Source organism: Mytilus galloprovincialis, chromosome 4 (genome assembly GCF_965363235.1).
Source record: "Mytilus galloprovincialis chromosome 4, xbMytGall1.hap1.1, whole genome shotgun sequence".
NCBI classification, from domain to species: domain Eukaryota; kingdom Metazoa; phylum Mollusca; class Bivalvia; order Mytilida; family Mytilidae; genus Mytilus; species Mytilus galloprovincialis.
In genome coordinates, this window is record NC_134841.1 from 55,972,778 (window position 1) to 56,116,956 (window position 144,179).

The window sequence follows — 144,179 nt, forward strand, 5'->3', positions numbered from 1 at the left end:
CTATATTGAAATGAAATTTCTTACACAGGAATTTCCTACTTCTCTCAAAATTTGCACATTCTATTAAAGATCTAGATCTTGTTTTCTGGTATTTTCAAATCCAAGATGGAGGAAGACACGGTACCCTATCTACCTTAAACAAAAGTAAGGGCTTTTTTTTTTTACTGTGTGACACGGGTGCCCGTTGCGGAGGAATTTACCTAGAGTAGAAGAACACCTCTACCATCCGAGGTTTATCACAGTCATCAAACTCATCTACACAAACACAAGGACGTATAACTAACATATACGTCCTTGACAAACACCTGGAATGTCATAGCCATATTTTGGCGGAGAGTCCACTATACAAATTGGTAAAACAAATAGTTTTTAATTCCTTGTTCGTCCTATCACCATAAGAACAAATATTATGCCTGCAACAGTTAAAATATGTGCTATCGCGAAAATCATTTTTTTTTTTTTTTTAAATAGTACGTTGTCGTCTTCTTTTTTCAAAAGGGTTATTCTAAACTACAACTGTATCATGTGACGCATGAAACTTCCGGTTTTGAAAGCAGCCGATAACAACATCCTAAAGGCTAAACTGACTGTACGAAAAGTTAGGAAAGTTTATTAAATTTATAATTATGCAGCATGGATAGTTAAAGTAAACATTCACAATGACTGTTCGATAATATGGAATTCCAACAGACGCCTTTTGAAGATGATTACGATGTGGGGGATGAAATTGGAAGGTAAAGTCTGCATAGTATCTCAGTATAGTATACTGTATACAGTAGTTTGATAGTAGTCAAGTCATAAATAGAATGAGTCAGCAACGATAATCAATGAGTTTTCTAATATCTTAATTTTATGACATTTATTGTTTATGTTGTAACATAGATTTAACCTATAGCTATACAATGTAACCTATGGGAGTGCAACCCGAGTATAAATCTCAATAACCGAAAATTATACCATAGCTATCCATGGTATAATTTTCACAATTATACCATGGTTTTGTTGTATAAGGTATTCAAACAAAAAAAAATTGTCAAGACCTTGCCGCAGCTGCCTGAATTTTTTGATAGGAACAACAAAGTCAGTGTGGGGCCACTAAGCTAAACTGCCCGCTTTGCACCAGCTGAAAAAATGATTGCTTAGGGTGGGAATCGAACCCACATACACCAACTCTGTTGTCCTATATTTTAAATGAACCAAGATTCGCTCCCAGAACAAACAAATAAAGTTTTAAAATATGTTGATTTTCAGTTATTAAATGGTAAACCTTCTATAGGCTCCACTGTACAGCTACATTTACATGAATTACATCTAACCGTTTGTTTGGCAAGGCGGGTTAGTTTTTAGGGGATGGAGGGGACAGGAAGCACGCCCCTCTTAAAGAACTTTAAATATGGTAAACAAATAACCTATTTAATAGTATTTTCAAATGTTGGCTTGCTTTACCCCACCCCCACTTTAAAAGTGTTTGATCCACACCTGGTTTATTAAACACTGCTGACATCTAGACTTTTAATGAGGCTACTCTATGTTTGACCGTTAAAATTAGATAGCTTTTGTTTACTCTAAACAGGAATATATATATGTTAGATATACTGTTCCCAGCTCTAAATGACCTATTTCTTTTTTTAAAATTATATCGTCGCATGTCAATGAATTTAATCGTGAACATTTTGAAATCCCGTTTAGTTAATGTATGCCATGGGCGAGGGGGGATAGGACCTTTATCGGGACTCCGGGATCGGGTGTTTTGAAGCTCGGGATTTCGGGATTGACCATTTCGGGATCTGGGAATTCTTTTTTTCGAATTTTCCGTGTAAAACGAAAGTGGCCGCATTCGTGTTCATCCTTAATATTGAAATGTAAGTTGTATTTGATGATAATACATAACATATATAAAGGTTGAGGATGAACACGGATGCGGCCACTTTCATTTTTGACAAAAACCATCTGAAAAGTGACATTTTTTGGCATATTTGGTACAAATGTAGATTTTTCATATTTGAGCTTGAATCGGATCGTTTTTAATGACTAAATCAGTTAAAATCTTTCACAGAAACTAATTGAATCAAATGAAATAGACACTTAAGTGTTTAAAATGTGGTCAAAATCTTTCGTCAGATGAACCTGATATTTGAGACCAAAATCGGTCCTTACCGGACCTACTCCTTTGCAGGAAATGATATGCCTCTTGTTTACTTATAAGTTACTTATATAACTAACAATAAGATTAAGACTGAAAAATTCAGAAAAGAAACAAAAAATGGGATAGGGTTTTTATTGACAACAAAGTTCTCACAAGTTGACGGACTTCTTTAAATGAATTATGTTATTCCCTCTTTTAGAGTGGATAGTGATAAAAAAATCAAAATGTCATTTACATTTGTTTGCTACTGACAAATGCATATGAATGTATATGTCGTGTACAAGTTGCGATTTTGTACAGGTTATAACATGTACAAAAATATTGTACATGTTGTAACTTGTATAATGCAAAAATACAAGTTATAACATGTACAAAAGTACCTCATACATGTTATAACCTGTACAAAATATTGCTTAAAAATGGTTTTAACTTGTATAAAATCGAAAAATAAGGATATTTTCCTATTATCGCAACAGATGATATTGACCTCAATAACATATTCATAACTTTTGTATTATTCCTTCATGTTAGTGTGTTTTCTCCTTTTTTGATACTGTAATGTCCAGGGGTCGGTATTACGAAGCATTCCTAAGACCTGTCATAAGATATATCTTAGGACATGTCTTATGATCCTCTTATGACTACCTATGGACATATCTTTATTTAATGAATTATAATTGTAAGTGTCCACTTTGAAGGCAATAGTAAAATACTTTCTTTCTAGTTGACACTAAAAGACATAAGAGGATAGCCAGGATAGATGTGTCTACAAATAAAATTGGGAATTGAAATGGGGTATGTGTCTAAAAGACAACAACCCGCCCATGGAGCAGACAACATCCAAAGTCCACAAATACATGCTTTCAAAGTAGAGGATATATATTTAAAACATCAAAATGACATTCGCCTCATGCAATGATCTTATAGTTTATAAACAAAAATTGAGTTATAAATTTACATATATGTCATGCTGAAGGCCAAAAATGTAGAAGAGTAGATCCAAAGATATTGATAAACAAGCATGGTCCAATGAAAGCTATTTCAGCTCTCTCTTACTTTTACAGAGTAAGCATATAAGACATTGTTTTAGTCTTTGCATGCTATAAAAACGAGAGGGAGGAGTATTTCCCAAAATTATTAGGAGTCGTTCTTAAATTTTATGGAAGAATTTAGTTACTATATAGTATCTCATGTAATTGTCATTGAGGAATGCAAGCTTTTAGTGAATAGTTTCACAATTATTTAAGCCATGATGGATTGCATGAAACATACAATTACATGAAAACACATTTTTCCAACATAAGTCATGAAACATATATTTCTGAAACTTTGTGATCATTGCCCTCTACAGAAAAAGACACGTTCTGGCCTATTTATTGTTGTTCTTTATGCATTGGTGAATTTAAATGTATATTTTACTTAATTAAAATTTATTTTAAATTTTGTACTGGTTAAAACCATTTTTAAGCAATATTTTGTACAGGTTATAACATGTATGTGGTACTTTTGTACATGTTATAACTTGTATTTTTGCATTATACAAGTTACAACATGTACAATATTTTTGTACATGTTATAACCTGTACATAATCGCAATTTGTACACGACATATATAAGTTAACCTGTATTCAACATTGAATAAAAACAGGTTCAGAAATCACAATTCAACATTTATAAATTTTAAATGTTGATTGTCAAAGACTCAGATCTATAAAGACTTTAAAGAAATACAAAGAATTTTCTTTTTAAATTTTAATACATATATTCATGTACATCTTGTACATGTTTACTGTAATACACTAATTGAGTATTGCAGCCCACTGTACATACGTACATACGTACAGGAGCCAGTTCTTTTACATTTTTTTTGTGTACATATATATGTGTAACTCTAATTGAAATGTACTATTTTAAATGTGCATTGTATATATATTTCTGAATTGCCATTATGTACAAAATGTCAGGCAATTAAGTCGTAGCAAATGGGTTTTTAATAATGTGTCAATGCAATATTATATGAGTATATCTTTACTATTGATAGTGTTTATTCATCTTATACAAAAAGATTGACAACTGATATGGAAAATTAATAAATAAACATTGTAATTTAACAATATATATCCTATATATCTTTAATGTATCATTATATTTGTTGTCTTTTTAATCCTGAGTGACCCTTGACTAACATATATGTGATTAGAAGTTCTGGTTTGACACACAGTAGATGTCATCTGTGGTTTAAATGTTAATGATACAATTGACAAATCTTCTTAAGCAAGATTAAATGATCAGCAAAAATAACTTTTGCTCAATTAAAGTGTTTTGTATGTAAACTATCTATTGAGATACAACATTTGTATTTCTTTTAAATTGTGTTATTTTAAATGATTACCTTAGCACTGGAATAAACTTGGTTTAAAGTCAGTCATTCAAAAATCTTTTACATGAAAGTTAAAAAGATATGGGTAATGTAATATTGTATGAAAATGAAATAAACAGGAAATAATTTCAAATTGTAATAGTGTTCTTGTATACATTTTAAACAAATGAATACAGCCTTTTGCTTACTGTCAACTCTTAAATTTAGATTAAAATTCATGCAGGGGTTTTCTGCCAAAACTTAAAGTAAACTAGAAATGCTGCCTTTGAAAACAATGAATTTTAGGTCCATAAGGCCTGACCATGGTGAATGATACCATTGTGAACTAAAATGATGTATTGACATTGGTTAATTTTCAATTATGGTCCTTAAATTTCAGCTGCCATCTATAGTGAAATTCCAAATTATATTCATTACTTTATAATCTGAATGTATCAATCAGAAAAAGCAACAAAATACATGCAATGAAAAAATAAAAAGAGTGTTGAAGAACAGTTTAAAGACCAATCCACATAACAATTTTGGTCTCAAAGACTTCGTTGTGCTGTGTCTTGTGTTGGCAATGTCAGCAATTGTGATTATGATTAGGTTACTAAAGTTAAACAAATCTTTTTTCTCTGTTACAGTTTATTTTATATTTAGTTTTAAAAAAATACAATTTTCACTTTTTTATTGCCCGTCCAGACATTGCCATGAACAATACAATAAACAACATTTATGTCATAATAAACAATTTTAAAGATCTAGAAAAAGCTAGAATTACCAGTTTTACATTTTATTTTCAGTAAAAAAATTAAAACTTGTAAAGCGAAACAAGAAAAATCTTTGTAAATAACAAAAACAAATGCAACATTAAATTAGAACTGAATCTTTGAGATTATTCTTTCAATCCAATTTTCTTTAATTGTAAGATTGGAGACCAATATTGGCAATAAAGTATACAATGTATGAGGTATAAAAAAAAAGAGGAAAATTCTAAAAATTCTTTTCAAAAATTTTCACTTGCATAGACTAGTGTATAAATAAAATCATCTACATTTGCATATTAAAGTATATAGGTATTTTTTAGGGGCAAGTACCTGTACTTTGTAGAATTTTAGAAGTATAAAACAAAATACTAATGTGAGCATACCATACATTTTTGTATATATATAGATTGTAAAACAAAAGACAATCGTTTCCTGTAGGTAAAGAAATAAATTTGTAAATAATAAAATACTTAATGTTCATATAGCCATTATATACATTTTTGTACCAGAAAGGTGTTTTTCATTTCCCCAATAAACTGTTTTAGCTTGTATTTTATTCTGATTTTTGGTTCTGTGTACATTAGTACAAGCTGATGGTGTTTATGATAAAGAAATAGCCTTAGGATTTTATCTTGTACATCATGTTGTAAGGGTCCTGAAAGATTAAATTCTCATCATATTTTATTTTTATACAAGATATTTAGTACTGTCAACTTTCTAAAGTGTAAATATTTAATGTTTACCCAAACAGAATTCTCAAAAGTTTATCGCGGGGGGGGGGGGGGGATGCACAATTTGGCAAAAATAAAAAGGCAGGATGACAAATTTTAAAATGTCAAAAAGAAGGGCAAGACAGAATAGAGTGAAAAATAAAAAGGCAGGACAAAGGTTACAAATAAATAAATAAAATGCAAGACCAAAATTGGTCATTCTAGGCCCCCCCACACACCCACAATACACACACACTCCATAAAACCCATAGAAATCAAATGGTAGCTCCCTATATATATATAGCTAAGTTCAAATCATTAAACCTAACAGACCATAGGGCTAGATTGTTGTAGAATTTTCTAACCAAAAAAGTAGCTATTTAACTTATGTCATGAGTTATTTTCTTTTATGTTTAAAAATTAAAGTTAATTTAAAATAAATAAGATTAACATTTATACAAAATAAACATAATCTTCAAACCACATTCTTAGAAACTTTGTGGTATAACAACAATACTTTATTTTAAGAGGGTTACACAGTTAGTTATATAACGTATCTTTCCTGAGGACGTCATAATAGAAAAGCATACACAAATTATTGTTGAAAAACAAAAACGCAAACATGTTTAACCCAGCCACATTCTGTATATATGTGCCTGTCCAAAGTCAGGAGCCTGTAATTCAGTGGTTGTCGTTTGTTGATGTGTTACATATTTGTTTTTTCGTTTATTTTTTGTACATATATTAGGTCGTAAGTTTTCTTGTTTGAATTATTTTACATACATGTATGTCATTTCAGGGCCTTTATTAGCTGACTATGCGGTATAGGCTTTGCTCATTGTTGAAGACCTAAAGTTGTTAATTTCTCAAATTCTGTGTCATTTGGTCTTTTGTGGAGAGTTGTCTCATTGGCAATCATACCACATCTTCTTTTTTACACATGTTCATGTTCTTCATTAGTATAAAAGTTAAATGTATCTCTATATAATATGACTGACAGCTGTGGATAGTAAACGGGGAATTGATATTAAATAGTAAATTTATACAAGTTACTTGGAGTATATTTATGTTCATACTATACTGTAAAACATGAAAATAATTTATATTAATTTAAATAAAAAAATAACGGATTTTGGAAAGAAAGGGGGAGGACAAAAACAAATTGGCCTGTCCCAAAGTACCTATGTGCATGATTGCCTCAATGTATTGTAAATGGTTGCATGTCCTTGTTCTGTGCTTTTTGAAAACAATATTAAATATGTTTGACTTTTCAATCATGATCAGGCCTTGAGGTCATAAAACTTTCGAGTAAGTTTTTCATACTCGTACTCGAAAATCAACCAATCAAAACATTGGATTTCATGTTTTGAGCATGATTTTTGTGCTCCAAGCACTGAGCAAAGTTTTATGACTTCAACCCCAGGGCTAGAAAAAATATCTTTTTGAGCTTATTTTTAACTCGGGTTTGTAGGTGACAAAACAATAGCAGGTAAAGCTATACATTGAATACATTGAACATATATATGACAGGGAAATTATATAGTATTTCTGAGATTGGATTGCTGGTTGCAATGATCAAACATAATAAGAGTAATAAATCTATGGACTGTGAAATTAGAAACCTGAATTTTATATGTTTAATGAACATTTTAGCTGTGCAATGACTGAGCATTGCATAATAGTAAGAATTATTTTTGGATGTCTTGTATCATGTTTCTTTTGAATTGCTTTTGTGATTTGGAAGATTTACTTGATTTAGTGTCAATTTAAGTCTCAGCTTACAAACTTACAGAGAGATATTCTGTCAATTCTGACCAACATTTCATACTTCAATGGTGCATTTAGGGAAATCTAGAAGTCATTTCACACTTCATTGACCTTGGAAGTTGAGATTGATGCCTGCCTACAGTTCTTAGTGTGCTTCTTGACTCAGTACTGTAACTTCTTCAGCTGTATGTAGGAGAATCTTGGGTTCTTTAATTTTCACAAAAAACTTTTTGGACAAAAATTGAAATGTTCATGATTTAAGAGTATTTCTATGCCACCGTCATTGCAGAGGGGAAATGAAGTTTTACCATCGTCTGTCTGCACATCAGTACGTACCTCCTTAAATTGGTTTCTGTTCAAACAAAAGTTTGCCTCTGAATATGCAATACTTATAAGTCTTATTTGCACTAAGCACAGATCAAGTAGGAATTTTGGTAGAATTTCTTCAATCTTTATTGAGGGGCGAAAAGGGGCATCATGTGTCCTATAGACTCATTCCTAATTTATTTCTTTAAACAGAAGTTTTGACTTAAATCTGAGAATAGTTTAATAGTTAGAGCCAAACTGATGGTTTCTATATATAGTTTTATGTCTCTTCTGTAGAATAAAATTGAGAATGGAAATGGGGAAAAGGGGAATACATATAACACTTGCAAGTTCATTTATTCCATTGTTTTTCATAAATGGGAATGAAGATATATATATACATGTACATGCCCATGATATTATCCCTGTTTTTCTCTCTCTCAAATATATGGGAATGAGGAATGACATACATATACATGTCTATGATATTGATTCATGGTATATGTAGACTTTAAATACCTGCAATGCGTAATTCAACCTTGTTGCACAGTCTGTGTTCTAACAATAAACTTTAAAAAAACAAGATAATTAATGCAGCATTTTAAACATTTAAATGGGTTTTTCAATGTCACTTTACAGAAATTAATTTCACTATACAGAAAAGTTATAGATTTTATGACAGGTTAATAATGATGTTAAGATGAGAGCGTACAGTAAAACTTGTTTTAACAAAATCCTACAAATGCATTCACAATTTTACTTCAAACTTTTTTAAATTAACAATATCTGTTTTTTTAGGGTTCTCAATTTTATAATAATGTTTCAAATTTTCATGCGCTTTACATTGAGTTGAGCAATTTCGGTTGGACACTATAAACATGTGTGCTGCCAGGGATCTCATAAATGTTGACTGTGGTAGTGTAACCTCATTAAAGTATAATCCTCCTCTAAGTTATTCATCAAAGTTATCATGGTTATAGGGTAAATTGAAATTAATTGCTGTGGCAATATATTGCAAGCTTATTGAAAAGGATTGACTTTGTACCGGTGTGTAGAAATACCGCAAAGGACTTCTTAGTGCTCTAAGAAGAAAGTTTTTGCACTAAGGACATTAAAACGATGTTTTAGGACCACAAAGAACATGGATATAAGAAGATATAAGTATATAACTCATAATTTTAAAGTTTGGTATCAATAGCTTTTGTAATATTGAAGTTAAATGACTTTTTAATCAGCGTGTGCCATTCGACCAACAAAAAATTGCAAATTCCCAATCATCATGTCCAATCAACCTTATCGAATAAACAATTGTCTTTGATCGGTACTAATTGATTAGTTAATGGTAGTTGTTGAATAAACCTAACGGTTTAGCGTGGTATAATTTCAAGTTGATGAAAGAAAAATTAAAAATTGAATTTTGTGTTTACTTTGTTTTATTTTGTTATTTTGTTTTGAAGGAAATTGCTAAATAAAATTCTTCTGTTTTTTTTTTTAAAGAAGCCAATTTTGAGATACAAATTGAGAAAAAAAAATGCTTCTGATATTTCATTTCCTAATTTACAACACAAGAGTTTGCATAGTATTATACCTTGAAAGATATTTGAGAATAAAAAAAATGTGGCGTCCGTGGGGTTCTTCCAAACCCGATTACAGAAATGTTATAGAAAGACTTCAAGAGGTAAATACTATTTTATGAAATAACATACCGTTTTTTTTTTTTATTTTTCAAAAAGAGAATAATCATAACTTTGTACTATGACAGATACTTTTATTACTGATGTCATTGCCTTTTTTTTTTTACAATTCATCATAACTTTAACATTTGAAGATGAACACAATTTTCTTTTATAATGTAATGGGCATAGTGGTTTGAGAAACCAATATATTCACAATGGTGTAGAAGTTCATTTTCAAGTTAACTTTGGGTTCAATATATACAAATCTGTTATTCTCCTCCACATGCATATTTTGTATGATTATAAAATGTTATGTTATAAATATAACACTAATGCATTTAAAAAATAAATGTAAAATTTTTTGTATGATAATAAAACTTAATGTGATAAATATAACACTAATGCATTTAAAAAATACTGTAAAAAATATATTCTTTAAGCTGTATTGGTTTTAATTAAAACTGTTATTATTTTAGGTTATCTTTAGTTAATCTAGTACTCTGTATCCATTAAAAGTATTTCGATTGAACAAAATTCTACAAAAAACTTGATATTATTAGTTATTAAAAACAAGTTGAATCGCTATTGCACGTGTAAAATGTATATTTCAAGAATAAAAAATCGTTAACATCGCAAATTGTATTTTAATAATAAAAAAAAAAAGATAAACTATACAAAAAGGTACTAGCGCACAAGACCTTAACAGACAAAATGATTTCCTCATCAAATGGGAAACTCGTCATTCCAAATGTGAAGCGTCTAGCTCGTAAGCCAGGTCAACGGCATAGACCAAAAAGTGCAGCTGCAACTTGCAAGAACAATGCCGCGGTTTGCCAAATGATTGTACTAGTATATCTTTATATGTAAATATGTATATCAATATAAATTAATTTAAAAACTATGTTATTAACTGTTATATTTTTAAAATGTCATAAACTGTTATGTTTTAAAAATGTCATAAACTGTTATATTTTAAAAATGTAATAAACTGTTATATTTTGAACAATGTGTATCCTTATGTGTTTGTAAACAAATATATGTAAACAAATATATACATGTTTTAACAATTTTAAAATATCTGTATATAAATTTACTAGAGATCAGCAAAAAATAAGCTTTACAAACAAGTAAACAAAATTAAAAAGCTAAAATCAATAAATAAGAGTAGAAAATACGTTATTACATAGAAGTTAAAAATAAAACAGACAGAAATACAAAATAAACACGACAGTAACAACAAACACAGAACATTTTGAAATATCAAAAACCATATACATGTTTAATCAGTTTATAAGTGGATTATAAACGGGTCAAGGTTGAGCGAACATGAATTTCTATCGATTACACAGGTGACAATCAACTGATTGAGGCGCGTGTCGATAAAACATTAAATAACTTTCTAATTACAAAAGATATGATTATAAAATTTGAAATTATGAAGTTTTTCAAAGTATATTTCTACATGCCATGTCCTTTGTGACTGTTGTATCATTCCATCAGGTCCTTAGTGCACATTTTTGTTCTTAGTGCACTAAGGAGGTCCTTTGCGGTATTTCTACGGACCCACTTTGTATAGGTGTCACTGTATTAGATTTACAAGTACCAGCTTTTAAAATTGTTATCTTGCAATTGAAGCAAAATACCATTCAATTTCTCATAAAATGCACTAATACCTGGATTAATTCCAGAGATAGCAAGATCTAATGGGTTTCAATTTAATATGAAATCAAATTTATTGCTTGTCAACATGGTCAAATTATTACATGTTCATGTAACCTGTAACAACATGTTCCATGTAAGTGCATGTTGTCCTTAATGTAGAACAATGTAATAATTGCATACATGCATATTGCCAGATTAGTATACTTACCAAGTTACCATTAATTCCCAGGCCAGTCTTGAAAAGGGTAAAGGGATAGAGTTTTCATTCAAAATATCTACAGTTGTACTCAGAAAGTGTACCCTGTATTTTGCAAAATTCTGAATTATCATTTTTTAAAGGATGCATTTATATTAACAATCTTCTAGACTCTATAAATTAAAAGTTGTCTAGGATATACAGTTTTTTGCCCAATTTTAGTTCTTATTGAATAATTCAACTATTTTGAGATTTAAAAAATGAAATGAGAAAGACTCTTGATATTTTTTTTAAATACTGGATAAGTAATCAAAGAGGTGGAATGAAGCTGAGATGATATTAAAAGCACTTGCTTGTGTTGCCACCATAATATGAATACACAAGACAAATTAACCAGCTTAAAGGTTAACTAGCCATTATTTATTTTTCTTATCATACCAGACATTTCATGATAGATATATGCCACTTTTACTTACTGACATGTTGACATGTGACTAATTGGTCATAAATGAAGGTGAGTTATTCCCCCTAATTAGTGATGACAAATTAAAGTAATGTGTATCTGTATGTGTCTGCAAACACTTATCTCCTCTTAAGGAGGATATATAAAGAAAGTTCTATTAGATCATTGTGTTAATTAATTATAATGAACCTTGTTGTTTATTTTTGCTCTGACCTTTTGAACCATGCTTATAAGTTTGCAGTGGTCAAATATAATTCATCTTATTAGTTTTGGAATGTGTGTAATTTGTAGTTGAGTCAAATGCAGTAACTTGCCCTCTGCAAGCAACCATCTTGAAGAAGGAAAAATTACAATTTGAATTGATTTCGAATATTGAATGTGAATAAATTGTATCATGATGAAATAGACATACTTTTTTATGTCCCAGCAGCAGCAGAGGGGATAAAGTTATTCAACTTGTCTGTCTGAATGTCGTAGCATTAGTTTTGCCTCAACTATATTTTATAAAACTAATTGTAAATTCAGAAATTAATTTATATTATTGCGATGGTTGAAGAATGGACAAAAATGCAAGTTTAATTATTAAGATTTCAGGAAAATATATATATGCAAACAGATATACATGTACCAGATAACAGAATGTGAGTTCTTGTTATTTGTTGCAAAATTCGCAATAATAAAAACCTCACTGTAGTTTTTAAATTACAGAATATATATAGATCAAGCTTGAACTTGGACGGCATCACTTTCAAAGTTCTCAAGTTATGTGCCTTTATAAATTGAAAAATTTGTCATTCATTTACAAGCACAGGCATCTGTATTCTATGGACACATTCTTCATTTATTTTGTCTGTCATTTTGCAATAGTTAGCTTCAGGATTTGTCTTCCGTGTGGTCTTTCTTTTCATTTTGACATAACACAATCACGATATGTTGTTAAAAGTAGTCAAAGATTGCTCTGATGTCAGCAACCTGTTATGGGGACTGACTGAGGTCTCAATTAGACTTGTTCCCCAAACTAGCACTAGGACTAGTCCACACACAGGCTTTTGGATGAAATCTTGGACTAGCCATGCATTGCTTGAAGTTTTGGGTATTTTAATAATTATACTATATATTACTGTAATATATAAAGTATAATTATTAAAATTCTTTAGAATCTACGCTAATGATGGTACATAACATAAATAACTTTAAACTGAATCAATATACATGTACAGTAATCCTATATGATCTTATGAAATTATGTAATTCAAAATCTTCCTGACATATAAACCTCTGAGATGACATGTGGTATAGCATTTAAAAATAAATTTTGAATGAATGGAAAACCTAAAAACATCTGCCTCTTATCTTTCCATCTCATCTTAACTTTCTGATTCAGGTTTTTAACATCCCAGATAGATAAACAAAACTTTTACTGATCTTACATATGTTTTCTTGATTGAACTATAATTACAAAACTTGTAGAAAAGTCCTTCAGTTTAAAGAATTTCCCAAAAGAAAGGAGGCATTCTGCCAACATGATTAGAAAGTTATACAGAGAACAAAACAAGGAATTTCTAGTTTTCTAAATTCTATTTATATATATGTGAGAAAAATGTTCTTGCTTCATTAATTAGGACCAGTAATAGATTTTAGTAATATTAATGTTATATAGTTTTTTTATTTCCATTTTATATTAAATGATGTTATGGAAGGAAGTTTCCATTTAACATACAATTAACAAAGATTTCAAAACATGCATTACACATATTTTAAGATTCTCTTCTGTTATTATATATATTACTTAAGTAAGTACGTTATCTTGGTTGACCAACCATATTCAGTGGTATATTAGGTCCCATGTTGTTTCTTTTAAGTCTCAACTATTGAAGTATTGGTATCATTTTCATTGTTGTGTAGCTGAGAAATATATGTGTCCATTTTAGTAGTTAAAAAAGTTAAATGTGTTATTATCAATTAATTTATAAGTAATTAAAAAACAGAAATGTACCACTGGTACCTGTCAATCTGACTTTTTGATACCTGGCCTAGTGAGTGAGGAGTTGGCTTCATTTTTTTTATTGTAAATGCATTTTTGAATGAAACATATGAAGTAAAAAATACATTAATTGCTTGATTAAATGTCACAACCTTAAATTCTATGAGTGCATGATAAATCAGAACATCTGTGGCTATTATGAAGAAAAAAATATTAATTTTCATCATCATTATATAATGATGAATTATTATTTGTAGATAGTATTTTTTTAGTACATCTGAAATTGATCTTACATTTCACTGATTTAAATAAAAAAGGAATTTTTTATAAGATTTTTTCCTGACAGTGGCAACTTGTCTTATACTGATGATTTTGTAAGATTGGTCAAGTACAATACAGTCTCTGAGTCTGGGAATCTAATTAGTTACCTGGGAAACATTGTGAAAAAAAGATAAAGGTAATTAGAAGGTATTGTTGTTTTACCAACAGACATGACAGACATAAATAGATAATTTAGATAAAGATCATTTTCTTTATCTTCAACCAGTTTGTCAGAAATGGAATGTATAGAAGGAAATAGATATTGATGAGAGGTCAGAAGACTAGAGGTCTATATGTACTTGTTGTTTAAACTGTATGTGCTTGTATCATAATTGTACTGTCTTCTGTCTACAGTAGAATAGATTTGATAGTCAAGAAAGTTTATGTTGAAATCGTAGACTTACTAGACTATGTGTTCTTCATCTTTATAACTATAGAAGATTTATTTCATAGCCTCTATACAGAGAAAATGGTAGCCTTTAACAAATATATTGTGCACCTCAGCAAAATTCACCAACCATCACCACCTACAGCAAATTGTGGTTTTGTAATAGAAAGAGATCACTTAAACAAAACAAAAACAAAATATAAGGGGTAAATAACCTACAATGGTATATGTACACCCTAAAAAAGATTTTTTCTTTCCCAGTGTGTAGTAGTTGCTTATTTAAATTTAATCAATATTTGTTACTACTGCATGTGTCTGGATGGTTCCCACCAAGATAATGGCAGTAACAATCTCCAGTTAGACTAAAAGATGACAAGACACTCTAAAACCTGTGTTTAAAAGTAAAACAGTAAAAGTTAAACTTAATGATAAGTTTATAAAAGATGTTAACATTTGCTCTGTTTGGAGTTAACATAATATACAAATAAGGTCATCAAAGGTTGATGTCCTTTAAATATTTGAGGAGGATAAAAGAACCAACTGTCTTGTCAGTTTCGACTGTCACTGAGAAGAAATTACAACTCAAAATTTTCAAATTATAAATAGTAGTATTCTGTTTTCATTAGAATCGTCTATTTAAACTGCAATTTTGTTGTAAAAGTTTGACGGGATAATGAATCTGAAATTGAAACAGATTTCCGCTGAGATGATTTGGGCTTTGTTACTGGATAATAACTTGCCACTTGATATATAGGTACAGTAATACATAGTATAGGTAATCTATGGGACTGAAGTAGATGTTAATCTGTCTTTGAACTTCACTTTGTACAAATATTATTTTACTAACAATAAAAAATCAATGGTTCAATAATTTGAAACCTATACAAGGTAAAGATTGAACTGCATAAACATAAGTTTTTTTGTTGTTACAAATTGTTTGATGGGTTTATATGAACAATTTACATGTAGTATATACATACCAGTCAATGTCCTGTCCTTATAAAATAATGAGAGAGTTGTATCTTTTTTATGGCCCCGCAACGAAGTTTTACCCTTGTCCGTAATTCTGTAATTCTGTCATTCCGTAATTCCATCATTCCGTCATTCCGCAATTCCATCATTCCGTCATTCCGCAATTCCATCATTCCGTCATTCCGCAGCAAACCATTATACTTAAGAAATAATTCTTGCATGCCATGCTCTATGCTCATTTTAACATGGGTAGGCATTATATTTGTTAATATCTTAATACCGAGCGTTAGCGAGGTATTAAATGTTTACAAATATAATGCCTACCCATGTTAAAATGAGCATAGAGCATGGCATGATAGAATTATTTGGATTCTAATAGGAATATTTTGAACTTTTGTACTTCAAAGCGGACCTATAGTAGACGCTCAAAATGTCGCCATTTTGATTTGATGAACAAAAACGTTATAGAAAAATCAACAGTTTGTCAATAAAAAAGATCAGAAACATTTAAACTTACTTTTAGAATTTTTTTTTTTAATTTCCTAGCGAACAACACCAACAAAAATGTCCATTTTGATCTCTGGTGTTGTTCAAAATTCATCTGACGTTGCAATTTCAATTGTGACGTCAATCACGTGCAGCCCATGTTCTATTCGAATTAGAACATGGCTTTGTACCCAAAGCTAAAGAAGAACGTCATATTAGAATAACCTTTTTTCTAAATGCTTTCAGATATTGGGCTGATTTTTGGTATGTGAACTAACCATGACGAGTTACAGATCAAGTTTAAGTTTTGTTCCGCTCTGCTAATTTTTGCCAAAATTAAGGGTTTACAACTTTGAAAAATGTTGAAAATCACAGTTATACAGGGTTTTTTTTCTATATGCCTCCAGGTTTTGAGCTGATTTTTGATTTGTAAGACTACCATCATGTTTGTGTCCATGTGTGTTTTTGAAATTGCAGATTTTTCAACTTTTTGAGACGGGGCCATTCGTGTCGCTTTGACACATCTAGTCTTAATTGATATCTGAAAATGAGGTATTTTTAGAAATTCTGTTATGATATTAAAGATAAGTTACTATGAACTTATAAATCATCACAGTAAAATTGGTTAAAATCACTTGTTACCATATAACACAGCTGGAAAAGGTTACACCACTGAAGTTTGAAACACAAATCAGATTCTCTGAAGAAGCTTCCAAGAGACTGCAAATTTTATTATAGCCCAAACATATATCTAATCCAAATAAGAAAAAAAATAAGAAGATGCGCCAATGAGACAACTCTCTATGTTGATGTGCAAGGGACCAAATGTCACAGAAATTAACAACTTTAGGTCACCATACTGTCCTCCAATTTCCTATTCCTCTCAGGAATCACCTTGATTTTGATCATTCAGACTCTTTTCATCATCAGAGAATCATTTTTTTTGCATTATTCAAAAATTTGTTTCTAGTTATTATATGACCTCAAATTTTTATGGGGGTTTGTATGCTACAATGTTGTCATCGTCCGAAGACACATTTGGTTTCCAGATAATAACTTTAGTAAAAAAAATTGGATTTTTGGGGTCTTTGCACAGGCACTCTGGCTTTCTCAACTAAAACAGCCAAAAGTGCTTAAGGTGGCGTTAAACACAAACAAACAATCAATCATTCAATCATGTTGAACGTGACAATATGGAGGATAATCAGAAAATGAGCTATAAAGTAATACATAAGGCAGCTGAAGTACGTTTAGCTACTTATCGCAATTGGTGTAGTTACAAATTTTTTCATTAACAAAAGACATTATTTTGATTTCAATTAAGAAATTTCAGTTATCTTGTTGAACAGGAAGAGATTTTAGCCCATTTCTAATCTGTAATGGACGAAAAAAGGCGATAAAAGTTTCATATTCCTACTATATTTCCTTTACTAGGGTTTAAATGGTAAATTTATTCCATCATGCAATTGATTACTTCTCTGAAATCAGTCGAACAAAATTGGGTGACTTGTAACTTAATTTAAACTATGAAGTAATTATCTATCTTAACAACTTCCCCCAGATGTTTACAACAGACAGTAAACTACATCAAAAGGTAAATCATCATGGTGATCACCTGAAATTCATTACAGCAGGTCCAATTTCCATTTTTTATGTACATGTCAGTTTCATGATAATAGCTTTATTGGAAGAATTTCATTAAGGTTTTATCTTTGTCACCCTATATACCTGGATAATAGTTTTACCCCATGTGGACTGTCACTACTGAATCAACAGAATCAATATATCGGAATTATAAAAGTAACTTAAGATTACGAATGTTTGTTTAATCACATTGGACTGTCAAACCCTGTAATTTTGAAAAGAAAAAAGTTGTTATAAGTCTTCCAAACATAACAATTTTATTATGTTATAAAGTTTTGTAAGAAAATTCTTGTCCCTGAAAATGGGGTCAAATTGCTTTCTTTACTTTTAGGAAAAAGTTCAGATTCATACTTGTGTAAAAATAATTTGTGAACTTTTTAATCAGTTATATTTCTGTAGCAAATATTTGTTCTGATTTCAAGACAGACAGTGAATGTTAAACTCATTAAAATTCTATTATACAGGGAAAGCTGGCTAAACCGAACCTCTTCTGGACTTATGGGTTGTTGTCTCTTTGACACATTCCCCATTTCCATTCTCAATTTTATTTAGATTTTGTTCGGTTTAGCCGATGTTCGGTTTTATCAGGTTTACAACGCATACTATTTGATATGACGTCTCTTAAGAACATGTTTGGTTTATTCAGGTTTTCGGTTTAGCCAGGTTTCACTGTAGTTTCAGTTCTAAGAGATATGTGGAATATCATAGGGTTACATAATAGATAGATTGTCTTTGTACACCTGGTATTGAGATGAAATACTGTTTATCTAGGAATTGTGTCATTATTGTAGTCATAATCTATAACTGATAATACATCATCATCATCTGTTAAGTAATAATAAATGTTGATGTATAAGACATGTACAAGTTCTCAATGACATGCAGAGATTTAAGGTAATGGTAGTCATACTCCTCGTTTTATGGGACAGAACTCAACATATGATTCTTAGTGATTCATATGAAAAGGCATGCTCAGCTTCTAATGTAGCTCTGTGTCTTACTTAGCAAATAAAATGTTTTACTGTAAAAATTTTACATAATCAGTGAAAATTTTAAGGCCTCAAACTTAAAAAAGGGAGAGGTAAAAACTTGTTCTGCGACATATCAAATTTTGGGAAGAAAGATTGTTTTTGGCAATTTAAAGTAATTCATCATTTTTGTCCATTTGACCAAAATAATTTGTCTGACATTGCAAGCATATTGTATCCCACAATCAAAAGGTTATTGAAAAATGTAATTGTAATTGAATGTAGTTATTAAAAAAAATGTATAAATTTACATTTTGTAATTGAAAATGAAATTTGTAATACTCTAGTTCAGGGAAACAACGTGCATGTACAAGATTGATCATGATTTTGCGTTATCGACTAATTAGATACGAGATTTGATGAACTGGGGGCATAATCAGTTTATTGATTTATCAGATCGGCATCGTTATTACTGAAGTCAGATTAATGAATACTTTATTTTCAAGAAGCATATATGATACATGCTATGGCAAACGAAAATATATACAATATATGACAAACAAAAGACAGCAGAGAACAGATGTTACAGAGTATACAATAATATTATGACAATAAAAGTGATCTAATTTCCCAAGCTGAATTTAAATAATTGCATAGTTTTACTGTCAGAGATTTAAAATATTATCTAACTTGTGCCGATTTGGCCAAGAACAGTAGAACAAATATAAAATTCTATACGCACATATCTATACGTTGGACATGATAAAACAAAATGATATTCGTCCTCCAAAAAATTCATATTGCAACATATACAAATTCTATTTTCTCTTTGAGAATTGAGATAACGACCAACTTCAACATTTAATCTAAGTGTGCCGCTACGCAATTTTGATAATATACTAGATACATTACAATGAAAATCTAAGTATATTTCAAAACCAAATACTAGTTTATATCGTTTATAAATACAAAGTTAGTTACATTCTTCTAAAGCTGAAGATTACAATGACATATTAAAACAGTCTATTTGACCGTTATCTTAATTAATCTTAATTACAAAAGGAACGGTTTGATATGTCACCTGACTTTAAGTGTACCTTCACGCAAAAATGGACAGATTCATGCTGTGATGTTCACTTAGCAGATCGTCTATATATTCAAGAAGGTACAGGAGCTATTTCATCACCATATCTTAGGCACTGATTTTAGGTCATAAAAATAAAAGTCAATCAACACCTAGGCCATATGGTATCATAAAGTTTTACCTTAAACTATTAATCTCACCAGGCGACAGTTAGACATAATTAATATACCCTTAATAATCATAATCATGTTCTGACAGTTAGGTACCATTAAAATATATGTTCAAAAAGCTAGCCCTGATTGCATGTGTGTATTAAATTTACATAAAGTTTATTGAGTGTTATTCAAATGCATCAGATATTGACAATTTTTGAAAGGAGGGGAATCTGGGTCGTTCAGCATTTTATTTTGATATATTGTGAAGCATACACAATATCGTATACAGAATATCTAATTAATTTCAATGAGATTTAATAAGATCTTAAACAGAATAAAAGATACTTTATATTTTTTTGTTGTATATCTTCAGAAAGTAAATTTTCACACATAGATATGGTTTAAACATATTTATTTATAGTGGATTGGGAAACAAGTTTTACAACTTATATTAATCCCTTTCCACTTTGCGGGTGCGAGTGCTGCCTTGTAGCGGCATTAGCCTACTCTTTTTCGAAATCTACAAGGGTGTCTTTAACGTGCAAGAGATATGGCTCTCTCTTAACACGGGTCAGCCATTTATCGTCCCCATCCGACGGACTATCATCGTTTCCTCAAGACCATACTCGCAAATGGTGTCAAGGGAGAGCCGAAAATTGAGTTCCTGAAATTTTCATCCCAAACGGGAATCGAACCAGGAACCTTTGTGTTAGTAGTCCGATGCGCTAACCACTACACCACGGCTCTCTAGATATAGTTTTACATATTTTTAATGAACAGTTCTGTTGTATATTTATTTTTGTATTCACGTTAATAGGTAGAAAAATGATCCTAAATGTGAAAAAATATTGTTATATTACAATTACTATAGAAAAAAGACCCCCCCCCCCCCCCAGATAGAAAATTGAATTATTGTCGTCTTGTTGAAAGCAAGGAGGTCTTTAAGATTTATGAGTGAAATAACTGCCTACTTGGATCTTTTGACATACATCCTTCTTTTTGACAAGTTTCGCGAAAGCGATACTTGGCGATCCTAGATTCCGTCGTCAGCATTTAGGTTCAGTCTGCGGCTAAAGTTTTGTTTTACATCAAAATCATTGTCAAACATAAAGGAATTTCGGGAAATTGGGATGGCTAGAAGCTTCTTTATGTTCAAAATACAGTATCCAGGGCAAAATTTTGCAAATATTTATTTTTATTTTTCCGTATTTTACTACTAGATGGACTTCGTTTTTCCTGAACAGTTAATTTCATGTTTTGTCTGGGGTTGAAGTTTTTCATGCAGTCATCAATAACGGTTTTTGTTTAATCGTCCAGTTGCAAGTTAAATGCATATCCATGCAGGTCAAGATCATGATAATGATATATGAATGTTGAAACTGTTTTGTTCTACATTGCACTGTTTGTTCAAAATGCAACAGTCAGAGTAAAGACATTGTATATATCTTATTAGTGGGTGTGGCTATTTTGCTAAGCGTTTTAATTTCATATGACGACCTGTAGCTGTTTGATATTATGGGAACTTATTTTATTATGGTTTGAACAAGAACGTATATACTGTTCCAAGGTTTAACAATCAGACTATTTATACAATATTGAAAACATAACATTTATGAAGCCATGGTTATTTTTAATTGAATACATCGGATAATATCATTCATGATATTGACTATGTGTTATGACCAGCAACAACTTTTCAAAAAGCTCCGTTTTAAATGACAATCATATGGTTTAAATTCTTTATCTATATTCTCCCGAAACAAGCTGAAGAGAATAAATTATGTTGTGTCACCGTTGTATGATATACTGTTTTGGCAATTAATGCCATTACCCCAGCATGTTTCTGGAAATTATTCTCAATCGCCAAAGATGATCTTTCTGCACATAAACTTCCTCAAAGTTCTTAACAGCTTCCAGGGACTTGTAGGACCTCGTTCCATCTTTAACAAACATTTCGTTTTGGTTATTTGCAAGCCCTAATTTTCAAGTTAACTTCAAATTTCTTTCCCAATTTTCTCCCGTAATTTTCAAACACTGGGTCTCGAAATTTTTCACGATAATTTTTTTTTACTTTATTAATTATATATATAAACATAAACATAAACAAACAAAAATTAGATGACACTCAACGACTTCACAGGTAAACGGGAAAGTGGCGGGCGTCCTAATAAACATCGAATATTGATGTGTACCATATACATGATATATGACTTTGCCCCCAGTTCATCCAAATCTCGCATATTCTCGCATGAATTTTAATTAAACGCTTGACCCACTCAGAATTCTAGGTCGCGAACAAGCTTTCCCTGAACTAGAGTATTGATTATTTTTCCAATTCCAATTAATTGAAATTTGATAATGACATTGAAAAATAACAAATTATTTTTCAGTTCATTTAGTCACTCAAAACTTTATACTATGACTTATTATATAATTGATATACACGAACGACAACATGTTACTGTCCCTAAAGGACTTTCTGTCTTTTTTCAATAAAATTGTCTCTAAGGCAATTCACAAATAATGTGCAGCTGTAAAGTAACTTCACATTTTGTGACACATATGACATGAATGATTGTAAATATAAAAAAATGATAGCAATCTTAAATTAATTTAATCCATAGAACATGGCATGTTGATATGTTCATAAAACATTGTTTCAGACTGGGATTACTATAACACAGTGGTCTCACTTCAAAACTTTGATAAATAGTATTCTATGAAGATTTTCATGTCATACTTTTTGTAAAATATTATTTATTTGTAATTAACCTTTTTTTAATCAGATAACATTTCAAACTTATGAGATTGAGTTTGTAGGTGCATAGTTTCTTGAAATGCCTTGACACAGTTATAAAATTCTGCTGGTGTGTTGTTTAATCTTTAGTAGGTTATAGTTAGTAGTGAGTACATAAAATCATTGTTCCTGTTTTTGTGTATATGTCCAAGTTATTTTTCTAACCTGTCAGGTTTCTAGTTGTCAGCTATAAGGTGTTTTAAATTCTGTTGGTTTGTTCTTCAATCTTCAGTTGGGGCCTGGTTGGCTGAGTGGTCTAAGTAGTTACTACTGTAGTCACTAGCCAGTCAACACTCAGGTTGTGAGTTCCAACACCGCTCATTGTGGGTATATATTAAGTCAAATCTGTAATAATCTATGGTGAGTCAGGATAGCTATGATGGTTTCTATTATATATATAATAGCATTTATAGATATGCAGTCCCATAAAAACTGGTAGGGATCCTTAAATGATAAAATCCAGGGAATATTTGATGTCAGTAACCTTTCATAAGGCCTTTTATAATAATACTGAAGAGAATGTTTTTTTCCAACAGACAGTCAGAATTCTCCCCTTTCTGATGGACAAACTATAAATCATATTATAACATTTTTTGTTGTCCTGAAAATGCATGAAAAATTAAACTTGTAACAATTGATCCCTCAGATATAAGTAAACTACCTACATCTGGCAACATTGATCAGTGATTGAATTAAAAAAGTTATGTAAAAAAAGATTGATTTGACCTTTTTACAAAATACTTTCAATGTATGGATGAATAATTCATAAACATTATGAAGTACCACAGACACCTTATTTTTTGTAAAACATATTTTGCTTAAAATTTGCTAGATCTGCCAGATTTAGGAGATGGATTGTATGCCCAGTTACAGAATAATGATACCTCTGTTAGAGTTTACATGACAATTACATGGGTGCAGCTGCTACACATTGTAATAGAATACAAGATGCATGACTGAAATACTTTGTTATTTACATTTTGTGCCAGTAAACACACAAAAGTGTTTAACTTCATTCAGAGAAATTTTTATTTGAAAGAAAAAAAATAGATGCAACCTCAATTTTCTTGTAGAATGCAATGATGATTTTTGTCGAGCTTGCGACTTTTGTTGCAGAAAGCTTGACATAGGGATAGTGATCTGGCTGCAGCTACAGCGGCGTTAGCTTACTTTTTAAAAGCTTTATATTTTAGAAGTTGGAAGACCTGGATGCTTCATACTTTGTAAATAGATGCCTCATGTTACGAAGTTTCTGTCAGTCCTTGACCTAATTTTCATGGTTCAGTGACTACTTGAAAAAAAAAGACTTTTTGTAATGTTAAATTCTCTCTTATTATAATGAATAGGATAACCATATTTGGTATGTGCATACCTTGCAAGGTCCTCATGCCCTTCAGACAGTTTTCACTAGACCTCGACCTCATTTCATGGATCAGTAAACAAGGTTGAGTTTTAATGGTCAAGTCCGTATCTCAGACACTGTTCGCAATAGGGCTAGTATATTTGGTGTATGGAAGGACTGTAAGGTGTACATGTCCAACTGGCAGGTGTCATCTGACCTTGACCTCATTTTCATGGTTCAGTGGTAATAGTTAAGTTTTTCTGTTTTGGTCTTTTTTTCTTATACTGTATGCAATAGGTCTTCTATATTTGGGTGAATGGAATGATTGTAAGGTGTACATGTCTAGCTGGCAGGTGTCATCTGACCTTGACCTCATTTTCATGGTTAAGTGGTCAAAGTTAAGTTTTTGAGTTTTGGTCTTTTTTCATATACTATATGCAATTTGGTGTATGGAAATATTTTATGATCTATATGTCAATTGTGCAGGTTTTATTTGACCTTGACCTCATTTTCATGGTTCATTGCTCAGTGTTAAGTTTTTGTGTTTTGGTCTTTTTTTCTTAACCCTTTCCTCCATTGAAATTTGTGTTTTGCATACTTGATTCACATAGGATTTTTCAACTGCTGTATCTGTACAAACATTCAGTATTATCTCCTTCATTGCTGTGTCTGTACAAACATTCAGTATTATCTCATTCATTGCTGTGTCTGTACAAACATTCAGTATAATCTTAGTCATTGCTGTGTCTGTACAAACATTCAGTATTATCTCCTTCATTGTTGTATCTGTACAAACATTTAGTATTTAATCTCATTCATTGCTGTGTCTGTACAAACATTCAGTATAATCTCATTCATTGCTGTGTCTGTACACACATTCAGTATTATCTCCTTCATTGTTGTTTCTGTACAAACATTTAGTATAATCTCATTCATTGCTGTGTCTGTACAAACATTCAGTATAATCTCATTCATTGCTGTGTCTGTACAAACATTCAGTATTATCTCATTCATTGCTGTGTCTGTACAAACATTCAGTATAATCTCATTCATTGCTGTGTCTGTACAAACATTCAGTATTATCTCCTTCATTGCTGTATCTGTACAAACATTTAGTATTATCTCCTTCATTGCTGTGTCTATACAAACATTTAGTATAATCTTATTCATTGCTGTAGATTGAATCTTTAACCAGTCTGTCCTCATTCAGTCTATTCTCTGCAGCTCATCATACTTATTATAGTAATTACCTCATTTATGATCTTGATTGAGTGTTAACAGTTGCAACGTTTTTGTTATATGTTTCATTAACAAATTATTACGAGCAATGCCAAACAAAAGTAGATAAGACAAGAATATGAATAAAGTAGATCTTGGGTACCTATATGGCAATAGAACAACTCAAAAGACACAAAAACAAAAAGGTGTACAACAATAAACAGGCCTAGGTGTCAATATAATATATCAAGATCTAAATTGTCCAAACTTGAAGTCCAGAAAAGTGGGTAATTTGGATATTAAAGACATATAAGTCTGATTTAATCTCGAGGATTTAACCCAACAACAAATAAATACATACCTCAAATTTAAAAGATGTCTAGCGGTAAAAAAACTAGCTTTATAATTAGTAGTTTAAAAGATTAGTGTCACAAAAAAACAGCACAGTTATCTTGATTTAGACCATTTTAAAATTGACTATTTTAAGATGAAGATATCTTTTTCCTCACCATAATTGTTGTTTATATGCTATTGATTGATGAGTTACTTATATATATTTAATAAAGAAATAACTGCAATTTTCATAGAATGAACTATTTCTCGTTTCAGTGGGAAGTTTGCAATTGTAAAAAAGTGTGTTAAAAAAAATACAAATACAGAATATGCCGCCAAGTTCATACGGAAGCGGAGAGGGGGAGGTCGACGAGGAGCAAAGATGGAGGACATTAGAAAGGAAGTAGACATTCTCCATCAGATTGATCATCCTCACATAATACATCTCTATGAGGTCTATGAGACTAGGCTAGAAGTTATATTGGTGTTAGAATTGTAAGTATTACAGATGCTTATTGTCTCATGTATTTAGGCAGTAAGCTTTCATGTTATTTTGGTTGTAAATTAAAAGCTAAAAAGATCTTTCTGACAGATAAAGCTTAAAAACTATTTGCTATGAGCGTTGAGGTATATTTGGACTGTTAGGTTTTGATGTATATTGCCATTATTGATGGTTTGCTAATGAGAAAGTTTTAGAAAGTTTAAAGACCAGCTTGGACTGAGATTCAAAGATTTCTCCCTGTTTCTGGATTCATTTGTTTGAAAAAATGAGTAATAACTTTCTATTTCAAAATGATGAATTTCTTGTGGCTCAACTAACTTACAAAACAGATGAAAGGAAAGCAGAAAAAGAACTACTTAGAAAGTAAGGTTAATCATCTTGAAAGACACTTCCTATCTTCATTTATTTTACTTTAAAAGATGATATTAACGTACTGGAATGTTTATTAAATATGTATAGGTACACTGGACACCAATCTAGGATGTCAGGCTATATTGCAGTATCTCTGTTTGTCTGTCTGTCTTGTCTGTCTGTGACACTTTTCACAGGTATTTCTAAACAGAGTACTGATGTAAAGTCTTTCTCATATTCATTGCCTTCCATGAATGTATGTTCAATTAGCCAGTGAAATTCTAATTTGGTGTAGTAAGTTAGAATAAACAAAATATTATTCTCCAAAAATATCTTTTATGGCAAAATTGGTAAACACAAAAAAAATAATCAGTTTAAAAAGTATACTCACACAATGTGCAATCATATTCAAACAATCACCAGATTTTCATATTTATTTCAGGGTGTCTGGTGGAGAATTGTTTGACTATATTTCAGAAAAGGATCATTTAAGTGAAGAAGAGGCATCAGCATTTATCAAACAAATTCTAGATGGTGTGGAACATTTACATAGTCAAAATATAGCACACCTGGATTTAAAGGTAAACACAACACATTGATACAAACTTTATAAAGTGTCTTGATATTAATACAGTAAAAAGACATAAAAATGTGTTAAAATCATAGAACTTGTTACATTGAATATCAATGAAAACAAATATTTTCATAGTGAACATAGCATGTCTCATACACAATGATAGCATTTACATACAGGAAATATAGATTCTGAATGAATTAAAAAGCACTTGAATTGACATTGAATAATTATATTGCTGATATTAAAGATGTTTTGAAATGTAGACAGTAAAATACAGCACATCATAAGGTTGTGAAATGATGCATTTGGAAGTGAAATAAAAAAAGACACAGAAACTTTTTACTTCACTATGCTTACCAAAATTTATGAGTATCATACCTCTGTCCAGAGATATTTTGAACATCAGACCAATTTATCTGATTTATTTATTTGGTTGCAGCTTCATACAATTCCTATGTTTAAATATTGCAAAAAAGTATTTCAGTTAAACTTTAAAAATGTTCAGTTACATGAATGTATTTTTTTAACCATATAAGAAAATATTAAGGTCATCATCTGATTATCAAGGGCCATTTAAGTGCAAGAAACTACAAGATGTGAAACAGACATGAAAATAGATCAATATCTGATAAAAAAAATTGATAACAAATCTGAAATGCAATATTAATGGTATTTTGACATGTTTTGTCAATCTGACACAGAAAACACTTCATAATGCATTGTTTGTTTTTTGTGTGGCTTTAAGGTGCAATTCCGTCACCTTGTCATGTTATTATAAATGCATTATTAGTACATGTGACCTTAAGGCCATCAATACAAATATGACTAAATAGAGCATGTCATAGATAGTCATAACTTTTTTTTTTTTTCAATCTTTTGATAAAAAAACATGATCAATTAGGTAGAACAGTTATTTAAACAATTTTATATAGGTTTAATCATTTGTCATAATTTTTTTGGGAAAATGGAATTTGTCAATAGGAAAGTAAAAACAAAATGTACATGTCATGCATGTATAACCTAACCTTACTTGCATGTTAAGGTTCACTCATGCTTGGTTATCAAGGTTGTTCATTTTTCATTGCTCAACACAATATGCTTTAATATAATGTTAATGTACTTTTTTTTATTACAAGTTTGACTTTACCCCATACATAGAGTCATGATAGAGATAGCGATTCACTGGTTTAAGTGTAAAAGTAAAATTTAAAAACAGCAGAAATTCATCATAGTTGTATTTCTCATATCTGTTCCTATAAAATATTGGCAAAAAATGAAATTTAATTGATACAGATATGTTCTTATCTTCTTTTCAATAGTAAAAGAGTGATATTGTTTTCTTTTTACTTAGAATACAAAAATGTATGATGCTGAAAGATAAATTGGTTATCAGATATTTATATAAATTATGTTCAATGTGATACATGTACATACTGGAGTCTGGTCTGATTCTTTAGAAAAAAGAAAGAATTAAACTAATGACTAGTTCATGTAGTTAAATAGCCTTGGCCTTGAATATTTCTTTTATATCAATTGTGACAAACTTAAAAATCTGCTGTACAGTACTATAGCAAAATCTATCAATCAGAGTACTGGAGTACTGGGCATCGGATGACTGCAAGTTCTTGACGGTGGTCACAAGCACTTGTTTCATCCACTTGTATATCATTCTATTCTACTATATAAATAACAGTGCAGTGCAAGTGTAATAATTTGAGTTTTCTAATAGATTGGATTTGAGTAGGCATTCATATTTCTCTGCAAAACCTTCAATTTCCCATGCAAAGTTAACCGTCCTTGAGAGAGAGCAAGGACCAGTAATTCTGCATTTGAGATTGCAAACTTTCTTGGGGTATTCTTCCGCATGCGTTAACACACTTTTTCTGTACGTGTGCATAGATGAAGATTTTTTACTTATATATATATTTCTAACGACAAAACATTTTCATGTTATTAATTTATGTTCTAAACAAATTTTTTTAGGAGTATCCATTGAAAAAATGAATTTTACACAAGCAATAAGGAATGTTATTTTGCACTCAATAATGTCTGCGTATTTATCATGTTTTATATAGATCTGTTACAATCCCAACATGAAATTTACTTAATAGAAATCTAGGCAACAGCAATACACGGGAATGCCCTCACGGTCATCTGATGTAAAAACAATTGATTTGTATGGCAATCAAGAACACATGACCTATTGCATCTGGGCACAGGACGTTTGCGCTTTTTTACCTGTAAAACGTTAGGACATTTGCGCTTCAAATGCTATGGACATTTGCGCTTTATATTTTGATTCACCTGTATTAAAGTGATCGGACATTTGCGCTTTTTACCTATTTATAAGTGAACTTAGATGATCCAAATTTGCAGACTACCTGATAGAAAATTATGTGACAATTGAATCATGATTACGATGTTTATCTTTTTGAAGAATATCATTGAACAACACTCAGTGAACTACATTAATATTCATTATATTGATAAACAGGCACCCTTGTCAAGCACTGAGAAAGAAAAACTTGATTTTTGTATTTGAAATGTGGACGAAACACCAGTCATAACTAAGTTAAATATGATCCTCATTAAATTCGATCCTAAAATAGTCCCTTTATATGAATAGATATAAAAAAAGTCGTTATAAATTCCATTGAGTCTGAAACTAATCCAAATCAGATTTCTTTTATTCGGATATTCTTAGATACATTTTTTTTTGGCAGAAATTACCAAAAATTGTTTTAACTATCTTTCTAACTTTAAAACACTGATTTAGATTTACGTTGTACACAATAAAATATAATAAAATAGTTTATGTCCCAGCTTAGATAAAAAAATATAAAGGAATGAGAAACCTTTCTTTTTCCTATTTTGAAACAACGATGTTTATAGGCTTTGTACGAAGTTCAACTTTGTCGTAATTTCAAGGCAGATGGCGGATTCCAGGGTGGGGGCAAACAGGTCTTTAACCCTTGGATTGGACAAAGTATCGTGTTTTAGCTTAAAATCGTCAATATTGTCTTTAGTCTCGCTACACTCGGTGATATTTTTTTTTAATTTGATGGAATAACGCCCCTTTCAAGGTAAAAATAGATTTAAACTGTGCAGTATATCTGAGGTAGTTAATGCACACCTTTGCTGTGCATTATCCAGGTTATAACACAGTAAGAACAAAGAGATTTTACTCTTGCCATGTGTTAAGTCTTTATATTGTTTACTTTTAGCTGTATATAAACTTTTAAACATATATCAATGTGCTATGACCTGAATGTACGATGAAATGTACTATGAAAAGATTTTTAAACTTTTAACCATATAGAAAAATACGACTTTTACTCTGCCAGGTCAAACCTGCTGGTCCCAAGCCGGTAAAAGGAGGAAGAATGTCATAAAAACCAAATATTTCAAAAGCGCAAATGTCCTATGTAAAAAGTGCAAATGTACTTTTTTGAAAAGCACAAATGTCCTATGATTTGAAGCGCAAGTGTCCAAAATAAAAGGCGCAAATGTCCTATGAAAAAGGGCAAACGTCCCGCGCCTTTGCATCTGCCATTATGAAAGCCAGTAATAGGGTGTTATAAAACATAGAACAACTCAGACTTTGATTGTATTTATTGAATCCTGAAAATGGTTGAAAAAAATGCCTTTTAAGTATCTTTGAGTTTATTGGTTCTTTTGATAAAAACATGTGATCTTAATTAGTTTTAAGTTATTACATGTACTTAAACATTCATGACATAAGCAGTCTTTGTGTCATTAATGTGATAAACTTTTGAATCCACAGAACTCAATTTTTATTTAAACATTTAAGTTAAATTCTGTTAATCTCTCACTCTGGATATGATTTTTACAGACCTCAAAATTAATTTTACAATCCTGGGCAGGTGGGGGTTTGGTTAAGTGTAAATTGTGTAAAAGCATTTTTTTTTTCTCATAGCACAGGCTAACCCTTGATGTCCAAGGAACATGTAAACACTTCAAACAAACTTAGAATACCTACACACAAATTGAAAACAGGTACAAAATACACACATGTTTTATTAACAGATCACCAGTCAAGATAAAAGTAATCTCTAATGCACCAATGACTGTATTAGGGCAATTGAAAAGTAAATATAGCACATTAAAGGAGAGAGCAAAACAACGGTCATAGATAACAGGCTAAATATTAGATAACAAAGGGGTGTCAACCCTTTCATGTCAAGTGCATGCATTATCATTGTCACTTAGGAGGGGTAAATTAAAGATTATAAGTGTCCTCGATTAAAGTTTGCCAGAAGCAGAACATATCAAAGAGTAGTGCAGATTTTAACTATATCATATTCTGTTTGTATTAATTTATTGGCATGCACAAGGTTTAATCATATATATTGGTCTTTCATAAGTTTGCCACAAGCAGAAAATATAAAAAGTAGTGCAGATTTTAACTTTATGGCCAAACTGTTTGTATTAATTTATTGGCATGCACAAGGATTAATTAAATATAGGTTGTCTTTTATAAGTTTGCCAAAATAGATATATTCAAAGTTGTATACATGTATCAAAAGTAATATGAGATCAATTCAATAGCATTCATAATATGTTAAGTTTCATGAAGGAGTTCAAACAAAATTTTTATACTTTTTATATTTATATTTTACTTATAGTAATGAGGATATTTTATGTTATTCAGTGATCTGTAAATAATTTGATAAAAGGATTGTTTGGCTGCAGTACTTGGTTTATAAACATTTGATCTTTATAAAGTATTTCAATTTATTAAGATATCTAACATTTGTGCATGTAGACTAGTAGTAAATCAATATTGATGATTCAGAGAAAGTAGAATAAAAAACAATGATCAATGATCAATTGTTAGGGAAATCATACTTTTAATATAAACCTTAATTGTCTGTATTCACCATGAAAAATCTTTTACTAGCAGATTCACGTTCGTTCACCATTTTAAAAGGACTGTTGCCTATTAGAGCTAATTTCCTAATGCATGTAGAGCAAGACTTTGGTTAGATTTCTTGCTTTGTTTGTATATTGTACATTTGTAATTGGGATAACATTGAATCAAATTTAAATATAATATATACAGGCTTGATTATGCCTAAATATATTGTTTGAAAATGTCAATCTTAATTACAAAACTGGAGTAAATGTTTATAATATACAAACAAAGCAAGCAAGCCAACCAAATTTTTATTCTACAAGAATTCAGAAATTAGCATTTGATAGAATATCAGTTGCGGATTTTCTGATTGATAGCCATACAAAAATAAGATGTGGTATGATTGCCAATAAAACAACTATCAACTAGAGTTTAAATGTAGTAAATGAATACAATTACATGCAATCAAGCAGCCTTCAACAATGAGAAAAAGCTGCACCATAGATATAGTCTATCTTAACATGTACTGCAGTAATGATTTATCTACACAGTACAGACTCTTGAGTTTCTGTGCAGATAAGAAAGTGTTAAGGAATGTGACATAGCACTTGTTGGATTTAGAATGGAAGCATTATTTCTGAAAACTGTACCAAGTCATCTTCTGCATTCAGATCTTATACTGACAGTTTAATTTTTTCAAATATTAGAATTTAAATATAGAATCACAGTTTAAATTTGAAACTAGTGATAAATTTGCTTGCACCATAGTTGTTTGATGTTTATCTATGTCATCATGTGGTAAAACAGTGCAATAAGAGTGAGTAATGTAGTGACTGCTAGAAAAAAGATAATCAGATTGAGTAAATTTCAGACCAACTTAAGTTTCAACTTAAGGATAGTATGGTGGTACTAACACAACCTGACAGAAAATGTCCTGGCCCATTGGTACACATTTGTACAATATACAGTGAAGCCCACTTCAGGGGGAGCAAAAAAGTGGCCACTTAAGACAGGTGGTCTTTTAATACAGGTTCAATTTATATGAAATGTACTACAGAGGGATCTAATATTAATGGTCTGGTCTCTTGAGCAGGTTGAACTGTATATTGGCATTGCTTAAGTATTTGAAAGAATTGCTAATTTTTTTTTGTTTTATTATTTTCAGCCAGAAAATATCATGTTACTGAACAAGAACAGCACAAGCATTAAACTGATAGACTTTGGACTTGCTCAGATAATTGGACCAAATTCTGATGTCAGGGCAATGATGGGAACAGCAGAGTTTGTTGGTTTGTAATATTTTAGAGTTTGAATTTTTTGCCAAAATTGCAACAGGATAGGTTTAAAAAAAAAAAAACTCAAAATTTACTTATTGATAGTTTTAGTTGTAGTCAGCATTTCCTGATTTCAATTATTTGCAAAACACAAGAATAAATGCACACAGAGATTCTGAACTCACAGTATTGAGAATGCCATATCAGGTGAAGACTATCTCAAACAAATTCATTTGGAAACCATATTACTATCTTTAAACAAAGCTTTAATATTAATAGAAACAAAATGAAAGTACATTGAGATTCATTCTTTATTTTCGAACCTTCTTGCTGTTACCAATTTACAAATTTATGTGATACTGAAGTTAAACATACTATCACAAAATATTTGGTTGTAATAGATATAGATTACCAATAACATTGTTGTATAAGAGTAGCATAGACAAGAATGAGGTAAATTCCCAAGACTTATCCTTCATCTTGTTTTTTTTATTCACACTGTTGTATTCATGCAACTGAATAAACTAATTTTAAAACTGACATTTTTAAACACTGAGAATTCTTACTTTGAAAAAACATTTCTTTTCATAGCAAAAAGTATGGAATTACATGTCTTTAAACTGATATCATAGAAAACTCAAATACACCAAACAAAGAAAATATGCTACAACTTTCAAAATAAAAAAGAAGATTTATTTGTCAATTTTAGGTTTTGGTAAATTTTAATAATATGAAGCTATGTTTTCTTATATTGTAGCTCCAGAAATAGTCAGTTATGAGCCTTTGTCCTCAGCAACAGATATGTGGAGTATAGGTGTTATTACCTATATATTGTAAGATATATACATTTTCTTCTGAAAATTTACTTTCAATTTGACCTTAGAATGAGACTCGATATAAATGCTGTTGATTTTTTTTTTTTATTACTAAGGTATTTTAAAATGTTAATTGGTGAAATAGCTGTTTAATATGAAAATAAGAAGATGTGGTATGAGTGCCAATGAGACAACTCTCCATCCAAGTCACAATTTATAAAAAGTAAACATTTACTGTAAATTCAGAAATTATTGCGTGCATTTATTATTGCGATTTTGTCATTTTAGACTTAAATGCGATTTTAATTTTTACAATTTTGAGAAAAATTCTGTTTAATTCATATAAAATATTTAAGAATGCATGTTTAAATTATTGCGTTTACAACTGTGTCGCATTTTTCGCAATAATAAAAACCTCTTTTTCTGAATTTACAGAATAGGTCAAAGTAAGGCCTTCAACACAGAGCCTTGGCTCAGAATGGACAGCATGCTATAAAGGGCCTCAAAATGACTAGTGTAAAACACAATTCAAGCAGGAAAGCTAACAGTCTTATCTATATAAAAATGTATATACAAGTCCATTATAAACAAAAATATCTTAGACAAGTTTGGCTATGCTGGACTAAATCTATGATGCTATCATCATTGTGGTAGATATTTTTGTCCTATAAAAGAATAACATCCTTCAGATATTCACAAGACATTTCATAAAAGGAGTCAAATTTTGACTCTTATCATACCTTCTCCTTTGTTAGTTCTTGGAGGATGATATGCAAAAATCATCAATTGTTTGATGAAATAGATAAAAGAAGATGTGGTATGAGTGCTGATGAGACAACTCTCCATCCAAATCACGATTTGTAAAAGTAAACCATTATAGGTCAAAGTACAGTCTTCAACACAGAGCCTTGGCTTAATTTTTGTTTACAAATAAAATGACAAGACTATTGTATATCTTTTGGGATGTATATGTTACATTTGTTTAAGATAGTATTCTATGTGCAAAGTAATTTGTTTCATTAATTAATTTGGGATTAATCTCTAATTGATAGTAACAATTCTTATTATTATTTTTCTGATATCTTCCACATGTGAAGAAGACTTTCCTATTCTTACTTTTTATCCACAGTTGATAAAAGAATTGCATAGTGAAAAGTTTTAATGAGTTGTGAAATAGGAAACTTTTCTTTCATTGACTGCACTTCCTTTCATTAATGGGAAGTATAAGATCTGTAATGATGATGAAATTTACTAAATTAATTATTTTCCCATGCTTAAACTGACAGAGATTCTGTCAGAAGAATTGTTATTTGATTATTGTAAAGGGATGGCTTAAAATGTATTGATCGCTGCACTTGTTGATGCAATCAATGAACACATGCATGTGTTGAGCATTTAAAATTGACTAAAATCAATGATGTAATGAATTTTATAATAGATCAGCAATTAAATATAAAAGATAGAAATACACTGTATTAAATATTGGTGAACTTTGAGTGAAAGTTGTTTACAAACTTCAAAACAGACAGTCTGCTCTTATTTTTGGACCTTAATAGTGATTTTTATCTGTTACTTGAGATACACTGTACAAATAAGAAGACAATTGAAAGCTTGTTCTATATTGTACTCACAACAGAACAGTTTTAAAAAGTATGTCATATCATGGGCTAATCTAGAATTTTTGTTATTAAGATGAGTTTTAATTATTCTTTTGTTAAAATAAAAACACAACAACCTAAAACCTTCGTATGTGTTACATACTTACAGAAATTTTTTTTGACATACAACTGCAAAAAAAAAAAGAAAGTTGGTCGTATATTGGTATCACGTCATCTTCAAAGACAAATAGTTTCTGAATAATAACTTTATTATAAGTAAAAAGAAATCAATAATATTTTAACACAAGGTTTATATACACTAAAGAAAGGTTGGGATTGATTTTGGGGGTTATGGTCCCAACTGTTTAGGGCCCAAATAACCAATTTTTAGCTCACCTGGCCTGAAGGGCCACGTGAGCTTTTCCCATCACTTTGCGTCCGGCGTCGTTAACTTTTACAAAAATCTTCTCCTCTGAAACTACTGGGCCAAATTAAACCAAACTTGGCCACAATCATCATTGGGGTATCTAGTTTAAAAAATGTGTCTGGTGACCCGGCCAACCAACCAAGATGGCCGCCATGGCTAAAAATAGAACATAGGGGTAAAATGCAGTTTTTGGCTTATAACTCAAAAACCAAAGCATTTAGAGCAAATCTGACATGGGTAAAATTGTTTATCAGGTCAAGATTTATCTGCCCTGAAATTTTCAGATGAATCGGACAACCCATTGTTGGGTTGCTGCCCCTGAATTGGTAATTTTAAGGAAATTTTGCTGTTTTTGGTTATTATCTTGAATATTATTATAGATAGAGATAAACTGTAAACAGCAATAATGTTCAGAAAAGTAAGATTCACAAATAAGTCAACATGACCGAAATGGTCAGTTGACCCCTTTAGGAGTTATTGCCCTTTATAGTCAATTTTTAACCATTTTTCGCAAATCTTAGTAATCTTTTACAAAAATCTTCTCCTCTGAAACTACTGGGCCAAATTAATCCAAACTTGGCCACAATCATCTTCAGGTATCTAGTTTAAAAAAATGTGTCCGGTGACCCGGCCATCCAACCAAGATGGCCTCCACGGCTAAAAATAGAACATAGGGGTAAAATGCAGTTTTTGGCTTATAACTCAAAAACCAAAGCATTTAGAGCAAATCTGACATGTGGTAAAATTGTTTATCAGGTCAAGATCTATCTGCCCTGAAATTTTCAGATGAATCGGACAACCGGTTGTTGGGTTGCTGCCCCTGAATTGGTAATTTTAAAGGAAATTTTGCTGTTTTTGGTTATTATCTTGAATATTATTATAGATAGAGATAAACTGTAAACAGCAATAATGTTCAGCAAAGTAAGATTTACAAATAAGTCAACATGACTGAAATGGTCAATTGACCCCCTAAGGAGTTATTGTCCTTTATAGTCAATTTTTAACAATTTTCATAAAATTTGTAAATTTTTACTAACATTTTCCACTGAAACTACTGGGCCAAGTTCATTATAGATAGAGATAATTGTAATCAGCAAGAATGTTCAGTAAAGTAAGATTTACAAACACATCACCATCACCAAAACACAATTTTGTCATGAATCCATCTGCTTCCTTTGTTTAATATTCACATAGACCAAGGTGAGCGACACAGGCTCTTTAGAGCCTCTAGTTTTAGTTTCCAGACAATAACTTGTGTGTATGTGTACGAATCTTTCTGAAATTGTACCATAAGGTTTCATATCAAAAAAGGAAGGTTGGGATAGATTTTGAGGGTCATGGCCCTCACTGTTTAGGAATTAGAAGCCAAAAAGGGGCCAAAAACATGCTTATTTCTTGACCAATTTCAATGGGGTTTTATTCTTGAATTCTTAGGATTCTTTAATATGCTGAATCTAACAGTGCATTAAGTTTTTTGGTTTTTGGGCCCCGTTTTTAAATTGGTGCACATTGAGGTCCAAAGGGTCCAGAATTAAACTTTGTTTGATTTCACCAAAAATTGAATTCTTGGGGTTCTTTGATATGCAGAATCTAACTGTGTATTTAGATTTTTATTTTTTTGTCCTTTTTCAAATTGGTCTACATTACGGTCCAAAGGGTCTAAAATTAAACTTAGTTTGATTTTAACAAAAAATGAATTCTTGGGGTTCTTTGATATGCTGAATCTAACCAAGTATTAAGTTTTTGGATTTTGGGCCCTGTTTTTAACTTGGTCCTCATTGAGATCCAAAGGGTCCAAAATAAAATTTTGTTTGATTTCATAAAAAATTGAATTATTGGGGTTCTTTGATATGCCGAATCTTACTGTGTATTTAGATTTTAAATTTTTGGTCCCGTTTTCAAATTGGTCTACATTAAGGTCCAAAGGGTCCAAAATTAAACTTTGTTTGATTTGAACAAAAATTGAATTCTTGGGGGTTCTTTGATATGTTGAATCTAACCATGTATTTAGATTTGCCCAGTTTTTAAGTTGGTCCAAATCAGGGTCCAACATTAAACTTTGTTTGATTTCAATTATTTATCTGGCTAGAACAAATGCTTTGTTTTGCCAATGTAGTTAATAGTTATCAAAGGAACCAGGCTTATAATTTGATATGCCAGACACACGTTTATAGATATAGGAAGATGTGGTATAAGTGCCAATTTCGACAACTCTCCATCCAAGTAACAATTTATAAAAGTAAACCATTATAAGTCAAGGTACTCCCTTCAACATGGAGCCTTGGCTCACACTGAACAGCAAGCTATAAAGGGCCCCATAAAACCATTCAAACGGGAAAACCAATGGTCTAATCTACATAAGACTCATCAGTGATGCTCAAATCAAAATAGTAAGAAAGCCAAACAAGTTTAAAGTATAATAGTTTTAATAAATTTTGAAGCATTTTTGATATTTGGTGGTAAAAGTCTATAACTGTTAATTTTATACAGTGTAAAAGCAGATTCCTAGTGACTAATTAAATTGATTACATGAAGTTTTGAATGAAAAAATATTTAAACATGTACCAACGCCAATAAGATGACTGTGGTCTACATTTCAAACCTGGTTTTTTTTTTAGCTTTATCTAATATATAGATGATTATTATTTCTTGACCTGTTGATTTTTAAAAAGAAAAAAAAAATTCTATTACAATGTCAAATTTTTTGTGTCTTTCCCATGAAATTCCTATTGAGAGAATGTGACACCTGAAAAAAAGCAAACCATGCATGATGATGTCCCATAGAAAGAACACATATCTCTTTGCAGATCACTGAAAAAAATTGTCTCATGATTGTGTAAAAGTTATTTATAGAGAAATAGATTCCACCACTGAATCTTGGGCAATATGATATTTCTCCACTCTAGACAGTTTAATTTTAAATTCTTTTTAAGCTTGTCTAGCCTCTTGAGTGGAGAAATATTGTATCACACTTGGTGAAGTGGTAGATAATCCCTATTCTCAAGTCTCACTTCAGGATCTATTAAATTGTATATGTGATTTAAAGAATTGAATTAGTGAATATAAGTATCAATTTTAGGTCACCTGACTTAAATTACAATGTAAAGGGACTGGTAAAGTTTTATTCATCTAACTACCAAATTACTGACCTTACCAAGTTAAAACTAGAGCAATCTATTGTCCTTCTATTAAAACTAGGTCACTTTGGTTGCTGAGATATTTATATGTCATTTGTAAGAAAGTAAATGTAGTATGTTACTTACTTTAGGCTTTTATGGTTTAGCAGATATTATTTTGCTGACCTACTTTTCTTGCTTGACTGAAATTTAATGTCTGCCTTGCTACTTACAAGTTTTGAAGTTTCAGGTATTGCAAACTCTGCTTTTATGTTATTTTTAGTTTGATTGCAACCGTTCCTGTGAGTGTTTTTATATAGTTAACATATGAGGCTGTTGATATTGTTAACACAGATAAATTCACGTACTTTTTTACGTTTGCAGATTAAGTGGTGCTTCTCCATTCCTGGGGGATGAACAACAGGAGACATATGAGAACATTACCTCTGTATCATACCAGTTTGATGAAGAATACTTCTCTTCTACCAGTGATTTAGCCAAAGATTTCATTAAAAAACTGTTTGTCAAAAACACTAGGTAATTGTAAGATAAAATTGAGAATGGAAATGGGGAATATGTTAAAGAGACAACAACCCGACCAAAGAGCAGACAACAGCCGAAGGCCACCAATGGGTCTTGGATGTGAATGATGAGTTTTAATTTATAGATAATATCTTTATTGGAAATTACAAACCTTACAATTGTACACAATATGTCTAAAGGTTGAAAATAAAGAGATATTGATTAATGTACAGAAGACAAAGTATCCCATGAAGTACTTGTACATAAGCAATACAGTTGAGGATCATCACTATTATTGCTGTTCTTCATCTAAAGGAGTAGGTTCAGTAAGACCCCTTATTGGCCCCAAAATATAGCAGTTTTACAAAATTGTGAAAATGAAATTTTTTAGCTATTTACTGGAAAGAAGAATGCTTCTGCTTCATAAATATTGGCTGTTTTTGACAATACAATGCACAAATATCGGGTACTAGCATCATAAAGTCATGCTAAATAACAGAAATCTTCACAATTTTAGCATTTTAGCTAAATTTTAGACGGTTTCCGTCTGAAATGAAAGTGGCCGCATTCGTGTTCATTCATAATATTGAAATCTAAGTTGTATTTGATGATAATACATAACATATATAAAGGTTGAGGATGAACACGGATGCGGCCACTATCACTTTTGACAAAAACAATCTGAAAAGTGACGTTTTTTGGCATATTTGATAGATTTTAACATATTTAAGCTTGAATCGGAGCGTTTTTAATGACTAAACCAGTCAAAATCTTTCACATACACGAATTAAATCAATTGAAATAGACACTCAAGTGTTTAAAAAGTGTCCAAAATCTTTCGTTAGATGAACCTGAAATTTGAGGCCAAAATCGGCCCTTACCGGACCTACTCCTTTATATTGGAAGGTCTTTAACAGTGACCTTGATGTGAAAAGCTCACACTTTACTGCAAGCACTAGGTAATAAACTAAAAACTATAGAATACATCTCAAAATTAAAAAAAAATCCAACTAGATCATAAATGATTTGCTTAATATTTTAGCATACTATTTATGAAATGCATTTATTTAAATTTCAAGATTTGTAGTACTTTTATATTTTTCATTGTTTTTTTCTTCATTAAACAGAAAAAGAGGCACAGTGCAGTCCTGTCTACAGCATCCTTGGATTAAAGTAAGTTAATTTACAACACTCTTGATAATGTTAAATGTATGTGCAGTATGTAACGGTATTGACATCTGGGAAGGAATGTTACAAACATATATATTTTATGTGTATGTGTGTTTGTATTTTGGAAAAAGACATATGTTTTAATGATTCAATACAGTGTGTCACCAAGAAGTGATTTGAACTTATGTATTTTTTCTTTAAAAAAATAAATAAAAAAACAATAAAAATCATACAAATCCCAGATTATTTATTTTTACAGACTATTCTAATATGACGTGCTTCTTTTGCTTTGTGAATAAACCCATGCTCTAAATCCAATAATTTTTGTTTGCACATGCATATATTGACTACTGCAGAATAATGAATTTGATCAAATTGGCATGCATTTAATATATTTCATTATCTTAAAACACTTCCAAACTCTTAAAAGATGCACACATTGTTAATAATTCATTTATTATGACTGTAATGTGTTGCATTTGGAAATTGATATATTTGACCTACATACGACACCCATTTATGCTGGCTGTTCAAAACTCCTCCCCTCAGTGCCAGTCGTTTGCTTCTTTACAAACAAAAAAGGGAGGTTCATGGAAGAGCCTACACAATGGCTTTACATTTACACTAATGCACACCGGACATAAAAAAAAATACCTTAATTGTCCTAATTAGAATCGAAATAATTGATGCAAGCTATACTTTAATGTAGTTTTAACATGGGTAGGCATTATATTCATGTTATTTTAGCCCTCACTTTTGCTCGGGCAAAAAAAATCACGAATATAATATCTACCCATGTTAAAACTACAATAAAGTATAGCTTCATCAATTATTTCTTAATTTTCCTATTACTGACTTTTGACTTTTCAACTTTTTTCGGAGTATATAATTTTGCAACATGTAACCTATTTTGTGGTTGGACATTCTGGTACCTTGTCAAGTAAGGGCAACTAAAATAAGTAAAATGGAGCTTGTCATTGTATCAATTCTTGGGAAACATAACTGCTTCATTTTTGCCCATACACAACAAACCATCTGAAAACAGCTAATCATACATGTATCTTTCCCCTTATTTTGTCAATTGTAAGCCTGGTTGTCGAGCCTTCGACTTTAGTCGAAAAAGCGAGACTAAGCGATCCTACATTCCGTCGGCGGCGGCGGCGGCGGCGGCCACAAATATTTACTCTGTGGTTAAAGTTTTTGAAATTTTAATAACTTTCTTAAACTATACTGAATTTCTACCAAACTTGGATAGAAGCTTGTTTATGATCATAAGAAAGTATCCAGAAGTAAATTTTGTAAAAATAAAATTCCATTTTTTTCCGTAATTTACTTATAAATGGACTTAGTTTTTCTGCGAGGAAACATTACATTCACTCTGCAGTTAAAGTTTTTTAAATTTTAATAACTTTCATAAACTATCCTTGATTTGTACCAGACTTGGACAAAAGCTTGTTTATGATCATAAGATAGTATCAAGAAGAAAATTTTGTAAAAATAAATTTCCACTTTTCCGTATTTTACTTATAAATGGACTTAGTTTTTTTCTGCGAGGAAACATTACATTCACTCTGTGGTTAAAGTTTTTAAAATTTTAATAACTTTCATAAACTATCCTTGATTTATACCAAACTTGGACAGAAGCTTGTTTATGATCATAAGATAGTATCAAGAAGAAAATTTTGTAAAAATAAATTTCAACTTTTCCGTATTTTACTTATAAAAGTTTTTTTGCCAGAAACAAAACATTCACTCTGTGGTTTAAGTTTTTAAAATTTTTATAATGTTCTTAAACTATCCTGGATTTCTACCAAACTTAGACAAAAGCTTGTTTCTGATCATAAGATATTATTCAGAAGTAAATTTTGTGAAAAAAATATTCACTTTTTCCGTATTTTACTTATAAATGGACTTAATTTTTCTTCCAGTTAACATTACATACAGTCTGCAGTTAAAGTTTATAAAACATTTATTAGATTCATAAACTATCCTGGATTTTTTTTACCAAACTTGGAAGCTTCTTTTAATCAAAAGACAGTATCGAGAGGGAAATTTTTATTGACGTTTTTCCTCATTTTTGTTGAGTCTGCGATTAACAGCAAAAGTAGGCGAGACACTGGGTTCCGTGGAACCCTTACGAATTATTTTATATTTTATACCTGCATTTCCTTGACAACGTACCTGAATGTTCTACCACAAATAAAGTAACCTGTTGAAAAATTATATACGCAGGAGAAAAAAGTCAGTAAAATGAAAAAGTCTATTAAAACCTTTGCAAAAAATGTACCCTGATTTATTCACTATACTATTTTGAATTCTGGTAATGATTTTGGTCCATGATTTCAAGTATAGATTTATTATTATTCAAATTTATTAAATAATGATTTGTCACAATCAATTTAACATACTGAACAATATTTTGTGTGACTTTAGTATATTAGCTAAGTGATTACTTCACTGATGTATTGTTGACCCCTCTGTATGTATAATAATGAATTGTGTTATAATGCCATACATTATTTTGTAATTAACATGAATTTGTTTCCACTTTCAACCTTCATGATTTACAAGACAATAGATGAATGATCTAACTCTAAGTACCACAAAACTCATGGAATTTTATCCATAAATTATTGAGCAATAGTCTAATGTTTCCAGAAAAGTATCTTTATGTAGTGTTCTAAGGGAGATAATTGTAGTGTATAGATATGCATGCCAAGGAATGGTTCGTTGTCGGTATGTTAGCATGGAGTGACCAATATGATTAGATTTCAGTTAGCATATGTTGAACATTTCATCTTGATAACCAGTACTTGAGTATTAGGTCCAAATAAATCAATTTACTGAGTTAATTTCAAACAAAAATTACATGAATGCCAATAAGTTAACATTGAAATTAAATTTTAACTAAGTTGTAGAAATTATCAAATTATTGTGAAGCCTCACTTATATATGCAACCTTCTACATTTTATTTGCTTTTCCTTAAAATTTAAGATTGCTAAAGATTCCTTGAGAAAAAAATATTGATCCATTTAATTGCAGAATCTCAATAGATTTTCAATGCTAAGACACCAGAAAGATGAAAATCCTCATTTCATACACGAGATAAAAACAATTTGGCTTTCATAGTATACTGTGGATTTGAATATTTCTATTGGATTGTACGTGGACTTCAATAAAACCATGAAATCAAATATCCAGGAAAATCAAATTTTTCCTGATTTCATATAAATTGGTACCCAAGAAATCTGATGAATCCACAGTAAATGGAATACAGTAAATTGGTTTATTATAGTCATTGTTTAAATGTATAGACAAGTTAAAACTGTTCAAACATAATTAATTAACAAGCATGTATATTAAACTAACAATTTTCTTCAGCCAAAAGAGAAAACTGAACAAGACATCAGAAGAACTTCTACTATAAATATAGAACATCTCAAGGCATTCTTAGCTAGAAGACGGTGGAAGGTATTATATTATAAAAAAACACTATATCAATAAAATGTAGTTGAAAAGTTAAAACTCAATAGTAGTGTTATATTTATAAGGAGATATTGTTTTGATAATAGTGAAGTCACCTCTTAATAAATGCAGATATTGAATAAGCTGTTTGATGTATTACTCAAATTAAAATATTGTATGGAAGACAAAATCTTTGTTACTATAAAACTACAACCTACATTTATTCAGGATACTGTAAACCAACTAATATTCAAGGATACTTTATTTCGCGTTTAGCCTTTTCTTTCCAATTTGTGGCTATTTAATTTCGCGATTCTATATTAATTGATAAAGAAAAATAAGGGGATAATCTAAGTTTTACATATCTGCGACAATCAATGTTTGCGTTATTTTTCTTCTTGCGAAAATATATAGCTCACGAAAGTTAGTTGGTTTACAGTATTCATATGCTTGAAATATTTGCCATTAGGTTAAGAAAAATCACTACCTCAATTTTTTCTAAATGTGTCTTGCGTTTACCTTTACCTCATGGCTGACATTTTGCAAACTTTGCCTACAGCTAATTATTGTAATGAAAATCATAATCATGATTTAAAAATGGCATTTCTGTTTCATTTTGGTGGCCTACATTTGATAGTATTTTATACATGTTTTTTGCAAAAACTTTTAGACTGATCTCCACTCAAGAGCCCTTAAGATATGATGGGCACCAATGCCCTCTATTAAAAATATATATAGTCTTAGGCATGTTGTCAACTGTCAAGCAAGATTTTAATTTGTGATATGCAACTAGAATATAGAAAAGTACTCATATTAAACATTTATTAACCAGTTAAGATTTTTGACTGATTATTGCAAATAAAAACCCTGGCATATAATAGAGATGTAGATATTCATGCATATTTTCAATAATGACTGCATGCCTAACATATCAAAGAAGTATTTATTCAAGAGACAACACTTTAAGGCACAAAGACATGAAAGATCTAATGTTCTAATGCAATATGTATGTAACAATTTTTTTCATTGGCTAAAAGTTGCCGTCAAATCCACAGTTGACCAGGCGTAACTAAGGAGGGACAACCATTTTGAAATAATTGAATCAACAAATGTTCGATTACTACTATATAATCGAAAATTAAACAACACCTAACTCTACAATTGACAGTGGCAACTCTTCAACTATAGTACTGTTATTCCTTAATTATAGAACAAATAGACAGATAAATTTCTATCTGAAATACATGTTATTTATGTGTGCATGCTAAGTAGTTTGTTGTAAACATTCCTGTTAAGTAGTTAACAGATTCATTTCAAACTAGCCAATTGAAAGCTGGTTAATCTTTGATTGTACACACATAAGGTAACTGTTTTTCTGTATTGAAATTTCCAAATTCATAAAAGTTTATTCACAAGTGTTATATGAGTGTATAAGAAACTTTCCAACTTAATAATTTTTCAGCAATCTTTGAAGATAGTATCATTATGTAATCGTCTGTCTCGCAGTGCACAGTTACGGAAGTCAAGAAGTTTAGATTTACTAAGTAATGGAAGCAAGAATACCCTGGATGAAGAGGATGAAGAGGTTTGTGCATTTAATGTGTTTTTCCCTCAGCTAGGGGCATTATGTTTTCCAGTCTCTGTTGTCCATTCGTTCGTCAGTTAGTTTGTCTGTCCCGTTTCAGGATAAAGTTTTTGGTCAAGGTAGTTTTTGATGAAGTTTGAAACCAATCAAGTCGAAACTTAGTACATATCATGGTACGTTATTTCTAATTTTTATACCAAGTTAGAATTTACTATGTACTATGGACACATTCTTGTTTAATCTTTGTATAGAAAAGTCTTTCAGAAAAAGGTTATTTCTATTTTTATGATGGTCTACCTCTGTCAGATAGGTTGTTCTACCAGTTGCTTGTTACAAACCAATAAGCATTATTATAATACAATAGAATGTTTGTTGACTGAATCATAAGAATATCCTTCCTGTAAGGTGGGTCATATAGATTCTGTCTTTGAAAGGGATATTTTTCTTTCAGTTTAGAGATGGTTTATATTCTTTTTCAGCCTGTTGTTTTACATTTTTATCTTTTGTCTTTTTATGTATGAAAAAGAGTCTGAAGAGCATTGAAATGATTAGCTATCTGGTTTTGAAAATTTTCAGAGTACAATTATTATTTGTTCAATGGTGTTCTATAAAAACACACATAAAACCCAGGGGCAACTTGAATTTATTACTATGGATGTGTGTGAAATATTGTGAGTCTTTTGTGACGTACAAGTTTAAAATGTATGCAGATAACTAAAATTGATTTTATGGGTGGTTACACAATTCACAATTTTCATACTGCCTTCCATTGCTAACATGTATGTTTTGATGGAACATTCCCCTAAGACAAGTGTCTTAATAACATGACTAGCTAAGAGTGCTTTTTAGTGAAAGAGGAAAAATAATTTTATAAATATTTAGCAATATTAATGCCACATGCTTAGTCACTTTGTAGTCACAAAACTCTTGATAGATATTAGGTAGAAACACATAGAACACCAAATGTTCAACAGCAGCATTCATTATACATAACATTATACTTTTAAATGTAAGAAAATATCTTGAGTTATCTCCCTTCTGGTAATGTTCTGATAATCTCAGTGATGCAATTTCATTTATTATGATACATGTATTACCTTTTACTACAACAAAAAATATGTTCAAATGGATAAGAACCATGTGTGATGCATTTTTTTTTAACATATTGGTCAGCTAGACATATTTTTATCATGGATTGCAGCTGCATTGCTATATTTTATTTAACATTTATTACTCAACTAGTTTTTAAAATTTTAGTCAGCATACAGGATATACATAATTCTTCAATTTTTGTAAAAAACCTATTTAATCATTAACATGAATTATCAAGAAGGCTGTTCTAGTCAATCTATTTATGATGTTTTATTATTGGAATACTTGTTTTAGGGTCAAGGTTATGGTAATGGTTAGAAAGGGAGATAATTCTAATTGTTTTTCATTACACATGGTTTGCGTTATTCATATGGTCACATTGTGTGTAAGCAATGAACACAATTTACTAATGGTATTTCATTTTTTTTTTCTCTTCCTTTAGGAGTTCTCAAGTGTGGAGGAAGATACAGACCATAATTCTGACAATTAACTCTCATAATTATCTTGGCATAGAATTAATTGTACCGTAATTTGAAATGACCAAACCTTGTTTTCTTTTTGTAACACTTTACACAAATTTGTTTTCCTTTTTTTGTACAATATTTTTTTTTTATTGCACGATTTTAATGAAAATATTTTATTACCTTTTAAAAAAGGATAAAGAGGTTTTGATCGTTTTATATGATCTTTCAAGTTAATTAACATAATTGCATGGATTTGAACCAATTAATTGAATTTTAATTTCCATTTTATGTTATAGACCAAACCACAACATATGGCCACATGCTTAAGTTATTGAATTCTATGCTAAGACCTGCTATCACTAACTTTTCTAACCACTTTTCAGATATTCACAGCTTTTTAGAGGAATGAATCACCTGCCAGTCTATGTTGTCTATATTACATGCTTGCTAAGGCCATTAGATTAGTTTGTGTGTCATTATATGTCGCTGCATCATTCAAATAAATAATTTACAATTATAAATAATTTCAATTAGAAGACATTCATGGCAAAATCCTGAACTTACTTGTCAGGAAATAAATTAATACTTTGAAATGAAAGTCAGAAAAATGATTCTTGAATGTTCATACAAATTATTCTGATGGTCTTAGTTATGTAAAGTATAATTTTACCTAATGTTTGATTTAGTTTAAACATATTTTTATTTGCATAAATACAAATGGAATAAGACATAGGCCAAACAGACTTATGGAGTCTTTTCCATTCAGCATACTGTGGACTCATTTATTTTCGTGGGTATCAATTTTTGTGGATAAAGAAAAACTTGCATATTCATGGATGTTCAATTTCATGGATTTGCCCAGGTCTGCATACAAGATTTGTCATTCGTTGATCATTTAATTTCGCGGTTAAACTGTACCAACGAAATCATGAAAATTGGTATCCCACAAATAATAATGAATCCACAGTATTTAATAATACAATCTATAAGAGATGTGTGATTACATGTCAACTACAATAAAATCAACAGATATTTATTAAAAGAATAAAACAAAAGGATAGAGTTACCTCCCATTCACTGTAGTTGCATGATACCAGTAATCTGAACATACCTTCAATGTTACTAACAGTGGAATTGAAATGCTAAATGACTAACAGTGGAAATTCTTGTGTTCAGATAAGCATAGTTAGGTTGATAGTATCTTTAATATTTTTATGCCCCACCTACGATAGTAGAGGGGCATTATGTTTTCTGGTCTGTGCCTCCGTTCGTCTGTGTGTCCGTCTGTGCGTCCGTCTGTGCTTCCGTCCGTCCGTTCAGGTTAAAGTTTTTGGTCAAGGTAGTTTTTGATGAAGCTGAAGTCCAATCAACTTGAAACTTAGTACACTTGTTGCTTATGATGTGATCTTTCTAATTTTAAAGCCAAATTAGACTTTTGACCCCAATTTCACGGTCCACTGAACATAGAAAATGAAAGTGGGAGTTTCAGGTTAAAGTTTTTGGTCAAGGTAGTTTTTGATGAAGCTAGTCCAATCAACTTGAAACTTAGAACACTTGTTGCTTATGATATGATCTTTCTAATTTTAAAGCCAAATTAGACTTTTGACCCCAATTTCACGGTCCACTGAACATAGAAAATGAAAGTGGGAGTTTCAGGTTAAAGTTTTTGGTCAAGGTAGTTTTTGATGAAGCTGAAGTCCAATCAACTTGAAACTTAGTACACTTGTTGCTTATGATATGATCTTTTTAATTTTTAAGCCAAATTAGTCTTTTGACCCCAATTTCACGGTCCACTGAACATAATAAATGAAAGTGGGAGTTTCAGGTTTTTGGTCAAGGTAGTTTTTGATGAAGTTGAAGTCCAATCAACTTGAAACTTAGTACACATGTTCCATATGATATGATCTTTATAATTTTAATGCCAAATTAGATTTTTTACCCAATTTCACGGTCCATTGAACATGAAAAAGGATAGTGCGAGTGGGGCATCCGTGTACTTTGGACACATTCTTGTTTTTTAACTTAAAAGTTGTAACTAGATGTAAATCTTTGCTGTTACTAGGATTTTGAAATCATTTAAATTCAAGAATAAAATGTAGTTTGTATTAAATAAACGTAACACACTCTAGAATCCAATTAATTGACCCCTAGGTTGATGCACTGTATTTATTTTTTGAAAAAAGATTGTGCATTTTATATAATCAGAACATATGTTGAGCTAGTTTCATGAATATTTATATTTTTCAGACATTCCGATTTACTTTAGTTTTACATGCATTAAAACTGTCCTATTTGTTATGTGGTGTCTGTGTAGGCAGAGAATGGATAGAAAAGATAAATCAATGTCGTTTGATTTTTAATTCAGAAGATTTTACAATGTTTTCTGCCCTTAATAAAATCATATTAACAAAGTGAGCAAAGTTTGTGAAATCATGAGTTGTGGTTTTATATGTTTCCGTTTACCTCCAAAAAAGTGTTTGATGTTTTTCTATGTTCTCTTTATCTCCATAGAAGAAAAGGATAATCACTTTGGTTTACACCCAGTAGTTCTTTCTATTGTAAGAATAACATCAAGTTTTCCTCTTGTGAGCATTATGCCTAAGAGTTTTCCCTCTTGTAAGCATTATGCCTAGGAGTTTTCCCTCTTGTAAGCATTATACCTAGGAGTTTTCCCTCTTGTAAGCATAACAGTTAGGAGTTCTTGCTCTTGTAAGAATTATGTAGGATTTCTTTCTCTTGTAAGCATAACAGCTAGGAGTTCTCCCTCTTGTAAGAATTACACCTAGGACTTCACCCTCTTGTAAGAATTATATCTCAGAGCTCTCTTTGAAGTTTCTTTCATGAATCAGTCAAAAACCTAGTTTCTTTTACACTGTTAAAGGCTGCTTATCAGAGGAGATTGTTTATAGTGGTGTAATATTGTGATGGATTATGGTATTTATATTTGTTTGTGTGTGTGTGACTGTCTCAATGAGGTTTTTTGATAGTTTAAATGTTCTAAATAGTGCTATATGTTATACATGTGTGTTTGTCTTGACTACAGTGTTGCATGATCCCACTGTTTGTAGCGTCTTAGAAAGCGACCTGGGTCTATACATCCAAAGTCATTTTGCTTAAATATTGATTTCTTTAATATAAAAGATAGAAAAGGTCCATTATTTTTTATAAGCTTTTTAGCTCACCTGGCCTAAAAGGCCAAGTGAGCTTTTCTCATCACTTGGCGTCCGGCGTCCGGCGTCGTCCGGCGTCGTCGTTAACTTTTACAAAAATCTTCTCCTCTGAAACTACTGGGCCAAATTAAACCAAACTTGGCCACAATCATAATTGGGGTATCTAGTTTAAAAAATGTGTACAGTGACCCCGCCAACCATCCAAGATGGCCGCCATGGCTAAAAATAGAACATAGGGTGCGAGACCACAATTGTCGTCCCTTGATTTTCGTTGTTCACAAATATAGTCCCTAGTGTTGACAGTGGGTTACTTGCCATTAATTTTTATACCCCTTCCAAATTTATTTCTCCATGTTTAATGCCTCAAATTGCAAGTAGGGGGGTGAAATTACACTGTAAAAAAATTTAGGTCCAGAATTTTAAAGGAAAGTAGTGATTTGATCCAGCTGAAAAAGGTTGAAAATTAGCACTTCGGAAGCTGTCAAAAGATTTCAAGACGCCCTAAACATCAAATTGTCCATATTTTGAGTTAGAGCCGATGAAGTTTTCTATAATTTTGATATGATTTGTTCCAAAAGTAGTACAACACACTGTAAAAGTTTCTTTGAGAAAGCGCAGGTTTTGATTTTTTTTATTTTCATTTATTTTCTAAAAGAAATGCACTACGAAATAATTGTGTTCTCAGACCTAAGAGGTGAAATCTGTAAATATAGAATCTGTACTTTGGCAACTTCCCTAAATGTTTTGATGGTGTCAATTTGTCAAATAGCATGAAACTAAAGAATTTAAACTTTAATTTTATAGAATTTCTGCAAAAATGACCAATTTTGGCATTTTATGGTCAAAATAGACATTTCTAGCTTTTTCAATATTGATGCATAAATGGCATCCTGACTTTCTATCTGATAGGTTTTCATGTGTCAATATTTGTGTTTCTATGCCTTTATCTAGTTCTTTTACTTATTTATGAACTCTGAATCTACAGAAAAGAAGATTATCTCAGACAATATGTGCAAAATGTGTTGTATAAATGACCCTTGTCTAACGCCCTGTTTGGATGAAGTAAAAAGTGGGGAGCTTGGTACATAAAATTTGAAGTCCATAATAAAGACCTCACTAAATTTGTATCAAAAGCACTTTACAATGTCTATTGTACCTGTTCCATTTCACATAATATCTTTCTGTTCTTCTGTAGGATAGCAAGTGATTTAAATATAAGCCTGTTGAGAATAAATTGCATGCAAGTTTTTCCCTAAAAAGGCAAAAATCTTTGTATCAGACCATACTGTTTGTAAGAAAAAGTAATTGCAAGAGTCTTTTTGTGCTCAGATTTGTTGTATCATGTCACATGAGTATAGAAATGATAAAAAAGACCCAAATTTTTATTTCTTATAGCCTCAGTATGCATTTTTTAATGTAAATATATGGCACCGCCTAAATTGACCCTAAATTTTTTCCAGTCTTACTTGGCCTAAGACCCTTTTAAACTAATATGTTATGTTATTTGTAACTTTTCTTTCCATTTAAAGTACTTTCAATACATATGTAAGGATCATTTATAACCAAAAAGCTTCACAAATTTAAAATTGCTGGAAAATATTACATCTTCATGTAAGGCTCCCCTTCATTGAAAAACCTTAATTTTTAGGCGCAGGCTCATATAAATTTTACTTTTGAATAATTATGCCAAGTCTGATAAATCAAATGAGTACTCTATTGCTTTTAGTACAGGATAAGTTATATATTAAGGCATTTAAAAAGTATTTTTTTGCAATATTTTAATTTTTAAAGCCCCAAATGTTGATAATTGAAATTTTTCAATTTTAACGTCAAAATTTTACGCGCAAAGATGAGTATAGAACTTAACTTATTGTCTATAATATACATCCTATTGTCATGAAACTTTGTAAGCAGTGTTATAATTTATTAAGCTTTGGTCATACCAAGTTTTTTTAAGATTTGTCAACTCTTTCTATCCTATTAGGTGCGAGACCACAATTGTCGTCCCTTGATTTTCGTTGTTCACAAATATAGTCCCTAGTGTTGACAGTGGGTTACTTGCCATTAATTTTTATACCCCTTCCAAATTTATTTCTCCATGTTTAATGCCTCAAATTGCAAGTAGGGGGGTGAAATTACACTGTAAAAAAATTTGGGTCCAGAATTTTAAAGGAAAGTAGTGATTTGATCCAGCTGAAAAAGGTTGAAAATTAGCGCTTCGGAAGCTGTCAAAAGATTTCAAGACGCCCTAAACATCAAATTGTCCATATTTTGAGTTAAGAGCCGATGAAGTTTTCTATAATTTTGATATAATTTGTCCCAAAAGTAGTACAACACACTGTAAAAGTTTCTTTGAGAAAGCGCAGGTGGGATTTTTTTTATTTTCATTTATGTTCTAAAAGAAATGCACTACGAAATAATTGTGTTCTCGGACCATAGGGGTAAAATGCAGTTTTTGGCTTATAACTCAAAAACCAAAGCATTTAGAGCAAATCTGACTGGGGTCGAATTGTTAAACAGGTGAAGATCTATCTGCCCTGAAATTTTCAGATGAATCGGATAACCCGTTGTTGGGTTGCTGCCCCTGAATTAGTAATTTTAAGGAAATTTTGCTGTTTTTGGTTATTATCTTGAATATTATTATAGATAGAGATAAACTATAAACAGCAATAATGTTCACCAAAGTAAGATTTACAAATAAGTCAACATGACTGAAATGGTCAGTTGACCCCTTTAGGAGTTATTGCCCTTTATAGTCAATTTTTAACCATTTTTCGTAAATCTTAGTAATCTTTTACAAAAATCTTCTCCTCTGAAACTACTTGGCCAAATTAATCCAAACTTGACCACAATCATCTTTTGGGTTAGTAGTTTGAAAAATGTGTCCGTTGACCTGGCCATCCAACCAAGATGGCCGCCATAGCTAAAAATAGAACATGGGGTAAAATGCAGTTTTTGGCTTATAACTCAAAACCCAAAGCATTTAGAGCAAATCTGACATGGGGTAAAATTGTTTATCCGGTCAACATTTATCTGCTCTGAAATTTTTAGATGAATCGGACAACCCCGTTGTTGGGTTGCTGACTCTGAATTGTTAGTTTTAAGGAAATTTGCTGTTTTTGGTCATTATCTTGAATATTATTATTGATAGAGATAAACTGTAAACAAGAATAATTTTCAGCAAAGTAAGATTTACAAATAAGTCAACATGACCGAAATGGTCAATTGACCCCCTTAGGAGTTATTGTTCTTTATAGTCAATTTTTAACAATTTTCATAAAATTTGTAAATTTTTACTAACATTTTCCACTGAAACTAATGGGCCAAGTTCATTATAGATAGAGATAATTTTAAGCAGCAAGAATGTTCAGTAAAGTAAGATGTACAAACACATCACCATCACCAAAACACAATTTTGTCATGAATCCATCTGCTTCCTTTAATATTCACATAGACCAAGGTGAGTGACACAGGCTCTTTAGAGCCTCTAGTTATAATGATAGAACTACTTGTTTATAATTTTTCTACAGATATGCTAATTTTGGAAAGTTACAATAATAAAAAAGGTATTATCTGTCCTAATCTGAATATTATAAAAATGTATAACCCAAAAAGATAATACATAATGGAAAACTCATTGTTTTACACAGGTCAAAGGTTGCTGACATCTGTTGTCACTTTTTGCCTGCTTTTATTAAAATTGTATCATCATCTCCTTTATAAAAGAATTAAGTTTAATAATTGAAAAAAAGCATTTAGACTTAGTTCATTTTGGAATATGCAGTGTTGGGTGGGGGTCTGACCTTAACAGAACTCCTGGATCTGGTGTTTTTAAGCTCAGTATTTTGGGATTGATCCTTTTGGTATCCAGGAATTCTTTTTTCGAATTTCGGGATGTCAGGATTTAAATTTTTTAAAATTCAGGACCTCTGGATTTCATGTTTTTTAGCCCAGGATTTCTGTGATCAGGATCCCTCAGACAACCCCCCCCCCCCCCCCCCCCCCCCCCTTTCAGTGTTTAGAAAATAGCTGGTTCTAAAACAGAAAATCTTCACTATTGCAGCCCATGTTTTTTTGTACTGAACACATATCAACACCATAAAAGTCATCTTGACAAATATTTTGTGTGCATAAATGACTAATGTACTTTTGTGTTTTGATTCATTCTAGATAATTTGCAATAATATAGATACCCTAAGGATACTTCAAAATTGCATATTAATATTCTCAGTTGGGTCACAATGGCTTACATTTTATAGTTGAGTAACTTTTATAAAATACATATCATTCCATTTTCCATAAATCTATTATAAGAATATTTTATAAGTGCAATTCCCTAAACAATACATCACAAATATGTGAAAATGATCAACCATGACCTATATATATAATGCCTAATTGGTTAAGGTGAAACTTTCTTTTCTATGTAAGCTCATAACACTAAAGTCAAGGAGTGATTCTGATTCCAGGATTAATACTTAAACTATGTCCTTCTTAATTAATACAATATTTCATCCAAATGACTTCAAAAAAATGTTGCAGATTTGTTTTGACTGTCCTTTTGTGAAAGTGATGACTTCATTTTAACCATTCCATTTTCATTATGGTTGTTCAATGATGTTATTATTGTTTTTCTAAATTTTGTTTGAGGCAAGGGTGAAGGTCATCTTCATGACAAAATTTTTGGATTGTCTAAAAACATTTCTCTTTGGTATTTAATTATATTAAAACCATTATACCTATGTTTGCTTATAAGTTCAAATTCAAGGAATTTCTTGAATCTGAATGAAATTTGCCTTTTCAACCATTTCAGGATAATTGTTTTTGTTAAAATTAGGGATGTCAACTCAGTGATGATTTACTACTCGAGTACTCGTTGGATTTACCAAGCGATACTTGAGTGCTTGCTCGGTAAAACATCTACAAAATTATATCCATTTTAAGTATTGTATGCTGTTTTCTTATGAACATTAAACCCTTAACATTATCTCCTTGGAGTAGATAATCGCCAAAGGAATTTTAAAGCACAACTAATAGCTCATTTAATCATTAACAAAGGGGTGATAATAAATACTTTCTGATGCCTTTAATCGTTGTCTGAGAAGGGGAGGGATGGTGCTTTGAATTTGTTATTATTCAAAAGTATTATCTGCACAAGTTTTCTGGGATGAGGCAATTTCTCAACTTTGTTAGGTAAATAACAGCCCTGCTGATGAAAATATATGCTCTGACGGTATAAAGGTGGGGAGTGACTAAGACAAGCTAAAAGTGTAAGATTTGGAAAAGTGGTCTTGTTCAAAGTCTACATCAGTTTGGGAGAATTTTAAATGACAGTTTATGCAAACAATCGTATTGTATTTTATTTTTTTATTAATTTATATATTATATTTAATTTCCTGGGAGGCGCTCTCAATGAAGACATTTTTGTTGAAGCTTGGGAAAGCAGCAATATTCAAACAGGAGACCAATTAGTAGACTATCATTTTGGTATTTGATACTATAGTACCGAGCGATACTCCAGTACTCGAGTACTCCTTGACATCCCTAGTTAAAATCATAATATTTTGCTTTGCATTGTAATTTGACTGTTTCGATTGCCTAATGTTTATTCCAGAATAACATTTTAGGCTTTGCTTGCATAATGATTGAACTTTCAGAAAAAATATGCATAATTATAAACTTTGAAATTATCAAAAATAAATTATTTAAAGCATACAACTGTTGTCATTTGTTACATGCTTCATATATTTTCTTTTTACCTAAAAATCAACATTTGCTTGGTTGAGAACTAAACATAACAACCACTAGAAGACTTTAATTTTCCTATTGTCATCTTTCCATTTTATGTAGCAGCATTCAAATAGCAGCTACATATTGAATAAAGATTTGTCTGATATACCAGAGCTTATTTTTCTTTGATAAAGAATTGATGCTTACAAGGAAGCGGTTGAACCATTGTTTCTTTGTGGTAAAAGTTAGGTTGTCTATTTGAAAGTTTTAATGGACAGCATTATGTCTTGAAAATCACAAATAATCACAAAGACCCTTTGCCCAAACTGCTAGTGGACCAGAAACCATTCAAGGGCTTGTACACAACTTGCTTTAGATTGGGTTGATGTTATCCAACTTTTAGACTGATACATGTACCTTTAATTTGACTGCTGTGGTCATGTCAGTACCATAGTCTATGACAATACAAGACAATTTCAATTTTGAAATTATAAATTTTCCTCACCTAAGGAGCAATATACCAGCTTCACCAGTTTATAGACTAAGAGTATACTTTTCATTACTCATATATAATATTCAAGAGCTAACAACTGCAACTCAAGGTACCAAGACCTAATAGATATATATATTCAGCGTTATTTCCACAAATAATACAGGATGAATGTATGCTCTTGACCTAGCTTGGAATAATCCATGCATCCAACTCTCAGAATTTTTGGCTTTGAGCAGTCCTAAAGCAGATGTGTCTAGAGGGGCTCTTTTGACAGATGGAATTTTTATGGTTGTATTCTTATTTTGTGTTTCCCTTGTATTTATATTTTACCTAATTTGTACTTTATTTGTGTGTATATGTCATTTTGCTTTATAATAATTGTGTTCTTTGAATTTTTCGATATGTAACATGAATATAACTTGTTGTCACTTATTTCTCCTGGACTACTGAACACATTGACTTCCATATTGAATTTGGTCAAAATCTCAAAAATTATGAGGAGTAACATGTGTGCTTTCTTTGATGACAATTATCCACTTTCTGTTTTCTGATATTTTGAAATAGAGTAAGGATATGCTTATTCTTGTTAGTCTGAGGTTACAAATACAGGAGTTTAAAACAACAACCTGCAAAAGGTAGGGTCTACAAGAATACAAGAAAGTAAAATAGCCTAAAAGTAAAAGCTAAATGATTTATATTTCTCAGATTCTCTGTAAGTTGTGATCATTAAACTTGTTGTAAGGATTAATGAGGGGAATTTTGTAAGCTTCCTTCCTGATAATGGCACTCTGATCTATTTTTCCATCATTACATTTTCAGGAACATCCTAGTTCATCTTCTTGAAGTTACAATCAGTTGTTTTCAGTTCTTTTCATGTTGAAATTGTATTTTTTAGCCTTACATTCATTCATTATAGCTTTGAATTAAAATTTAAATGGGCTATTATTGAACATGGGAATTTTGAAATTCTAGATTAATGGGTTGTGGTTCTTCCTTTCACATTTTGTTGATCTGCAACCTTGAAAATGTCTTGACAAAATTCTATCAATGCTCACTGTCTGTTTTACATACAATGAAGTTGTGTGCCTGCTATTATAATTTTTATAAATGACTTTTTGGGGTCACTTGTTTTGACATAGTTGTGCCATTTTTGAACTTAACATTCATTCATTCTATTACTCCTTGAAAATAGCTTGAAAGAATTGTGTCATGTATGCACACCTTCTAATTAAGGACATGAAGTGGTGGTGCATCTGCTGTGATATTTTTTTATCACAGTTATTTGGGGCTTTTCCATACTAAAAGATGGACTTCCTAATTTAGGCTCACACTAGTGACTAGTGACCCCAAAAAAGTCACTAATAAAAATTATAATAGCAGGCACACAACCTCGGTGTATGTAAAACAGACAGTGTGCACTGCTGGAGGCACAAATATGTAGCCCTTTTCACAAAAAATCTTAAGTTGTAAAATTAATCTTACGATAAAAATATTTAGTTGAATCGTTAAGGAATATTTTAGACTTACGATAAATTTTACACTTAAGGTTTTTTGTGAAAAGGCCTACTGTTTTGGAAGCCTCACATGATAAAGGTTTGAAATTGGAAATTATGACTAAAATCTCTATATAAAAAAAAAAAGAATTATCCTGATAAAGGAGTAGGTCCGGTAAGGGCCAATTTTGGGCTCAAATTTCAGGTTCATCTGACGAAAGATTTTGGACACTTTTTAAACACTTAAGTGTCTATTTCAATTGATTCAATTAGTTTCTGTGCAAAATTTTAACTGATTTACTTATTTAAAAAGCTCCGATTTAAGCTTATATATGAAAAATCTCTCAAATATGCCAAAAATGTCACTTTTCAGATGTTTTTTTGTCAAAAATGAAAGTGGCTGCCGCATCCGTGTTCATCCTCAACCTTTATATATGTTATGTATTATCATCAATTACAACTTAAATTTCAATATTAAGAATGAACACAAATGCAGCCACTTTCATATAAGACGGAAACCGTCTAAAATTTAACTTAAATGCTAAAATTGTGAAGATTTCAGTAGTTTAGCATGACTTAATGATGCTAGTACACAATATATGTGCATTGTTTAGTCAAAAACAGCGCAATTTTATGTAGCAGAAGCATTCTACTTTCCAATAAATAACTAAAAGTTTACATTTTAACAATTTTGTAAAACTGCTATATTTTGGGGCGAAAAGGGGTCTTACTGGACCTACTCCTTTGCAAGTTTTAGCTATTTTCCTTTACAAGTCTGTTAGAAATTCAAGTAACTTTTTTATAATGATTACATTTAAGGTCTTTGTAAAGACCTAAAGATCCAAATTGCATTGATAAGAAAAGGAAGTATTTGACATGTGATTATCAAGATAAGGAAGTATTGCTTTATTCAAACTGGGTTTGGCTTAAGTTTTCTTTTTAATGTTATCTATAATTGAGGAACTCTAGTGAAATCTGAAAATGAAAAGTTCAGAAAGATCAAATTTATCATGTGGAATTATTATTTGTTAAACATTTGTTTGACTATGGATTTATACTTTTATAACTTAAGAGATAGAGGTATGATAGTAGGATACAACCTATTCACATGGACTTTGAATTATTTTTATAAAATATCGCATTCTATCAACAATTCTAAATATGTTTTTTTGGATTTGTTTTCCCCCCCACTGTATTGATAAGTCTTTTGAAAAAAACGTAAAAAAAAAAAGTCAAGGTCATTGTTGATATCATGCTAAAGAACTGAAGTGAATATCCATATAGTATCATATGGAAAAATTGCAATGGAAAAAAAATCTATTATCTATGCCGCTGCTTTTAAATATTATGTGTACAAGTAGTATTTCCCTCTATTCTAAGCTATCAGAAAAATCTCTAGGTATTACTAAGGGCATGTTGACAAAGAAAAACAAAATGGCATTAATGCTTCTTTATTCTATCCTAGATTAAATGTCTTTTCATCTGCGAATTGTCTGTTCTCAGACTAAAGCTTACTTGTAAAAAATAGAATTAGTTTCATATATATTTAATTTTTTGAAAGAATATTTACAAAAAATAAGATTTTAGATAATTATTTTTGAAGATTTTTAATCTGTAATTTTATGCCAGAAGGAAAAGACCAAAAGTTTATGCTAAGTTAAATATGCAATTTCAAATTTTGAATTTTTAAATCTTTTCTGAACTGTCTTTTGAAATTTCATGCAGATTTTCTATTCATAAACACTTATATTTATTTCAGTACTTAGTGAAGCATTTATAGCAAATGAATAACTCTATTGAAATCATATAATAAAAATGATTGTTTAATATTGGCAGTGTATAGAAAGTCTTATGTATGTCATCCTTTAAGATTTTTCTGTGTGAGATTGAATGGTAAAACTATCAAAAGAAACTGGGTAAATAATATTTTTATGATTTTGTTGGCTGCATAATGGTTACAATGTACCAAATAAAATTACATGGTCGCAGCCATTTTATGAAGGGAACATGACATAGAGATAAAAATAGATGGCTCTCTGTGATTGGTTGTTATATCTTTTATATATTTTTCTTCTGGAAAGCATTATGAATGAAGTTTCATGCAAGCACAAATTTGTCCTTAAATGTATAGTATGAAGGGCCGGAAATATTTTTTTTATGTTGCTCAAAATTAGGGAAATTTTTCTGCGAAATCGTCAGGTAACGTGAAAAACCCCAAAATTCACTAAGAAAAGCCATGGGACCATATATATTTGAGTGCGGTAAAATCGCAAATAGATATCGAGCTTCAATTAGACAACAGCAGTTTTTCCATAATTAGTTTATTAAAAGAGCCTTTTAAGGAGATAATTGCTAAAAAAGCATTGCCGGCAATGGAGCCACCATTTAGTACTTTATATCCTAATAATCACAGCTTATAAACATGGAAGTAATTTGAAAGTAAAATTATTGGTATAAATTTTATCCCATTATTTGAGGAAGAAAGGAGCTTGCATAATAGTTGGGCAGATGTTATTTAAAGTGTTGATAGCAGTTTTAACTTGCAATAAGATAAAAAAAAAATCTATATTAAGAAAATATAAATGTGAAAAACGTTCTTGACATCATTTTAAGTGAAGTGATTTTAAAAGTGGACCAAACTGGCTAATTATTTATTAAAGATCTAGGGATGTGTAGAATTAAATGATAGACAATTAATTTACATAAAAACAACATAGTAAACAGTGGGGGAGTTCAGAGACCTGAATAAGGAAAATATAATAAATAAAATATAAGAAATAGATAAGCGTTGACTTGACATGTTTTGATAAATATTCGGAAAAAACAAATGGACTAAGGTCATTAGGATTAATCCTTTGAAACCGTCATCAATTAGGACAAACTGTTACACGCTAATGATAGAAATTTATCATGGATTGATCAGGGGTTTATTAGATCTTTAAGTGGAGGATAAGGAGCTTGTAACTAATCATAACATATTAGTCTACCATTATATAGGCAGATAATTTAGTATAGGTATAGAAGCACCTGTCTAGTAAAAATCTATAGAAAACCTTTACCATTGATTGAAATGTAATAGGAGAAGTGTGACATCCAGCATTTATCCAATGTAGAACAGAATTTATTGAGTTTTTTGTGTGGTTTTGCTGTCAATAGATATCAGGTCAATAGATATTCATTGATGTAGGTCTTATCAAACTAATTGGAAAGTCATCACAGTTAACATTTAAAAAGAAATGTTTGGAATATCAAAGATTTAATGCTTGACAGGGATGTAGATTGAAAGTCGTTTGAAGATTTTTTACGATCTGAAGAAGTCATGTGCAGTAATAAGAACTACATTGATCTGAAATGTAACATGATTTTGTTATTTAAATAGAGTGCACAGTTTACTTGTTGATGTTTTACTATCATTTAAAGTCAGTTGATTTTCTTAAGTAGTGATATAAGATTGTACATATGTAACAGCTCAGATTAATTTGGTTTGAAGAAGTTAAACAAATTTTTTCGATGTGTGGATATTTTTTACTGCCAGATATATAGTTATGTTTGCCAGATATATATGTTCAATGAAAGCAGAATAATTAGTGAATAATGATTTAGTAAACAAATCACTACATATACGTTATTAATCCTTTGAATGATTGTTAGCGCATAAGGAAAAATTTTCACATATCAGGAAAATGAAAATTTGTGAAATTTAAAACTGCAACTTGTGATTATGAAGGACATAAAGCTGATAGAAACATATGGAGAAATATAAATATCATAATTCTATCAAATGAAAAGGATTGAAACAGCTGTTATGTTGCATAACTACAGGCTCCAGTTGTAATTAGCTGATGTATATTTTACTTTAGTTAATTGTTATGTTATTGGAGAAAATACAAATAGATACAGACATGACAGACTAGTACAAAAAAAAATATTTGTGTTTCAAGGTTAAGAATGTTGTGAAACAAAAAAGGCTGGAAAAGTTTAGCAGTTGCAATCCATGGGTAATGCAAATTATGACAGATATTTGTTAACGATTTTTATTTTTTTTAAATTTGAGGCTGAGCAAAAGGATTGATGTGTAAATATTGGAAAAAGGATTATTATTTTAAATGCACATGCATTCCGAATACCTAATTTAAATAAAGATAGAAAGTCTTTATGGATGCAAAGTGCACTGTGAATGACAAAAAACTATTAAATAAAGTGCAGTGGTGCATGTCTTTTGGGGAATATAATAGATTTTGGTGCAGAAATAAATTTGTTTGTAGAACATTAATGGAATGGGCTCCCTCTATTCTATAATTAAACTACAAAGAGATAATGGATTAGGCAAAATAAATCGAAGCATATGGTAGGGTATAATAATTTAAAGATGATTCATAAAAGTGTATAAAAAAACAAATATTGTGTAGAAAATTACAGGTGACGATGGAGGATTGAATGACAAAGATATGTTATCGGATTTTAGTAATATCTTAGATAAGATCAAATAGCTATTTTATTGATAATAGGCTGATGAAAACATAGAGATGTTATATAAAGCATATGGTTATACAATTAACATTTAAATTTTCTAAGAGATGTAAAAAGTGAAATTTTATAGACCAAAACTTGATGCTTGCCTGTAATCAAAGAAATTGGTTAGCTATCAAAGGCAAAAAAATTGGATGTAGAAATATTTATTGAGACGTTAACTACCCAGTCTAAAGAAAGTTCTGTGAATTGTGAAGTTTGTAAACATAATCATCAATATGACTGATCACTCTACACTCTATGAAGCTGACAAGATCAGCATCAGATCTAAAAATGTGGCAAAGAAAAGTGATAAATCTAGCATTGCAGAGAACTTTGATGTAGATTCTGGCTTAGTAATGCAATTTGATGATTCTGACAACGGCAATGATTCGATACCTGACGGGAGTTTACAGAAATTTAATAATGTCTGTCTTTTTCGTAAAGAGGACAAGGGAGACAACTCTTATACATTTCAAAATTCTTTAAATGACAATTCAAAAACCACCACAGCAAAGCCTTATATTTGTAAATTTGAAAGTGAATATGGTGATTTTGAATGGGATAGTGAAATGACAGAGGAGTCTGAGGAAAGTGGGACCATAGAACTCACTGGAAGTCATTCTATGATATCTGAGGGCTTTTTGGAAGAGGATTCCTTTGAAATGGAGGAAATCATTTCTGGAGAGATTTCGGATAAGGAAGAAATTCTTGATAATCAGTCAGTCACTATTTCAAACATTTTTGAGGTAATTTTTAAATTAAATTTATAGCATAGGATGAAATAGGTTTGATTTTTATGGTCACCTAGCTCTGGATTTCTTATAAAATAAGTCAGAATTAATAGATTAATAGCTGTTGCATTACTGAGGAATTTTTGATAAATATTGTAACAAATTTAATCTTAAAAATCATTAGGGCATTTATCATTTATTTCATGACAACTTACCATTACTATGAATAGATCTAAAGAGGGTAAAATAGTTGTGAAAAATTCTGTTAATGGCTTTGATTTTTTCCCCTTGTCAGTTTACCTTGCAAACATTGAAGTGATTTATGAAAAGCAGTGGTATGAAGTTTTTTGACAAATCGCACAAGATGTAGATCTACTTTTTACCAAATTACTACAGTCATGTTCCTAGAGAAATGTTCAACATGACAATATCCTTAACTGTTGTCTGTCCTCAATGCAGATATTTATGTCATTTAACAAGGTATCAGTCTGCAGGAAGATATGTTACTTTCCCATAAGACATCATTCATGTCAGATTCAGAGTCTTCACTTTAATTTCTAACTGCCGAATGGTTATTGGAAAAGCAACACTGACTTATTTTTGACTTTTTGGTATGACCTCATTAGGGATAAAAGCCATAGCCTTCAAAACAATCGTTCCTCCTAGAAAACACTGCATCAGTAGCTATGTTTGGTTCACTACTTATTATATGAAAAGTTCTGAAAATCTGAAACAAATCTTTTTGACATGAAAAACTACAGTGATAGTCTGCTCAATCATTTTTCAATGCCCTTGTAGCTAATGGGTTGCTATTCGATATATAACTGAATGTAAAGTTTGTACAGTTGAGATTTTCTTCAATTGACCTACTTTTGACCAAATTATGACAATTAAGTTACTGGTTGTAATTTCCATACTTTTGTTACTTTTGGTTGGTTTATTAACTCATAGTATGAGTATGAGTTTGAACCCCGCTACTTTTATTTTCAAATGTAAACAGGCCGCCATTGTGACTGAATACTTTTTGCACGTCTTTGTATATATTGATCTGACAGCTGGTGCAATGTATTCATGTTCTGTATAATTATATAATTACATACTTCTTAGTTATTTGTCAAATGTCTTTTCTTCTAAAGACCTGCCTACTAGAATATTTTGTCAATAGATTTCGCAAATTAGTCAAAATTTGACATTTGATTTTGTAAGAGCACTAATGCTTTAAAGGTTTGAGAGTAAATTCTATTAGACCTCCTTATATCAAAATTCCATGAAAAGCCAATGACAGTTTTTGATACAGTTGTAACCCTTAGATAGGAATTAGTGGTTTAATAATGTTCAATAGGGTACACAAATTAGTGGACCATAGTCCAGTGGCAGATCCAGGTGGAGGGTTCCAGGGGTTGGAACCCCCCTTTTTTTGGACGATCAACACATTTGAATGGGGACATATAGTTGGAACCCCCCCCCTTTGTCCTGGGTTGGAAACCCCCCCTTTTTTAAATGGCTGGATCCGCCTCTGTATTCCCAATCAAAAGCTATAATGATTTAAGGTGCTCATAATTTAGAATGGGGGTTCTTTAGAAAATACTTCAATGGGCCCTACTAAACTGAATGTGGTGCAGGCTTGACTTGGGCTTTTTAATATCCTACAGAGTTTTGTTAAATTTGTTCATCAAAATGTGAAGTTGTAATGATACATTCTTTAAACAATGAATATCATATTTGAGTTTCCAATAGGCACATTAGTAATAAAGTTAAAATTTCTATACAATCAAAATGTCTATGTAACTCTGTGGTGTTTCTTACTGCCAAAATTTATTTTAGGATCATTGATATAACTATTACATAAAAACACTTGAACTTGCTCTTTTATAACACGTTTGATGTACAAAATTCATAGATTAAACTTCTCAAAGATTAAGGTGGGTTCATAAACTATTTGTGAAACAATTCGGCTGATTGATTGTTGTTTGTTTATTGTCCGTTAATTTCATACATATTCATGACAAGAAGAAGTTGAACAAATAAGTAATTCAGATATATTGACTATTTACTGTTTTAGAGTTTGATATAATAAAACAATATTATAAAGACAACAACACCCATCAATTACCGCATGGTAAGAGTTGATTCTGGTCGAATGTTTCGCCAACAGGGGTAGCATCTTCAGGGCAATATTACACATAAAATCAAACAGTGAAGTACAAATTTTGCGGTTGTGTGGTTCGCCGACAATAGAGGTTGTTATGACGACGTTATAGATATAAATAGAAAGTGAAAGTAAAATAAGAATATAGTATAGTTAAAATTGAAAGTTTATAGTCAATAAAGTTATTAACGATGTGGTTAGCTGCTATTCTTACACATTTGTGTAGTTGTTCTCATGGAGGTTTCTAGTGATAATATTGTAGAAATGATGAAAGTAGATCATAAAATGTCAGATTGGACAACACCCCACTGGCCATCCCATACCAATTCAACTGGTTTGCTCCGAGGGAGGTACTAATTGGTAATAGGGTGAAGTGTATGATCGCCGCAATTTTGGGAATTGTAAATCTTGGTAGACTCGTTCATACAAATTTACTTTGCTAATAAAGTGTCTGTGGCTCAAGCTTTATTTAAACATATGTTTTGTGGTTTATGTGGTTCATTTTGTTTCTGGTTCTTTCCTTTTTTCTCTAAGTAAAATGCCTGGTATTCTGAATTATTTTGACTTTATGTACTTATGTATGGTTTGTTAATCCTTAGTGATGGACTGCTTCTTATTTGTATGTTTCTGTGGTTGCTTCTGTTTCCAAATCTCTCCTTCTTTTTTCCTCGTATCTGGTGATTTTCGGGAACGGATCGAAAACTTTTTAAATGGTCCGATTTTTCGTACAATGCTAGTATGGCAAAGGTGGATCCTATCAGATGCAGGGGTTCACAGTAAAAAAGTAAACTTGAATTTGAACAAAGTGAATCAACACCTGAAGTGGTTATCGTGCGGTTGGGTAATCGTGGGTGGATAAGTAATTCAGATATATTGACTATTTACTGTTTTAGAGTTTGATATAATGTAAGTTTGAAGTTTTACACAACAAGATAATTGATCATCAAAGGGTACTTATTGTAATCTTTTGTCTTCCTATTATTTTATGCTTTATAAAAGTTGAGATATTTATACAAGTTAAGAACACCCAGAAACTCTTTGTTATTTACAAATAATTGTATAAATTGATCAAATGTTTTTTTAGTTATTTTTAGGATTTAATTGATTGATTGACATATCTGGTTGAAATGTGTTTTCCATCAGTAAATAAAAAAAAAAAGACAGATGATTTTTCATTTCCTATCATTAATTATCCATTTTTAGATGGTGATGTTCCCTTGTCACCATCTTATGGTGTTTATATATCTCAACTTGTACGATTCGCTCGTGTATGTAACAACGTATTAGATTTTAGCGAGAGAAATTTATGTATTACTGAAAAATTATTACACAAACTAGTCAAAACATTTACTAAATTTTATCATCGGTATAAGGAAATAATTCGTAAATATAACTCAACATGCAGACATCTTATAGTTCAGTTATTTCACATCCAATCTTTTATGGTAATATTCTTTACAAAGCACAAAAATGTCAGTATTCACCTCAAAAGCTTACAAAACCTTTAAACAGACTTATTAAGAAGGGATATAGTTACGATACTGTTGTCAGGTCATTAAAGATTGCATATTTTGGCTTTAATATTGATTCACTTATAGGGTCTTTGGTCTTTGCACTGGAATTAAACACATTTATTTAAAAAAATAGTTGTTGGCATGACACGGGTTATGTTCTTTTCATATATTTTATGATAGTATGATACTAAACCCCTAACGGGAGGGATTGTGCCAGATATTCATATGATGAAGACATAATCTTTCAATCAGTTTAATTAAAGTCTGGAGCTGGCATGTCAGTTAACTGCTAGTAGTCTGTTGTTATTTATGTATTATTGTCATTTTCTTTATTTTCTTTTGTTAGTGTACATCTTCTGACATCGGACTCGGACTTCTCTTGAACTGAATTTTAATGTGCGTATTGTAATGCTTTTACTTTCTGCATTGGCTAGAGGTATAGGGGGAGGGTTGAAATCTCATAAACATGTTTAACCCTGCCGCAATTTTGCGCCTGTCCCAAGTCAGGAGCCTCTGGCCTTTGTTAGACTGTATGATTTTTAATTTTAGTTTCTTGTGTATAATTCGGAGTTTAGTATGAAGTCCATTATCACTGTACTAGTATACATATTTTTTAAGGGGCCAGCTGAACGACGCCTACAGGTGCGGGAGTTTCCCGCTACATTGAAGACCCATTGATGGCCCTAGGCTGTTGTCTGCTCTATGGTCAGGTTGTTGTCGCTTTGACACATTCCCCATTTCCTTTCTCAATTTTGTACACATTGGATCTAGTGTAGGGTCAGACATCTGTTTTCAAGGGAAAAACAGTATTCTGACAGAAATGAAAAACAAGATTCTAATAGAACTGTTTCTAAGCAAAAATATGTGATTTCTTTAAAAACAAAAATTGATAATGATTAATTTTTCAAAAGAATATCTAGGGAAAATTTGGCTCATTTTCAAACACTTTTTATCTTTGCCTGATAAGCCTAAGTTTGTAGTTTCTTTTTATATACGACCGCAAAAATTGAAAATTTTTTGGTCGTATATTGGTATCACGTTGGCGTCGTCGTCGTCTGTAGTCGTCGGCGTCGCAAGACTTTCAGTTTTCGCACTATAACTTTAGTATAAGTGAATAGAAATCTATTAAATTTAAACACAAGGTTTATGACCATTAAAGGAAGGTTGGGATTGATTTTGGAAGTTTTGATCCTAACAGTTTGAAAATTAGGGGCCAAAAAGGGCCCAAATAAGCATTTTCTTGGTTTTCACACTATAACTTTAGTTTAAGTAAGTAGAAATCTATTAAATTTTGACACAAGGTTTATGACCACTAAAGGAAGGTTGGGATTGATTTTGGGAGTTTTGGTCCCAACAGTTTAGGAATAAGGGGCCAAAAAAGGGTCCAAATAAGCATTAATCTTGGTTTTCGCACAATAACTTTAGTATAAGTAAATAGAAATCAATGAAATTTAAACACAAGGTTTATGAACACAAAAGGAAGGTTGAGATTGATTTTGGGAGTTGAGGTCCCAGCAGTTAAGGAAAAAAGGGCCAAAAAGGGGCCCAAATAAGCATTTTTCTTGGTTTTCGCACCATAACTTAAGTATAAGTAAATAGAAATCTATGAAATTTAAACACAAGGTTGATGACCATAAAATGAAGGTTGGGATTGATTTCGGAGTTTTGGTCCCAACAGTTTAGGAATAAGGGGCCCAAAGGGTCCAAAATTAAACTTTGTTTGAATTCAACAAAAATTGAATAATTGGGGTTCTTTGATATGCCGAATCTAACTGTGTATGTAGATTCTTAATTTTTGGTCCCATTTTCAATTTGGTCTACATTAAGGTTCAAAGGGTCCAAAATTAAACTAAGTTTGATTTCAACAAAAGTTGAATCCTTGGGGTTCTTTGATAACCTGAATCTAAACATGTACTTATAATTTTTATTATGGGCCCAGTTTTCAAGTTGGTCCAAATCGTGGTCCAAAATTAAACTTTGTTTGATATCAACAAAAATTGAATCCTTAGGTTTTTTTTATATGCTAAATCTAAACCTGTATTTAGATTTTTGATTATAGGCCCAGTTTTCAAGTTGGTCCAAATTGGGGTCCAAAATTAAACTTTGTTTGGTTTCAACAAAAATTGTATATACGGGGTTCTTTGATATATGCTTAATCTAACCATGTATTTAAATTTTTGAAGTTTGGGCCCGGTTATCAGACTGGTCCACATTGAGGTCTAAAGGGTCCAAAATTGAACTTTATTTGATTTCATCAAAAATTGAATTCTTGGGGTTCTTTGATATGCTGAATCTAATCATGTATTTAGATTTTAGATATTGGACCATAATAGGTAATGTCCAATTTAAAATTTAAAGTTTTTAAGTTTAAGTTCTTAGACCACATTCATTATGTGTCAGAAACCTGTGTTGTGTCAACTATTGAATCACAATCCAAATTCAGAGCTGTATCAATCTTGAATGTTGTGTCCATACTTGCCCCAATGTTCAGGGTTCGAACTCAGCTGTCGTATAAAGCTGCGCCCTGTGGAGCATCTGGTTATAAAATGTAGCTTGAATTATATATAGCTGGTTAATGTCCAGCAACGATTATTACATGTTTTGTATTTGGACCCGTAAGGTTCATTGATGATCTGTTTTAATTGAAGTTCACTTTTAGTGAACATAATTTTTCTTTCCAATTTAACTATGCAAACTCCCCCCTTAACTTTGTTTCTGGCACAAACATCAATTCAAGGTATCATTAACTCAGTTTCAGAATAAATCTGTTTACACTACTGGACATCCAAGATGGCCACCATGTATCAACATGATTTTGCAGGAAACCTTTTTAAATGACATGCACACATTTCACCAGCGGATTCATTTCAATATGAGCTCTGTAGAACCTCTATTATATCTGTAGTTTCCATTGTAAAGATTAAGAAAAACTCTTGCCTATTTATTTCAAAGTAAAATCAAGATGCTATTAATAAAAGATCTGTTTGGTTTATAGAGACATAAAGCAGTCTGATGGTGTCATTAATTGGCAGCGAAGTAATCTTATTTTACAACTTAGATTGGAATTTTTTATCTAGCTAAATTTTTTTTGTAAATGGGTTTTGAAAGAGTGATGATATCTATGACCATAGATGTAATACCCATAATAATGGGTATTACATCTATGCTATGACAGATAACATTGTTTTGAAATCACATACAGGTTTAGGTTGCTTTCTCATTGATGTATATTCCCTTCATCTCTTTTATTCATAAGGAAAACTCAAAATGAAAAAGTCTCAATCTTAGTCAGTCAATTTTCTGAAACGTCTTGTTGAATTGTAAAAATTGGACCATTTCCTAAATGCTGTTGCATAATGGGATTTTTTGGGTATTCAATTGTATTTCTTTAAAGAGGAGTCTGGTCATGTATTGTGCAATGTTATTTTAAACAAGAAAGACAAAATAAATCCCCTAATGAGAAACCATTCTTTGTCAAATGGACAAGAAATAAATACAAATTAAATTGTGACTGTGATTGACTAAGAATCTGTTACGCCATAATTTATAGAAGTATGACAGTAACCCATTTGTACTTTTGTGGTCATTTCAATTTGAATGTCATACCTAATTATTGAAGAATTACTGAGCAGCTTCTGGTGACCTAATCTTATTTGCAACCTGAAATTCATCTGAAAACTTTTTTGTTTTATTTTTTGACATTCATATAAGCTCTTATTTGATAGAAATGTAGATAAACGCATATGTATGACTAGTTTCAAGAAAATTGGTGAACTCATGTATTGTTTCTATTGTAAAGTTTGGAGTATATTTACTTTTGTATTCTTAAGAATATTTATAGCTTAAATTTCATAATTGATAATGTTGCAGTTTCCTTGTTAGTAGAAAAACTACCTTGTAAAGTCAAAGTACACATGAATAATATGCACATTTGTACATATTCAATTGAATAGAGTTTTACATTATGATAAGCAGTTGTCTGGGAGTTTCAGTCATGTAAGGGAAATAAATAAATAATGGAAATAATGTAATTTAGGTTAGTGGAGCAAATGTTAAAATTTTCAAAACATGATTTATTAGTCCTGAGTTATTTTCACATTATTCATGTTTTTCGTCTTCACTTTGGAGTCACAATCAAACAAGTCAATGCATGATTGTTTTGGTAGAGTTTATGTTTATCTGTTTTTTTGGCAGTTATTTGATTTAAATTAATAACCATATAAAACAGATACTTTAAAATAAATTTAAAAGCTTGATATCAGCATATTTTCTGTGTGCGTTTGCCATTATTTTGTAAAGGAAAGTTCAAACCATTCAAAAAATTCAAAGTCTGTAGAAAACTTTTATGTTTTTTTGAAACAAAGAAGGTCAAAACCTATGGTATGACTGACAACAGAAAGCCTCAAGCTCAAATCTTGCTCATTAGTAATAAAAATCTAAGCAAGGGAAGGAAAAACAATAATTGTTGTTGAAGTGTGTTGCAATAACGATTTGTTATTGTTACTTATTATATGCCAATATCCATTGATAACATGACAAAGTACTTTCTCACTGATGATCATTACTGTTATCACATTTTTGGCACATCAACCACTTGTACATCATTGTACAATCTTCCTTTGATTATCGTGTCATGTAGATCTATCATGGTAAGTTCTCCATTTTCCTCACATAATATTTCCTATTTTCTGTTCTATTTTAGTCCTCTACAGATTAATGAATTTTATCCAGTGATTAATTTATTTGTTTTCATTCAAGATTAAGTTAGACTAGTACTACAGGAACATTTGTGTTAAATTGCAGGGGATGGTTCTGACAGTTATTAAACTTTTACACAGGTCAAGGATCTGTCTAAGGACAGTTATCCTCTTGTCCGGTGGGAATGTCTTCAGTCCAGTGGGAATGTCTCCTGGAATTATTTTGAATGATGAAAAGAAGTTATCTTCAATAGGCACATCAACACTTAGTTACCACTTACTACAGAAATGAGTCAGAAAGAAGAATATAAGCAAATCTTACAAGTTTGTTTTTGTTTTGATACAGGTTAAATGACTTGTGATAAGAAATACATGCGTAGAGATGATTTGACATAAAAATGAGAAGTCTGATTTGAAATACTGTTGCAGGATATCATTTATTTTAGTAAAGACACTAGCATGCTTTTACTGATAGTAATGTCAAATAAATTACCAATTGATTAAGACAATGTTTTAATATCATTGAAATGTTGCTTTTTACTAGATAGCTGAGTTATTCTATCAGTAACATCTGTTTTATCCTCGGTTTTAGCAAGATAAAGAACCAATTTATAAATCTGTAGTTTTGGGTTATTGTCCGACTTAGAATTTCAGTATTGTATTTCGCAAATTGAAATCTACAGACGATGGGATAGCAATTTTGTTCTCAAGTATTTTGAATTATTTCTACGGAAGGAAAGAACAGTGAATTAGTTTCAAAACATACAAATCAAATGATATGACATGACTACTTATTTAAATTCAATTTCTGAAGTTTGTCTTGGACCTAAAAGTTGAGTCACTGTTCTTATGCCTTTTATTTTGAAAAATGCATCTTTTTGAGCCACAACTCATTTGTACTAATGCACTCTTAGCTCCACTGAGATTATGAAATGCAGAGTGTCCTTTTTGGCAGAAATGAATGACATGTATACTATTGCATCTATTCTGAAATGAAATTGTCTTTACACACTCTAAAGTCCACCAGTTTTCACTTCCTTGATGGCTGATACTTGCATGTATTCCACTGTTTACAGTTATTGATATGAAACTGAAACGGTCAAATGGTTCTGTGGCCAGAAAAGAGCAATTTTACATTTGTTAAAATGTGTGATTAGTTTGAGGAATTTATTTTAAGTTTTGACAGACTTTGTATTGGTTAATTTTTAATAATCTAGCTCTTACTATATGAATTTGAAAGAGGTATAGTTTTTCAAGTTCAATAGCTTTGGCCTGCTCTTGTATTTGATGAGAATATTTGTATTACAGTTCACTATCTATACATGCAATAACAAACTTTCACAAGCAATAAACTAAAACTGATCAGTTTAAAGAAATGATTTCAAACTGAAATTCAAAATACATTTTAGCCAATGGGTATTGTAAAAGGGCAATGTCAATTTTATTAGCACAATATATGTCACTATATCAATATTTAGTTAACCAATGCTGTTGTGGTAGGTATGACTGTATTGCCTCTAGAAATTGACTATTGCCTCAAGAACTTACAAGGTTTTATTGCAACATAAATAAAAAAAAATTACCGGTATTTATCTTGCAGGAGAAAGCAGAAAATTTTGTAATGGCAGCTTTGTTTGGAGCTTCAGAAGAAGGAAATTTACAAGGAATAAAAGATCTTGTGAAAATGGCACAGAATATAGATTTATTGGCCACTAATAAGGTATAAATTCTCTTTATTTAGCTATTTAATGTGACAGAATTAATCAGAATAATTTGTCATTATATACTGCTGTTTTAAAATGGCTACATTAACGCTTGAATGCATAGACATGAAGAAAAAATTCGATCTATTAAAATTAGCTTGAGACTTTTAAAAATCTCTTTGAAATTGAGGCGACTACTTATTGGTCACCTCTCCAACAAGGCACCAATTAAAAAACCTGGATTCAAGTTTCGAGTTTCTTGTGTAAAAGGAATTATGACCCTTGCAAGTAGGGGAGATCAATAGCGTGAGGTACTGAAATTTTCAAGTAATGACAGAATGGTCTTCTACAGCTATATATATGCACTAGCTAGAAATCAAAAGGGCAGGGCTCTTCTTGTGTTTGGAAAGTACACTTTTTGTGTATATCCTATCAATATTTAAGGTTTTCTTCCACATTTTCCCAGTGTACTGCATTATTGGTATGATAATAAATAGAAAATTAATATTAAAATTGACAGCTAACTAATTTTTGTATCAAAATAAACTACACAAGTAACAAACTTATAAGACTGTTCTTTTTTTTAGCATGGTGAAACTGCTTTACACAATGCAGCTAGTGGAGGTCATACTGAAATAATAAAATATCTACAATCTAAAGGGGCAGATGTTAATGTTGTTGACAAGGTAAACCTTGTGGTCATAAAATTTTGAAGTAAAATTATTGTACTCAGACTCAGAAATTAGCCAATCAAAACACTGGATTTAGTGTTTCCAGCACTAAAGAGTTCTGAGTTATGTTTTATGAATGAGAGTCCTGAATCCTTTATTTTTAGTCTTTTCGAAGTAGATCATGTACTGGTATATGTTAATTTTCTACCATTAAAATCCCAACAACTTATATATCCTAACTAAGTAGCAAAGATAGAACAGTTTAAGAAGGTTAGTTAGTACATTACAATATAATATCATGATTTCCTGGTAAAAAAAGATAAACCCAAATAATTTCACATGTGTTATAAATCCTATGATTTCAATCCTGTGACATCATACAACAAAGTGTGTTGTCAATGACATTGCATTAAGTGAAACAGGAAACCCTAGAAAAACATAGTTACTTGCATTTCTACTTTATTTCCATTAAAAAGACCATAATCAATGTAATAAAAAGAATAACTAAATACATAAATTCAAATATTGAAAATTGGTCAGTTGGGACCGGACAACTAGGATTTATAACTTGTGTGCTTCACACATTCCTAAATTAATGTGTTGTTCAGCCACTCTCTTAACATTTTTATGCCCCGTTTATGGGCATTATGTTTTCTGGTCGGTGCGTCTGTTTGGTTGTCCACTAGTTCATCCGTCTGTCCTGCTCCAGGTTAAAGTTTTCAGGTGAAAGTTTTTGGTCGAGGTAGCATTTGATGAAGTTGAAGTCCAATCAACTTGAAACTTAGTACACTTGTTTACTTTGATATGATCTTTCTAATTTTATTGCCAAATTAGAGATTTTACCCCAATTTTACTGTCCACTGAACATATAAAATGATACTGTGGATGGGGCATCCGTGTACTATGGACTCATTCTTGTTTTTATATACAAATTCTTGGATCTTTCAGTATTTTTCTACATTATGTATATTTGAATTCTTCAAAGATCTTTTTGAAGATTGTTTATACTTGAATTCTTGGATCAGTTATTCTATTATTTATATCTTGCCTATGTTACTTGAATACGGATAGGGAACTGACTCTGTGTCTTTTATTACTATTGCTTCCTATATTTGACTTTTTTATTGCTCTTCCTATATTTGGATTTTTTATTTAACATAGGTACAGGAGCACTTCCTTGAGGTTTTTCCATATTCAACTGATCAATTATTGGTCAAACTGCTATTTTGTTACAAAACCTATTCATGACAAATTAGGGAAGTTCTCAATTACTCATGGTTGCAGTGACAGTCAATTTTTTAACACTACTTCCTGTTTCAAGTAACATTGATGTACTTTTATAAGTACATAAGGTTACATTGTTTTTTATTCAAAAGTTGAATGGATAAGGTTACTTACTACATTGTAATGTTTTCCAATTGTTTGTACAAAATGTTGACCCTAGTCTAGAATTTTTTGTTGAATTTTTTTCAACAGTGCCAATGAATCTAGACTTGAAAACAAAATTATACATTTGTACAACTATTATGAAGCACTTACAATGTACTGGGTATTTCCTATCAAAGGTCAGTGTAAATTTTCTTCAGGCACCCTTGCTTCCTCCAACAATTAACACTGGCCACCATGAAATAGCCCCAATGTGGCGCTTAAAAGTGGCACTTAAAAACAACGATCAATCAATCAATCAATGAACTAAGGTTGCAATTTTAATCAACCTGTAGTTGTTAAATCTGGAAAACAGACTTCTTAACCTCTGTTAAGATACATGTATAATTGACTTTTAAAATGAAGCTTTAGAACTTTAAAATGTAAGTTTGGGTTTTGTTTAATTTTTTGGTGGTTTCTCATATCAAAACTGTGACTATGTAGTTCAAACATAAGGGGAATGGACATTTAATTACTATGCAAGCTTATAAATCATAAAAATTATTATAAACCCCACCAACTTTCAAAAGGACAGACTGTTTTATCTTTGTTTGTTTGTCATCTGTAAGTTTATTTGCCAGTCTGTTGTCCATGCAGTAGCTTACAGTTTAACTTGTTTTTATAATGAATTGGTTGGAGCATTTATATTGAACAATACCACGTTGTACCTCCATCTTTGATTCAAATAATGTTATGAGATACTCATTACAAAGAGCTTCCTTTCTTAACTTAGTAACTTTAGATAAGTGAGTTTTGGACAAGAAGGGTAAACATTACTATTAGCTCAGTTCTTATTATATTATTCCATTATTGCTTCTCTTTAAATAAAGTACAAGTCTTCAATTTGGGAATCTCGTAGTTTTGAACCGAACACAAAATGTTTAAAAGATTAATTTTGGATTAAGTGCATAAGTAATACCAGATATTTGTCTTTGTAAATTACATGATAAGTTCATTGAGTATATATCCGTTAAGAAGTATTTATCAATGGGTGGATTCACAACTTCCCACAAATAGATACTGAGTGATGATATACAAATTAATTTATACCTGTTAATTATCTGCAAGTAGCTTTGATGATTGATATAGCTAACATGCTGATTGCATTATGATGAAAAAATTATTACTTTTCTTTTCACTCTTAGATAATTGACTACATCCCGAGTCTGACCTGGTTTAGGTTGCCTATTTCAAGACCAGGGAAATTATTTAGTAACAGGGTGTGAATTTGATTTTAAAAGCTAGATACAATTCTGTTTTTTTATTTCCTCAATCCAGATTCTTCTATCAACTTATGATTGACTGTTGGTTGCATTATGTCCAGTGGCAAATATTTTAAGCAAATAAATATTAATTTATATTGATAGGAAAACAAATCCACAATGTATCTTCATGGTTAATAAAAATTAGATAATTTCTTTGTTTTGAAGATTTTTTGTGGGTTTTGGATATTTTTTACAGACAAGTCAGAAACTCATGTCAAAGTGAGGGTACATCTTTAATAGTTCTTAAGGTCCATTTATAACTTGGTCATTGTTACCAATTTTGTATGCTTGAGCTATATTTTTGTAGAGCCCCTTTTTAAAAATGTATTATAGCCAATGTTACACTATATAAAATATAAATAAAAGGGATAAATGATATCATATACATCAATGTAATAGTCAGCCAAGTGCACATACAAAAGGTAAAAAAATAGATGTAACTCAATAAAACTCATTTAAATCCCCTGAAGTCTAAGCAAGTAGTGAACAAACCCAACCAAGAGTTCTAAATTTTCACCATCTGAAAATCGAATATATTTTGTTTCAGAATTTAGATGGTTTGATATACTGGGCAGCAAGACAAGGACAAAAAGAAGTCATAAAGTATCTTAAAGAAGAAAATGTATCTCTGGATACACAAAACAAGGTAAATTCCAAAACCTTGCAGCCTACAGAATTGACCAATTATCATTAAACAACTGTTAGCAACTAATTGATAATAATGGTTTATTCCCGATTGTCCCACTTTTTAAAATTTTAGAGTTCTGATTGTCCCACATGAAAAGTTCTGATTGTCCCACATTATTATATGAAGTAAAATGTTCTTAGATAAACAAGGTAACTGTTGTTTGTTTTTGCTAAATAGACAAGAATTAATTATGGCACATTTAAAATTAATTTTAAAAGAATATATATAAATGTTTTTTTTAATAATTAGTATTTGATTAAAAAAAGTATACTATTTCTGATTTATGAAATATATCTACAATGTTATTTATAAAACAAATGAAAATAGCACTAAATACCGAAATTCGAATGACTTTTGTAAAGTTTTTAAATAGATATAGCAATAATGCATGCAATTAAAAAAAAAGAAAGTATAAATTCATTTGCATCCTACACTCTACTCGAACTGGTTGATGGAGAGATGTTTCTTTGTAATTTTATAATGGAAGTCCGAGTACATTGATACACTATAAAGAATCACCAGACTTCCTTCAAAAATAAGATATGGTATGATTGCCAATGAGACAACTCTCCCTAAGAGATCAAATGACACAAACATTAACAACAATAGGTCACCTGGGACAGTGTTGAAATAGTACACTTAAGAATTAACTAAAAAATGAGTAGAAAAATGCTTATATCTCATCAGATATGGATACAGAAAAACATCTGAAAAAACTTGACAGTCACACAGAGTGGACTTATACTTCACCACAACAAAGACAGATCTGAGCGTATTCGCAGTTACTGACAGCTAGTTAAAAATATAAAAAAAATATGCAGCCAAGTCTAAATTTTATCATGGCTATATTATATTCCGATAGTACATACTGAACATTCAGAATTTTTTGCGAAAATGCGACAGGGTTAAAATAGCTTAAATTTAAACTCATATTTTGAAATTTTTTATATGAAGCAATTAAACAGGATTTTTCTCAATATTGCAAAAATTAAAATCGCATTTTAGTCTAAAATGACAAAATTAATACACAATAATTTCTTAATTAACTATGTGCAAAATAGAATATGTAAATATTATCATTTGTTTATTTTTGTCCATCAAATATTTTTATACAACCGCAAAATTTGAAAAATTTTTCGTCGTATATTGCTATCACGTTGGCGTCGTCGGCGTCGTCGTCGTCCGAATACTTTTAGTTTTCGCACTCTAACTTTAGTAAAAGTGAATGGAAATCTATGAAATTTTAACACAAGGTTTATGACCACAAAAGGAAGGTTGGTATTGATTTTGGGAGTTTTGGTCCCAACATTTTAGGAATTAGGGGCCAAAAAGGGCCCAAATAAGCATTTTCTTGGTTTTCGCACTATAACTTTAGTTTAAGTGAATAGAAATCTATGAAATTTTGACACAAGGTTTATGACCACAAAAGAAGGGTTGGGATTGATTTTGGGAGTTTTGGTTTCAACAGTTTAGGAATTAGGGGCCAAAAAAGGGCCCAAATAAGCATTATTCTTGGTTTTCGCACAATAACTTTAGTTTAAGTAAATAGAAATCAATGAAATTTAAACACAATGTTAATGACTACAAAAGGAAGGTTGGTAATGATTTCGGGAGTTTAGGTCCCAACAGTTTAGGAATTAGGGGCCAAAAAGGGACCCAAATAAGCATTTTTCTTGGTTTTCGCACCATAACGTTAGTATAAGTAAATAGAAATCTATGAAATTTAAACACAAGGTTTATGACGATAAAAGGAAGGTTGGTATTGATTTTGGGAGTTTTGGTCCCAACAGAATAAGGGGCCCAAAGGGTCCAAAATTAAACTTTGTTTGATTTCATCAAAATTGAATAATTGGGGTTCTTTGATATGCCGAATCTAACTGTCATGACTGTGTATGTAGATTCTTAACTTTTGGTCCCGTTTTCAAATTGGTCTACATTAAGGTCTAAAGGGTCCAAAATTAAACTTAGTTTGATTTTGACAAAAAATGAATCAGTTAGGTTCTTTGATATGCTGAATCTAAAAATGTACTTAGATTCTTGATTATTGGCCCAGTTTTCAAGTTGGTCCAAAACGGGGTCCAAATTAAACTTTGTTTGATTTCATCAAAAATTGAATAAATGGGGTTCTTTGATATACCAAATTTAACTGTGTATGTAGATTCTTCATTTTTGGTCCTGTTTTCAAATTGGTCTACACTAAAGTCCAAAGGGTCCAAAATTAAACTTAGTCTGATTTTAACAAAAATTGAAATCTTGGGGTTCTTTGATATGCTGAATCCAAAAATGTACTTAGATTTTTTATTATGGGCCCAGTTTTCAAGTTGGTCCAAATCAGGATCTAAAATTATTATATTAAGTATTGTGCAATAGCAAGTCTTTTCAATTGCACGGTATTGCACAATGGCAAGAAATATCTAATTGCACAATATTGTGAAATAGCAAATTTTTTTTTAATTAGAGTTATCTTTCTTTGTCCAGAATAGTAAGCAAGAAATATCTAATTGCAAAATATTGTGCAATAGCAAGATTTTTTTTTAATTGGAGTTATCTTTCTTTGTCCAGAATCAACTTAAATCTTTGTTATATACAATATACAATGTATATTCACTTTTTACTACCAACTGATAAATTAAAATAATCTTTACCATTCAGTGATAACAAGCAGTTTTTTTACATCTTAATATTTTATGATGTATTTAAATTCAATTGCACAGTATTGCACAATAGCAAGAAATATCTAATTGCACAATATTGTGCAATAGCAATTAATTTTCAATTGGAGTTATCTTTCTTTGTATAGAATAGTAGTTGATAATATATGTTGGAAATTTGCCAGACATGACTATGATGTCATTTTCTATTTTTATTTGCCAATATAAAATGTTGCTGATGAAGCTTTTTTTCTTTATCTTATCTAAAATGTTTTTAGATAATGTATGTTGGACATTTGCCAGACATGACTATGATGTCATTTTCTATTTTTATTTGCCAATAACTTTATGTAAATAACTTCATTGGAAATTTGCCAATATAAAATGTTGCTGATGAAGTTTTTTTTATTGTTTTATACAATAAACAATGTATATTCACTTTTACTACCAACCAATCTTTACCATTCAGTGATAACAAGCACTTTATTTTACATTTTAATATTTTATGATGTATTTAAAAGAGTAGTTATTGTTGCAAACTCCATTAGAAATTTGAATTGATATCAGTTTTGGAAAAAGGGAAACGGGGATGTGAAAAAAAAGGGGGGTTTAAATTTTTCTCATTTCAGATTTCATAAATAAAAAGAAAATTTCTTCAAACATTTTTTGAGAGGATTAATATTCAACAGCATAGTGAATTGCTCAAAGGCAAAAAAAAACTTTAAGTTCATTAGACCACATTCATTCTGTGTCAGAAACCTATGCTGTGTCAACTATTTAATTTTAGATTTAAAAAGTTTGAAGAAGAAATCTTTAATTGATTTGTAAAATCTTGACATTTGTTTTGTGTAAAAAAAAACCATGTAATGTCAAAAATTTGATCACAATCCAAATTCAGAGCTGTATCACGCTTGAATGTTTTGTCCATACTTGCCCCAACTGTTCAGGGTTCGACCTCTGCGGTCGTATAAAGCTGAGCCCTGCGGAGCACCTGGTTATAAGTTACATTGATGAGTAACCTTTAATTAACTTCAACATACTATAAAAACAAATTAATCACTACCAAAACAATTCCCAATTGTCCCACATTTAAACTTCCCAATTGTCCTACAAACATATTCCCGATTGTCTCACAAAATTTCATTACTTTTTTACTTGTAATTTCAAAAAGTGGGACAATCGGAAAGACACCATAATAATATATCTATATCGAAATTGACTCTTTAGTGTAAACCTCTTTTGTGTTATGAAATATGAATGGATAGGTTTGTGTTAACAGCAGTATGTCAAAGTGAAAATGGTTGTGCATATATCTTGGATTTTAACAACTGTTCTTTACAAAAATTAGATTACTGTGACCTACATGTCAGCATAAATACTTGGTTTAGTTACACATAAAGTTTAAGATCCAATACACAATAGGTTATAGATGAACTGTAATTGATAAGTGTATGCACCTTCTTGATTTCATAGATAAGTCTATTCATCATTGAGGTAAATGCATTTTGCCATATATGACATTCATTTTATGTTACAATGAATTTGTATACTGGTAATATCCTTTTTTTTTTTTAATAAATCAGGATCAAGCCATGGAAATCAGACTGCTTCAGTTCTTATTTCATATTTATTACTTTTGAATTTTGTTTAAAAACATGGTTCTTTATTCTGTCAGAATTTGCAAAATTTGTTTGAAAAGGTTAATTTGATTTTACAAATGCTAAGATGGATTTATATAAATAGTGGCTGCCTATTTATTGAAAGTTTAGAATCTCACATCAGTTAATGAGTTGTAATCTATGAAAACATTAATAAGATTAAAGTTTTTGTATATTTGATAGTCTGGAGAATGTGCCTTACATGTAGCAGCCAGGTATGGACATTCAGCTGTTATTGCCTATCTTGTGTCAGAAGGTGCTGAACTAAACCTCCAAGATACAGTAAGTACTGTCATCAACTTCTTCACTTACATTTACATCACAACATTATTATTTACTGCATAAGACTTATAGCAGTAGACATGGTGTCTTTTGATCTGAAAATCATCATTTGACTTTAATATGAAAATCATGATTTAAATTTTGATTAACACATTTGATCTAACATTCTTATTAAGGTATAATGAATAATATATTCACAGTACCAGGGCTTTCAAAACAAATTGAGCCATTTCAGACTTTAATTTTCCATCCTGATTTATTGTACTTTGGCAACTAAAGCCGTTCAGGCCAATCAAAGTCACCATAGACAGGGATTAAGGGTTAGGAAATAGATTACAATATGTGAAAAGAATGCTTCTTACTATGTAAATTGTTCAATTTACTGACAAACACTCGTACATTTATATATCTTTAGTAAACTAACAGTGATACTTTGAAGTGCAGATTGTCAAGGGACTTTAGCGTATGCTATACTCTTTATTGATGCCATAACATTCTGATGAGAAAGTTAAGTGAATCATTGTGTTTCTAGTAACTTGGGGTGTGGAAATATACTATAGGCAAATGCGTATTCAAATGAAATTATTAACCTTTATTAAAACCAGTGAACACAGTGATATATTCTCATAAAGATTAATACATCATAATACATTCCATTTTACATTCCTAAATACAAATATGTTCCATACAAATATGTCATACTCTAAATATGATTTACTGAAAAGAAAACAAAAAAATACTGTCATTCACTAAATAACAAAAGTTTGAAACATTGCAAAATACATGTTATTCAGAGAACAATATACAAAGGAGTATGTTCGATAAGGTCCTAAAATGGCCCACTTTTTTAGCGTAAATTTCAAATTCGGATTTATTGACCAATATCACGATAAATTATAGCTAATACATTGACTAGATAGGATATAAGCCAGCCTGCGCTCTATGTTTCCTGGTCCTTTATTTGGTTGAAATCCCGCTGATTTTGTCCACCAAAATCCTTTATCTTGACCGTTTTGGAATGTAAAAATCGTTGCGTTAGAATTAAACTTTGACAAAAACAGCTCTGTTTAACTTTTTCACATGTCTTTAAGGCAACTTAAAACAATTATTGTCTTGTAACCATGAACTTTATAATTGGGGCCAAATATGGCACTTACCGAACTTACTCCTTTAAATGGATATATACCAAAAATTGTAAACATCTTGTTTTACCCAGTGAAAAAACATTAAAATAATATTAACCATAAATCAATGAAACATCATTGACACAAAAATGTAATTATCTATTTACACTTTACAACCTGTGAAATATCTGTTTATAGAAATATAACATGCGTCTGAGAGGACTTTGACACTTAAATTCACTTAATAAAGTTCTTAAACTTATGCAAAATAACACACCAAATTAGAAATATTTCCACCAAAATTCAACACAAATTTTGTCAAGTTATTGACTTAATATTCATTCGGAACTCTCTAATAATCACTGTACAAAACAAGACAAGACAAAATACTTTATTTCCTCAGACACAAACGTGTACAAGAGGTCAAAACATAATAAAGTATACATATAAATCGACTGCAGAGTAGTGTACGATAATAGCACTAGCACATGATTTTCACAACATTGAGATATATACATTGTATATATTACCTATTGATAATATTTATGAAAATTGACAATAAAAGCATCTTTACCTAATTATGGATATTGGCTTGACAGCAATCAAACTCAACACAGAGACAAAATGTGGAAAATTTGTTGAAAAAACTGTATATTTCTATCAAATACCCAAAGCTTTGTACCTCTACATGTTTGTTCAAATAAATACTGAAGAGAAACTCACAATATACACCTGTGCGTAAAGGCACACTGATATCTATGCAAACAATGTTTATCTGTCCATTTCTTGCTCAAAAAGTTTTTGATTTGATTAGTTTTGATATTATTTTGACAAACCTAATCATTTATTGCTTACAATAATACATTGCAAACTAGTCAAACATGAAAGACAACTTTAAAAAGACCAATCAATGTCTGGTACTTTTTTACCTGCCAGGTGTGCAGGTAATTCACAGCTGCAAATTAAAAGCTTGTCACTACATTAAAATGTGTTGATGAGAGGGTATCTAATTAGAGCTTGGTTTTACAAAAAAAAATCTTTTGATGTCAATTATATGACCAGAAAATTTTGTCCGTGTTAGGGAAAACTGTCAGGCCAAAAATGAATGTCTTAATCTTGATTATTATTTTTTAATCACATGAAATATTCTGAAAATCTGTTTCAGTTATACTAAATCCAGACATTTATTGAAAAAAGACTAAATTGTCTGAGAAATTGTCTTGCATAAATTACCGTTTTAGAAGCCCTGCATGGTACCCATTTTAAAATCTATTAAACTGATAAACTTTTATTTTCTTCATTCTTTTTACCTTTCATCTATTTTAGCTATTAATATATTAACTGTTTTATGTCTAGCTAGGTGACACAACTTTATACACAGTGCCACCTTTTATGTTTTTTAGCTATTAACCTATTAACTTTTTTACATCTAAGTTAGGTGACACAGCCTTACACAGTGCTGCCTGGCACGGGTTTAATCAGATTGTAGCATCTCTGTCTTCTGGTGGAGCCGATCTTAACAAACAGAATAAGGTAGTTACTAAAACACATATAAAAACACAATTTAGTATATTTTTGATAAAATTTATTCATAAGCCTTATGATCTACATCATTCTAATTATGTTAGAGGGTCTTTATACTTATGTGGAAAGATGGCAAGAATTAGACAGAACTATGAAAACGTGGCAACATGAGGGTGGGAAATAGGAACAGCAATGACAATTTATATTTCTCAGAAGTTTATACCCCTGTATCACCCTCCATAATATTAAAAAGTGTGTGCTTGTCCACTAAACTTTTTGAGGAGCATACAAAGTTGCTTTGTCTATCTGTACATCTGTTTTTGGGGCCTAAACAAATGCTTCACATATGAAAAGTCTGATTTGCCGAAGTCCATGTTTTCTAAATAATCTAGACTCTGATGTCCCACTGCTAAAACAAGACCTTAAAATGCTGTCATACACCAGACCACCCTTGGAATAGGTGACCTCAACTTGAATGTTTGCTGGATTTATGTCATCACTCTGGATTAAGTCTTTAAGATGGTGCAGAATTCTGAATAACTTATCTCAAAAGTAATGATATGTTTAATGACTTGCAAATAGTATAAATATTATTTTAAACCTTTTAGTACCAACTTTTTAAGATTCCCTTAAATTAAAAAAAAAAGAAGAGAGGTTAAACAAATTAAGCTAAGTTAAGCTTTTTTTTTTATGCCTCCACCATAGCAGAGGGGGCGGGACATTAAATTTCACCCTTGACCGTCTGTCTGTCTGTATTTATGTATGTCCTAAAGTTGGTGTCTGTTCTCTTACTTTAGTTTGCCTCAACCAAATGGTATGAAACTTATACACAATGCTTATTACTACATAGGTAATACAGATCAAGTATGAATTTGGGTGGCATCACCTCAACAGTTCCTGAGTTATGCCCCTTTTTAAACATAAAAATTGCTGGATTTTATTTTCCGTTCTCCTACTTAAGTTAGCCTCAACCAAATGTTATGAGACTTATACATAATACTTATTATCACAAAACTCACATGTAGTACAAATTTGGGTAGCATCATTTTTACCATTCTTCAGTTATGTTCCTTTATAACTTTATATGATATGTAAACAGGGGCATCATCTGTGTCCCATGGACACATTCCCCATTTATTTTTTAGATATTTATTAAAGAAATGACTAATTATTTTTTTGTCTATAAAGAAATAATAACATCCAAAAATGTGGTGCACAATGAATAACCTGCATAGCTGATAGACAAAACACTGTCAGCCAATCAGAAGACAAATTACATCCAAAATTAAATTATTTAATAATGAGTTTTGTTTTCATGTAGGATGGAGAAACATCATTACATTGTGCAGCAGCAAGGGGATATTTAGACAGTGTAAAAACCCTGTTAGACAGTGGTGCTCCAATCAATCAATTAGACAAGGTAAGAAAAGTTCAGACTATGGGCTTATTGGGAAGGGTCAACGAATACTAAGATGGTTGTGATTTTATTAATCTGGTAGATAAGTACATAAAAGTTCATATTATGTGCTTATCAGGAGGTTCTAAGGTTACCTAGACAGTGCTGCTCCCATCAGCTAGATGGCAGGGAAGTAAAAGTTCTGACTACAGGGTTATCAGGGAGGGTCATAAGTTTCCAAGACTGGGCTTCAATCAACCACATAAATGAAGAAGAAAACAGTCAAATCAATATGTTAGTATAGTGTTCAAATTTGTCATATGCCATTACACTTGATAGGCATAGGTGTAATACTTTAAACCTTTCAGTGCTCAATCTGGTAGATAGTTCTCTACAAAATTTAAAGTTTTAGTTGTAGTTGATCTTAAACCTTTACTTGAACCAGTTTATCTTATAGTCTTTGTATTATAGGAGATTATTTTTGACTCTCTACTATATTTCTTTTACAGATAGGATGCACAGCATTACATTTGGCCTGTAATCGTAGACACAGCAACATAGCTATGTTATTAATACATGCTGGATGTAATATTGATACTGTAGAAAAGGTATGTATGGTATAAAGAAAGGGGAAAATATTGACATATCTAGTCTTCAAATATCAGAGTCAAAATATCAAGAAAATAAAAAAAGTACAACATTTTTATGTTAGTTTTTGAATACTTATGGTGGCCATCTTGGAACTCAAATGTTCAGTCACTATAGAGCTACTGACCCATTTAATAGATTTTAACATTTTGGAATCAAATCAAAATTTGAGCTTACAAAGTGGCGAATTATAAACCTTTAGCTATAGTTTGTGTTTCTCAGCTAGAATTTCATAATTTATTTTATTTTCAATAGAAATATAGTAAAATATTTGTCCATAAATTCTACTTGAGAATATATGAAATAAACAATTGTTTAATGATTAGTGGTTACATGTACCACTTGTATAACCAATTTCACCTCAAGCTAGTAGTATTTGAAATAAAGCAAACTTTAAATTATATTATATAAAAAAAAATGGGTAGAATGAGTACACAATTTATTTTTCTATTTTGAGATTTGAGGATTAGGTTATTACATATTTTTTTCATCTGATAAGCTTTTTGATAAATCTACAATTTACATCATAAACTTAAGATAAATTAATTGATTAGTTTTTGTTTGCTTTATTAGACTAATGATATTCAAGTTATATATCATTTTTTGGCACCTCAATAATTTTAAAAGTGTTTAAAAAGTTTATGCACTCATATGATCAGTCTAATATTGAACTTGTAAATGATAAGGACTTTAGCATAATTTTTTTTTTACAGTGCTTTTATTCAAAACAGCATGAAGGACAGTATCTTGCACTATAGTTTATAAATAATTTGATTTAACTTACCTCAAATTAAAATTATGAATGAAAAGAGGTGTGGGGTGAATGAGACAGCAAACTAACAACACAAAAGAGTAAAAGAAAACTAGAGGTCGGCAGTGAAATATGTAAGATGTAATTTCCATGTTTTGGAATTCTGCTTAATTGGTTGTTTTATAGTGAAATTTTATGGAATGTTTAGCCTTTATTCCAAACGTGTTTATCTTAGAACTATTGATGTATATAAGTAAAGTAAAGAGAAAAATATATTTGTTTTGTAGGAGTCTGGTGACAGTCCTTTAAATTGTGCTGTGAAAGAAGGTATGACAGCAGTGGTACAGACCATGTGTGGGTATGGATGTCAACCTAATGTTGTCAATAAGGTAGCTATATCCTCTCTCTTTATAAACTATAAGCAGTGGTACACACAATGTGTGGCTATGGATGTCAACCTAATGTTGTCAATGAGGTAGCTATATCCTCTCTCTTTATAAACTATAAGCAGTGGTACAGACAATGTGTGGCTACAGATGACAACCTAATGTGGTCAATAAGGTAATTATATCTTCTCTCTTTATAAACTATAAGCAGTGGTACAGACAATGTGTGACTACAGATGATAACCTAATGTGGTCAATAAGGTAATTATATCCTCTCTCTTTATAAACTATAAGCAGTGGTACAGACAATGTGTGACTACGGATGTCAACCTAATGTTGTCAATAAGGTAATTATATCCTCTCCCTTTATAAACTATAAGCAGTGGTACAGGCTCTGTGTGGCTACGGATGTCAGCCTAATGTGGTCAATAAGGTAATTATACCATCTCTCTTTATAAACTAAAAGCTCTTGACATAGGTTTTTTTTTTTTTTAACTTAAATTTTTGGCTTTCTACACTAAACCTCAAAATTTGTTATGCCCCCTCTGTAGTGGAGGGTCATTATTTAGTTTTACCCTTGTCCGTCTGTCCATATGTCCTGAAATTGGTTTTCATTCTCTAACTTAAGCTGGCCTTTACTAACTGTTATGGAACTTAAACAAAATACATATTACCACAAAACAATTGAGAAATTGCGGATTTTTTTTTTCTGTTCTCTTACTTCAATTTGCCTCAACTAAATGTTATGAAACTTATACACAATGCTTATTACCACAAAACACAGATCCGTTCTATTGGTTTTATAAACAAGCGGGAGCATCAATTGTGTACCATGGACTAATAATTCAGATAGTTCATAATTAAGAATTTTTAATGTTTTCAGGTTGGACTTTCACCATTACATATAGCAAGCAAAGATGGACAGTCAGAAATAGTCAGGGCATTGTTATTAAGGGGAGCTAATCCAGACTTATACTACAAGGTATTTTATGTGTGTAAATGATGAATGGAGAAATAGTGAGAACAGAAATAATTGCATATGATTGTCAAAACTGTTGTGTTGTACTCCAAACAAAATAAGAGTTTGACAAGAATAATTATATTGATGTAAACAATATGATAGGTGTTTATCTACTTTAGAATATTTTTTTCTGGCATACTGACCCTGGAAATATTGAGTTAATGTAGAGTATTTTGTTAAAGAATAGCACATCTTATTTGTATTTGAATTATTATTTATTATAAAATTTTAATTAAGTTTTGGAAACTTGCTGGGTTTTGAAAAGATAAAGGCAACAGTCGTATACAGCTGTTCAATAGTCATAAATGGATTAAAAGAAAACAAATATGGGTCATAAACCAAAACCTAGGGAAACACATCAAGTGTAAAAGGAAAACAACGAAGCAACAGAACCACTGAACTGCAACAAAAACATATGCAAACATGCATAAAAACAGACTAACAACATCTGCCACATTCTTGACTTGATACAGAACATTTTTAAGAAAATATGGTGGGTAAAATAAATATATTGGGTATTGATGGAAGTTTTAATATGATTTATATTACGATATATATATGTCTTCAAAGTAAAATAATTTATTGACAGGATGGTGTCACAGCTGAAATAATGGCATTGGCTCAAGGTTTTACAGACATCTCTGATATCCTCAGTAAAGTCAAAGGGGTGAGTGATGATTATATTTATCGCTATTTTGTGCATTTTTCCTTTGATCTTATTTTGGGATAATTTTTCATATCATGTAGTTGCTTGAGATGGAAAATTATTGCTAGAAACTAAGGAGGCACGAGGCATTGCTAACGAAATTGACAAATTCATCATAGGTAAAATAGCAATAAACAGATTATCATTGGTCATTTCAACTCTTGCTTTTCTCACTTTCGCCGTACCAACTAAAGCGAGAAATTCAATATCGTTGAAATGATCAACGATAATCTATTGTTATAGTCTTTCCTTTTGCCTGTATCACCCAGCTCAATCGCTCCAGAATTCTTGTATCAAAACTTAAATGTAAGAAGACATTATTAGCAACTTCACAATGTCTGAGGAGAAGTTATCAGTGACATCAAGCATTGTCACTGTCTAAGTGAAGACGAAATAAACAGATTATCTGGTTTTCTACACATATAAATATCATCTGCTCAACAAATGGTGAAGCTTTTTTGCATGTTCACTGTGCTCACTGCCAAAAAAGGTTCACATTGTGGCATGCAGCTGATAATACACATACATCTTTGATATCCTCAGTAAGGTGAAAGAAAATTGTTTTAAAAAAGAGTGATCAATGATCAGTGCTGTGATACAAAATGGACTACATAGTAATTTGTGTTATATATTATCATTTTTAACCATATTTTTGTATTTATTGATTTGGGGATGTACGGCGGGCGGTCGGGCGGGCGGGCGGCAACCAAATGTTGTCCGTGCATTTTTTAAAGGATTTTTGTTGTTCTTCATTTTTTTTAAAAAGATTATTTAATAGACTCTAATAAAACAACAATCTGTTTATTTGCACTTCTTTTAAAAGAAAAATTAAAACAATTAAATATCAAAATATTAAAAAAACTATGAGAGCGTATAGAATTTCCTTCAGTTAAAGATTTTAAAAAATATTGAAGAATCTGTCTGACATTATATAATCTACTTGCAGGACAGAGGAGAGGTCTATGTAAGCCAGTTGGTGCCTCTACCTCAAGCATTATCAAGAATCAAACTGAAGGTATTCGGTGCTAGTGGTGTAGGGAAGACCACATTTATAGAGTCCATGAAATGTGGCATGTTTTCTGGTTTCTTCAGGAGATCATCTACTAGACTGTCAAGCCAGTCAGCTACCAGTATGACTAAAGGTAAAAATATTGGAATGACTTGACAACTGTATCTAATTATTTAAAAAGGTGAAATTTATAAACTGAAGAAAAAGGCAGAAGGAATGCTGATGTCCAATAATATTGCCAGTACTGTCAATTTTTAAGTAGTCTATTACAATAGCTTGGACATCACATCAACTTTCAAGTAACTATGATGCTGATTTTCAGATCTCTTTTGGCAGAAATTAATATGTTTCATTTAAAGATGTTGATTGGTGTTAAATTTTTGGTGTTATAGAAAAACATTCATTCTGCTTCATATATTTTGGTTATAAATAAAATAGAATAATTATAGAATAACTTATCAAAGAATACAAATAGAGAAAAATATTCAACATGTGACAAACAACACAAATTTATGAAATCATGTAGCACATTAGTTAATTTTCAGTGTTGTCGGTCACAAGTTGAATATTTTTCGATATTTGATTTCTTCGATAAGTTATTCTTTTTATTACATTGGAAAATGGCTTTGTTTATCTGAAATTAAAGTAGAAAATGTAAGGAACTATATCTTATTCTACGCATTCACAATTTGTTTTGATCTGTCGTTATCGATGTTTTGCCATCACCTATGGTTGGACCATATCAGACGAGTGAAATAACCATGTGAAATTATCGTTTTTTTATTTCACTTGGAAATCTATGCAATTCATTGCAACAAATGTAATAAGATTTATTATTGGTTTTTGTATGTATTTTTTTTTGTTAAATAGTTTGAAGTGTGTACAATGTTTTAATGATTCTTCTATTTTGTATTCAGGAAGGGATGGCAAACTGTCTCGACAATATAGTCTCCCTATACCATTGACTTATAGTGTCAGCAATCCAACATACACTAAGGGCATTAATGTACAACAAACTAGCATATCAGGTATGTTATAACCAACTTTACAGTATCATCATATGTATAATTGAATTGCAACAATCCTAGCCTTTCAGAATCTAATGCATTGTAAGTAATATTTAGCGTTATGAATGGTTTAAAATGTTCTTAACAATGGAAATTCAACCAATGATGTAACGTTATTTTCAATTTGGTGTACGAACAATGAGATTACCAAAAGTCCTTTAAATTTTAAAAAGGCAAATTTAGATAGGAGTGGAACACACCTTCCATGTGCAGTGGTTGAACTTAAAACCTTAATGTTGACTGTCCAGTGATACAGTAGATGAACTACAGATAGGAGTGGAACACAACTTCCATGTGCGGGTTTAAACTTAAAACCTTAGTGTTGACTGTCCAGTGATACAGTAGATAAACTACAGATAGGAGGTGAACACACCTTCCATGTGCGGGGTTGAACTTAAAACCTTAGTGTTGACTGTCCAGTGAAACAGTAGATGAACTACAGATAGGAGTGGAACACACCTTCCATGTGCGTGGTTGAACTTAAAATCTTAGTGTTGACTGTCCAGTGATACAGTAGATGAACTACAGATAGGAGTGGAACACACCTTCCATGTGCGGGGTTGAACTTAAAACCTTAGTGTTGACTGTCCAGTGATACAGTAGATGAACTACAGATAGGAGTGGAACACACCTTCCATGTGCGGGGTTGAACTTAAAACCTTAGTGTTGACTGTCCAGTGATACAGTAGATGAACTACAGATAGGAGTGGAACACACCTTCCGTGTGTGGGGTTGAACTTAAAACCTTAGTGTTTACTGTCCAGTGATACAGTAGATGAAATACTTAGACCACTTGTCCACTGATGCCTCTCGGCGCTTTTAAAAAGGACAGATATGATAAAAAAAAAGGAGAAACTGTTTTAAATAATACAAACAGGAGTAGCGAAAATACTACGGTACTCTGTTGAAATATATTGTATTATGATGTAAAAATAATTGGATAATTAAGTATTAATAAAAGTAAGACTATATTCTAAGACTTGCAGAATGTGTCATTTAGACATTTCTACAATGTTTCGTTTTTCACAATATTTGTATTTTATCTTTCAAGCTATGAATCCTACCAAATGTTGTTTATTTTACAGGGATAGGAGAGCTGAGTATATGGGATTTTTCTGGTTATGAACCTTACTACATGTTATATGACCATTTCATGGGAGATACAAACTGTATAAACATAGTGATGTTTAACTTGTGTGATGATGTTGCTGAGCAAGTGGCCCAAGTCATATTCTGGCTCGGGTTCATTAAAGGCAGGATTTCACCACAACTTCCATTAGGTAAATTTAATAAAAAAAATGATATATAATATTCACTGGCTTTGATTAATTTTAAAGTATAATTTCAAGGTCTGAAAAACCTTATAACTTGATTCAGGGATGCACCAAGAGGAGTTTACAACCTTAGCCAAAAAAAAAGGTCCCTGTGACCTATTTTTCTTGCCTTTATGATTTAGATTTGTACTTGAATTAGGTTTTCAGATAACTAAATGATCTGTCTGAGAGGTTTATTGTCAAATAAGTAAAGAACGTTATCTTCATTCATATTATTCAGAGTAAGGCAGTGTTAACAGACTTAAGTTTACAAATCCATTTTAATGTACATTTAATATATTTACTTCAATCTTAGTACAATGCTCATTATTTAAGATGCTATGGATTCATTTATTTTGTGGGTACCAATTTTCATGGATTGAAGAAAAGTCAAATTTTCGTTGATACTTGATTTCATGGTTTTCTTATAAAAGAAAGTTGTTCTTAAGGATGTACTTAGGTGAGGTTTTGTAATTTGTGTCAAATGTTCGGACTCCTCTGTGTTTTTCCATACAATACAATGTAAAATATTTTGCCCCATAACACCCATTTATTTTTTCATATAAGACTTAATAGCTCATGAAAGGTCATTTACCAAAAATTTAGAAGATTCTTGATTTTCTTTCTTTTGTTTTCATACCCAATAATACCAATGCAAATATAAGGTAAAAGTCCGAGTCAGCCTTTTCCCGCCATATTTTAAATCTCAAATATCTCGAAAAGGAGGTCCATGACCTATCAATATTTTTAGCTTATTTTTATCCTGAATTGATACTCTACCAGCTTAAAGTATCAATTATAACTTCTTAATTTATTAATTTTCACCTAACCTCACCTAAGTACATCCTTAATTGAACATTTAGATTTGGTTCACCTATTCAATGAAATGAATGAAAAATGGTATTAGGCACCAAAACAATGTTAGTACCAACATATATATCCAAGTGATACTCACCTCACCTCACCTATCCTCTTCATGCCGGTTGGCATTTAAGGCCCTGATACATTCTTTCCATTTTACACTGTCTTTAGCTGCTGTTCTTGCTGTAGCCCAGCTGTTCAATCCAAGTGATGTTCTTTCAGTCTCTACAGTCCGTCTCCAGGTAGTTTTGGGACGTCCAACTTTCCTCTTTCCCTCAGGTTTCCATGTCAGTGCAACTGAGCATATTCTGTTGGTGTCCATCCTAAGTACATAGCTAATCCATCTCCATCTGCGTTCTATTATATCTTCACTTAGCTTCTTTGTTCCAGCTTTTATGTGAAGGTTTTCGTTGGATATTGTATCAGGTCATCTTATTTTCAGTATCTGTCTTAAACATCTGTTTTGGAAGGTGTTTAATTTCTTCTTGTCTTGTTTGGTTGTTTTCCAGGTTTCACATCCGTATAGTAGGACTGATGTGACTAAGCTGTTAAACAACCTGACCTTGGTTTTAAATAACAGTACTGACGATCTCCATATTTTTCTTAGCCTGCTAAATTGGCCTTTAGCTTTCTTCAACCTGTTGTCCATGTCATTGTCACAGCCACCTTTTGTTGTTACTTTTCCTCCTAGGTAAGTGAAGGTATCGACATCCTCTAGGTCTTTCTCATTTAACTTCACTGGGTTGTTATTTGTGGTGTTCATCCGCATTACTTTTGTTTTAGAGGTGTTAATCTTAAGTCCTATTTTGCTGGCATTCTTTGAAGTTTATCTGTTTTCAGTTGTATGTGTTGGAATTTGGAAGACAGTAGTGCTAGGTCGTCAGCAAAATCAAGGTCCTCTAGTTTGGTGGTAAATTTCCATCTGATTCCTGTTCCAAGTGATACTAGTACCAACATGTATATCCAAGTGATACTAGTACCAACATATATATCCAAGTGATACTAGTACCAACATATATATCCAAGTGATACTACTACCAACATATATATCCTAGTGATACTAGACATCTTTACTGATGTCAGAAGTGCAAGTTTGGTTTTAGGAAAAAATAACTTAATGTTTTAATACAATGTAGTAATCCAACAAAAGAAGGTCAATGTAACCTACATTGGTTTTTTTCATTCTTAAAATCTTTATTTCAGCAATAATCAAGTATCTAGGTAAATTGCATTCCCTTTAATGTTTGATGTTAGCTTAAAAGTAGTCATTATGAGCTTTGTCCTTTTCATTTTTCATAAAAAGTTATGTTTTATACTTTATAATTGTATTATGTAAATTTCAAGTAATTTTAACAAGAGAATTTATGAATTTCTAATTATTTTTTTTTTTATTATGTATATTTGACAAAAAAATATTTTCTACAGTCAGCTTTTAACACAACAACCAGTATTATTAGAAAGAATAACAAACAAAACTGTTAAATACTTTAAATCCTCTAAAATTATAGTTCCATAAGACAGATTCTTGAAAAACAAATCCTAGAGAGAATTGTGAAGGGTTGGATGAAACAAAAAATGTAAAAAAATATAAATAAGGTTCATGAATCTAAATTGTATTAAAAAAAAACTCATTTCTTTGAATTCAGATGTTCCAGAGGATATAAATTCCAGTTATAATGTAATTAAAGGTACTTTGTTTTTGGTGTAAAGACTAAGAATGGTGGTCTTTTTAATTTTTTATACGACCACAAAAATTTTAATTCTTTGGTCGTATATTGCTATCACTTTGGCGTTGTCGTCCGAATACTTTTAGTTTTCGCACTCTAACTTTAGTAAAAGTGAATAGAAATCAATGAAATTTTAACACAAGGTTTATGACCACAAAAGGAAGGTTGGGATTGATTTTGGGAGTTTTGGTCCCAACATTTTAGGAATTAGGGGCCAAAAAGGGCCCAAATAAGCATTTTCTTGGTTTTCACACTATAACTTTAGTTTAAGTGAATAGAAATCTATGAAATTTTGACACAAGGTTTATGACCACAAAAGGAAGGTTGGGATTGATTTTGGGAGTTTTGGTTCCAACAGTTTAGGAATTAAGGGCCAAAAAAGGGCCCAAATAAGCATTATTCTTGGTTTTCTCACAATAACTTTAGTATAGCTGATGTATGTCCTGAATCGAGCGTTTGCATGACATAAATCTAGTTTACATAACCAGATTCTAGCTGTAACTTGGCCTGAATATAACTGTTTCACCTTTGATATACATTGTACTGATATCAGTTCAATACAACATTGAAATAGTTCATGATTAAAAAATTGAATTTGAACTTTAAATTTTTACAAAATATGTGTAAAGAAGTGGATAGATTTTATTGTAAAATAATTGTGAATTTCATTGTTAATTCTTGTATCTGAACCAGCTTATTTAAAACCAGCTTATTTAAAAGGGAGGGTAACATTCATATATCTGTAATTACTGTTAATTCAGATATTATTGCAACAAATGCGACAGAATTGTAAACGCAATAACTTAAACTCACATTTTGAAATATTTTATATGAACTTAACAGGAGGGATTTTAAAATCGCATCTAAATCTAAAATGACAAAATCGCAATAATAAATGCATGCAATAACTTCTGAATTTACAGTACTGAAAGGAAGACAAATACTGAAATATTCCAAGAATGCAAGCAACTCAGTTCTACTTGTTTTGAAGAGAAAAAATTAAAAATGATAGAATCTTTAAAAATTAAATTTGATGCATGAAGTATTATAATGTAAATGTTGAAATTAAAATAGCAATATTACAACTTCCTATCAAATACCATTGACTTACCATTATTGATTCCCCTTAAAGTGACTTATTCTCAAACTTTAACAAATATTGATACAGACACTGGAATCCCCATCTTTAATCTCCAAACCTTAGCAAGTTTGTCAATTCTAGTCAATAAACATCTATTTGTTTTAGATCATGTAAAAATCTTTGATAATATATTGTCTATGTAATTAATTTTAGGATATAGTGGAAGACTGCCAGTTAGACCAAAGATCTTACTGATAGCCACACATGCTGACAAAGAGAGATGTCCTAAGAATTCTCGAGGAGAACATACAGCTTCAGACAATATAAGGACGGTATATAACAGAGCCCAGGAGATGTTTGGATCAGATATAGAGCTAGTGGACAGGATATTTATAATGGATGCCCATGCTGCCTCATCTCACGATATGAAGGCCATTAAACATCAGCTGGGTTTGGTCAAAGGTCAAATTTCAAAAGTAAGTGTACTTTAATTCAACTTACAATAATTGTATATACATGTAACTGTAGATTCATCTTTTGTTCAGTAAGTGACAAATCAGAATACTATGGATTAATAGTTTTATTCCTTACATACAAATTATCATGGATTTCATGGGTATAGAAAACCATGAAATTAAGTATTTAGTTATGAATAGATTTTCTATAGACCTTTACACCAAATTAGTCAAAACCACCAAATCAGTTATTCACAAAAATACATTTTTTTCTCAATCCCCTAAAATTTTAAAACCCACAAAATCACCATTAATTTTTTTTTAAAGGGATGTGTTCAGATGTGCTCAAACCATTAAAGACTTGTAGTGTTATGTAACTTTGTGTTATAATAGACATAAAAGGACAAAAAGCCATCCAAGATAAATGAGTGATACATTTGTTAAGCTGTAAACACACAAATAATGGTTTTGAATACACATTTGTTGGTCAATAATGCAGGATATAAAGACTCAGTCTGCATTTATGTCTTCTCATTTTCAGGATTTACCAAAGTCCAGTAGATTTTTTGATGCCATGGTGTTACAGTTAGTGTCATGGAGAAGAGCATCTTCATCATTTCCTGTATTATCATGGCAACAGTTTATTGATTATGTGAGGGCAAAGGTCAATCCGTTGGCTGGTGATGAACACATGAAGCATTTGGTTAAACAGTTACAGTTTACAGGAGAGGTGAGTGTCCTCTTGATAATAAACACATTTTTTAGGACAAAAATTTCAACACTTTGAAATATAATGAAGAAATTTTGGTTTACAAATTATAGCTTGAAGATCTTTGGTACTAAGTTCAATATTGGTAAGCTCTACTATGTGCTTTTTCTCCTTTCTGTTGTCTGCCTCTACATTGTTTGGTAATGCAGGATAACAAGAATCACCAAATAGTGAAACATACCACTTCATGAAATAAGCAAACTATTATTTAAATACATGAACAAAGAGCCATAATGCAACAGATATTGGTTATGTGGTCATCTTATCAAATCATGTTATTCTGTGACTTCTTCCAAAGAAAAAAAAATACTGTCTCACAGAGAAATTGTTTGATTTATCTTAATAAAAGGAGTAGTTGCCAATGTGACAGAAACAAATGCCACAAAAAGTCACCTAGAGTGTCAACTGGTGTTGACAATACAATGTACAAACTAGAAACATTCCAGCAAGGACTCTGTTTGTACTTTTTTCTGTGAGTCACAAAATCAATATTTAGTACTGATTCAGACAAAGCAATACAAGTTGATGGAGTTAACAATTTTCTCCAAAATTTTAACAATAGGAATCAAACCAGGATATGTTTTATCAGCACTATGATTTTTTCATGTCTTTTGTTGGAAATTAGTAATTTAGAAAAAAAAAAACAACAGTTTAATCTGCAACTATGATACCAGGAATATTTGGAATACCTTTTCATACATATGAGTTTAGTTGAGAGCCGGGGTGTAGTCGTTAGTGCATCTGACTACTAACACAAAGGTTTCTGGTTCAATTCCTGTACCAGGATGAAAATTTCAGGGATTGAATTTTTGGCTCTCCATTGACAACATTTGCGAGTATTGTCTTGAGGAAACGATGATAGTCCATCGGAAGGGGACGATAAATGGCTGACCCATATTAAGAGAGAGCCATATCTCTTGCAGGTTAAAGACACCCTTGTAGATTTCGAAAAAGAGCAGGCTAATGCTGCTACAAGGCAGCACTTGCACCCGCAAAGTGGAAAGGGATTAATATAAGTTGCAAAACTTGTTTCCCAATCCACTATAAATAAATATGTTTAAATTAAAAAATATGAGTTCAGTTCACCTATAAAGTCATTTACAAATGTATACTTGTTTGTTTCAGGTAATCTATCTTGAGAGTGACTCAGGCCAAGATCTTGTTGTACTAAATCCACACTGGCTCTGTAGTGATATTATAGGAAATCTGATTTCACATGAGAAAATCATCCAGTCTCGCATCACTGGCTGTTTTACGGTAGATGATTTCCAGTTGATGTATCCAGAGACTGATGCCTTAGACTTGCTACAAGTTTTAGAAACATTGGAAGTCTGTACTCGGTGTGACTCGGAAGATGAAATTGAATATGAATTCCCATGTCTAAATTTTGTAGAAACTTTAAATGGTCTCTGGCAGAGAGATACAAAAAGGTTTGGAGATGGTGTATATGGTGGGGTTCGAATACAGTCAAGTCCATTTTATGTGAACCAGTTGGTTCATTTGTTTCCAAGGGTACAGGTACTTTTACGACGGACGGTTCTCCATGAGACTGAAGATCCTGAGGCTGAGTTGTATCAGTGGCATTATGGGTCTAAATACTGTTGTGCTGATTTAGAAGGAATGATAAGTATGGACCCCATGTTTGACTGTATTGAAATCAAAGTAAGAGGACCTAGTGATAAGAGAACACAAATTTTCTATTTTCTAGAGGATTTTATCAATGTGGTAGAACAAGTGATACTTAATGTATGTCCTGGAGTTTGTACTGAACGACATATTCTTAGTAGTCAGGAACTTAAGGATCACCATCGAAATGTCCGTGCATATTCACCAAAGGAAATGATAAAGATGCAGTTAGAGAAAAAGACATGCTTGACTCTGTGTGATTCAAAACAGGAAGAATTTTCAGACATTGTTTGCATGGGTTCAAACGAAATAGTCCAAAATATCTGTCTCGGAGTAGATTTACCTGTATCTCATTTAACAATACATTCACGACAACGTCTTGCTCAAGTGCTCGATCCTGCCGATAAGATGGGTCGGGATTGGTGTCTTTTAGCCGTTTCGTTAGGTCTTGAACATTTACTTCCTGTTTTAGATACTATTGACGGAAGCATAGAAAGTAAGACAGACAAAGTGTTAGTTGAATGGTCAAAGGTGTGTACTAATCCAACCATTGGTCAGTTGATATTGAAATTAAAAGAACTTCATCGTGAGGATGCTATCGAAGTTTTACTGCAATCAGGACCTATATTTAAAGTAGTGGTTTATGACGATCAAAGTACTGACGATAGCCAGGTAGCAGGCCCCACGGGGACTGATTCAACAAATACATTGTCCAATGTATCCAGATGACTAAGAGAGTCACATTAGATCTTTTACAATAACTAATTTACAATGTTTATTCAGTATCATTATAATGACATGGTATGATGTAAAATCAAATCAAATATATATGTAAAATTTAATACTGAATGCCACACATTTAGAGTATTTTCTTATGGGTAAAAGAGAAAAAATATGTTTTTTGCTGTTTTTTACACAGCTAAGTATTTTTTTTAGAGAAAATTACTAATCAAAACGATCAAGCAATTGTATAAAAGTCCCAATCCAGATAAACATTCAAGTTGTTCAAATATTGAAAGGATCAATGCTTAAGACATTTTTTTATATTCACTATGTATATTTTGTTCATGGCATTGGTCAGTTTTTGTACTTTAAAACATTCCTCTACATCCTCTACCACCAGTTTTGACAATCCTTAAGAAAATGTGTAAACATTATATTATTGGAAAAAAGTTTATTTTCTTCATACTTTGAATGTATAATTTTATATTTTGCATTTTTACTAAATGAATTGCTGCATTGAACCACCCAAGTATTTATAGGCTTTAGATTTCATAAATTGTTACATAGTAAAATAAATAAAAAAATTGACATATTCTTATCTTAAATAGTGTACTTTTGTTTTGGTTATTAGAACAACCCCAATTTTTAGCATTTCCAAAAAAATAGAAAGTTGAGAGTAACATTCTTTGGAGTTAACAATAATGGTTTTGTTCTGTAGCATAAAGAATAGAGACAAAGGTCAAAGTATAGTTGATTAGAATTTAAAGCAAGTATACAAATTACAATATGAAATTTGAGTTTTGGTTTTAAAAAGACGTTAAGGTGTGCCTACATTCTAATTTAAACAAGAATGACTTTTCAAGATTAATAATTCCAGGGCCGTAACTTGGGTTCGAATTCAGGGGAGGCAGGGGATTGAGGCCCCCTAGATAGGGGGTTGGGGGGCATAGCCCCCCGCCGATTTTTTTTTCTCTCAGTCAATGGCTAAATCTGACCCGTTTCACTTCGATTTCCTTACTTTAAGAAACGTCAGTTTTGCTTGAACCTGGAAGCAATTTTTATGCAAAAACAAGCTGAGATTGCTGTTCGGGGTGAGCCAAGGCTTCGTCTTAAAGGTTTTTTTCTTTTAGTAAAATGGCTAAAAATAACCCGTAAGAAACATCAGTATTGCTGGATCCTGGGAGCAATTTTTATGCAAACAATTATTATCTCTATTTAAAGATATTTTTGTTAGAAATGAAACTGGTAAGTTAAAAAAACATATAAAGCAAGATTAAAGAACGCAAGATTTTTTTTTTTATTGAGGACCTTGAATTTCAATATTGTTGAAAACTGAACAGACATGTTAATAACTACAACCAGGTACTTTCTATGCTAGTATATACCTAGTATAGAAAGTCCCTGCTACAACAAATGGGAGGCATTGACCATAATGTTCTCGTACGATCGGGAGACGTTAAAAAACGACCCAACAGCTGATTCAGCCGGTAATGAATTTCCGATATCTTAAAAGATTCACAATACAAAGGTAACTTCCTCTGCTTAATTGAGCCCCTAAATAAATGTGAATAGTTATGTTTTATTCAAAATTGTCGAAAGCAAAGTTTCAAATATGTTCTCGTACGAATACTGAATAACAGACGGACGGCCACACGAAAAAAATAAATAAAATAAATACTGAAACGGTTCACTTTCGATCAAAATCCGGAAAATGACAGACATATCACGTATCATGATAACAATGTTAAAACTGTAAACTAGTGTTGTTTATAATATAAATTCAAGTTCTATGTGTATATATTGTCAATAGTTCATTTTATTACTTCTAAAAAAAATTGGTGTAGAAAATTCAGGGGAGGCAGTTGCCTCCCCTGCCTCATAGGTAGTTACGGCCCTGAATTTTGTACATTTAATTAGCATGGAAAGATAAAAATCAGTCTAAAGTAAAACTTCAAATAGTTCAAAACTTATTTTTGCTTTTTCTCATTTGTGCCTTATTGCATATATTTGAACCATTTCTGTCTAGCTAAACCAAATGATTTTTTTTAATAGTTTTATAAAGCTTTAAACTTGCTTTATTTCATCAATGCTTTATGTCTACCAATGTATAATCCTACCTCATTTACATAATTCATAATAGAACAATCATAATACTATTTTTATTTAACATGATTCACCTTGTAATGTATTAGGTGGTGAGAATTATATGACTGTAGTCTTATTACAATCTTCTTCATTTGAGCTGCGTCAGATAGAAATTGAACTTATGCAAATGAATATTTGCCATTATCATTGAATGCATCTGTTAACTTATTTCCGGTTGAAAAAAATCTGTATGCAAAGTCTGTAACAGTTTGGAAATTGAGTTGATATAAAAACCTTTTTTCGTATTTTAATGTTCTTACACCAATCTTAGTCTTATACGTATACATGTATACATGCATTTGCATAAGGTCAATTTCTATCATACGCAGTTCATTTTATATTTAGTCATTTTAGTACAAAGTATCAAAGTCTTGTTAAAAGGGTAAGCGTTTTTTTCCTTCTTTAGAAAACATTTCTGATGACCTTTTTCAAAACCATATAAAAAAAATTACAAAGTTGTTTTTTTTAAATTCCAATAATACTTGGAACACCATGTGACTTTTCTGTAACTGTAAGTCATATAGTCATATTAAAATTTACCTTAGTAAAGAGATACAACCGCAAGTGAAGTTAACTTAGACCCCAATAAATAACAGTTTGTGTGTGAAGATGATATTGAACCAGTTACCATGTAAGGACATTATGTTTTATATTATTGCAACTTAATACAGAAACCATATATTTACATTAAGCATGCTACTGAGAGGTCTTTCAGAAACTAATATTTTGGGATTGTAATGATGTATAATTTTTAATAATAAATAATTATTTGATATTAAACATAAAATAATGATATGTGTGATTTTTTTACTTGTTTGTGGATGAGTTTTCAAGGTGGTCTTACTACTATATCACTAGTGGTTGACACCGTTGTGATTTGGAATCCTGCATGTAAAAGGTGCACTTGACTCCAATCTCAATTGACAAGGATTGTCAGTTTTTCTACAGAAGGTTGTGGCTTCCTCCACAAATTTAAACTTAAAAACCTATATGGCCAATTCATCAATCAATCAAATATTTGTTTGTAGTAATGATACTAGTATCTTAGAAGAATGTATGATTCTGCAGTTCTTCATCTTTTAAAATTTTAGATGAATACTTTCAACTTGGATATGTAGAAAGGTAAACATTAGTATGACAGCAACCTTACAATTATTTTATTAGGGTGAAAACCATACCAGTAAGGCTTTACACACTTAAATGTCTGACCTGTTAGTTTTTGTCAAGCCTGTGACTGACTTTTGTTGCAGAAAGCTCGACATACAGATAGTGATCCGGTGGTGTCGTTAGCTAATTTTTTTTCATTTTCATTTTCATGGTTCAATGACTGCTTGAATAAAAAGTCAAGATTTTTTGTAATGTTAATTTCTTTCCTACTATGAGTAATAGGATAACTACATTTATTATGTGCTTACCTTGCAAGGTCCTCTTGCCTGTCAAACAGTTTTCATCTGATCTTGACCACATTTCATGGATCAGTGAACAAGGTTTAATTTTTGTGGTCAGGTCCATATATCAGATACTATATTTGGTGTATGGAATTATTGTAAGGTGTACATGTCCAACTGGCAGGTGTCATCTGACCTTGAACTAGTGGTCAATATGTTACGTTTTTGAGTTTTGGTCTTTTTTTCTAAAACTATATGCAATAAGTCAACTATAATTATTGTATAGAAGAATTGTAAGGTGTATATGTCTGTCTTGCAGGTATCATCTGACCTTCATCTCATTTTCATGGTTCATTGGTCAATGTTATGTTTTCATGGTTAATAGATTTAGGAAGATGTGGTATGAGTGCCAATGAGACATTCTCCATCCAAGTAACAATTTATAAAAGTAAACCATTATAGGTCAAGGTACAATCTTCAACACGGAGCCTAGGCTCAAACCGGACAGCAATTTATAAAGTGCCCCAAAGATTATTAGTGTAAAACCATTCAAACAGGAAACCCAACGGTCTAATCTATATAAAAACGAGAAAAAAAGAAAAATGTATGAACTTCATAAACAGACGACAAGCACTGTACATCAGAATCCTGACTTAGTACAGGTGCAAACATATATGCAGCGTATTAAACGTTTTAATGGTACCAAACCTTCTCCCTTTTATGAAACAATAGTATAACATCACAACATAAAAAGACACACTATAAAATATCAATTGGAAGGCTTAACTCGATCAAAAACTGCAAATAAGCACACAATGAACGAATAAAGGAGTAGGGGCAATAAGGCCCTTATTTGGCCCAAAAAATACTGCTAATTTAAAAGTTATCATACATATTCTTAAATTACTGAAAACTTGACTAAGGTATAAGATACTAAGAAAAACAAATCAACTTTGACATCGAACAAGTTTCCATGGCAACAAATCATGACCTGATTTGCATATTTTGTTAAATTTTGTGATTTTCCTTGTTTTTTCATCAAATTTTAAGTATATTTTAGATTGAAAAAGTATGTGCGCACTCAAGAAACAACTTTATATTTGGTAAATTATGTCAATAGTTATAATAAAGCTTTTGTTCAATTATTTTGTTGTTCCTCTGCTACGCAGGATGTTTCCACAACGGAAGTAAAGACAGAAAACTGCATAAATTCTGTATTTTTCATCGTTTTTTGTGAAAACAGTACATATTATGCGTAATTATGACGTCATCAGATAAAAATCTTTATGGTTTTCATTTATATTTCTTGACCCTATACATTTCTAAACATTATGTGCTCAATTGAAATGGTAATCAAACATTTTATTTTCTTGGGCCAAAACTAGGCCGTAATGCCCCTACTCCTTTGATCTGTGATACCCGAATGCAAATACATAGTTAACAAAAATTATAAGGGATAAATAATTAAGGTAAAAAGTAAATGAACAGGTTAATTTTGTTTCTTAGATACTATAAGCAATAGGTCAACTATATTTAATGCATAGATTAATTTTAAGGTGTACATGTCTGCCTGGGATGGTTTTTATACGCCCGTCAAAATTTTGACGGGACGTATTATGGTATACAAATGTCCGGTGTCCGTCCATCTGTCGTACCGTCTGTCCGTCTGTCCGGCGTAAACATGTCGCACCGTAACTTGAGAACGACTTATCCAAATTTCATGAAACTTAATATAGTTGTTTCTTATGATGGTCAAATGATATGTATACTTTTTGGTGAAAATAAGATTTTAACTTTTTGAGTTACGGTACTTTATAACTAAAACAGGGGTGTGTTTTTTTTCACATGTCGCACCGTATCTCAAAAACGTTTCTTGATTATTGCTTAAAACTTTACACACTTCTTAGTTATATTAATCTTAATATCTGTATACTTTTTGGTGATGATTCAAAATTTCATTTTTGAGTTTTTGAATATTTTGTAAAAAAGGGGGAGGGTTATTTTACATGTCGCGCTGTATCTCAAAAACGATTTATGATTATTGCTTAAAACTTTAAACACTTCTTTTTTATATTAATCTAAAGATCAGTATACTTTTTGGTGATGATTCAAAATTTCATTTTTAAGTTATTGAGTATTTTGTAAAAAAGGGGGAGGTTTTTTTTACATGTTGTGCCGTATCTCAAAAACGATTTATGATTATTGCTTAAAACTTTACACACTTCTTTGTTATATTAATCTAAAGATCTGTATACTTTTTGGTGATGACTCAAAATTTTATTTTTGAGTTATTGAGTATTTTAAAAAAGGTGAGGGTTTTTTTTACATGTCGCGCCGTATCTCAAAAACAATTTATGATTATTGCTTGAAACTGTACACACTTCTTTGTTATACTAATTTAAAGATCTGTATACTTTTTGGTTTGATTCAAAATTTTATTTTAGTGATATTTGTAAAAAAAAAAAACAGGGGGGGTGGCTTTCACATGTCCCGCCATGTCTCAAAAACAATAAATGGTTATTGCTTAAAACTTCCTCAGAAACTATTTATGATTATTGCATAAAACTTCCACACAAGACGTCGGGCGTATCATGCGCTCATGGCGCAGCTGTATATTCTTGTTTGGTTTATCTGACCTTGACCACATTCTCTTGGATCAAGTTAAGTTTATGTGATCTTGTAGGAAAGCTTTTTATTTAAGACTATCAACATAAAACCAATGGTTTGTAAGGAAGGCAAGACATTTTAGCTTGCACAAATCTTGTTGACATACATAGTTTTTACTAAATTCATCAAGCAAAGAATGTTTAAAACATGTTTAGGGGGTATCAATATCCCATATCTCATTAAGTTTTTGTCCAAATATCCCATATCCCTATAATGTTTACCCCTAATATCCCAATAATTTTTTTTTACAAATATTCCGTATCCCTAAAACTATTTTGAAATATCCAAAAAAATCATTAATTCATTCCCAAACCCATTTTTTTTTAAGTATAAAACATTCGTAAATACATGTTGTATGCGTTGCATTAAGGATGTCAAGGATGTGGGCTTTTTCACAGAGAAAAGTTAATAATTCATTCTAGAATTAACCAGGGACCTTTAAATTTTAATCTACATGTCTCTGGAATAACCAATATATAATTTTAAAGGATTCTGCACCATTTGTCTTAATAATAACAAATTTAAGTTATTCATCTACGTACTATTACTTCTCATTAAAATTACAGGTGGACGACTAAAGTCTACAGGTAAAAAACGCAAATGTCCAGTCAATTTTATACAGGTGAATCAAAATTTAAAGCGTAAATGTCCATAGTATTTGAAGCGCAAATGTCCTATCGTTTTACAGTAAAAAAGCGCAAACGACCTGTGCCCGTAACGTCAGTGGATAAATAAAAAGTTACCTTAAAGATAAACGTGAGCCACCAAATGTGAGCTAAGGCATGTAGCTAAGAGAATCACCAAATGTGAACTCAAAGATACGTGTCGTTTTAATAGAAAAGCAAATAAAATGCTTCCCTGAGCGCAGCCTGATACGACCGCAGAGGTTAAACCCTGAACAGTTGGGGCAAATTTGGACACAATATTCAAGCTTGGTACAATCTTAATTTGGATTGTGATCAAATTTTTGACATAATATAGGTTTCTGACACAAAATAAATGTACTCAAATATCTTACAAATCTAATGCGCAATACTGTGCAATTGAAGATTTCTCCTTGAAACTTGTTCAAAAAATTTGAAATTTGAAAAATTTTGAAAAAAAAAATATGAACCCCTTATATTGGAACCCCCCCCCCCCCCAACTTTTCGATCCCCCCTTGGAGCAGTAACCATCAAACTCAATCCCAGTCTTTCCTTTGTAGTATGGAACCTTGTAGTACAATTTTAAAGAGATCCATACACTATAACACAAGTTGTTGTCTGTTAACTAGAAACATGCTGGTTTTTTGGCCCTTTTTTTGTCCCTAATTTCTGCATGTTTGGGGCTATTACCTCCAAACTCAATCCCAGCCTTCACTTTGTGATATGGAACCTTGTCGTACAATGTCAGAGAGATCCATACACTTACACACAAGTTATTGTTCGGAAACTACAAAAATGCTTGTTTTTTGCCCTTAACTCCTAAACTGATAAGCCCCAAAATGAATCCCAACATTCTACTTGTGGTATTAAACATTGTGATACAATTTCAGAGCAATTGAAAACTTATACACAAGTTACCATCTTGAAACTAGAAAAATGCTTGTTTTGGGCCCCATAATTCCTAAACGGATGGGACCATCATCCCCAAAATCAATCCCAACTTTCCTTTTGTGGTATTGAACCTTCTTTAAAAATTTCATAGAGACCCATTCACTTAAACTTAAGTGTATTGTCCGGAAAGCGTTCGGACGACAACGCAGACGACGACATCATAGATTAAACGAACCCAACAATTTTTGCGGTCATATAAAATGCTTGTTTTTGGCACCTTTTTGGCCCTTAATTCCTAAACTGTTGGCACCATAACCCCCAAAATTAATCCCAACATTCTACTTGTGGTATTAAACATTGTGGTACGATTTCAAAGCAATCAAAATACTTATACACAAGTTATTATCCTGAAACTAGAAAAATGCTTCTTTTGGGCCCCTAATTCCAAACCGGTTGGGACTATCATCCCTGAAATCAATCCCAACCTTCCTTTTGTGGTATTGAAACTTCTTAAAAAAAATCATAGAGATCCATTCACTTTAACTAAATTTATTGTCCAGAAACCAAATGTGTCTTCGGACTACGATGCAGACAACGACATCATCATATCTATACGATCCCAACATTATTTTTGCGGTAGTATTAAAATCAGATTCTACAATAAAAAAGAACGGAATGAATATAATATACAGCAAAGAGCTGCACATGCAATAAAGCATGTAGTTAATCTATTAAAACGCAAATGATCAAATCAGGTATATATCCTGTGGGTGAATTAAAGGCTTGAAATTTATACCAACGTCATCAAGCAAAAATGCAAAAATGCCTATACTAAAAGACTACAATGAATTTGCTAGACAATACTAAAATTAACCTGCTTCTATGTGTCATACGTTTGTTTTTTAACATTTTTTTCTATTGGTAGAAAAGATAATTCAAACTTTTGTAGTCAAGAAGAGATTTTATTCGCTATATTCCTTTCAAATTTTGATCGTGATTCTATAATTGAACTTTGTACACCTTAACTAATGGACAAATGTTGAAATATTTTGACACAGAAGCGTTGGATTAATGAACTTTTCATTCTATTAATTTTCAACTAATTTCTTGAAGGACTATCTGAAGAAAATTGGCGGGAAAGCGACACAACGCCAACAATCTTGCACCATGTTCACATAATGGACTCTAATATCAGTTACTGAGCTTGTTTCCAGGGCCAGTATTTTTAAAGTCAGTGTCAGTATTGGACAGTAATGATAAAGTGCTCTTTTTGTACAGATGGTTCTAATTGATCATTCTTGAACCATGCTAATGTTATTGATCAATCGTGATCCATGCTACAGTTTTCAATTGATCAATCGTGATCCATTCTGATATTATAACTGATCAACAGTGATGTGTTAATTTTGATCATTTGTGACTCATGATCATGCTAATGTTTCATCTTTATTGATGATAAATTAATGTTTGATTAATTTGCGAGCCGTGGCCTTTATTTTGCCAATTAAAATAATAATTCATTGATATCTCTTTGGTATTTATTCAAGCATGAATCTTAAGTTAATGTGCAATTGAAAATTTCTTGCTATTACACAATACTGTGCAATTGAAGATTTCTTGCTATTGCGCAATACTGTGCAATTGAAAATTTCTTGCTATTGCACAATACTTAATATAATAATTTTAGACCCCGATTTGGACCAACTTGAAAACTGGGCCCATAATCAAAAATAAGTACATGTTTAGATTCAGCATATCAAAGAACCCCAATAATTTTTTGTTAAAATCAAGCCAAGTTTAATTTTGGACTCTTTGGACCTTAATGTAGACCAATTTGAAAACAGATCCGAAAATTAAGAATCTAAATACACGGTTAGATTTGGCATATCAAAGAACCTAATTTTGGACCCTGAATTCCTAAACTGTTGGGACCAAAACTCCTAAAATCAATCCAAACCTTCCTTTTGTGGTCATAAACCTTGTGTTCAAATTTTATAGATTTCTATTTACCTATATTAAAGTTATTGTGCAAAAACCAAGAAAAATGCTAATTTGGGACTTTTTTTGGCCCCTTATTCCTAAACTGTTGGGACCAAAACTCAAAAAATCATCCCCATCCTTCCTTTTGTGGTTATAAACCTTATTTTAAAATATCATAGATTTCTGTTTAATTATACTAACATTATTGTGCCAAAAACCAAGAAAAATGTTTATTTGGTGCCCCTTTTTTACCCCCAATTCCTAAACTGTTTGGACCAAAATTCCCAAATCAATCCCAACCTCCCTTTTATGGTCATAAACCTTGTGTTTAAATTTCATAGATTTCTATTTACCTAAACTAAAGTTATAGTGCGAAAACCAAATGTCTTCGGACGACGACACCGCAAACATCATACCAATATACTACCAAAAAATGTTTGCGGTCGTATAAAAATACTGAACTTCAAGGAAAATTCAAAACGGAAAGTGCCTTATGAAATGGCGAAATCAAATGATAAAACACATCAATTGACTGGACAACAACTATCATATTCCTGACTTGTTACAGGCATTTTCAAATATAGAAAACTGAGTGAAATAATCTCCATACATTGTTGACACTGATGCCAGAAACAGCATACCTATATCTCGCTTTTTGACTTTGTCGAGCAAGACAAAAAGAGCTTCAGACTCATTGCGTTTTTGAATTATTGTCCGAAAACTGGAAAATCCCTTGGAAACTCGGAAACTTAAAATCTAAAATTTATTAAAAAAAAAAATGAAAGGGAGCTCAGGTCCATAGATATAAACAATTCACCAAAGTTTCATGCCAATTGGTTAAAGTGTTTTTAGTTATTGTCCCACATATACCAAAATACGTCCTGTAAACGGGCGTTTCAAAAATTCAACACGCCAACTATGTAACAGTTTCAAATTCAATAGACCATGACTGATGGAATAGTAAATTCAGATTTTTTGTTGCATCTCCTTTTATTCATATGCCTGTGAATTCAAGTAAACTAAAAACAGAAATGCACCCATTGTCATGCCAAGCAGACCTTCACATGGTATTGGTGTAAAGACTTTGTTCACCTTATATTTCAACTAGTATTGTTCAGTAATACTATATCACTTGATTTTATCCAACATATTCTTTAAGAAATTAAGATACGACCAATCTAAAAGATTACTTTACAAATGACATATTAATATTTTTAGAACAGATGTACGATTGAATTCTGCACCTTGAACATGTTATATATTTTTCTGAAGTATAACATCATTTTGCACTATATTTTGAGTATCTCAAAAGTAGTAATAAACTTTCAAAGATTTAAATATCAAGTCAGTACCATTGAGGGTTTAAATTCATTTCATAAATCTGTGGCAAATAAACCAGTTCCGAAAACTGGAAAATCCCCCCTCGTCTAGGAGCAAAATCACTTAACTCAGAAAAGGAGCTTACATCAATAGAAATAAACAATTCACCAAAGTTTCATACAAATTGGCGAACAAGTTTTTGTTTGATATGTTGACAATGGACAGAAGGAGAAACGTTGTACCATAATACCTCCTTAAGTGAAAGACCTACATGTATATCAAAAGGTTACCTACTATTAAGTTTGTATATGAAACACATTGCAATCATGATAATAATAAATAAAAACAGTTACAAAAATATTTCTTTAATACAAAATATAACATATCTATTAATATATCATCATTGTACATGCATGTTGTGTAAAATGTAATGTATTTCTTTTATATTGCTATTTTCATAAATCTTTGAATTTTGTTTAATCATTTTTCGTCACAAGCTACTTGAATAAGAATTTTATTCTCTCTTGGTGAAATAGATTTGGGAATGAGACTACATAATGTGCCAATAACATTGCTTTAGAAAAATCTGTAAACACATAAATCATGATCTTTTTGAAAAGTTCTGTCTATCAAATTTTTCATTCCTAATAATTATAGATTATCGCTATTTTGTGCATTTTTCCTTTGATTTTTTGGGGGGATAATTTTTCATAATTATCATGCTACTTGCTTGAGATGGAAAATTATCGCTAGAAACTAAGGAGGCACATGTCGTTGCTAATGAAAATGACATCGTTATAGGTAAAATAGCGATGAACAGATTATCATTGGTCATCTCAACTCGATTGCTTTTCTCCTTTTCACCGTATTGGCTCAAGCGAAAAAATCATCGATAATTATCTACAGTTTTAGAAACGAGAGTGGTTTTCTAGGCTACAATTCATCTCAGGGGTTGGCGCCTTACAGCCTTCGATGAGATTGCATCCTAGAATTTCACTCTTGTTTCCAAAACAATAGATAATCAATAATCAGGATTAAATTTTCAATAGATAGAAATTTTCAAAGATATTTTAATTACAAACAGTGAAACGAATAAACAAAACCATTTACAGAATTCAGCAACAATTTGTTATCAAAAACCAAAAATGCACCCAAGATGTGGAATATTTACACCACGTATTACTTGATAATCAAAATTGGTTTTGTTCCCACATAATTAAATTAAGTTTTAATGGTCACAGAAACATAATAAGTAAGCAAATTAAAAATTTATTAATGCAATTTTTAGAAATACCTATTTATTTTACATTCTATAATGAATGTGATTCATTGATTTATTTTTGGTTTTAATGCCACTTTCAACACTTTTGTTTTGGTAGCAGTCATTTTTTATTGGTGGAGGAAGCTTAAAGAGTTTGGATATAACAACAGACCTTCAGTGGGAAAACCAACACTTATAGTCAATTAAGATTGCACTCACAATCTCATGCATGTTGACAGGCTTTTGATACAGTAGTTGAGTTTTTTAAAAGAACTGCAGCGTTTTTCTGTGACAGGAGGATTTTTTAAAATAAATATGTGAGCCTGGCATTGTGACTTAAATATAAACTTAACAGGATGAAAATGAGTATTCTTCAGGGAATAATTGTGCATAAATTTGATAAATATACATTGGTGCCAGTGAGTTATAGAATTTATCCAATCAAGATCCATGTGGTTTAATGATCAAATTTTTAATTCTGAGACTTGGCAAGGACTTTAAAAATGGGATAAATCTGACAATCCGCAAATAACTATGCATAAATCTGTTTCCCTAATGATTATCAAATAAATTTCCTTTTTGATGAACGAAAAATCCCTTTTTGCACCTTCCACATTTGATGAAATTGTCAATTTCTCTAACACCTGTTAGCACATTTCAATACATCCAGGGAGCAGATAAAGATTACGATCCTTAAACTCGGCCAACCATTGAGATCATTGGCAACCACACGTTGATTAAATCATTTTATACAATGGGTCAAAAAGGGTTTAATTGCCTAAGAATTAGAGAAAAAGTATTCATGTGGCAACCCTGCAAGAAATTTTAATGCTTTACAATTTACTGAAAATGTACAAATATCATTTTTAGCATGCATTTTCACTTTGACCCTTTCACATTCTTTTTAAAATTTCAACTACTAGTCTTATTTTTGTTATAAATTCAAAAGGCATAAAAGAGAAACTACCAAGGCGACTAGTGAACTTGCAATATTTGTAAAACATAGAAGTATAAAATAAGACATTATTGGTACGGTACAATTTAAGTAAATATTTATTTGAATACCAGCTATCTGTACAACAGTTGCAGGTAAAAAGAAAAAAATATAAATAGATTAAAAAATAAACAATATAATACTAACCCGAATAATTCAGTTGTTATATTCCGCTGATCTACGATCACTACATTAATGCCTGAATGCATAGACAATGAAAAATCTTCAATCAACCATTCGATCGTAATTAGCTTGGGATTAACCTATCTTGATAAAATTGAGCTGATTGATGATTGGTCACCTCTTCTATAGGGATACCAATCAAAATCCTGGATTCATGAAGAGTTTTTATTAATGGGTTAGGATTCAGGCCCTCACAAGTAGGAGAGATCAATTACGGGGAGGGACTGAATTATTCGGGTAAATATAAAACAAAAAATATTTATAAAAAAGTTTAATAAATAAACACTATAATTAATACACCAAAAAACATATACAATATAATACAAAAAATATATACATGTTTTGTAATAAAACAATATAATATACAAAATATATATGTATAAAAAAATATGTACAATTCATAACAAAAGCCAGAATGTAAAAGCATATATAAAGCCTCAACCAAATGTTTTTAAACCTATACACAATGCTAAGTACTATAAAAGAAAGATAAAGTTTGATTTGTGCCCTCATCCAATATATGGTTTTCCAGTTAGGCCAGGATTCAATGTCCTTCAGACACATTCTTTTTTTATTTGTTGTCTTTAACTTTGGTTTCATGCATCATAAAAAAAAATATGATTCACATCAATTGTGAGGTCACTCAATGCATCATCGAGAACACGCTGGTGTATAACACCTTGCGATCAGATGCCAACTTGGCTGTGTGAGACACTCAATGTGATGAGCCCAGTACTGTATAAAGATACTATTTTGAGTATTGACAATGCTGGTAACAAGTGCTACAGCAGATAGATCGTTCAGTGTAGTATGTCGGTTAAAAACATATGTACAATTAACAATGAATATAATGATAGGTCATCATCATTGCTAGCATTGATGCATATTCATCAGAATTTCAGTGTGAATGTCATTGGACAAAGTTATGGAGAAGTTTGTTTCTGCCAAGACCCGAAGAGCAAATTTTGAACAATTTTGAGTCAATTCGGTCTCACAAATATGTGTGTTGCTTTAAACCATTTTCTACATTTGAAAATGCCTGTACCAAGTCAGGAATATGACAGTTTTTGTCCATTCGTTTTTGATGCGTTTTGTTATTTGATTTTGCCATGTGATTATGGACTTTCCCAATTGATCTTCCTCTAAGTTCAGTATTTTTGTGATTTTACTTTTTATGTATTCAATGTACCATAATTTACCCTATTCAAAAGAATTCTGAATAGGTTTGCATAAATGGATGTCTACAAGTCGTATGAGCACTAACTTCTTATGACCGAAAACAAAAAAATTGTGCATAAAATGATCTCGGAAAATTTTCATGTAATAATAGCTATGCCCCTGTAAGTGATTTGTTATTCTATTATTTTTTTAACAAGTTTTTGAAGACTTATTTGAAAAAGAATTTGCAGAGATTGTCTTATCCCAATTTTAACTGATGTTGATCTGAATGATGCACAAATGGCTGTCATACACTAAATTCTCATTTATTATAATTTAAATGAAAAATTAAAGATGTCTAAAATTATTTTTTTAAGATTGATGAAACATTTTGAAGAGACAAATGGTTTTTGTAATAGCTTTAAATCTCCAAATACTGATTATATGATAACATACTTTAATATAAAATAAATAATACTGCACAATAGATGTGCAAGAACATATCTGAGTATATCACAAACCCAAAATGGAGTGTTTCTAAGCTGACAATATAATGTTTCTCATTTAATGTCAGCTCTTAACATTGATATACCGGTACATGTAATTATCAAAATAAGCATTTTTTTTTTATATATTTATGATTGTTATACTTATTAAGTTTTAAAGTTGTTTGCATTCTTATTCTGGGACAATTTAAATTAAGATATAATAAAAGCTTTGGCTAATCTAGTTTTCAAATTCAAAAAATCAAATTTGAAAAGTTGAGGCCAATTTTCCCCAAATGAATAGAATTTTTTCTAAAGTAATTACTTGTGGTGCATTCAGCGGAATTAATGTCCTATGGTAACTTAATACTTTGAGATATGGTGGAATATGTAAATGTTATATATCTAGATATATATGTTTTACGGAATTTTACAAGTGATGTCCCGAAACACCTTTTTGTTTTACTCACTCTCTTTTATTAAAAGTCGTTAACGTAAGACATGTTTTTATTTCTGAGCTAGTCGCAACCCAAAAACTAATATATATAGACGAGGCCCATATCGTTACAAAAAACTAAATCAAATGATTTTTCCCCCTTTATTACTTGGATCTGCAAATAAGACTTAAAAGTTATGTTGTACTTCTTTATTTTTTTGTTGTACTTCTTTATATAAAAAAAAAAAAATCATACCCTTGCTTGTCTGAAAATTTAATAAATCAGAATGTAGCTGTACAAAATGTTAGAATCTCAAAGATTGCCATAATATGATATTAAAACCTGTTTACTGTAAACCAACTTATTTTCGCAGATACTTTATTTCGTGTTAAGCCCTTTCTAGTCTATTTCGCAGCAAATTAATTTTTTGACTCTCAAATTTACTTGATGTAGGTAAGTAAGAAATAATCAAAGTTTTACATATTTGCTATGATTTATATTCATGAATATGCAGGTCCTTTCGAAGAAACATTTTCAACCCAAGTTTACTGAATAAGGGTCTAGTTCTTTCCTACAGACATTTAACAACCTATATTTGGTGAATAAGGGTTTTGTTCTTTCATTACGTAATTTTCAACATAAATTTGGTGAACAAGTGACTTTTTCTTTCATGTAGACATTTTCAATCCAATTTCAGTACACAAGAAAGGGTCTTTTTGAAACTATTGACCATTATCGATTATAAGGATTTTCACTCTTAAGAGAATTTTCAGCCTTTGATGAATAAGACCATTCTTTCAAGTAGATGTTTTCAATTGTTCTCTCCATATACAAGGACTCAGATTCAAAGTACCCCCCTGACTGGACACCAATGATGAGAGAGTTTTCATTTGCAGAAAGCATGGTATTGTTTTCTCCATATACAACCAATTTCTATTTACTATACTATATATAAAAATATTAATTTTCGCGAACCATTTAGGTAACGGAAATTCCAAAATATGGCATCAGTAAGGAGAGTTGTGCAAATAATGTAAATACACAGAACCCCATCCAAATTTTCTTTAGCTAAAAGTATTCATCATTTTCTATTTTATATGTACTAACAACATTCTATTTTTCTATAATTTCGATTGAAAAATTCCAAAATCTGAGTTAAAATAGGTCGAATGCCCCAAATAAACATTTTCTGATTGGTTGAAGTACTTTGGCGTCGATGATAAGGATAGCAAGCCTCGATGTAAAGCACACGCTTCACAGGAATAAGGAGAGTTTTACAAATAATGTGAATACTCAGATCCTCCATCCTATTTTGTTTTGCTAAAAATGTTGCAGTGTTCATCATTTCTGTTTTGATTCTGCTAACAGAATTCCATTTTTTCTATAATTCTGATTTAAAGATGTGGAAACCCATAATAAAAATAGATGGCCTCAATGATTTGAAAGCAACGCAAAAAATTCCGTTAATATAAACATGTTAAACTTCGACCCTGAGTTAATAAACCAATTCACAAATAAAGATCTCCTTGCGCTCAAATGTAATTCTTAGTCAAGTATACGGGTAAATTCGTTTACGGAAATTTATACACACTTTTATCATTAATATATTACCAGGCTTTTGCATATTCACGTTTTTTTATGTTCAACTTTAGTCAAATTAAATTCTATACATTTTTTTTACGTAAAGCAATAGGAGTAAGAATATTATTTCGCGCCAATTTAACCAGCATCACCACCATCATCAAAATTATTTACCGTTATCTTTGTCAAATTTCAGTTATATAGTTGATTAATTAGAGAAATTTTGGTAAGTATTACTTATTAATGTTAAGGTTCTACTGATGTGCTTCTCTAGACCTTTTTGACGGTCAGTTTTATCCCATTTATCTCAATATTATCCCCGATGACAGAAATGTCAACCCGACCTATTCGTGTCAAAAGACTTTACGTGAAAATCGATCTATTTGATGAACCAATTTCTTCATAAACTGTACATGCATTATTTCTGTATTATTTGATAACCAATCACATTCAAGTTGCATGATAATGGGTTATGTATTAGTGGATTGTAACCTGGGCGATGCAACATGTGAGGTCTGCGCGATCATGTGACATTATTATTTGTAAACAAACATGCTCCCCGTGTAACACGTGTCTGAATTATCCTTTCAAAGTGTTATGAATCTTTCAATCACTATTTTATGATATATTTTTCTGTTTTTAGGTTTGCATATCAGTAGTCATAGTGAATTAGACATGGTTCTGAGTATTGTGGTTTTTTTATTTAGAATTAGAGGGTAAGTCTACATAACTTCACAAGTCATTATTTAACTGAAGTCTAAAAAGATGACTCAACTTTCCCTCTTATTCTCCCTCTATTTTTGAAACCTGCATACCAAGTTAAAGGGCATTTGCCCCCCTTGAACACTATTTGGCCCCTTCCCTGTCATTTCCCTTTAAATTTGCTTAAAAGTCATACTTTTAGTCCATTTACAGTAACGGCTGATTTGTGATTTTACCACCTTAACTGCAATTTTCATATTGAACACATTTGACCATTCAGTATGAGTTCCCATGTATTTTTGTCTTATATGAAGGACTGGTTTTAGGTCATGTTTTCCTAAACACCTTATTGCTATTTGTCTGTCTGGATTGTTAAAACCACAAAATCAAATATCGATGAATATGCAAGTTTTCAACAATCCAGGAGAATTGACATCCACGAAAAATATACTTTTTTCACTCCTGAAATCCACAGTAAGATTTAGGTTTTGATAAATTGTGGAAATGACATTAGGAAGTTATATAAAACTTTATTCTTTGAATATGTTTCAAGCATATTACATGCCTGCTCAGCACCGCTTTTTATCAGGAACTTTATAATTTATGTCTTAAAATTCGATAGTAGAGGGGCATTATGTTTTCTGGTCTGTGCCTCCGTTCGTCCGTTCAGGTTAAAGTTTTTGGTCAAGGTAGTTTTTGATGAAGCTGAAGTCCAATCAACTTGAAACTTAGTACACTTGTAAAGTTAATTAAATAAAACTTAAATATTCTTTTCATATACAAATAAAGCCTTTTTATGTAATCCTATATGTTATGTTTGAGTCTATAAAAGATAATGTATTATAACTTCATAATATTTAAATTATTGCCGTCAGAAATAATATATCATGAGATTTGACAGTACTGATTTTTGAAGATTTCCTGCCAAAATGGTATCCCTTCAATTAGAACTTCCTGTTGACAATTATGGCTGTTTCGATAAATAATTAAATGTTATTTCAAATCCAAGCCATTCTCTAATAAGTGTTGATCAAAAATACTATTCAATTACTTTTCATCGAAGATTGGTTCCCATACTAGATATAATGATATTTTTCATTGAAGAACAAGTTGTCTTTGCAAGATTTTGTCAAAAACAGACTTGTAATAACTCCCTAAACAACTGGGATGTTTTTTCAGAACAATTCAGATTCAAAAGCGTAACGAAAACACTTTAAAAATAATTAGTTAATTGTAGAAGCTTTAAAAAATTATGTTTAGAGAAGGTGATTACATGTGTCAAATCGTGACTTCGCTTAAAAAACTTAGTTGTCCGACTGGATTGACAACTGGATTTTGATTATGAGAATGACCTAACAGGTTACCAGAAATCTGCCGTTCTATTTTCCCTCTTTAACAAGACAATCCAGTTTCCATATTGGAACAGTTTTTATACGCAAGTGTTTTGTTTATTATATCTTGTAGCTTATGCAAAGTGTAAGTGTTGTTTATTCAGACCGGATGGTTTCTTCCATAAGATGGGACAGTCTATTTAATTATAAGGTCAAAGGTCATGCCTAATTTGGTCTGATATCGGGGATTAGGTTCTCAGATTAAAATTGCAGGCTGCCAGTTTCTTACTTTTGATTTGGCTGTTGAATACAAAGGACGTTTATTCTATACGGGAATACGTTTTCAATTCCATTTTAGTTTCACTAATTACACTGATTTTCTGCTGTTAAACTTAAGACTTTATCGTGGAAGATTGTCAGGATTTATATAACTTTATTTTCATTCTCCTGCCTTGGTATTTATACACGACTTTTATTTCCTAAATGCATGCAACTTATGTCATCAAGTTGATCATGCCACACTGAGAATGTTGTGCATTGCAGTGTTCTTATCATCAGGTTATACATGAAGATAGCAACTAGGTTACAACAGGTCAGTTAGACCAAACATACCAAACAAGCTTGATAAACAAGGTCATAGTAGAGTATTTTACGAAGTATGTAACAATTATAATAATGTCAGGGGTTGTTTCAGAACAACATGCAACCTTCTTCACGCTTGCTCAACTTGTAGATCTACAGGTCACCGAGCACCTACATGAACAGGTAATAGAAAAAACCATCACAATGTTCAGGTACCTCAAAAATGTTCACAAACCTACAAAAATAACACTAGTAGCAAAGATGTCACTCAGACTAAACGGTAAAACCTGATAACAAATCATGACTACATGTACATTTGGAAGATTATTCGATGAAAGCATCAACTATCAATTTACTTCTTTATCAAAAAATTAATTACCTTGCAATTTTTGTCTGAACTAATAATATTTGAAAATTTAATCAGAGTGAAGCTGTACAAAATGTTAGAATCTCATAAAGTTGCCATAATATGATATTAACACCTGTCTACTGTATACCAACTTCTTTTCGCGGATACTCTATTTCGCGTTAAGCCCTTTCTAGTCTATTTCCCAGCAAAGTAATTTTGCGACTCTCAAATTTACTTGATGTAGTTAAGTAAGAAATAATCAAAGTTTTTCATTTTCGCTAAGATTTATATTCGTGAATATGCAGGTCCTTCGAAGACACATTTTCAACCCAGGTTTAATGAATAAGGGTTTTGTTCTTTCCTAAAGACATTTAACAACCTATATTTGGTGAATAAGGGTTTTGTTCTTTCCTAAAGACATTTAACTACCTATATTTGGTGAATAAGGGTTTTGTTCTTTCCTAAAGACATTTAACAACCTTCATTTGGTGAAAAAGGGTCTTGGTCTTTCCTAAAGACATTTAACAACCTATATTTGGTGAATAAGGGTTTTGTTCTTTCCTAAAGACATTTTACAACCTATATTTGGTGAATAAGGGTCTTGTTCTTTCCTAAAGACATTTAACAACATACATTTTGTGAATAAGGGTTGTGTTCTTTCATTTAGTAATTTTCAACATAAATTTGGTGAACAAGATACTTTTTCTTTCATGTAGACGTTTTCAATCCAGCTTTGGTGTACAAGAAAGAGTCTTTTTGAAACTATTGAACATTATCGATTATAACAATCTTCTGCACTCTTACATAATTTTCAGCCTTTGATGCATAAGATCATTCTTTCAAGTAAATGTTTTCAATTGTTCTCTCCATATATAAAGCCTCAGATTCAAAGTGCCCCTCTGACTGGACACCTCAATGATGAGAGGGTTTTCATTTGCAGAAAGCATGGTATTGTTTTCTCCATATACAAGGCCTCAGATTTCGAACTTAAATAAAAACGTAGAGAGGTTTTCATGTGCACCGACTGTCATGAAAATAGCCAAAAGAGATGATATTGACATTAAACACCAATCAGTTAATCAATCTCTCTAACCTTTAGTATTCATAGAGTTATATTCACTATGGAATCATTATTTTTCATTGAATACCAATTTTCATAGGAATTTAACAACCTATATTTGGTGAATAAGGGTTTTGTTCTTTCCTGAAGACATTTAACAACCTACATTTGGTGAATAGGGTCTTGGTCTTTCCTAAAGACATTTAACAACCTATATTTGGTGAATAAGGGTTTTATTCTTTCCTAAAGACATTTAACAACCTATATTTGGTGAATATAAGGGTCTTGTTCTTTCCTAAAGACATTTTACAACCTATATTTGGTCAATAAGGGTCCTTAACAACCTATATTTGGTGAATAAGGGTTTTGTTCTTTCCTAAAGACATTTAACAACCTACATTTGGTGAATAAGGGTCTTGTTCTTTCCTGAAGACATTTAACAACCTATATTTGGTGAATATAAGGGTCTTGTCCTTTCCTAAAGACATTTAACAACCTATATTTGGTGAATAAGGGTTTTGTTCTTTCCTAAAGACATTCAACAACCTATATTTGGTGAATATAAGGGTCTTGTTCTTTCCTAAAGACATTTAACAACCTATATTTGGTGAATAAGGGTTTTGTTCTTTCCTAAAGACATTTAACAACCTACATTTGGTGAATAAGGGTCTTGGTCTTTCCTAAAGACATTTAATTACCTATATTTGGTGAATAAGGGTTTTGTTCTTTTCTAAAGACATTTAACAACCTACATTTGGTGAATAAGGGTCTTGGTCTTTCCTAAAGACATTTAACAACCTATATTTGGTGAATAAGGGTTTTGTTCTTTCCTAAAGACATTTAACAACCTATATTTGGTGAATAAGGGTTTTGTCCTTTCCTGAAGACATTTAACAACCTACATTTGGTGAATAGGGTCTTGGTCTTTCCTAAAGACATTTAACAACCGATATTTGGTGAATAAGGGTTTTGTTCTTTCCTGAAGACATTTAACAACCTATATTTGGTGAATATAAGGGTCTTGTCCTTTCCTTAAGACATTTAACAACCTATATTTGGTTAATAAGGGTTTTGTTCTTTCCTAAAGACATTTAACAACCTACAGTTGGTGAATAAGGGTCTTGGTCTTTCCTAAAGACATTTAACTACCTATATTTGGTGAATAAGGGTCTTGGTCTTTCCTAAAGACATTTAACTACCTATATTTGGTGAATAAGGGTTTTGTTCTTTCCTAAAGACATTTAACTACCTATATTTGGTGAATAAGGGTTTTGTTCTTTCCTAAAGACATTTAACAACCTTCATTTGGTGAAAAAGGGTCTTGGTCTTTCCTAAAGACATTTAACAACCTATATTTGGTGAATAAGGGTTTTGTTCTTTCCTAAAGACATTTTACAACCTATATTTGGTGAATAAGGGTCTTGTTCTTTCCTAAAGACATTTAACAACATACATTTTGTGAATAAGGGTTGTGTTCTTTCATTTAGTAATTTTCAACATAAATTTGGTGAACAAGATACTTTTTCTTTCATGTAGACGTTTTCAATCCAGCTTTGGTGTACAAGAAAGAGTCTTTTTGAAACTATTGAACATTATCGATTATAACAATCTTCTGCACTCTTACATAATTTTCAGCCTTTGATGCATAAGATCATTCTTTCAAGTAAATGTTTTCAATTGTTCTCTCCATATATAAAGCCTCAGATTCAAAGTGCCCCTCTGACTGGACACCTCAATGATGAGAGGGTTTTCATTTGCAGAAAGCATGGTATTGTTTTCTCCATATACAAGGCCTCAGATTTCGAACTTAAATAAAAACGTAGAGAGGTTTTCATGTGCACCGACTGTCATGAAAATAGCCAAAAGAGATGATATTGACATTAAACACCAATCAGTTAATCAATCTCTCTAACCTTTAGTATTCATAGAGTTATATTCACTATGGAATCATTATTTTTCATTGAATACCAATTTTCATAGGAATATAAATTTTGTGCTGGTGGGGATTGAACAATAAAAAAAAAAAAAAAAATCATTGAGAGATGAGTCATCTTATGACCAAGTCATTTTATCAGCCAAAAAAAGTCTTCCTAATCATGGGTTTTACATTCATATACCAAATGTCATGGTAACAATCTTTGTGGATTTCCCAAAAATCAAAGATTAATTAGAACACTAATTCTGTTGAATGATATCATGGTGTTATGTTTAACATGTACTCAATTTTCTTTAAGTCCATGCATGCATGCGCAGGCAGTGAAGGAAGTACAATTACTCAGCCAAGAAATACCAGAATAGGTACCTTAAATCTGAAGCCTCCTGCAATCATATTTGAAAATCAGGACATTTAAAGAGGTATTGCCATATCTAGTTTACAAATTGAAAATCGGTACCATGAAATTTTGGGTTCTGAACTTTGTTTTGCTCGAATGCATATGGTGACTTAATGAAGTTGAAATTTGTTAATCCTTGAGAACCAGATAATCACTTTGGTGTTTCAGAAACCTAGGCAGAATTGTTCTGATTGTGTTGGCGGTCAAACAGAAAAATCCTGTCTGGTCCCTGAATTCCCCTGAAGGAATTATCCAATTCTCTAGGATTGACAAAATTTACCTTTTATAAACATTCATATGCACTCAACCAAAACAAAGCTAAGAAACCAACATTTCATGTTGCTGATATTCTACTTGCAAACTGAAAAAGTCAATATTTCTTGAATGTTCTGATTTTCAAATATATTTACTACAGATTAAAGCATCAAATTTAAGGTCCCCATTCTGATCAGATTTGGCTGTGTTAACATGTACATTCTGCACAGACTGGCCTGGACAGGGTTTTACTGCCGGTCAGACGACCAGGTGACCATATTTCTATTCCCCAGTCACCCTTGGGGTAAAATTGATATAAATTTAAAGTAAATGTAGGCTGGTCTTTAGTTTAAATAAATGAGTCACCCTATTTTACCAGAGTGAACTAGTTGAAAGTAACCAATGAAAACATAAATTAAGTATTTGGTCAAAGCTTTTAAATTCATGACCACTGAATACAGTTCAATAGCATGGTTGCCTACAGTATTTGTTTAAACTCAATGTGGCCTGATGGCCAGTGAAATAATTTCATGAATATTCAAGACAAAACCAAATTATCAATACAACAAGCATTAATTCCCCATTTCCATTCTCAATTTTATGTTCTGTATAAAGTAGGTCTAAAGTGATGAAGAGCAAAACATTTGGACTACTGCCACTTGAAAAACTAGATGTGTCAAAACGACACGAATGGCCCCCATCTGAAAATGTTTGAAAATCTGTAATTTCAACAACAAATGTGGACACAAACATCCCCCCGATGATGGTAGTCTCACATATAAAAAATCAGCTCAAAATCATAGGGCTTTAAAATACTTCATACAACTAACTTTTAACAATTTATCAAAGTCCAAAGCCCATAATTTCTGCAAAAACTAACAGAGTAGAACAAAACCTTAACTTGACCTGCAACTCATCATGGATATATCACATATACAAAAAAATCAGCCCAATATCTGAAGGTGTTTAGGAAAAAGTCTGTATAACTGCGATTTTCAACAATTTATCAAAGTCCAAAGCCTGTAATTTCATCAAAAATTAGTGGAGCGGCACAAAACTCAAACTTGATCTGTAACTCACATACCAAAAATCAGCCCAATATCTGAAGGTGTTTAGAAAAAAAGTCTATATAACTGTGATTTTCAACAATTTATCGAAGTCCTAAGCCTGTTATTTCGATAAAAAATAGTGGAGCAGAATGAAACTCAAACATGATCTGTAACTCATCATGGTTAACTCACATACCAAAAATCAGCCCAATATCTAAAGGCGTTTAGAAAAATAAAACATATAATGGTTTGTTGCAGAATGATGGAATGACAGAATGGCGGAATGATAGTTTGTCGGAAAAGGGTAAAACTATATGGCCCAGAAAACTTTGTTGCAGGGCCATAAAAAACACTTGGATAAAGCTTATGATGAAGTTTATATCAACAAAATCCATACACCAGGCCTCATATTCAAAGTCCCTTCACTGACTTAACATCTCAATTTAGCAATGGTTTTCATATGCAGAAAATTTGGGATTGGCCACGCCATACATAAAACTTGGTATTGTTCTCTCCATATACAAGACCTCAGATTCAAAGTACCCCCCTGACTGTACACCTCAATTAAGCAAGGGTTTTCATATGCAGTAAACAATTTGTCAGTTCATGGTTTTACTTTGTACAAATAAAAAAGACTTTCTATTAATTGTACAAAAAAAAAAGATTTCTATTACTTAAAAGGTCTATTAAAAATACAGAGACTAACAAAAAGACACAAACAAATCAGAAGTCTAGAGCAATTGGCAGATAACAGCTTCTGTACATAATTTTGACTAATTTGGCAGATTAAATCCTGGGAATTTGAATGTGTCATTGTCCAGAAAAGTTATTAAAACACCAAATATCCCTGTCTAACACACAACAGATCAAGATCACGGATATCACTACGTCAGTAATCACGACAAGAGACAGAGCTTTGAGAAGACAACAAGGTTTGATATTAAATTTATTAAAGTCAAACCCTGCAAAGTTGATCTCAGATCGCACCCTGTCTGTATGATACGTTGGTATTATATATTTTTGTTGAAATTACTTTTTAATAAGCAACTGTTACCACCAAGATGTCATTTTTGTCTATCACAGTTAGCAATTGTAGCAACTTCTGTACCAAAACGAGACAGAGCTCAAACTTAAAAAATTAGCGGTCAAACAGAAAAATCCTTTCTGATTTTCAACAATTTATCAAAGTCTAAAGCCCGTAATTTCTGCAAAAACTAACAGAGCAGAACAAAACTCAAACTTGACCTGCAACTCATCATGGTTAATTCACATATACAAAAAAATCAGCCCAATATCTTAAGGTGTTTAGGAAAAAGTCTGTATAACTGTGATTTTCAACAATTTATCAAAGTCCAAAGCCTATAATTTCATCAAAAATTAGAGGAGCGGCACAAAACTCAAACTTGATCTGTAACTCACATACCAAAAATCAGCCCAATATCTGAAGGCGTTTAGAAAAAAAGTCTATATAACTGTGATTTTCAACAATTTATCGAAGTCCTAAGCCTGTTATTTCGATAAAAATTAGTGGAGCAGAACGAAACTCAAACATGATCTGTAACTCATCATGGTTAACTCACATACCAAAAATCAGTCCAATATCTAAAGGCGTTTAGAAAAATAAAACATATAATGGTTTGTTGCAGAATGATAGAATGACAGAAGGGTGGAATGATAGTTTGTCGGAAAAGGGTAAAACTATATGGCCCCGAAAACTTTGTTGCGGGGCCATAAAAGACACTTGGATAAAGCTTATGATGAAGTTTATATCAACAAAATCCATACACCAGGCCTCATATTCAAAGTCCCTTCACTGACTTGACATCTCAATTTAGCAATGGTTTTCATATGCAGAAAATTTGGGATTCGTCACGCCATACATAAAACTTGGTATTGTTCTCTCCATATACAAGACCTCAGATTCAAAGTACCCCCCTGACTGTACACCTCAATTAAGCAAGGGTTTTCATATGCAGTAAACAATTTGTCAGTTCATGGTTTTACTTTGTACAAATAAAAAAGACTTTCTATTAATTGTACAAAAAAAAAAGATTTCTATTACTTAAAAGGTCTATTAAAAATACAGAGACTAACAAAAAAAACACAAACAAATCAGAAGTCTAGAGCAATTGGCAGATAACAGCTTCTGTACATAATTTTGACTAATTTGGCAGATTAAATCCTGGGAATTTGAATGTGTCATTGTCCAGAAAAGTTATTAAAACACCAAATATCCCTGTCTAACACACAGCAGATCAAGTTTACGGATATCACTACCACGCCAGTGACTCACGACAAGAGACAGAGCTTTGAGAAGACAACAAGGTTTGATATTAAATTTATTAAAGTCAAACCCTGCAAAGTTGATCTCAGATCGCGCCCTGTCTGTATGCTACGTTGGGATTATATATTTTTGTTGAAATTACTTTTTAATAAACAACTGTTACCACCAAGATGTCATTTTTGTCTATTACAGTTAGTAAGTAACAACTTCTGTACCAAAACGAGACAGAGCTCAAACTTAAGAAATTAGCGGTCAAACAGAAAAATCTTTTCTGGTCCCCGAATTCCCTGAAGGAATTATCCATCAATTCTCTAGGATTGACAAAATTTACCTTCTATAAACATTCATATGCACTCAACCGAAAAAAAAGCTAAGAAACCAACATTTCATGTTGCTGATATTCTACTTGCAAACTAAATAAGTCAATATTCCTAGAATGTTCTGATTTTCAAATATATTTACTACAGATTAAAGCATCAAATTTAAGGTCCCCATTCTGATCAGATTTGGCTGCGTTAACTTGTACATCCTGCACAGACTGGCCTGGACAGGATTTTACTGCCGGTCAGACGACCAGGTGACCATATTTCTATTCCCCAGTCACCCTTGGGGTAAAATTGATATAAATTTAAGTAAATGTAGGCTGGTCTTTAGTTTAAATAAATGAGTCACCCTTTTTTACCAGAGTGAACTACTTGAAAGTAACCAATGAAAACATAAATAAAGTATTTCGTCAAAGAAGCTTTTAAATTCATGACCACTGAATACACACGAATGGCCCTGTCTCAAAATGCTGGAAAATCTATAATTTCAACAACAAATGTGGACACAAACTTCCCCCGATGATGGTAGTCTCACATATAAAAAATCAGCTCAAAATCTAAGGGCTTTAAAATACTCCATACAACTAATTTTCAACAATTTATCAAAGTCCAAAGCCCATAATTTCTGCAAAAACTAACAGAGCAGAACAAAACTCAAACTTGACCTGCAACTCATCATGGTTAATTCACATATACAAAAAAATCAGCCCATTATCTTATGGTGTTTAGAAAAAAGTCGTATAACTGTGATTTTCAACAATATATCAAAGTCAAAAGCCGGTAATTTCATCAAAAATTAGAGGAGCGGCACAAAACTCAAACTTGATCTGTAACTCACATACCAAAAATCAGCCCAATATCTGAAGGTGTTTAGAAAAAAAGTCTATATAACTGTGATTTTCAACAATTTATCGAAGTCCTAAGCCTGTTATTTCGATAAAAATTAGTGGAGCAGAATGAAACTCAAACATGATCTGTAACTCATCATGGTAAACTCACATACCAAAAATCAGTCCAATATCTAAAGGCGTTTAGAAAAATAAAACATATAATGGTTTGTTGCAGAATGACGGAATGACAGAATGACAGAAAAGGGTAAAACTATATGGCCAAGAAAACTTTGTTGCGGGGCCATAAAAAACATTTGGATAAAGCTTATAATGTAGTTTATATCAACAAAATCCATACACCAGGCCTCATATTCAAAGTCCCTTCACTGACTTGACATCTCAAATTAGCAATTATTTTCATATGCAGAAAATTTGGGATTGGTCTCGCCATACATAAAACTTGGTATTGTTCTCTCCATATACAAGACCTCAGATTCAAAGTACCCCCCTGACTGTACACCTCAATTAAGCAAGGGTTTTCATATGCAGTAAACAATTTGTCAGTTCATGGTTTTACTTTGTACAAAAAAAAAAGACTTTCTATAACATGATTAAATGTACAAAAAAAAGACTTCTATTACTTAAAAGGTCTATTCAAAATACAGAGACTAACAAAAAAAAAACACAGAAACAAATCAGAAGTCTAGAGCAATTGGCAGATAACAGCTTCTGTACATAATTTTGACTAATTTGGCAGATTAAATCCTGGGAATTTGAATGTGTCATTGTCCAGAAAAGTTATTAAAACACCAAATATCCCTGTCTAACACACAGCAGATCAAGTTTACGGATATCACTACCACGCCAGTGACTCACGACAAGAGACAGAGCTTTGAGAAGACAACAAGGTTTGATATTAAATTTATTAAAGTCAAACCCTGCAAAGTTGATCTCAGATCGCGCCCTGTCTGTATGATACGTTGGGATTACATATTTTTGTTGAAATTAATTTTTAATAAATAAATGTTACCACCAAGATGTCATTTTTGTCTATCACAGTTAGCAAGTAGCAACTTCTGTACCAAAATGAGACAGAGCTCAAACTTAAAAAAACAAGTGAAACTGCGAGCTACTGCTCACTGATGATACCCCCGCTGCAAGTGGATAATACTAATAGTGTAAAAATATGCAAGTGTTCGGTAAACAGAAAGTTGTCGAGTGATGAATCTGAAAACGCATCAAACTGTTTAGCTGACTTATATAAATCCTGAAACCAAATTTCAGAAATCCTTGTCTTGTAGTTCCTGAGAAAAATGTGACGAAAATTTTCAACTTGGCTATCATGTGTAAAATCATACAAGTGTTCGGTAAACAGGAAGTTGTCAAGTGATCAATCTGAAAACGCATCACACGGTATAGCTGACTTAGATAAACCCTGAAACCAAATTTCAGAAATCCTTGTATTGTAGTTCCTGAGAAAAATGTGACGAAAAATATTCATGGGACGGACAGACTGACTGACGGACTGACGGAAGGACAGACAGAGGTAAAACAGTATAATCCCCCTTTTTAAAAGCGGGGGTATAATTAGCGGTCAAACAGAAAAATCCATTCTGGTCCCCGAATTCCCTGAAGGAATTATTCATCAATTCTCTAGGATTGACAAAATTTACCTTCTATAAACATTCATATGCACTCAACCGAAACAAAGCTAAGAAACCAACATTTCATGTTGCTGATATTCTACTTGCAAACTGAATAAGTCAATATTTCTTGAATGTTCTGATTTTGAAATATATTTACTACAGATAAAAGCATCAAATTTAAGGTCCCCATTCTGATCAGATTTGGCTGAGTACTTGTACATCCTGCACAGACTGGCCTGGACAGGGTTTTACTGCTGGTCAGATGACCAGGTGACCTGGTATTTCTATTCGCCAGTCACCCTTGGGGTAAAATTGATAAATTTAAAGTAAATGTAGGCTGGTCTTTAGTTTAAATAAATGAGTTGTCCTTTTTTACCAGAGTGTACTACTTGAAAGTAACCAATGAAAACATTTATTAAGTACTTGGTCAAAGAAGCTTTCAAATTCATAGCCACTGAATGCAGTCCAATATCATGGTCAACTAAAGTATCCTGGCATTAGTCAATCAATATCAAATTTGACCTCCATTTTCTTCATTAGTTACAACATTTATAAATTTGAAAAGCTTTGGTTGAACTGTTCACGTACACAACTGAAAACACCATTTTTCAATATTTCAAGAACCATAACTCCTCAACGGTAAAATCAAAACTGTCATTATTAAACTTGACTCCATTTACGCATCAGTAATAACATATTAAAATTTTAAAAGCTTTGGTTCAACAGTTCTTGTGAGAAAATGCATGGACAGGACTGGAAACACCATTTTTCAATCTTTCAAGACCATAGTTCCTGCACGGTATAAGTCGAAATGGTCATTATTGAACTAAACCTCTATTTTGTTGTCAGTAACAACATATTAAAATTTAGAAAAACTTTGGGTGAACGGTTCATGAGTAAATGCACGGACAACATTTGGCTACTGCCCGCCCAGCCGCCCGCCATACATCCCTCAATCAATAACCAACATTTTTATCACAAAAATCTGGTTAAAATTGGACAAAGATACATATTTTTTCTTTTATATGTATCTTTTTTCAAACTAAAATAAAAACTCGCTATCACAAAATAGCAAATAAAAAATGAAACAGGCATTAAACACCAATCAGTTAATCAAACTTTCAAACCTTTAGTAGTCATAGAGTTATAATAACTATGGGAACATTATTTTCCATTGAATACCAATTTTCTTGGGAATGTAAATTTTGTTCTGGTGGTGTAACCTCAGTTTTTGTCTAAGCTTCTACTGTGATAGGGAATCACTCTTCCACTGTCTCTAGCTAGCTTATTTGTAGGCGAGTTCAAGTTTTTTCTTGCTAGTGCATATCCCTGTGAGACTATGAAGACTTCTACAATGCCTCATTGTGAAAGCATATGGTTACTACGATCTAGTATACTAGGCATAACTGTAAACCCAGATCTGATTAGCAGGGACCCTAGGTGTAGTGTCTCAGGCACCTTGTCTGTGAACATGACCTAGCATTCACTAACCTTGCTCCAGTTATAGGTTAGTAGCTAAAAAGATGAAAATGATCAGCCTTGGGAGGTAACCCATCTAGGAAAAGACAGACCATGCGAGGGCTGTATAGCCAGTCAAGGTCGTTAAACACTTCCAGTTGTCTAGGAAAGACAACTCTTTATAAAATGTGATAAGATTTGATCAAGTCTGATTTGGTTGGCAATTGATCTAAAGAAAATTCTCTGGCTCTCTAATTTGAGGATTGAACAATAAAAAAAATCATTGAGAGATGAGTTATCTTATGACCAAGTCATTTTATCAGCCAAAAAAGTCTTCCTAATCATGGGTTTTACATTCATATACCAAATGTCATGGTAACAATCTTTGTGGATTTCCCAAAAATAAAAGATTAATTAGAACACTAATTTTGTTGAATGATATCATGGTGTTATGTTCAACATGTACCCAATTTTCTTTAAGTCCATGCATGCATGCGCAGGCAGTGAAGGAAGTACAATTACTCAGCCAAGTAATACCAGAATAGGTACCTTAAATCTGAAGCCTCCTGCAATCATATTTGAAAATCAGGACATTTAAAGAGGTATTGCCATATCTAGTTTACAAATTGAAAATCGGTACCATGAAATTTTGGGTTCTGAACTTTGTTTTGCTCGAATGCATATGGAGACTTAATGAAGTTGAAATTTGTTAATCCTTGAGAACCAGATAATCACTTTGGCGTTTCAGAAACCTAGGCAGAATTGTTCTGATTGTGTTGGCGGTCAAACAGAAAAATCCTTTCTGGTCCCCGAATTCCCTGAAGAAATCATTTAATTCTCTAGGATTGACAAAATTTACCTTCTATAAACATTCATATGCACTCAACCAAAACAAAGCTAAGAAACCAACATTTCATGTTGCTGATATTTTACTTGCAAACTGAATAAGTCAATATTTCTTGAATGTTCTGATTTTCAAATATATTTACTACAGATTAAAGCATCAAATTTAAGGTCCCCATTCTGATCAGATTTGGCTGCGTTAACATGTACATCCTGCACAGACTGGCCTGGACAGGGTTTTACTGCCGGTCAGACGACCAGGTGACCATATTTCTATTCCCCAGTCACCCTTGGGGTAAAATTGATATAAATTTAAAGTAAATGTAGGCTGGTCTTTAGTTTAAATAAATGAGTCACCCTATTTTACCAGAGTGAACTAGTTGAAAGTAACCAATAAAAACATAAATTAAGTATTTGGTCAAAGCTTTTAAATTCATGACCACTGAATACAGTTCAATAGCATGGTTGCCTACAGTATTTGTTTAAACTCAATGTGGCCTGATGGCCAGTGAAATAATTTCATGAATATTCAAGACAAAACCAAATTATCAATACAACAAGCATTAATTCCCCATTTCCATTCTCAATTTTATGTTCTGTATAAAGTAGGTCTAAAGTGATGAAGAGCAAAACATTTGGACTACTGCCACTTGAAAAACTAGATGTGTCAAAACGACACGAATGGCCCCCATCTGAAAATGTTTGAAAATCTGTAATTTCAACAACAAATGTGGACACAAACTTCCCCCGATGATGGTAGTCTCACATATAAAAAATCAGCTCAAAATCATAGGGCTTTAAAATACTTCATACAACTAACTTTTAACAATTTATCAAAGTCCAAAGCCCATAATTTCTGCAAAAACTAACAGAGTAGAACAAAACCTTAACTTGACCTGCAACTCATCATGGATATATCACATATACAAAAAAATCAGCCCAATATCTGAAGGTGTTTAGGAAAAAGTCTGTATAACTGCGATTTTCAACAATTTATCAAATCCAAAGCCTGTAATTTCATCAAAAATTAGTGGAGCGGCACAAAACTCAAACTTGATCTGTAACTCACATACCAAAAATCAGCCCAATATCTGAAGGTGTTTAGAAAAAAAGTCTATATAACTGTGATTTTCAACAACTTATCGAAGTCCTAAGCCTGTGATTTCGATAAAAATTAGTGGAGCAGAATGAAACTCAAACATGATCTGTAACTCATCATGGTTAACTCACATACCAAAAATCAGTCCAATATCTAAAGGCGTTTAAAAAAATAAAACATAATGGTTTGTTGCAGAATGATGGAATGACAGAATGGCGGAATGATAGTTTGTCGGAAAAGGGTAAAACTATATGGCCCAGAAAACTTTGTTGCAGGGCCATAAAAAACACTTGGATAAAGCTTAGGCCAACCTTAAAAATATGTTTGTTTGCAGTTTTCCGACTGTACCTTCAGACTGAAGGGTCGGTAGGTAGGAAAAATATTTTATTTTATCAGCCAAAATACAGTTTAAACAAGCAGTTACACTAAACCAAGTTTCTTGTGAAGAAAAAAAAAAAACATTTTAAAACAACAAACACTGGACATGCTGAAAACCAACATCAAATGAACTGGCATTTTCAGATAAAAAACTTTTTAACCAAAACTGAAACTTTAACATAGTGTCATTATCCAATTTATGACATAAAATATGGTATAATTATTAAATACTGGAACACTTATAAACAAGGAATGTCATTATGACTAGAACTGTTTTAAAGAAATATATTCAGACATGTATGCTTCTTGACCATGTTGACTAGAATGTTTTCATGAGTAGAGTATTTTCATCAGAAAAATGTAGATATTAAAGATTTATAAGACAATGTATTAAAGAGTGTATTTTTTATAAAAAAAAAAATAACAATTGAATCTTCAATTGAAAAAAGGCAACTCGAAAAAAAAGTATTAAGACATTCGACTGTTTTCATATTTCTAACAGTATTTAATTATATGTGATAAGGTTATATTTTTGCCAGGCTTTAATGAAAACCAAAGAAATCTAAAGTTTGGGGTGAAATCCATAGCACCCCATTAAAAGTAAATGGTCTGTACTGAAATGTTTTTAATACATAAAAAAAAATGGCAGCATAGCTCCTAAGGACATGTTTTAATTGAATTCACACAGGCCACACAGTTTGGGTATATTTAATATTGTAAGAAAGAGAATAATTGCAATGAGTGGGGCAGCCCCCCTTATCCTAAAGGAGCATACTCATTGCAATCGAAGATATAGAGAGAGTATATTTATTTTTCAAGCTAACCATTCATTTTCTCTACATCTTTGTGTAGTTATGGTTGCTTCTTATTGATTTGGCATGATCTATATCCATTAACATTTTAAATGAGCCCTTCCTCCGTACAGGCGTGTTTACACTGAGATATCCATGAAGATTTAAGTCACGGAGGAGTGGTTTCATCTTTGTCGTCTTCACAACAATTTGTAGAAAATATGCCATACTTCAAGCTGCTGTCGAATTATTCAACCACTGAAATTGGTTCTATAAAGTCAGGCTCCACAGATTCTGTACCCGATTTGTTTGAGACAGAATGGTTATCGTGTCAGTTATGAATTATATCCGCTGCATCATCGTCAATGATATCATCACACATCATTACATGTGCCTGAATCTGTATAAACAGTTTACTAATAAACTTTTTTGTTTGTTATTTGTCTTAAAATTGACACGAGACGACAGCGTAAAGTACTCCTCCGTGACTTCATGGATACCTGTAAACAATTTCCATGTGCTTTATCATTAAATGGTCACATGAACGTTTGACGGGAAGCTAAGAAAAACAGAACTTGAAATGCGTAATTGACCCAGACTTTAAATCATTTCCGGAAAGGACCCAAAGTTCCAGATCGCGTCAATAGAAGTATTAAAAAAAATTTCTTCAAATTTAAAGCAATAAAATTTTCACAGTCGGGAGGATTTTCAAGGGTCGGTCGGTAAACTGCAAACAAACAATATTTTAATTTAAGCCTTATGATGAAGTTTATATCAACAAAATCCATACACCAGGCCTCATATTCAAAGTCCCTTCACTGACTTAACATCTCAATTTAGCAATGGTTTTCATATGCAGAAAATTTGGGATTGGCCACGCCATACATAAAACTTGGTATTGTTCTCTCCATATACACAGTGGCAGATCCAGAGGGGGGGGGTTCCGGGGGTTTTGAACCCCCCTTTTTTTTGCCGATCAATGCATTTGAATGGGAGCATATAGTTGGAACCCCCCCTTTACTCTGGGTTGGGAACCCCCCTTTTTAAAATGGCTGGATCCGCGCCTGTATACAAGACCTCAGATTCAAAATACCCCCCTGACTGTACACCTCAATTAAGCAAGGGTTTTCATATGCAGTAAACAATTTGTCAGTTCATGGTTTTACTTTGTACAAAAAAAAACAACTTTCTATTAATTGTACACAAAAAAAAGACTATTACGTATACTTAAAAGGTCTATTAAAAATGTAGAGACTAACAAATAAACCACAGAAACAAATCAGAAGACTAGAGCAATTGGCAGATAACAGCTTCTGTACATAATTTTGACTAATTTGGCAGAATAAATCCTGGGAACTTGAATGTGTCATTTTCCAGAAAAGTTATTAAAACACCAAATATCCCTGTCTAACACACAACAGATCAAGATCACGGATATCACTACCACGTCAGTAATCACGACAAGAGACAGAGCTTTGAGAAGACAACAAGGTTTGATATTAAATTTATTAAAGTCAAACCCTGCAAAGTTGATCTCAGATCGCAACCTGTCTGTATGATACGTTGGTATTATATATTTTTGTTGAAATTACTTTTTAATAAGCAACTGTTACCACCAAGATGTCATTTTTGTCTATCACAGTTAGCAATTGTAGCAACTTCTGTACCAAAACGAGACAGAGCTCAAACTTAAAAAATTAGCGGTCAAACAGAAAAATCCTTTCTGATTTTCAACAATTTATCAAAGTCTAAAGCCCGTAATTTCTGCAAAAACTAACAGAGCAGAACAAAACTCAAACTTGACCTGCAACTCATCATGGTTAATTCACATATACAAAAAATCAGCCCAATATCTTAAGGTGTTTAGGAAAAGTCTGTATAACTGTGATTTTCAACAATTTATCAAAGTCCAAAGCCTATAATTTCATCAAAAATTAGAGGAGCGGCACAAAACTCAAACTTGATCTGTAACTCACATACCAAAAATCAGCCCAATATCTGAAGGCGTTTAGAAAAAAAGTCTATATAACTGTGATTTTCAACAATTTATCGAAGTCCTAAGCCTGTTATTTCGATAAAAATTAATGGAGCAGAACGAAACTCAAACATGATCTGTAACTCATCATGGTTAACTCACATACCAAAAATCAGCCCAATATCTAAAGGCGTTTAGAAAAATAAAACATATACTGGTTTGTTGCAGAATGATGGAATGACAGAAGGGTGGAATGATAGTTTGTCGGAAAAGGGGAAAACTATATGGCCCAGAAAACTTTGTTGCGGGGCCATAAAAAACACTTGGATAAAGCTTATGATGAAGTTTATATCAACAAAATCCATACACCAGGCCTCATATTCAAAGTCCCTTCACTGACTTGACATCCCAATTAAGCAATGGTTTTCATATGCAGAAAATTTGGGATTCGTCACGCCATACATAAAACTTGGTATTATTCTCTCCATATACAAGACCTCAGATTCAAAGTACCCCCCTGACTGTACACTTCAATTAAGCAAGGGTTTTCATATGCAGTAAACAATTTGTCAGTTCATGGTTTTACTTTGTACAAATAAAAAAGGCTTTCTATTAATTGTACAAAAAAAAAAGATTTCTATTACTTAAAAGGTCTATTAAAAATACAGAGACTAACAAAAAAAACACAAACAAATCAGAAGTCTAGAGCAATTGGCAGATAACAGCTTCTGTACATAATTTTGACTAATTTGGCAGATTAAATCCTGGGAATTTGAATGTGTCATTGTCCAGAAAAGTTATTAAAACACCAAATATCCCTGTCTAACACACAGCAGATCAAGTTTACAGATATCACTACCACGCCAGTGACTCACGACAAGAGACAGAGCTTTGAGAAGACAACAAGGTTTGATATTAAATTTATTAAAGTCAAACCCTGCAAAGTTGATCTCAGATCGCGCCCTGTCTGTATGCTACGTTGGGATTATATATTTTTGTTGAAATTACTTTTTAATAAACAACTGTTACCACCAAGATGTCATTTTTGTCTATTACAGTTAGTAAGTAACAACTTCTGTACCAAAACGAGACAGAGCTCAAACTTAAGAAATTAGCGGTCAAACAGAAAAATCTTTTCTGGTCCCTGAATTCCCTGAAGGAATTATCCATCAATTTTCTAGGATTGACAAAATTTACCTTCTATAAACATTCATATGCACTCAACCGAAAAAAAAGCTAAGAAACCAACATTTCATGTTGCTGATATTCTACTTGCAAACTAAATAAGTCAATATTCCTAGAATGTTCTGATTTTCAAATATATTTACTACAGATTAAAGCATCAAATTTAAGGTCCCCATTCTGATCAGATTTGGCTGCGTTAACTTGTACATCCTGCACAGACTGGCCTGGACAGGGTTTTACTGCCGGTCAGACGACCAGGTGACCACATTTCTATTCCCCAGTCACCCTTGGGGTAAAATTGATATAAATTTAAGTAAATGTAGGCTGGTCTTTAGTTTAAATAAATGAGTCACCCTTTTTTACCAGAGTGAACTACTTGAAAGTAACCAATGAAAACATAAATAAAGTATTTCGTCAAAGAAGCTTTTAAATTCATGACCACTGAATACACACGAATGGCCCTGTCTCAAAATGCTGGAACATCTATAATTTCAACAACAAATGTGGACACAAACTTCCCCCGATGATGGTAGTCTCACATATAAAAAATCAGCTCAAAATCTAAGGGCTTTAAAATACTCCATACAACTAATTTTCAACAATTTATCAAAGTCCAAAGCCCATAATTTCTGAAAAAAACTAACAGAGCAGAACAAAACTCAAACTTGACCTGCAACTCATCATGGTTAATTCACATATACAAAAAAATCAGCCCATTATCTTAAGGTGTTTAGAAAAAAGTCTGTATAACTGTGATTTTCAACAATATATCAAAGTCAAAAGCCTGTAATTTCATCAAAAATTAGTGGGGCGGCACAAAACTCAAACTTGATCTGTAACTCACATACCAAAAATCAGCCCAATATCTGAAGGTGTTTAGAAAAAAAGTCTATATAACTGTGATTTTCAACAATTTATCGAAGTCCTAAGCCTGTTATTTCGATAAAAATTAGTGGAGCAGAATGAAACTCAAACAAGATCTGTAACTCATCATGGTAAACTCACATACCAAAAATCAGTCCAATATCTAAAGGCGTTTAGAAAAATAAAACATATAATGGTTTGTTGCAGAATGACGGAATGACAGAATGACAGAAAAGGGTAAAACTATATGGCCAAGAAAACTTTGTTGCGGGGCCATAAAAAACATTTGGATAAAGCTTATAATGTAGTTTATATCAACAAAATCCATACACCAGGCCTCATATTCAAAGTCCCTTCACTGACTTGACATCTCAAATTAGCAATTATTTTCATATGCAGAAAATTTGGGATTGGTCTCGCCATACATAAAACTTGGTATTGTTCTCTCCATATACAAGACCTCAGATTCAAAGTACCCCCCTGACTGTACACCTCAATTAAGCAAGGGTTTTCATATGCAGTAAACAATTTGTCAGTTCATGGTTTTACTTTGTACAAAAAAAAAAGACTTTCTATTAACATGATTAAATGTACAAAAAAAAGACTTCTATTACTTAAAAGGTCTATTCAAAATACAGAGACTAACAAAAAAAACACAGAAACAAATCAGAAGTCTAGAGCAATTGGCAGATAACAGCTTCTGTACATAATTTTGACTAATTTGGCAGATTAAATCCTGGGAATTTGAATGTGTCATTGTCCAGAAAAGTTATTAAAACACCAAATATCCCTGTCTAACACACAGCAGATCAAGTTTACGGATATCACTACCACGCCAGTGACTCACGACAAGAGACAGAGCTTTGAGAAGACAACAAGGTTTGATATTAAATTTATTAAAGTCAAACCCTGCAAAGTTGATCTCAGATCGCGCCCTGTCTGTATGATACGTTGGGATTACATATTTTTGTTGAAATTAATTTTTAATAAATAAATGTTACCACCAAGATGTCATTTTTGTCTATCACAGTTAGCAAGTAGCAACTTCTGTACCAAAATGAGACAGAGCTCAAACTTAAAAAAACAAGTGAAACTGCGAGCTACTGCTCACTGATGATACCCCCGCTGCAAGTGGATAATACTAATAGTGTAAAAATATGCAAGTGTTCGGTAAACAGGAAGTTGTCGAGTGATGAATCTGAAAACGCATCAAACTGTTTAGCTGACTTATATAAATCCTGAAACCAAATTTCAGAAATCCTTGTCTTGTAGTTCCTGAGAAAAATGTGACGAAAATTTTCAACTTGGCTATCATGTGTAAAATCATACAAGTGTTCGGTAAACAGGAAGTTGTCAAGTGATCAATCTGAAAACGCATCACACGGTATAGCTGACTTAGATAAACCTTGAAACCAAATTTCAGAAATCCTTGTATTGTAGTTCCTGAGAAAAATGTGACGAAAAATATTCATGGGACGGACGGACTGACTGACGGACTGACGGAAGGACAGACAGAGGTAAAACAGTATAATCCCCCTTTTTAAAAGCGGGGGTATAATTAGCGGTCAAACAGAAAAATCCATTCTGGTCCCGGAATTCCCTGAAGGAACTAGATATCATTGAGATGGGAGCCATCTCTGTGGGCCCCGCTGTCAATAACGTGGGGTAAATAAGTTGTATGGATAATCTGATATGAAGCATTATTTGAAGGTATTACATAGTCTCATGTGTGATTTTGATCTAAGATTTTAAGTTAAAACTGATAAATATTCTCATCTTACTTTCATAGTATAATAGTGATATGACTGCATGATGTGAACTCATTGTTTACTACTCTAAGGTGACTTCTGGATATATGGATTGATGTTTGAACAATATGTTTAAAGGTGCTGCCCAATTGATATTTGTCACATATTTTTAGAATTATGCCTTCAATATATTATGACCCACCAAGTATAAAGTATGAAATATTAATGGTTCTCGAGAGGTAGAGCGGACACAATTTGTTAAGAACAATGAACGGATGGACAGACCGACAGACTGATCTTAGACCTAGGATGCATACATTATGACACATTCTCTTGTGTTGGTTAATATATATGTTAAGTTGAAAATGTTTGTCAGGTATAAAGTATGAAATAACAACAGCTGTCCTCTCAAAATATAATGTGGATCAAATTTGTTAGCGATGGACAGACCAACAGACAGACAGACCTTTGACCTAGGAAGTGGTACATACATCATGACACACCCTCTGGTGTTGGTTAAAATGGATGTCAAGTATAATATCAGTGATATTGTTGTCTTTTTTCAAAACTACCTCTACCGTTTTTTATTGGGAAAATTATTGAAATTGGGAAATTTGTATATTTTATTATAAACACATCTCCGATTTTTTGCTGACCTTTGCTGTCTTTTTTGCACTGTTTTTTTTCATGTATATTTTGGTTGTCGGACTTTTCAACCTGAAAGGTACTTTTCGGAGAGGGGAAAGAAACAGAAGCAATGATGGTACTTAATGCATTGAAAACCACATGTGTTACAAACACCATGATGATTCTGATCAGAAAACTGGATCTCAAAAGTGCCCTCTATTATCAAAATAATAACATGAATACGATATTTACAAACATTACTACCAATGCCATCACTGCTTGGGGAAATGTAAAACTTTTTGGGAGGAATTTTAAGCCATTTTTTTTAGTAATTGGGAATTGTCTCTAGGGGAAAAGGCCGAATTTCGGCTGTAATTTGAGGCAAACAATATCACTGAATATTTGAAATCATAACGGTTCTCAAGATATAGAGCGGACACAATCTTCACCACAGGACACAGGGTTGTCAACTGAAACCAAAGTTTTTTTGACGTTGACCTTTGACCTAGGTAGTTGTACATACATCATGACACGCCCTCTGGTGGTGGTTAAAATGTATGACAAGTATATACTTTGAAATCATAACGATTATCTAGATATGGAGCGGACACGATCTTCACCACAGGACACAGGATTGTCAACTCGAAACCAAAGTTTTTGACCTTGACCTTTGACCTAGGAAGTTGTACATACATCATGACACACCCTCTGGTGGTTGTTAAAATGGATGTCAAGTATAAACTTTGAAATCATAATGGTTATCTAGATATGGAGCGGACACGATCTTCACCACAGGACACGGGGTTGTCAACTGAAACCAAAGTTTTTGACCTTGACCTTTGACCTAGGAAGTTGTACATACAACATGACACACCCTCTGGTGTTGGTTAATAATCATGTTAAGTATTAAGTATGAAATCATAACGGTTCTCTAGATATGGAGCGGACACGAAAGTGTTACGGACGGACGGACGGACAGACGGACGGACGGACGGACAGACTGATCACTATAGGGCGACCCGCCGTCAGCGGGGCCCTAATTATTCATCAATTCTCTAGGATTGACAAAATTTACCTTCTATAAACATTCATATGCACTCAACCGAAACAAAGCTAAGAAACCAACATTTCATGTTGCTGATATTCTACTTGCAAACTGAATAAGTCAATATTTCTTGAATGTTCTGATTTTGAAATATATTTACTACAGATAAAAGCATCAAATTTAAGGTCCCCATTCTGATCAGATTTGGCTGAGTACTTGTACATCCTGCACAGACTGGCCTGGACAGGGTTTTACTGCTGGTCAGATGACCAGGTGACCTGGTATTTCTATTCGCCAGTCACCCTTGGGGTAAAATTGATAAATTTAAAGTAAATGTAGGCTGGTCTTTAGTTTAAATAAATGAGTTGTCCTTTTTTACCAGAGTGTACTACTTGAAAGTAACCAATGAAAACATTTATTAAGTACTTGGTCAAAGAAGCTTTCAAATTCATAGCCACTGAATGCAGTCCAATATCATGGTCAACTAAAGTATCCTGGCATTAGTCAATCAATATCACAAGAAAATAGAAAATCATCAATATCAAATTTGACCTCCATTTTCTTCATTAGTTACAACATTTATAAATTTGAAAAGCTTTGGTTGAACTGTTCACGTACACAACTGAAAACACCATTTTTCAATATTTCAAGAACCATAACTCCTCAACGGTAAAATCAAAACTGTCATTATTAAACTTGACCTCCATTTACGCATCAGTAATAACATATTAAAATTTTAAAAGCTTTGGTTCAACAGTTCTTGTGAGAAAATGCATGGACAGGACTGGAAACACCATTTTTCAATCTTTCAAGACCATAGTTCCTGCACGGTATAAGTCGAAATGGTCATTATTGAACTAAACCTCTATTTTGTTGTCAGTAACAACATATTAAAATTTAGAAAAACTTTGGGTGAACGGTTCATGAGTAAATGCACGGACAACATTTGGCTACTGCCCGCCCAGCCGCCCGCCATACATCCCTCAATCAATAACCAACATTTTTATCACAAAAAACTGGTTAAAATTGGACAAAGATACATATTTTTTCTTTTATGTGTATCTTTTTTCAAACTAAAATAAAAACTCGCTATCACAAAATAGCAAATAAAAAATGAAACAGGCATTAAACACCAATCAGTTAATCAAACTTTCAAACCTTTAGTAGTCATAGAGTTATAATAACTATGGGAACATTATTTTCCATTGAATACCAATTTTCTTGGGAATGTAAATTTTGTTCTGGTGGTGTAACCTCAGTTTTTGTCTAAGCTTCTACTGTGATAGGGAATCACTCTTCCACTGTCTCTAGCTAGCTTATTTGTAGGCGAGTTCAAGTTTTTTCTTGCTAGTACATATCCCTGTGAGACTATGAAGACTTCTACAATGCCTCATTGTGAAAGCATATGGTTACTACGATCTAGTATACTAGGCATAACTGTAAACCCAGATCTGATTAGCAGGGACCCTAGGTGTAGTGTCTCAGGCACCTTGTCTGTGAACATGACCTAGCATTCACTAACCTTGCTCCAGTTATAGGTTAGTAGCTAAAAAGATGAAAATGATCAGCCTTGGGAGGTAACCCATCTAGGAAAAGACAGACCATGCGAGGGCTGTATAGCCAGTCAAGGTCGTTAAACACTTCCAGTTGTCTAGGAAAGACAACTCTTTATAAAATGTGATAAGAT

General features: G+C 31.7%; 1 protein-coding gene across 5 annotated transcripts; it reads left to right on the forward strand.

The window, feature by feature from the left end:
* The first annotated feature begins 529 nt into the window (after nt 1–529).
* On the forward strand, nt 530–103,537 carry LOC143072485 (death-associated protein kinase 1-like). Of its 5 annotated transcripts, XM_076247416.1 has the most exons (26): nt 530–734; nt 26,024–26,242; nt 27,043–27,181; nt 33,219–33,342; nt 34,085–34,160; nt 39,668–39,820; nt 40,933–40,978; nt 44,358–44,447; nt 45,904–46,026; nt 73,672–73,791; nt 74,362–74,460; nt 77,683–77,781; nt 82,316–82,414; nt 84,973–85,071; nt 86,384–86,482; nt 86,968–87,066; nt 88,145–88,246; nt 89,127–89,225; nt 89,854–89,931; nt 90,917–91,112; nt 91,897–92,007; nt 93,132–93,326; nt 95,867–95,908; nt 97,242–97,504; nt 98,025–98,213; nt 99,378–103,537. In XM_076247416.1, the coding sequence occupies exons 1-26, from the start codon at nt 676–678 to the stop codon at nt 100,605–100,607; spliced, it is 4,248 nt and encodes a 1,415-aa protein (XP_076103531.1). In that variant the 5' UTR covers nt 530–675; the 3' UTR covers nt 100,608–103,537. The 5 variants fall into 5 exon arrangements, with proteins under 5 accessions (XP_076103531.1, XP_076103534.1, XP_076103533.1 ...); XM_076247419.1 differs by lacking the exon at nt 84,973–85,071; XM_076247418.1 differs by lacking the exon at nt 44,358–44,447.
* The last annotated feature ends 40,642 nt before the right edge of the window (nt 103,538–144,179 follow it).

What these genes read in the sequence shown, in the direction of transcription:
- LOC143072485 (XM_076247416.1), top strand. Translation starts at nt 676, where the DNA reads ATGGAATTCCAACAGACGCCTTTTGAAGATGATTACGATGTGGGGGAT. An exon ending in AGCTACCAGTATGACTAAAG is followed by an intron (nt 91,113 to 91,896) that starts GTAAAAATATTG and finishes TTTTGTATTCAG; the next exon opens with GAAGGGATGGCAAACTGTCT. An exon ending in TCAAAGGTCAAATTTCAAAA is followed by an intron (nt 97,505 to 98,024) that starts GTAAGTGTACTT and finishes TCTCATTTTCAG; the next exon opens with GATTTACCAAAGTCCAGTAG.